Genomic DNA, 105,925 nt, shown 5'->3' with positions numbered 1-105,925 from the left:
GAGGCCACGTGCTCCTACTCCCTTTCCACTCCACTGTAGTTGCACTGTGACCTCTTTTATTATTAAAAGGCCCACATAAGATTTTCCTTGGAAATGGGGTCCTGCTGCTGAAACAAAAGCAGAGTATTGTATACATATTGTTTTAATGCTGGTTACTGATCAGAAAAGTACTTTTTTTTTTTTTCCGGCACTGGAACTAAACCTCATGTATCAGTCCAACTAATCTATAATCCCCAAGAAACAGAGACTAGCCTTCATCTTCATCTTCCCCTGCCCAGCAGCTGGCAGAGCCCTACATATGATGGGGACTAGCAAAGTGTTGGCTGAAAGCATGTCGTTTTTTCCCAATTACATTAATAATACGAATTATCCACTACTTCTAATGAAGTTCACTGCAGAAAATAAAACAACAGTATTTTCGCTGGTGTTGATCAGGCTTGTGGTACATTTAGTCCAACACTTTCAGGGCTCTCCACTCTAAGCATTTTATTTTAGTAATTGATTTGGGTTGAGATCAATCTAAAATGGAATCATATCTCTGCATTTTTATTGAGTTTCATTTCTTGGGATGCTTTGCAGCACGAAATAGCAAAGGTGTGGAAGTATCCTGGGCACACTATTCTAATTTCCTGAAGAAACTTTGAATGACTCATTTGGGGATGATGTCAGTGCTGCTCTCAGAGCTGACTATTTAAAATGCACTTTTGATATCACAAATTATGAAGGGAAAAAAAAAAAGTACAGCTGAATCTCCCCCAGAGGAGAGCAGGAATCATGAACTCCATTCAAAGGGCTTGGTGTGGACGCATGACGTTTGCCCTGGGCCGGTGACTGTTTCCACCCTGCAATCTGTTCATGGCTCTGGGTCACTCTTCACAACCCTCAAGCTCCCCTTTCCTCTTGCCTACTGAAAAGAGAATTTGATAAACTCAGTCATGCTCAGATGTTGCAGGTGGAAGCAATTTAATGTGTCATCTTATCCTAGCAAAGAGTCTAGTAAGGTAAGAAGAATCTAGTCAATGTGGTCACATTAGTGGCCTGGATACATGGAGAAGTTATTTCTCTCCTTAATTTTTTTTTTTTTTTAATCAAGCCGGGGGAGACTTGATCCCCCCAGCACTTCTGTATTGATAAAGCCTGACTCAAAACTAGCCCCTGCCATCCATGGACTTCCCAAGTAGTCGGTGACATATACAGGCTTTTGTTTTTCCTCTGCGTGCTCCCCCAATACCAACCATCGCCACTCAGGCCCTCGCTGGTCTAACAGAGAGTAGGTCACAGGTGATCAGGATACGCTAGGCCCACAAGGCAGAGTTCTTCATAAACTAAATGGAAGGTAAACACTTCAGCCTGACCTTCAAGGCAGTTCATCTGTCTTCACTCTCTCATCCACTTTATTTCTCTAACCCCCAGCTATGTGCAATTACACCATTTTAGGCACTCGGCATACCCTATATTTTCAAGTTTTTAAAGGCCATCTATTGCTTTGGAAACAAATACCCCTCCCCCCAAAGTTACTGGTTAAAACAATAAGCATTTATTATCTTACTGTAAGTTTTTGTGGGTCAAGAATTTCGGAAGCACTTAACTGGATGGTTCTGGCTTGGAATTTCTCAGGCTGCTCATGCCTGGGATCTGCTCCCGAGGTGGCTCACTCAGAAGGTGGTGCTTGTTGCTGGGAAGAGGGTGCAGTTCGTCTTCAGTGGGGTCTCTTCTAGGACTGTTTTGAGGGTAGCTACTGGCTTCCCTCAAAGTAAAAGATCTGAGAGAAAGCTTGGAGGTAAGTGTCCTTCTAATGAGCGAACGACATGAGCTGCCGCACAGCATCTCCTCCACCAGTCTGTTAGCTAGGAGTGAATCACTAAGTCTGCATTCAAGGGCAGGGGAATGAGGTTCCACCTTTGAAGAGAAGTGTCAGAGAATTTGTAGATGTATTTTAAACCACCATAATGCTCCTGCCCTACCGTTTGCTCTGTTCTTTCTGCTCAGAATGCCCTTTCCTATATAGGCATGGCCCCAAACGACATGACTTCATAGTTAACAGCATCCCTGGTCTTTTCCCAACAGATCTGAGCAGCACGCTAAACCCCGAGGCATGGCGATCCAAATGGTCTCCAGATACTGCCAAATATTCCATAGTGAACACAAATCACCCCTGGCTTAGAACCACAGTTCTAGATATTAAAAGTTCTGTGAGAAGAGTTTGGAAGCTAGTCCGGCAAAACTTACACTTAATCTTTTTTTGCTATTTCACATTTATTAAAGTCTGGGAGTACATTGAGGAAGTTGAGCACTCACTTTGGATCATGAATGATGATGTTCAAATAGTGTCTCACTCACCATGAGACTTTAGGCAAGTTACTTAATTGTCCCGTGCCTTCAATCGCTCATTCATAAAATGGTGATTGTTATGATACTACCCTGAGGGGATAAAACGAGAGAGAGATCAACTTGGAGTTACTCTAGCTGAATTAGGAGAGGGAGAACCAGAGGCTCACTCTCTTGGCATCACTCTCTCTGTTTGCGACCTCAAAAGCTATCAATTCAGGAGCCTAGGCCTCTCTAGATTAGTTCGAGACAAATACCAACAGCCATTCCAGTGGTTTTACTAATAGGAAAGTCGAACAGATGAGTAAATAGCTTGCCCAGGCAACACGGCTATTTAATGGTAAAACGACGACTAGAATCCAATTCCCCCAACTCTTAAACTGAATACTCTTTCTACAAACTCTGCCTACTGTATTGCTGACGTAGACGATTCCTACTTCAGTTTGCCTTATTTTCTTGAACTGGCATTCAAGGTCCTGCACATGGTCCAATATAGCCTACCTTTCCCCTACTGTCAATTATACTTTAGCCAGGCCAATCTTCACCATGTTCTATGGGTTCCTACCCCCAAAATAGGCTCAATGCCTAACTTAATCCATTCTTTTCCACAACTGTCATGACCACATTCCCCCTTAAACTCCTCCAGGAACCTTCTGGATAAACTGGCTTCTATTTTGTTTATTTCTCCTTGATTTGAAAAATCTTCCTATTACAACTTGTTCTCACATTGTCCCAAGATACTCATAGTATATAATTTTGCGTTGCTTAACTCACTTGAGTAGTAAAAATATACAAGGCATTTTGTACTTGTTGAAAAATTGTTTTGCAAAAGTTCTCATACCTCTTAAAATTAGATATTTGTGATATACTGAATACTCTTTTATATCACCTCTTGTTTATGTATTATCTTTTCAATTAATTTCTCAGGTACACTGGTGGTAGATAGGGATTTCTTTAAATGTCTGTGTACAAATACATTACTTTAAGATATGCAGAATGCAAATTCAAGCAGTAATTCACCTTGCTATTCTCTAATATGGTTGATCCTACAAATACATGAACTTTTCAAGAATAAGTATTCTTTATAATTTTCCAAACTGCAATGGTGCCTAACATAGGATTCATACACAATAAGTATTTGGATACAATTTTAGATATTTCTTAAAGTCTGAGTCTGATATTTTCACATTAAAAAAAAAAAAAGTGGAGCTGGGTTAAATTTTTTTTTTAATTTTGTTTATTTGAGAGAAAGAGAGAGAGAGAGAGATCACAAGCAGGCAGAGAGGAAGGCAGAGAGAGAGGGGGAAGCAGGCTTCCTGTTGAGCAGAGAGCCCAATACGGGGCTTGATTCCAGGACCCTGAGACCATGATCTGAGCCGAAGGCAGAGACTTAACCCACTGAGCCACCCAGGCACCCCTAAAATTCTTTTAAGAATATATATATATATATGCATGTGTGTATGTTAGCTAGATCTTCTCATGCCTTTCTTTATACATTTGTTACAATGTTATATATCACACTATAGAAATAAGGTAAAAATTTAAATACCAGGCCCTGGGCTTTATGTTTGTTTCCTGCTTTATCTTATTAAATAATCATGGCTATCCTATGAGGTAAATACTATTTTTACCTTAAAGATAGAAAAACCTTAAGACCCCAAACTTAGATGATGTTTAAAAAAAAAAAAAAAGTCCCAAATCACACAACCGGTCACGCAGAGTTAGAAGTTAATCCAGGTCTAATTCCAGAATCCACAGTCCTAACTACCAAAGCAATGTGACCCCAGGCAAGTCTTCTATGTTTACTTCGTGGGCTACTGAGTTAATTCATATGCTTAGCACAATGCCCTACACATACTTACCCAAGCCTCTTCCTCCACCAGCATTTCACTGTGACAGGATTGAAAAGCTAGTAAGACATGCTCCCTGTCCTGAAAAACCTAATTTGTGATAGGCAGAATTCTAAAATGGCACCCCAAGATGTCCTGCCCTTTGAATATATCATGCCCCTGATTACATTATATGCAAGAGATTTTTTTTCCTGATGTAATTAAGGTTACTAATCAGTGGATCTTGAATTAACGATGGGCCATATCTACTTACATAACTCCTTAAAAAGTAGTTTTCCCCAGCTGGTGGTGGATGGAAAAGTCAGATAAATCTGTGAACTCCCCCATGAGGAGGATTTAATCCACCAGATTAATGAGTTGTTGCTGTCTTTCAAGAGGGAGCCATGTGTAAAAACCAGAGTACGACCTGTAGCTGCTGAGAGTGATCCCTGGTCCATCTACAACCACCAGGAACTGAATTCTGCCAACAACAGAATAACAGATAAGTCTAGAAGTGGATTTTCCCCAGAGGCTCCGGATTAGAGAGCCAAGGCTGGCAGACACCTTTATGTTGGTCTTGTGGGATCCAAAGCAGAGAACCCACTGGAATCCATGCAGAATGCCAATCGAAATTAATGTGAGATAATGAATGGACGTTGTTTAAATTTGGTAAGTTTATGGTAATATATTATGCAGGAGACAAATTCACAAAACTAATAGGTAAGGGAACACAAAACTGTGAACAAGGGCTTGGGCTATAGAGATATAAATAAAGTACAAAGAAAGGAGTGTAATTACCCTGGTGGAGAGGTTGAAGAGGGCATGAAAGCTTGAGGAATTTAAAGGTGCTACCATTTTGAAGAATGAACAAAATTTGCTGGCTGTGGGCTGAGGGAGGTAGGGAAGAGAGGGAGGAGAGATATTCTAGACTAAAAGGATAGCATGAGAAAATAATGAGCAAGCAGAAACTTGTTGAGGCAAGGTCCAAACGCTGAGAGTAGCAAGAGGAATGCACCCAGCAGGGCGTGGCAGGTTGGAAGGGGGCTGTGATGCTTTCCATCAGCTGTGGAGAGGTTTGGACTTCTGTTCTGCCAACATTGGCAGCACTTACTAGAGTCTTTTAAGATTAATTGAAAATCTGAAGACTTGATGGAGTATATGTTATATAATTTTATATTTTATGTATATTAACACGTTTTAATAGTTGAGGTAAGTGGATAGATAAGTCTTCTTAACACGTTTTGTCCTCTTTAATATAAAATGAAAATTGCCACAACTAAAGATGTTTACTAAGATGGCTAAATTCAACAAAAATGTATCTACTCACAAAGACAGAAAGAAAATGTTTTTTTGAGTAGACAAACAAAAATATAGCACTCAGAAAAGTATCCATTGTCATCAAAACCATCTATTTAAAAAAACATTTTTCTGAGTATAGTTGACGCACAATGTTAATTAGTTTCAGGTGTACAGTGATTCGACACGTCTCTAGGTTATGCTGTGCTCACCACAAGGGTAGCCACCATCTGTCCTCAACAACACCATGACAATACCATTGACTGTAATCCCTGTGCTGTGCCTTTTATTCCCGTGCCTTATTTATTCCATAACTGGAAGCCTGTATCTCCCACCCCTCTTCCCCCATTTTGTCCATCCCCTCCCCACTGGGAACCATCAGTTTGTCTTCTGTATTTATAGGTCTGATTCTGCTTGTGGTTTGAAACATTCTATTTCAATATCTTGGAACATGTTTATGACATGACATAATTATGTATACACAAGACCTTTTCAATCTCTTTCTCCTTCAGTAATATATAAAGAGATTACCGTATCTCTGAAAGCAAACTGCTGTGACATAAAACACAATTTTCAGTACGATTTGGAATGATTTTGCCTAGTTTTCTAATTATCAAACATGTCAGGAATGGTATTTTTCCTATATTCAGATAAACAAAAATATTTATGTAATAAATCTCAGAGAAAGGGAAGCTTTTTTTAAAAAAAAAAGTTAAATATTTCTGGTCATGTTTCAGATTCAGAAGTAAAACGTTAAAATAATATAATTGAGCCAGGATTGTTCATTTCTCTCCCCCTCCCCTGAAGAGCTCCATGGGAATAAATTAAGCACTGAGGGAGGTACATTAGAATAAGGAGTCTCCTTGTGACTAACAGCAACTGAGTATCCTAGGTTTCTAATTTATTATCAGAATGACTTAAGCTCTGAGCAAATTCTTCATCAATAACATAAGACTAACGTTATACAGTGAATTTTTAAAAGAGTATACTGTAAGAAAGATTATATGTAAACATTCTAATGATTATTAGTTATAGCAAGGTTATCAAATATTAGTCTTATAATAACTAACACCAGCTTTGGGTATGTCTTTCTGATTGAGCTGATTTCACAGCAGTTTACGTCTATCAGTCTAGCACAGAAGGGGGTACCTAAAGAAAAAGGCAGCAAATGTCTTTATGAACCAATTCCTTTAATGTATAGAAATTTTAATCACATGACATTGGCTTCCTTACCAATCTTTGGTACTTTAAAAAAAATACATACCCATAATAGGATACTTTTTTTTTTTTTTTAAAGAGAGTACCAGCAGAGTCAGGGGGAGGGGCAAAGGGAGAGGGAGAAACCCAAGCAGACACCCTGCCCAGCATGGATCCTGACACAGGGCTCTACCTCAGGACCTTTGCAATCATGACCTGAGCCAAACTCAGGAGTTGTATACTTTACTACCTGAGCCACCCAGGCGTCCCATGAATATGTTTTAATCTAGATGACGCTTGACCTACATTTAATTAAAAAATAAAAATCAGAAACAATGTCAATCATACAAGCATGTTAAAAAAAATAACACCCCCTAGCATATCTTTAAATGAAGTCTTGTCTTTTAAAAATTCAAAGGTAATGACACCTTTTTAGTGCTAACTAAAAATACACATGATCCAAAATAAACCATTTTTTCATAGAACTGTTATTAGTGAAGCAGTTCCATTACACATGTAAACATTTGAAAATAGTGATGCCTTTGAAATGTAAGGGCACTTAAAGTCAACTCTGTCTGCTTTGTAGTTTAAGACTAACAGAACACTGTATAAATGGTCATCAGTTAAAGTTTAATTACTATTCAATAATTCACTCTTTAAGAAGACAAGGACTTTGATAAATTCTGACCACAGGGAGAGAGATTTCCCTGCCAAAGCACTGCTCTTTCTGTTCCTGGTACAGCGTTCTGACTCAGTTGTTCCTCATTCATGGTAACACAGGTGATTACATTCAAATGGCATTTAACATAAATTGCGCCAAACTGCCCTATAATTTCATTTTGGACTGAATTAATTAACTTCTCAGTAGGTGACTAAGGTGCTGAACACAAGCCTAAGGAAATACTTGACTGCTTAACCTACCTTATATGAATCCTCTCTAATGCAAGGCAGCTTCCATTTTCAATAAACAGGACCAGAAAAATTTACTTAGTAAGATCTTAAAGGGTAAAGATAAGGCACTTAGAATAAATGAAATCAGTTTTCCAAATACATGCACATCCATTTAAAGAAGTCAGGGGGCACTGCAGACAGTTAAAGGAGGATTTAACCAAACTCACCAACCAGAGTTGGCACGCCTGATATTCTGAAAGACTCTTTACCTTAGGAGGTGTGTGTTTATAATAACAAAATGCCTTCTTTGTCCTTGGCAAGATGTTTAAATAAAAAGCTCACCACTTTGTAGCAAGTAAAAATACTATCTTAATGCTGTTGTAAGTAATTTATGTCCCAGATCTTGAAATGCAAATGTAATTTTCTAAGACATTATCTTCAGATTATCAGAATTATCATAATATCATAAAATAACTATTCTTTCTGTTTCTCTAATTATAATATTCTTATCAAGCTCTGACAGCTAACTCTTTGTTTTCAAGTTTATAGTCTTCATATATCAGGAAACAAATTAAAAGGACAAACAGGAATGTGAGAAGGCAGCTCATAAAAAGCTGAAATGTCTTTTATTACATGACATATTTTTATCTGTCATAAACTTCCGGTTTAGGAAATGAGAAAACAAATACTTCTTTGACGAACTCCTTGAAAAAGTGTTTAAGTAAGTATTTTTAGATTTTTTTTAACTGTGGAAGGAAGGAAGGAAGGGAGTAAGAAGGAAAAAAGGAAGGGAGGGAGCTCCGACTTTGTATTAAACCTTTCGGGGGAAGTGAACTAACATTTAATGAACAGCACGTTAAAGGAAGTGAAGCTGAAGCCTTCAGCCTGCTCCCAAAGGCTCTGTAGCATGCAGGGAGGTGGGCCCCCAGAAATAGCCTGAATAACCGTGGTCCTTGGTCAGGCTTCACATAAATATTTCTAGGAGGAAGGGCCTCAGCTTTGTTCCAGTGTCCCACTGAGGGCACAACTGCTAGGTAGTTTCTCTATGAATAAATTCTATTTCCAGTACACCTTAAATCCTTCTTGATATAATATGCATGAGGAAATGACAAGAATATAATTTGGAAGTTTTAACACTGGTTGTTAGAAGGAAGGCTTCGACTAAAAAAAAAAAAAAATGCTTAGATGCCAGTTTCAGAAACAATTTTGCCTGCAGCATCTTCTAGCTCAATAATTTAGCGGCAATGACAGTCACAAATGCTGTCAAAAACAGCAGTTGAGGTTTAAAAAATAAACAAAAATTCAAACAATAATAGCCTGTAGATTTTAATATTGTCATTTACTGAACTGGCAACCACAACAGAATTTATGAGAGTCTTCTTGTTAGAAAAAAACAAATTAATCGTACCTTTGCAGGTTTTCATGCATGTGATTGTCTCTACAGTCCTCTAAAGGCAGGCACGTGGGGCTTCCTTCTCATCAAATACTATGTCTATCATGGTGTCGACGGTCACAAGAGACCTTTTGTATCATTACTCCCCCGAGTTGCAATTCTTACGAGGAGTCCCCGGCAAACACAAAAGTAACCTGGCAGTTACATCATTCTATATAAATGAAGAAAGACTGCTATCTAAAAATAATGAAAGGCTCCATTTAAATTAATGTTACTTTTTTGTCAAGTGTTCATTTTACTTTGTAATAATGTAGTTCTGATCCAAATAGAGTTCTCATGAGCTTTAAAAAGATCTCTAGAGATTATACACAGGGCAGTAATTTAATTCTTATATTTTTATTTCTTGCAATGACATTTAGGGTTCAGTGTGATTTCAGATTTTTTGAGCCGTTGCTGACACCTTATGGAAACTGTTTTATTTGGAAATTCTGATTTGATTTTTAAAACTGTTCAGCTCTTGTTTACAAGAAGCATTATTATTTTAAAAAAGGATTTTTTTGTTCCTTTAAGGTATTCATCCTCTCGCTATTTATTTCTTCACTTGATTTCATAATCCTGTTTGGGTCACAATGATTAGTTGCTATGGAAATTACCTCCTATGGAAATGATTCCGATGTCATTGTTGTAAGAATATGACTTTTAATGAATAACATCAATAGCAGACATCAACCCTTACTAGAAAAAGGAAATTTAATTAAAATGTTTTAAAAGGATTAATTCTGAAAATTATTTTCATGGCCAACTTTTCTGATATTTTTGAATCAGCCATCTGCTTTTTAAATAAGTATTAAATGAATTTTAAGGTGTTAATCAGCTACTCACTTCCCCAAATTCCAATGTCATAATGGAAATTAGCACCATGCACAGAAAAGTGGAAATAGAGAACATTTCATTTACCTTTTCTCTAAACTAATAAATGTTATGCTTCACTTATGAGAGTTAATGTCAACAGGATTTCAGGGCTCATCAAGGAAACAACTTTGAATAACACATTATGAATTCCCTTTAAAGATGAAGAATTTAATATTCCAAAATTTATCCCAGGAATTTGAAAGGTCAGTGAGTTAACTAGTGAGTTAAACAATAGATGAGAGTCAGTGAACCATTAGATGAGAATTCCAGAATGCTAAGAAGAAATTTTCTTGGGTGGATTCTATAATTTGTGGTTTGAATAAAACTTTTTGAAACATTCCATTAGTATTAAAACTCTCACAATGAGAATATGGCTCATATTTAACACATTTTAAATTACTAGACAGTCTCTCCCCAAAGAAATTTTAATGCCTTCTTCTGCCTAGTGCTTGCTCACTGCTGGCACTAATTTAGGAATAAATTAACCCTTCAAACAATTAGGATATTGTCTGAAACTGCCTCTTGCACTCTACCAGGGAAATCACTTATATTCCAAAGATCAGAAATAAAAGAAAAATCCAATTCTTCATTATAAAGCATTTTTCAGACCCCATAGCTTATTAATTATTGATGTAAGTCACTATCATATTTACCAACATAATTACATATTACTATATCTCTAGTGCTTCTGAATCAAGTCTAACAGTATAGATTTTGTTAAATGCTTTATACATAGTTTTCTATACTTGTGCCTGCAACCATGATCTAGGGTCCAAAATGTCTTTGATAGATTTCTGCCTTGGAGCTGGCACTGGCTTGGCTTCAAAATTGGTTTTAGTGTCTATGTGTTCACTATCATCATTTACATTATTTTTCCTGGCAGGAAGGAGTTTTCGAGGAGCAGCCATCGGTTTCTGTAAGTGATGCATTAGGGTTGATAATTTGGTATCCAAAGGCGAGGTCCAAGATACACTTGTTTTTTCCCAGTTGTCCTTATCCAATTGATCTGGGTTACTCTGTGTTTTTAAGCTGAATGGAGCTTTATCAGAAGGAGGAAGGGGCGCACGTCTTTTTTTCCCTTTCCCATCATGTAGCTGGTTACTTGCAGGAGATAATACCTTTTTCTGGATAACCACTTGATGATTACCATCAAAGAGGCTGGCCCAAAGAGGTGGTGAGGAGTCTTCATGCTGACCAATAAGAAACTGTCCATTTGTCTCTTCAAGTTTTTTTTGTATTGTATCAGTTAAACTTTCAAGTTTTACAGGTGAATCAATGCCTGTAATAATTTTGAGAAAAAGTACATAGGGGAAAAATTCAAAAGCTGTGTACACTTTGAGTTATTGTTTTCTAAATCAGTATCTATAATAATCATCAAAAACACAATGGATCAGCAACTGGTTTAAGTTTAAAAATAACTCTACCAACAGAACCAAAAAAAAAGATCATTCACCATGCACTGCATATGCACACACAAGAGCGTGCGTGCGCGCACATACACACACATAAATACATTCCTAAATAAATGAGTATAAACCAGTTTTCAAGGAGTGTAGACACATCATAACTTTTTCAATTCTATAGGTTAAATATTTATTAAATAACTTTTCTTAGATTTAAAATTTATTCTGACTTCTAGGTAAGAGGAGATCCCCTTTTTATAAAAGCTTGATATGTAAACCTGGACAAGTGTAACTGGATTAACATCCTTTCCTTTAGACTAGCAAAGTCTCTGTTAATAGGGAAAAATTCCAAAAACAGAAACCCAAGAAAACCTAGTGAAACCCTGATACCAGTTTGGTGATAAGGATGCTGGATGAATTTTTCCTTGGGAAAAAATAAGAGAACAGAGATAAACGTCTGTTAAATGAATCACTGGTTGTATCTAACATTTTAAAGTGTATGTAAAGTATATATTGGTGGCAAAAATAGAGTAGAATTTACTGTTGACCTGTGTGTGTTCACAGCACTGTTCGTTCAGGCAATCCCACGGAGAAATAAATACCCTTCGAAGTGTGGGAAAATGGAATATTAATTAATGAGTCTATAAAGTTAAAATTTTCCAAGGTATTAAACTTAACCAATTTTTTGACCTGAGATGAAAGCTTCCATTTATTAATATTCATTTATCAACATTACTTTAAAACAAATTTAATAAAACACAGAAAAAATTATAGAACATGATTATATTTTAGAATCTCCCAAGTTTACATTTTCAGAATTTTCATCAACTACTCAGCTAATATTTATTTTCAGTGCAGCCTTATTCATTTTGAAGCTTTAACATTTTTGTTTGATCTTAAGCATTCAAACTATGAAAAATGTGTATTCATTAATTTTGTATTAATTCATCTATTAAACATGAGTTCCTTAGTCTATAATCATAGTCTTTTTTCATTCATTTTGACTGTGCCTTGAAAATTTTAGCATTTTAATGTCAATAGAATAAGCTGCTTGAGTATGGACAATGTTGTTTTTGTTACCCTGCAGCTTAGAAAAGAAAAACCCCACTTACTCATATCGTGGTAGACTGAGGTCGCCTCTTTTGTCAAGAACAAAGGTGGTTTCCGTGGTGACATAATCTCAATTTTCATAAGTTCTTCACAACAATGCTTCCATTGGCCTAAGAAAGACAGAAAAAGGCAGGCTAGTTTAAAACATAAATGTGAAGACATATACTTCATTTTCAGTAGATATCAACATATTTTTTGCTGTGAAAAATAAGAGGGAATCTATAAAGCATTGCCTTAAGGAAACCACAAAAACCTAGTACTACCCATAATTCTGAAGTCCCAAGTCTAAGCACTAGAGTAATCTATTTGAAAAATAAAGTTCTGTGCACAGATATAAAAAGCTAAGATCTTTAGGTTATTAAATACTACACTATTTCACTAAATGGTCTAGGAACTAAAATTTCTATTCATGGCAAAAATTTGTACAAGTTCTCTTCTTTTAAATATTAAAAATACCCAGTTCTTAAGACAGTTGAAAGGCAAAAATCAACTGAAATAGTTATCTAGAAGGATACAGTGCTTCTCAAAAATGGTGTTAACTTTGAAAATTCTAATTAAGATACAAGAATTGTTTATTTAACAATTATTTCTTCTAATGATTATGCCTTTCAAAATTCATATAACTAGAAAAATGCTGCATCTTCATTCAAGTAAAAGGTATATAAGAGCCTATTATAATAAAGACACATCAGTCAAAATTCTAACTGGATCTAATTTATTTTAGGAAGGACACTTTAAATCAAGCCATTAGTCATTTCAAATAAAAAATACTCTTTAAGCTGTTTCAATTTTTAAGTTAAAATTTAAGAGTATGAACAATATTAATTTTTCTTTTAGTTATATTTTACTATTTTCATCTTAAAACACTCAGGCTTATTTCTTCTGAGTGGATATAAACTTCAACCATTCCATGTTTATTGCGTGCCTGCATGCTGGATAACAACTGTGCCAGAGACTATGTGTCTCTATATTCATGTTATAAAAGTAGGTTATTGAGCTTCACTGTTCTTATACTCTGTCTTACATCTGTAGAAAAATAAATATAATACACATGTGCCTTTTGGGAATGATTTATGATGTATATTTTTCTTCCTTTTATTATATTCTCAGTCTCCATACTCAATATCCAATTTGGTTATTTTCCATAGTTTAAAAATAAAAGATATTTCGTGTTTGGTCAAATTATCTATTCATTTTTGTTGTTTTAAATCTAATATATAGCCATGGTTATATGGTAATATGCATAAATTTTAAATCCATCACCTTAAATAGCTAAGAAACATAAAAAACCTTTTAGTATGTTTTATTACAATGCTAAGTATAGAACATGGTAAAAATTTCAAAATAGCCCACATAGCATCTCATAAAGGGAATGAAATCTTGAGTTTGAGGCTTCAAGGGTTGCTCTGCAGAATTTAAATCTAGTAGGATCTGAGATCTGATAACTTATTCCTCCCCTCCACTTCCTTTTTTAGATAAATATATAAAAGCCAGCTTTTCCTTCTTGGGGGCAGAAAAAAATAAGGTCTTACTTAATAGAAAAATAATGAAATACTTTGAACTAGAAAACATTTCTCCATCAAATCTTAGGCAAATTACAAAGTATAGCATTTTCTCTTTATTGATAGATGAAAGCTCTTCATTGTTAAACTGGTAGCAGAATACTAATCATGCTGAAGACTGGAATATAAAGCCAAACTATCCCATGCGTTACTGAAGTCAGAGGTACAAGTGTGTTATGTTCACTGGTGAATTTTACAATGGGAACATTTGTTTTATCAGTGACTAAATTAGTATGCAGTTATACCTGATTCAACATGCTAACCAATATGAAATATTAAACAGCTATGTTGTATTCACATAAAATCTGTATCCTAAAGATGTTTACCACAATAATATTTGCTATAACGTTCCCAGTCAAAATGATCTGTTATCCTAAGCTGCTCAATAACTCAATATTTATATTATTAAATACTTGAAAAAATTTATCTTTGACCCACCATTCTAGCTCTACCTTTCTGATCATCCAAAACAAGTGTCATTACTCTTTTACATGTTTGTTAGCTCTCAAATATTAAAAATTAGCTATGACATCCCCCTTGCCTCCAGCCTCCACTCTTCAGGCTGTCCTTCGGCAGGCCGAACAGACCTAGTGCCATTAATGTTTTCTCATGGTTTTTAATTTTCTCATTCTCCTGATTTCTACTCTTAATCAGAGTTAAGTAATTGAAATTAACTCTAAATATTAAATTGCTCTTAGTTTATTCTGCTCTAAATATCTATGCTCTACTTTGTTCTACAAGTCAGATTTCATCTAAGATTACAAGAGGCTACACTTACCACTTACCACTTATAAGTCAGTCTTTAGAATATAAACATTTCCGTCTTTGCTTCATATCATCATATGCAATGAATTCTAAAGTGTAAGTCTAATAGAATTTATACTTTAAAGATCACATAGATTGGCAAATTTTATCCACAAATCACTAAATACTAAAGAAGTAGCCAGATGTAAGAACCTAGTTGTCATCACGTTCTTATTTTGACAGTAATATCACAAGATTTGTATCCCTCCAAATCCCGTATTTTAGCATGATGAATTATTTTACCTAATCTGGCGAATAAAAACACGAGACCATTTAGGAATTGATATCCAGACCATAATAGTCTGCATTTTTACCTCCTTTCACCCCTCATTCCTGTTTTTATACACATAAAAAGTGTAAAATAGCAGAATCACTCCTAAAAATAATATAGTCTTTGTAAGACTCTCTAGAGCAGATCATTTGAGAAAGCAGTTAAAATTTCAGATGTGATCAGCAAAGGAAAGGAAGTTTTTGTCTTTTAAGTTACATGTCTAAGATCAGCTGAAATTAAAAAAAAAAATGTACTGCATGCTGATAAGCATGGAACAAATATTTAAACATCTATTCAGTGCCTAGGGATAGTACTTAAGGAAAACAAGTCCTAAGAATTCCAGAAGGCTATAGAGGGAGTCCTCTGGATTCCTGCAGTAAACCAGCAATCTCTTCAGGCCTCAATTTTCTCAACTTTAGAGGAGAGGGAAATCATTTCTGCCTTGCTGGGCTGTTGTGAGAAATAAAGGAAGCCATATGGTATGTGGAAGGTAATCAATACATTTAGTTCCCTTCTTTGTCCCCACCCCAACCATCACTATAATAACTTAACCAGGCCACAGACCACAGTAGGCTTATAAAAATTAATCTGAGGACAGCAGGTATTAACTCTTTTATAAAGTTCCCAAAACAGATCTTAAGAAGTCCTAAAATTTCTTCTAGGAGTTGCAGAAACAACTTTCTATCATTAGAAAATGCCTATCTTTCGTAATTCTTTATAAAAAAGCATTCTGAAGACATAAAATACTGGTTGAATCTAACAGTAGGCTTAGTTTGACTAGAAATAGCTGTTATCAATAATCTACATTTTCAATATATGACTTCATTATTTTCTTGTTGATAAAATTCCTCCTTAAATTGAGAATATTAGAACCTCACATATTTTACATAGTAGAACTCTATTATATTACTATCACATTGTTTTTATAATCATGGGCTGTATTACTGAAACTGAAAAACCATATGTATGGTTTTAAAATAAATCTTTGGATGATGTCCAAGATGATATAATGAATCTGGAGTTAACAGAAGGTTACATGAGTCTCCTGTACATTTCAAATTTTAGGATCATCACTAACCTACAGAAGTTTTTTACTACTCAAAAAGTAGTATCCCTTTGATCAAACACACTGCCTTAACCAGTTAAAATCCAGTATTTTGAAAAAAATGTGGCCTAATTGTTTTAGGGACAGAGAAATTTAAAAATAACAGGTGTTCAAAGGAATAATAAACTACAGTAAGTCAGCCCTGGGAAAAGGTCGAGAGAAAAAGGCATCAATGCACTGATGATATACTGTCATTTTATTCAAGAGCACTAAAAAAATAATCTTGATCCAAACCAAAGGATTATAATTTTAATATTTAGATTGCTTTGTGCATCCTTTCACGCTTCATGAATATATTACTAGTAAATCCAAACACTAACTTACTAAGATCAAAGAAATGTTGCCAGAAGGCTTCCATCCATTTCTGAAGATCTTCTCTATTGTCTGCTACAAAGATATGAGTTACAGCCTGTCCAGCAACAGGGTTGATGACAGAGAAATTATGAATTTTTTTCTTGGTATCCTTATCCATTGCCCGAATTCTGGTTTCCTAAAAATTAGGACAAAATTAGTATTTTACAAGAGAATATTTTTGTAATATTCAAATAAATGTTTTAGTGCTTCGCTACTATACTTACAACAGATGCAATTATAAATCTTGTTGCTGATCACTTAAAATATGTAATTTTGAGAATTTTCAATATTCAGACTCAAACCTATAAAAAATTGCTTTTTATGAAAAATACTGAGTAACATTTCAAAGTATTCTACATAGAGAACTTAAATTACATGAGATTAAAACGTAACCTGTTTTGATCTGTTTAAGTAGGAGTTTGCTGTCTTTTATATACATCTTAAAATTTGCAATAAAACAAGTACAGCATGTCATAACTGTAATGTGAATTATGTTAACTACATTTCCAACAGTAATAAAATAAAAGAATCAGTAAAGTATGTTTGTTATTCTAATATTCAGGCATTATACACAGTGTTATCACTTAAAGCAGTAAAACCATAACTTAGTGTTTACTGCAGCAAAGCAGTTAGGTTTTCGCCATTAACATTTATTTCATATGTAACATTCATTTACAAAGCTCATAGCTAAAGATCCATGAAGTACTATAACCTTCCTGATGGTACCAATTATTTTTTTAAATGCTGAATGCAACTATCAGCAACAAAGGCAATGGTTTCCTTCATGTTGGTAGTTTAAACTTTTTCTGTGTGGTACTAGGTATGACGCTGTGGTGCTTCTCCTGTCTATACGTAGAAAAGTCTTGTTCCCAAGTCATTCAAGCACTACCACGCCACATGACAACTAGCATCTACATGCAGTCTCCAAGTTTTGGGGAAAGAAGTCTGAAATACAACTATCTATTTATGCAACAGTAAGGATTTGGCTGCTTGGATAATGACGGATAATGTTCTAGAGCAGTGCGGTCTATTAGAAATATGTGAACCACATAGGTAATTTTAAGAGTTTCTAGTAACTATGTTAAGAAGGTAAAATGAAACTGGTGAAAATCATTTTGTATTTATTAATTACATTATTTTAAAATTGTGTTTTTATGTAACCCAACACATCCAAAATATTATTCTAACATGTGAGCAAAAAACATTTTTGAGATATTTTACATTCTTTTTTGTACTAAGTCTCCAAAATCTAGTCTGTCTCTGATACAGCACATCACATTTGGGCCAGGCACATTTTAGGTGGTTAACAGCACTGGTGGTTAATGGCTCCTGTACCAGGTAGAACATTTCTAGACTCATATGTTTAAACCTACAGTAATGCGTGTAGAAGAATATTTAGCCGGCAGCTTCAAAAGCTGTTTAGGAGTGAGAAGAAATTCCTCACTTCTTGCAGTCTTGAGTGAAGAGAGATTCTATGTATAGTCACATCCCAAAACCAACATACACATACAATGATGTCTATGTGGACATTACAGGAATAGCAAAGAGTTAACCAAGAAACAATGTACATTCCCTGAAGAATGGGTAAATAGGCGGAGGTGAACCCCTGATACACCAGCTCCCCCATCCTCAGTTTGCTGCTTTCTGCAGTTTCAGTTGCCCCCAGTCAACTGCAGTCGAGAAGCAGATGATCTTCCTCCTGACATATGGTCCGAAGGTCAGTAGTAGCCTAGCTCCACATCACAGTGCCTGCGCCAATCCCCTCACTTCATCTCAGCACATAGGCATTAAATCATCTCATATCATCACAAGAAGGGTGAGCACAGTACAAGGTACTCTGAGAGACTGAAAGACTACATTCACATAACCTTTATTATGCATATTGTTAGCATTATTCTATTCGACTCTTAGTTACTGTTGTTAATCTCTTACTGTGCCTAATGGGTAAGTTAAACTTTATCAGAGCTCTGTATGTATAGGAAAAAACAGTAGAGACAGGGTTCAGTTCTATCCACAGTATCAAGCATCCACTGGGGTCTTGGAACATATGCCCTGCAGATAGGAAGGGGCTACTGTGTACTACAGAAGTTTTTCCTGAAGGAAGGAATTCTTATTCAAGAATCACAGGAGAAAAAAAGTGTATGCTGCATGAAGTGGTAACATAACTTTGAAAGTCTGGAGTATCACAAAAGGTGAGGATTTAGTAACCATCTTAGAGACAGCCTGCCCTGTCAATTTTAAAATGTGGGAATGTGAGTGTCTTCAGAGGGTTATAATGGACTTACGGTCAACACTGTAATTTGAAAGAACAGGGTCTTTTTACAATCCTGTGCCATGGTAATAAACTTTGTGAATGAACTCTTTTAAGTAATTATTTATATAATATAAAAACAAACTGGTGTCCTAAATGGCATGAAAATGCATATAATCCATCTCTTTAAATAGAAAGCTTATTACACCAGCAGAGAATGACTTAAGCTCTAGGAAGAATCTTTAATATGCTCTCAATAAGATTTATTGAAGGTTGACTCAGTGGGGGAGGAGGGCAAGAGAACACTCTATTGGTATTAGTATTTAAAAAAAAAATGAAATATGAAGTATTCTTGTTGTTGAAATCTTCCTTCTATCCTAGTCTATCTTAATACAAATTTCTGACTACCTTTTGTATACAGGATTAAAATGAATTTAACTTTTAAATAAGGAAAGTGATTTTTATAGATGAATGTGTATATTTTTAATAACACCAAGATATCATTTCAAATGAAAATAGCTATGTAGAAAATATGATGAACTGGATCATTTATATCCTTCTAAGAGAATATAATGCAATAATATAAAAATACTATACATTATACACTCCATTAGCTCTGAGAACCATAAATACCACTAAATTTTTAAAACATGAGAAGCTTTTAAAAGGTGCAAATGAAACACAAAATAGATCATTTGAATTAACTAACTATATTTTATCACCCAAAATAATTTAACTAATGGGAATTTTTTCAACCAAAAAACTGCATGTCAAAGAAAAAGTCATTAAACAAATAAAGTTTCTGATAATGTCAGAAAGTCTATGCAAGTTGTTTTTCGTTGTGGACAAAGTACCAATAAGAGTGCTTAAAACTGCACTTCTCAAGGGAGGAATGGATTAGAAAACACAAGGTGCCTTTTAGGGTATGAAAGCAAGCAGCTTAGGTATTTTTGCTCCCACTCTTTCTACCGCCTAAAATATTGTCTGTCACTCACTGTATTTGAAATATATTTGGAGAATAAATGAATGAGATAGGAGAAAAACAACTCAGATAATGACAATTTCAGGTTGACAGAGTCATATCCCACAGATGATCCTAATCCTACTCTTTATAGATAAGGACACTGATTTTCTGAAATCAGTTTTCTCTCCAAAGACAGAGTTTTCTGCCCAAACCATTTAGTTTATTTGGAAGGTTTTACAGTCAACTTTTATTGTTTTGTGGATAGATTTGAGACTATTTACTGTGAAATTTTAATCCTTGGCTGGATCTCTTTTTTCAGTCACCATATACGAAACTGCAGCCTTCCTCTGCATGAGATGGTGGGTACTCAGAGAAGGCCAAGTGAAGTCAATAAATCTAAGAAGTCAATTTTATGACAAAATACAGCTAACTCGGAAATCAAAGGAAAGTTTCTTTTAGGTTGGTTGTTAATTATTTTTAATTAAAACTGTACTTCAACCTGTCGATTTCTGTGATACTGGGAAATTACTAAGTCAGAACTAGATTTATAAACCATTTCTTACCTTACCTTTTGACTATATGATCTTTAAAGTCTACTATTACCCAGATTACGGTTTCTAAATACTCTTTACTGCTAAAAGGAATCAGAGATCTTTACAGAGATGGCTGATTTCAGCCTGGGCAAGGAAATGTATGAGATAATCCCAGAACATATTCTCCCAACAGAAATCAAAGATTACTAGGGTTGTATCAAAAGGTCTCAAGAGTCAAACTGAAGAGGCTTTCAGTAGCCAAAGATGGGACCATCTGAACATCAATAACAATGATAATGGATTGATGCATGAAGTCTACATGAATTTGAAGACTATGAAGTCTTTAAATCTATTAATTCAGAATAATATTTAAAATGAACTCACTTGTCACTTTTGAAGGATGCTAAGGGAACCACCTCACTATTTTGGTAACTATTTAAAGTCTTTATTCTGTGTTCCCTATAAGAATTGTACCTCAACCCAATAGGTGACACAGTTGAAATTTCCCAGCTAATAAATGAAGAATATTAAAATATCACCAGTTTGCAATCCCTAATGAAATAAAGGATCTAAACAATGCTCATCTGTGGATGTTAATATGACTAGAAGACTCAGACATATTAAATGTTTCCCAATATGGGGTGTCTGGCTGGTTCTGCTGGTTAAGCATCAAACTCTCGGTATGGGCTCAGGTTATGATCTTGTGGTTGTGAGATCAGCCCCATGTCAGGCTCCACACTCAGTGCAGAGTCTGCTTCAGACTCTCTCTCCCTCTCTCTCTCTCTCAAAAAAAAAAAAAAAAATCTTTAAATGCCTCCCAACAAAGTACACAATATTTCCTAAGACATATTGTTACTAACCAACCAACCACCAACCAACCAACCAAAAACAGAAAGGAAAAAGGAAAAAGACAACTCAAAGATGCAGATAACAAAATCCAGACTATGGAAAACTCTGTAGGATAAATGACCCAATTTCTTCAACAAATTGTGTGTGAAAAAGAGAGAGAGAGAGAGAGTGTGTGTGTATGTGTGTGTGTATGACAGACAGAGAGAGAGCGAGAGAGAACATGAGGATGCTAGAGCACTCCAACAGATTTAGAGATTTAAGAGACCAAATCAATTAACTGCAATATAAACCCTTATTTCAAAATCCTGATTCAAAAACTAATCTAAAAATTACAAGACTGGGAAATCTGAACACTGAATTCTTGATGATATATTGAAAAACTATATATATGACTATATATTTTTCTAAAGTATAATTGTTAAATTTACAAGTAAAATCATATAGTCTCCAGGATTTGCTTCAAAATAATTCTATGGTGGGGGCAATGTGTGAGGGCAGAAAGAGGTTTATTTCTACCCTTCTCTATATAGATTATCTTTGAATTTTTCCCCTCAAAAATTGAAAATAAAATACAAGTACAAAAAACTAAGCACCTGCTTTCCTACCTATAAGGCAGAGATAGCACTATTTAACTCACAGTTTCCTCATAAACATGTTGTAAGAATAAATGTGTTATTTGAAAGGTGGTTGGTCTAAAGTTTTGTTAATCAGGCATGAAAACAAAATTTTGCTGGCCAAAAACTAGCTTTATACCTTATATATACTCTAATGACAAAGAAAGTATACCTTCACAATATATTGCAAGAAATGTTTGAAATACATAAACCATAACCATAAATTAAACCAAGCTTTAGGAAGGATTAGTATTAGTGCGACATAATTCTTTTCAATTTATGTCTATTAATAATCAGATGTAAACTCCTAAAGGAAAAGACTTGTTTAAATAATTATTTTTTCTGTATTTAATGAAGGACAATCTAAATCATTGGTAGGACTGGGACATTAAAGGACTAAGATAATCAGAAAAAAAATCCCCTGTGCTTCATAATAATCTTGCTTGCTAGGGTCCATGACAAACATAATGGCTAAAAGCAGTTTCAAGACAATTTAACAAAAGTTTACAACACCAAGTAGTGATACTGATTTGTTTAGCATAACTTTTACTAGTTATTAAAGTGATATATAGTATTTAAAGCAAGAAAAGACTTTTGATCGCAAAAACCCACACTACTTTTCCATCCCACTCCCCACCCCACTGGCAATGGATAAAACTTTAGCTAATAAAATGTTTTCTGCAATGTATAGAGGATTCTATAGTGGCTCTGTTAAATACCCCTGATTGGGAATGTTTTGCTCAAGAACATTAATAGGGAAGTTTTTTTGAAGTTGAAGCAATCACTTTGAAGTAAACCATCCTTTCAAATTTAGATTGAAAAGAGGAGGGAAATAGCTTAGGCTTTTCTTTCCTTAATGTGACTCTTTCCACAGATGGCTCCCTATGAAAATTAATAAACTGACTTAGCTTTATAGGAAATGCTATTTAGAAGAATAAAAATTATAGTTAGAAAACAGATCCTGTGATCAAAATAAGAAACTATTATTTATATACCTTAGCAACTGCCAAATTTATATTTTTACATAATTTTTAAAGTGGCATTAAACAAAATTATTATTTTCTAAATCATGAGAGAAGCCAACCAAAAGAAAAAAAATTCTGATTTGTTCTTTAATATTTAACATTATTAAGCATAAAAAGATCTTAGAGACCCAAGATCGAAAATATACTAAAAACTGAAACAAAACCACTATTCTTTAAGTTTTATTTGGTGCTTACCAGCTCTACAGATCAGAAAATACCAAGTTGGCATTTATCAAAGATCTTGTTTATTTGAGAATATACTAATACATGTATCCTTAGAAATTTCCAAAGTAAGCCAAAAAATGAAAACATCTACCTTATATTTAAAAACCAAGTAATTTAAAACATTGAATAAATGAAAATCTATGAGTTTATCATTAATACGGGAAGAACATAACAGACACAACACTCATTTGCTTCTTCTGGAGGGAGTAATACTGCTCCAATACCTACTGCCAATATCAGTATAAGACCAGTATGTAATACCAACTCCTTACTCTGAAAATTGGTAATTAAAAGTAAGCTTTCATCCTGCCTTTTCAGGAGGGACTGGGATTCATTCCTACTTGATGAAAAAAAGTCCTTCTTTACAAAAGAATGCCAGCTAACACGTGTAGAATGAGGGATATTATGAAAATAACATATGCAATCTCCAGTGTAATAAGCAATTCAGACAAGGGCAATCAGGTCACTAAAACCATTATGTGAAAGACTATTGGACAACAAAGATATTCACACAGTGCCAAACTATCACCTCACTGACTACCTGCTAATAGTAAAGAGGAAAACTTACCTTTATGCTGGAGAGAGTTAGGGGCACCACCTTAACCAAGTCATTAAATGTGACACTGGCAATAATGAGACAACCTGACATCATGTGCCTCTGAACAGAATGCCCTATAAAGTATTTGTCATCATGCATGAAACATGCTTGTAAATAGTGTTTAGAATGAATCTAATCAAGCCTCTAGACCTAATTTACAGTTTAAGAATGCATAATCCTTGAACATTCCTAGATTGAAAGCAAAAGCTTTTAAAAGGACATCTTAGGGAAAATGGGGAAATGTGAATATGGGCTGGGTTATTAGATGATGTAAGATAATTACTGTTCATTTGGCTAGCTGTGATAATGGTACTGTAATTTCATTTATACACACAAACACACTCACACACTTTCATTTTAGAGTTTCCTATTTTTTATAGTTGCATATTGAAATATTCAGGGATGAAGTGTCAATGTTGGAGACATATTCAAATGGGTCAGCAAAAAATGTAGGTAAGAGGCTTTATAGGCTGACAGCTATAAGACAAATAAGGTCTGAAAGTGACTATTGTTGATGACTACTGTATAAGTGAAATTTGTGAAGAGAATAGAACTTAAATGTTCTCACAGAAATGATTAAAAAAACCTATAATTCAAAGCGTGTAGTAATGATTACACAACCATATATTATTTGTCGAAGTTACCAAATTGTACACTTACAACTGGTAAATTTTATTTTATGTAAGCTATATCATCATAAAACAAATTAAAAACAAAATACAAAGAGCTTCAATTCCCCCCAAGAAGAACACCTAGAGATAAAGCAAACTGGACAGCAAGAGAAACTGCTGAATCCAGGTGGCATGAGTGTCCCTCTAGTATTGTTTCAACTTCTCCATAAATCTGAATCATTGGCTAAGTTGAGAAAAAATAATAAGTAAAAAATAATAAGTAAAAAAAAATAAGTAAAAATGACTTTAATAGAAGATATAACTACACAGCATCCAGGCTTACAGAAGAAACAAATAGAATTCTTGATAGAAATAGTCATATTTAAATAAGGAAACCAGGGTGTTTGCCGCTAAAGAACAGTTTTCAAGGTAAATACCCAGTAGTGCAATTGCTGGGTCATAGGGTAGTTCTATTTTCAACATTTTGAACACAAACGTAGTGATCCGAAGGGGCACGTGCACCCGAATGTTTATAGCAGCAATATCCACAATAGCCAAACTATGGAAAGAACCTAGATGTCCAAACAGATGAATGGATAAAGAAGATGTGGTATATATACACAATGGAATACTATGCAGCCATCAAAAGAAATGAAATCTTGCCATTTGCGACGACGTGGATGGAACTAGAGGGTATCATGCTTAGCGAAGTAAGTCAATCAGAGAAAGACAACTATCATATGATCTCCCTGATATGAGGAAGTGGTGATGCAACATGGGGGCTTAAGTGGGTACGAGAAGAATCAATGAAACAAGATGGGATTGGGAGGGAAACAAACCATAAGTGACTCTTAATCTCACAAAACAAACTGAGGGTTGCTGGGGGGAGGAGGGGTTGGGAGAAGGGGGGTGGGATTATGGACATTGGGGAGGGTATTTGCTATGGTGAGTGCTGTGATGTGTGTAAACCTGGCGATTCACAGACCTGTACCCCTGGGGATAAAAATATATTATATGTTTATAAAAAAATTTAAAAAAAAAACAGTTTTCAGGTGAATGGAAGGGTTCAAGGGAAACCCAAAGTGGGGGTAGGAACTGCCAACAGGAGTGCTGCTACAGAGAGAGAGCAGGAATCAGCCCAGAGAAAAATGAAGATAGCAACATCACAACACTAGAGAATGGAACACCTTGGTATCAGTTCAGTCTTTGAGATCAGCGACTAAATTCTATTAACCTTCTCAACCCAACCCTTATTTCATGGTGTAATCTTAAAAATCCTCTTTTGTACTTGAGACAAAAGTCACGCACAATGACAATTTATGTCATCAGTCCTCAGGGTCAAATACAGCCCATGTTGTCCCCAAGTCGAAGGTCAAGTCTATACAAATTACTAGATTAATCATTTTCCTGTGAAATTATAATGGTCAATTGTGAAACCACCACTGGGATTTCTAAGTATGGTGATTTCAGTCATCTTAATAATGGAGCTGATTGACTACCAAATTGTATCAGTCACCAGGCCATCAGCTTTTATTACCTCAAGGAAAAATGAGTCAACTGAAAAAAGGTCAATTCAGCTGGGCCATGTAAACACTGTTAACTGCTTTTCTGGAATTACACCCTTGTCATCAGACAAGAAAATACAGATACCCTGGCTACAGTAACAGTGGGGTTCCACTATAACTTCCCTCTTACATTTAAATGCTAAAGATTCAACACATATCTATACCATTGCCTAGAGGTAGAAACTGTGGCTTCAGGCTCACAACCTCATTTCAGAGATACTTCTTACTTTCAAAACTTATTCAGAGTGGGTACGGAGATAGGAAAAAGTCTAATTTTGTCTTCCAGATCTAGTCTAGCAGTATGTCTGTGAGGAAATAGAAAAACAGTGAGCCATATAATTTTACTTACTAGCTAGACAAGTTCTATCTGATCTGTGAGTCTGTTTTTTCACTTATAAAACAGAAATAACATACCTATAAAACAGAGCTGACTTACTGGCTCTGTCTGCCATAAAGGACTGATATGGTAAAATGAATACCTTTAAAAGAGTTTTCAAATAAAATAAATGAATTTTAAAATATCCTTTTTAGATTACATTTTAATTATTTTCAGGATGATTTTTATTCTATTGGGCAACATGTAAGCAAATTCCATTTTTACTACCTAGGTACCTAGTGAAAAACAGTTTAGACAGAATCATCTATGCAGAATTCTTGTCAAAAACATCTACCTGAATCTTATGAAACAATTAGTCAAAAACAGATATGGGGACTGGCATGGACTTCTCCAAAATGTCAATATAATAAAAGACAAAAAAAGAAAAAGAGGCAGTGAGTGATGGGTCCAATTTAGATAAAAAGGAAACAATCAAAATACATGGTGACCAGCTGCCAATTTGTGGTTCCTGATGGGAGTCTGGGATCAAACAATAAACAAACATTAGAAAGAACACTATAGGGACAATTGGGATAATTTGTTGTTTATATTAGATATTATTTTATCGACAGTAGATTTTTTGAGTGTGGTAATAATATTATGGTTATAAAAGAAATGTCCTTGTTTTTAGGAGAAACGCTGTTGAAATATTTTAGGGAAGAAACGTTATGCTGTTTGCTACTTACTTTCAAATGGTTCTGAAAAAAAAAATCTCAAACTACTTAAAGAGAAAGCAAATATGGGAAAATATTAACAACAGCTTAAAAATCCAGGTGAGAAGTATACTGCTGACCATTATTCTATTCTTTCAACTTTTCTGCACATCTGAAATTTTCAAAAGGTAGGGAAAAGTGGATACTGTATAAACAAAACAAAACATTGGCAAGTAATGAAAAAATTATATCACTTTTTCAATAATAAAAATATACTTTCATAAACCTAATTATCTAACCCTAAATAAATTCATCATGTTATAACTTTGATGTTTATTATTTAAGAGTAACAGTAATCTTCCTAATATACAGAACAGATAAATTAAGTTGACTTAATTTAAAGGTCTCACTAAAGAATTTCCGTTAAGAAAAATCAGTATCATTTCTAAAAGCAGGATGGAAACAGACCAAATGTTATTACTGGAAAAGATCAGAGAAATTAACTCAAATCCATATAGATTAGCAAACTAGTATACATATGTTTCTCAGGACATACAACTTTATGTTTTTTCAAAAGATAATTTAAAGTCAAGTAGAACATGTACAATTACAAAAAGAAAAGAACATGTAGTTAACAGATGTGACGACTCATACTTTACCATAGCCTTCAATTCAACCACTCCAAAAGCAAGCAAAGTAAAAGAACTAGAAACAATTAAGTACAAGCTATGGATAGAAAACATGATATTCTGCTCTAGAAATGCCATTAAAGTACTCCAGAGTAGGAATGCCAAAAAGGGTGGGTGGGGGAGGGAGAACAAGGCTTGGATAACAGATGAAGATAAATTTAAGATGATGGGGTAAATGTGTGTGTGTGTGTGTGTGTGTGTGTGTGTGTGTGTTTGCTTTTGTGCATATGTGTGTGGCAGAGGGGGAGGGGTCAGGCTTTCCTGTTTTGACACAAGGATAGACAACTGCCCATCAATCCCATAAGAAAGCAGGAAGTATTCTCAGGAATGTCTTTTCATGGGATCATTTGAATATTAACTACAAAAAGTATCGTCGTAACATGAGCTAACAATTTACGTTTATAATCTCTTAAATAAATTCATGAAAAATTTAAATATTAATGTGAAGTTGCATTCTCTGTTTTAAAACGTGTTCACTGATATAGATTTCCAATTACTTTTTTTTCTTAGGAAATATACAGTACTTCCTTTACCAGATAAGCTCTGAAATGGAAGAAAAACAATAAGATTAATTTATCTTTATGAACTGACCTATTTTTTTAACTTTTTATTTTTATTTTTTTTAAGATTTTACTTATTTATTTGGAAGAGTGAGACAGAGATAGCAAGAGAGAGAGAGCACAAGCAGGAAGGAGAGAGAGAAGCAGGCTCGTCGCTAAGCAGGGAGCCCTACTCAGTGCTCAATTCCAGGATCCTGGGATCATGACCTGAGATGAAAGTAGATGCTTAACCAACTGAACCACCCATGTACTCCTGAACTAATCTATTTTAGCAGCCCTTCTCTTTTATCCATAAAATGGTAACAATGTGAATTGTATAGAAAAGAACAAACTTTACAAAATGTTGTATCTTTATTTTTAAAATAACATTTTATTTACCTTGTTAATGGACACTACCAAAGCTGGTTCCACTTTAGCTTCAATTTCTTGGGGAGAATAAAAGCAATAGAGTTTACCCCCTCTTAAAACACAATACAACCTTCTCCAACTAATTAGGTTTTCTTCCATTTGCTGAAAAAAAATTCAAGAAGCCATTAACCTTAATCATTATTTATCATCATTAAATTCAACAAAATACTTCAATTATTAAAGTTATTAATTAAAAAAAATTTAGATGTGATAGAGTTACCCATTAATTTAGTGTACAGTAAGTCAACAGTTCAAAATCAGAGGAAGTTAATATCACAGAAAGGTTTGAAATTCTCAAAAACATTAAGCAAAATGGAGGCAATAATTACCACATAACTTTTACACACATAAAATCATAAATCAATGCAGTTTTAGAAAAGCTAGTCTATTCAAAATTAGTGCTTAAAATTCCACAGCAATCCATCTAATGATGCAAAAATATATAAAAATAACTCAAAATTCAAAATATAATTTTCCCTTACTATTCTCAGAACACTAGAAAATGTTGACTACCCTTTAAGAATGCAAATTTTCTTTCCACTTAATGGAATCTTTAAAAAAAAGTTATTGATTCACTGAAGCCCATAATTAATTATTTACTGACTATAAATAAGTCTGGTTATAAATAAATCAGGAGTAGGTGGCACAGAGGCAGCTTTGGAAGTCTAGAGACCTAAAACTGTGCCAAAAGCTGTTTGCCAGAAAGGCCTTTCTGTGAAAGGTGTGGAACAGTCCTCATCTGCTTCCACAAGGAGTCCTCTGCAGCTGATTATCCTGTTCCTGCTGTTATGAAGCCGAGGAACCTGGAGAGGTAGCTCCTTAGCCATCAAAACTGCACTGGACCCCTCCCCTTCCCACCTTCTCACCCTCAGCCCCTTCACCCCCCACCCCCATTCTATGTCGAACATGGAGAAAAATATCATTTAAAAGAAGACTTTAAAAAATACTTATTATCGGAAGGCAAAACAATTGCTAGTATATTAAAATCTAGATTGCAGTTATAATTGTACAATATGTAAAGTCCTCCAACCTGCTGATTAAGAAATCCTGCAAATGCATCCTCAGCCATACAAGCTGGCTGTGCGACTAGGCGGCAGCACATGTTGCCATATAAGGGAAGCCAAAATGAAGACTCCTCTATTTAAACAAGATAGAAAATAAAATCCAGTTATAAACATGTTTATTTAAGGTCATTATACATTTTTTTTTCTTTTTGCAATTTTTTTTTTTTTTTGCTTTACGTAAGAACATATGTAAAGGTTCATCCTACTCAAATACCAGTGCCATAGTTCATGACAAAATCAAATATGAGAAAGTAGACAGGATAATATTAAACTGACAGTTTATAAATGCTTTCACCTAGAATAGACATAGAACTTTTAGTTTCTTGATCTCTCATTTGATCTTAAAGTATTTAATCGATGGAGATAGTTCAGGGCATATAAGTAAACTTACCTTATACAAAAAAAAATCTAATAAAATGATTTTTGTACATCAAATTCTACTTTTTGCTCTGATTTTCATTATATTAGCTAGCAAAGTGATCCTCTAAATAAAACATTTCAGAACACAATTTCATGATAATAATTAATAAGCCTTTTGGCTCTTCTTCCCCTTCCCTTACTGAACATTAGGTGGAGCCCACAAAGATGGGCATCTGTGCCTGGGGCTGTGGGAGGAGCTGCAGTGTGCCAGAGCAAGGGGACAGCCAGGCAGGATGAGGGCGAGTAGGAGAGCTGCCAGGCACGAGGTGTCAGAGCCCGAATGGGCTGAGGAAGGTAGATGACCTGGGACAATCTCTCCTCAGGTGTTGCCTGGGGTGGGGGGTCAAGGCCCAAGCAGAATGAGGAGCATCTACATGGTGTGGCTGCCCAGTGTGAGGTATCAGAATCCAAAGGATAAGGAGAGTTTACACATTTGGCAGATGATTCAGCCATGGGAGTCAGAGTTTGAGAGCAGTGAGGACATAATCCATAATTCAGTGACCCAGAACAGTGTGGCAGAGCGCAGTGAGAAGGACATCTGAGAAGAGGCACAGGGCATGGGGTGTCAGAGCACAGGCAGGCTGAGGGGGGGTGTCCACATGGGGCTTAGGAAAGGACAGCCAGGCATGGGAACTTAAATCTTGAGGAAGAACAGGCCTATGTAGGCTGTATAAGCCTCAGCAAGGTAAGGAATGTCCACATGGGGCAAGGGACAACCTAGAATGAGGAGTCAGAGCTCAAGCAAGGAGAAGACAGCATCCATACAGAGGAGATAGAATGGTTGCTTTCAGGAAGACTGATCAAGGAAAATGCATTAAAGGAAATAGAACACCATTTTCTCTCTGTCAGAAAGAGGAGTTTAAAAATGTGTAGAATGAACTCTGCACTGTTGGGATTAGAACTGGAGGCACTGGTGTGGACTCATGGTTTCCAACATACAGATTAAAAAATATAAGACACCATATGCACATAAGAGTAGCTATGTCCACTGAGAGGGCCTGGGGAAAGCAACAGTAGTGCTCTAATACCAATGAGTGGACCTAGAGCACAGACTATGTCTTCTAAATATTATTTCCTTTACAAAAGAACCGGCATTCCTTGGAGAAATAAGTGGTTCCAAGGTTGGGGCTCAGAAAGTACCTGATGAGCCTGAAATATCTTGTTACACCATAAAGCAAGAACTACTCAATGAATGATGAGAATACTATCAAAAAAACATCAGAACCCATCTTGAATGTGCTCCCATTGGCCAAACTGGAGACAATCTGAACCTTATAATAAACAATATCAACAGAATAAAATAGGAAAACATGAGTCCATACTGATATAAATAAATAAATGAGTAAATAAATCAACGAGTAAACTGAAAGGCCAATAAGAAATACACTTACAGAGTTTCAAGACACTCCCCTCTTCCTCACAAAATAGGTATTAATTGCAAATTTTTACAGTAGAGATGGTGGGTAGACACCACACTAATCAAATGTTCAAAGTGAAAATCATAATCAAATTATATGCCATTTGACAGAATGCAATGAGAACTTAGCATCAATTTCTGCCAAAGATGTATATCCTAAATCTCAAGAAAACATCAGACAAACCCAAATTTAAGGACCTTCTACAAAATAACTGACCATGATGTTTAAAAATGTCAAGGTTATAAATGAAAAAAAAAAAAAAAGACCGAAAAACTGGTCCAGTTTAAAAGAAACTGAAAGAAGCATGATAATTAAATGTAATGTATGATTTGGATGGGTCTGCACTGGATCCTTTTGTCATGAAAGACATTATTGGGACAATAAGCAACATTTTAATAGGGTCTCAGGATTAAATGGTTGTAATGTAGTAATATTCATTTCCTGACTTGGTAAGTGGTAGTGATGTAGTCGATGTCCTGTTAGTAGGAAATACATATTAATATATTTAGGGTAATGGAGAACCATGTAAACAACTTGCTTTCATGTATTTTGAGGGGGAAGATCTTGACATTTGACTTGTAACTTTCTGTAAGTTTGCAATTGTTTAAAAAAGTTCAAAGAACATTAAGATATTACTTTCAATGTAGTGTGAGGTAGGCATTGAACCTTCACATTTACATAATTCTGTGTGTTAGGGCATAAATAAAAACTCAATATATGACCCTTTGCCCACCCTTAACCACACAAAAATGATTTTCAAAGTTTTTACTGCATCCCTGTTGGTAATGACTATAAAATGGTTAGCCAATGGCTCTCACTATTACTGACCCAAAAGTCTTAACTCTGGGAAATAAAACTTTTTAGGTAAAAATACTATTATATAATATATAGATGCCATGCCAAGGTTTGGCACATCAGTTACATGAAAAAGACCAGCCTAAATGAAGTATACAAAGTAAAACAAAAAAGTTTTTAACAACCTGCTTGTTCATAATTCTACTATAGAATAGAGCACAACAAATTACCTGGCACTATTAAAATCTTTTTTTATTAATATCTTGGTAAAGCTGCTATCATTCAGAAATAAAGGGTTTGACCTGGGAGAAATAAATGCATAAATACAACAAAGACAATGATTCCAAAACACAGGCATAAATAAATAAATATGTGAGCATCTCCCTTCTTAAAATAGGCAGGAAATGAAATAAAAATTGTATATAAGCAGGCATCTGAGTAATACATCTGAAATCAACTTTGTGATTTGTGAATTTAAAGTTTGAAAGTAAATTTCTTTATATAGCAATCCCAGATTTATGAATGCCTTATGTTCCAAATATCGGTAAGCTTGTTGTATTTAAGTTAGGATGTACTTTCCAAAAAAATAGAATCGTAAATGATGATTAGTTTTTCAGATGAGTTCTTAGAATTTATCCAATCAATAATGTGTCTGGAACCTAAATACCACATGTAACAATGGGCTTCTCTGGTAAAATAAGGTTAGGTTTCATAGCATGCAGAGAAAAAGTTCTTTCCTGAATGCAGTCCTTAAAAAGGGATACTGGGTGTAAAATTCCTTTTTCTACAGACCTCTTACCACATCGCAATCACCTGTCCCTTCTAACCTAGGTTTCTTTACAGTTCAGGACCCCTGTGGAATGAAGCAAAGTCACAGCTGCTTCTCCTGACTTCTGAAAAGAAATATGGCATCTAGGCTAGTCACTTCACTTAGCTGAGTATCAAGTCTTCATTTTTAAAAATACTACCTTCTTAGGTAGGAGGGTTATTGTGAAAACCAAGTTAGATAAAGTTTAAATGGCATCTATCATTATGTCTGTCACACAGTAGCTGCTTCTCGTAATTTCAAATCCAGGGCAGTCTCACTCTCAAAACCACACCCTATCCATTTTCAGAGCTGCTCCATCCTTGTGCAACATATCTAATCAAATTACTTAATTCTTCTTTTCTAACCAAGGCGGCATTAGAACAAGATGAAACAGGAAGTGAAAAAGCAATTTGACTTTTCACTATTTAAAGATTTTATCTAATTCATTTGTAGTTTCAAATGGGGAACAAAATGGTGTTTAAAAATGACAGCAACAACAAAAACAAAACACAGGCAAGGGAAAGAATCCAGATAACATCTCAGTTCCGTGTGAGTCAATCTTCACAATGTGGTTTCATTGTTTTATAAAAAGCATAAAAATTTCTTGATGATAAAGATATCATTTTAGCTTTTCCTTTCAATGATCAAGAATAATAAAACTGAGTTATAAACTTTTAAAAATCTCGTATTTCCACTTGATTTTATAGACACTGACATAACCTTATTTAGGAAAACCCATTGTATTAACATAGATTTAAAGTAATGAATAAATTTGAGGATGGCTTTTTTCTGGATAAAATTGTTTCCTTTAAGTTACAATATTTCTTCTTTTTCAAATAATGACTGATTTCCAAAATTTTAATTTACACACACTCCTAAGAATATACATATATATTACATAAAGAGGCATAGAGGTTACTATTTCTTAAAATTTTTTTCTGTGGAGCCCCCAAGTTTCAAAGTCAACAGTTTTTGGGTGTTGTTATTTTAAGCATAAGTCTTCTCACAGTCTTTAATGTGTTGGTCTGGATTGTGTTTCTCTAAAACAGAGCCATGCTGCACAGTTCCCATGCTGATCTGCCTTATGAGCATTTTATTAAATAAGAATCTAGTAATATCTTACAGAACACTGAAGGCAACTGAGGAATCACTGCTAAATTAATGCTTCCTTTATGAATTGTATTCCTTTCCACAACTTTTCAGATGATTTGGTTGAAAGAATGGAGCTTTTCATATCAATTCCATTATTCACACATCACAGTGTTTTGAGTCTGTAGGTGCTTTAGCAGTCATCATCCCTGACCAGAAAGCAGAACAAGAAGAGCACAGCCTGTCCTGGATTATTTAAACTCTGGCTCATTCACTTGCTAGCTATATGATATAGCATGTTATGTTCTCTATGCTGCAAGTCACCTATCTATAAAATGTAAATGACAGTAAAATGAGGAACTTGTGAAGGTCACAGAGCTAGCCAGTGGTAGGACTAGAATAAGAGTCCAAGGCTGAAGGCTCCACAGTCCAGACTATAAATCATTTCATTGTAATGTTTTTTGATAGATACATCTCACAGATAGTAGGAATGAAAACTGATGTGAAGTGTTTATTTATTTACATTTTGTTGTGATAAGAACACCTAACAGGAGATCTATCTTCTAACCAGATTTCTAGTGCACAATACAGTACTTTTAACAATAGGCAGTAGAACATTGTACAGCAGATCTCTAGGGCTTATCCATCTTGCATACCTGAAATTTTATACCCGTTAATTAGCAACTCCTTCTTGCCCCTGGTAGCTACCATTCTACTCCTGCTTCTTTGACTCTATTTTAGCTACCACATCTAAGTGGAATCAGGCAGTATCTGTCCTTCTGTGACTATTTCAGTTAGCATGATGTCCTCAAGGTGCATTCATGTTGCCACATACTGCAGAATTTTATTCCTTTTTAAGGCTGAATAATATTTCACAGAACAGTGTCTGCTGCATAATAGACCCTCATCATATGATGGCAATATTGATAATTCTAGAGAACTGACACAAATGAAATGATAAACTCCATTTGCCAGATTTTCTGATAAAATTGATAATGCTTATACTATTACAGACTTCAAGGTTTGGGTGATGAGAGGCTAGATTGTTCAGATCAATCTTCCCACTAAAAAGTACTGAAAATGCTAAATCAAATATCTCAAAAAATTTTCCCAGAGCAACAAAGAGGTAACAAGACCATAAGAAGTTACCAGTACAAATATGATAACAAGACCATAAGAAGTTACCACTAAAAAGTACTGAAAATGCTGAATCAAATATCTCAAAAAATTTTCCCAGAGCAACAAAGAGGTAACAAGACCATAAGAAGTTACCAGTACAAATATGATAAATGAGAACGAGTGAGTTAAGTGAGCACAGAAGCTGTGTTTGTCTTGAGAGCATTTGCCAATCCCAGCAAATCTGAATTTATGATTTAATGATCCTGCAAGATAAGGAAGCAGAACAGAAATCAAATTCTAGGGACTGAACAATGTAAGTAGTTAATGGGAGATCCTCCCCATGCTAGGCTCATATCCTGAAGGAATCACCAATGGTAGTGGTGAACAAGAAATAATCCAAGCTCAGGATTCTCAATGCCTAGAAGTGGGGGATAGGACGGGTTCAGAGAAACTCAGACATGATCTTTGGATAAAGCGGGCCTAGACTAATAGTTCCCCCAGGTGCCTGCCAGAAGCAAACAGAAACATTAAGCATCAATTTATTCCTGTATGTAAACTTTAGATTATAATGACAAGTGCATGAAGACATTCAAGGAATTGAGACATCATGAGAACCAGTAGAAAAAGACAACAGAAATAGACCCAGAAAAACATTATATGTCTGAATTATTAGTCATAGACTATAAAACAGGCTATTCACTAAAAACCTAAACAATAATACTGACAATGCATGCAAGAAATACAAAGTTCCCAAGCAAACCTGAAAAAGTCAAAAAGAAACTTCTAGAGCTGGGAAATATAAGAACAGAAATGAAGAACTCTTGGTATATAGGTTTAACTGCAGATCAGACAGAGCTGCAGAGAGAATAAGGGAAATAGAAGATAGTTCATAAAACAACCCAGAAAAGCATTAAAGACAGACTAAAAGACGAAAAATACATCACAAAGAGTAAGAAACATAGATGATAAAGCCAGAAAGATGGACAGGTTTAACAGGAATGCTAGGAGAAAAGCAATAGAATGGAACAGAGGCTCTCTGAATAGAAAAGTGAGATTTTTGTCCAGAACTAACGAAGACACCAATCAGTAATTTTAAGAAGTTAAAGGAGTTGCCTCTTTATTTTGTTGACTGTTTCCTTTGCTGTGCAGAAGCTTTTGATCTTGATGAAGTCCCAAAAGTTCATTTTTGTTTTTGTTTCCTTTGCCTTTGGAGACATATCTTGAAAGAAGTTGCTGTGGCTGATATCGAAGAGGTTACTGCCTATGCTCTCCTCTAGGATTCTGATGGATTCCTGTTTCGTGTTGAGGTCTTTTATCCATTTCAAGTTTATCTTTGTGTACGGTGTAAGAGAATGGTCGAGTTTCATTCTTCTACATATAGCTGTCCAGTTTTCCCAGAACCATTTATTGAAAAGACTGTCTTTTTTTCCACTGTATATTTTTTCCTGTTTTGTCGAAGATTATTTGACCATAGAGTTGAGGGTCCATATCTGGGCTCTCTACTCTGTTCCACTGGTCTATGGGTCTGTTTTTATGCCAGTACCATGCTGTCTTGGTGATCACAGCTTTGTAGTAAAGCTTGAAATCAGGTAACGTTGTTTTTGTTTTTCAACATTTCCTTAGTTATCGGGGTCTCTTCTGATTCCACACAAATTTTAGGATTATTTGCTCTAGCTCTTTGAAAAATACTGGTGGAATTTTGATCAGAATGGCATTAAAAGTATAGATTGCTCTAGACAGTATAGACATTTTAACAATGTTTATTCTTCCGATCCAAGATCATGGAATGGTCTTCCACCTTTTTTGTGTCTTCTTCAATTTCTTTCATGAGTGTTCTGTAGTTCCTTGAGTACAGATCCTTTGCCTCTTTGGTTAGGTTTATTCCCAGGTATCTTATGGTTCTTGGTGCTATAGTAAATGGAATCGATTCTTTAATTTCCCTTTCTGTATTTTGGGAGAAGATATTTGCAGATGACACTACAGTCAAAAGGTTGATATCCAGGATCTATAAAGAACTCCTCAAACTCAACACACACAAAACAGACAATCTCATCAAAAAATGGGCAGAAGATATGAACAGACACTTCTCCAATGAAGACATACAAATGGCTATCAGACACATGAAAAAATGTTCAACATCACTAGCCATCAGGGAGATACCACCTTACACCAGTTAGAATGGCCAAAATTAGCAAGACAGGAAACAACATGTATTGGAGAGGATGTGGAGAAAGGGGAACCCTATTACACTGTTGGTGGGAATGCAAGATGGTGCAGCCACTTTGGAGTGGAGGTTCCTCAAGAAATTAAAAATAGAGCTTCCCTATGATCCTGCAATTGCACTACTGGGTATTTACCCAAAGATACAGATGTAGTGAAAAGAAGGGCCATCTGTACCCCCAGTGTTTATAGCAGCAATGGCCACGGTCACCAAACTATGGAAAGAACCAAGATGCCCTTCAACAGATGAATGGATAAGGAAGATGTGGTCCATATACACTATGGAGTATTATGCCTCCATCAGAAAGGATGAATACCCAACTTTTGTAGCACCATGGATGGGACTGGAAGAGATTATGCTGAGTGAAATAAGTCAAGCAGAGACAGTCAATTATCATATGGTTTCACTTATTTGGGGAGCATAACAAATAACATGGAGGACAAGGGGAGATGGAGAGAAGAAGGAAGTTGAGGGAAATTGGAAGGGGAGGTGAACCATGAGAGACTATGGAATCTGAAAAACAATCTGAGGGTTTTGAAGGGGTGAGGGGTGGGAGGTTGGGGGAAGGAGGTGGTGGGTATTGATTGGAGAGGGCACGGATTGCATGGACCACTGGGTGTGGTGCAAAAACAAGGAATACTGTTACGCTGATGAGAAATAAAAAATTAAAAAATAAATTAAAAAAAAAAAAGAAGTTAAAGGAGTTCCGAAAGCAGCATAAATGAAATTAAATTCCATACCTACATCATAATGAAACTTCAGAAAACCAACGACAAAGAGAAAATAAAGTGCCTTCCCAGAAGGAACACACTGACAAATGATCTTCACCAGCTAGTAAAAGAAGCCAGAAGACAGTACAATTATATCTTTAATATTCAAAAAGAAAAAAAATTGAAACTGCCAAAATCCTATATCTTGTAAAAGATGCCTTTCAAGAATGAAGCAAAATAGAGTCATCTTCAGACAAACACAAGAACAAAAAAGTATGATACCAGTGGAACACACTAAAAGAAATTTTAAGGCTTATACTTTGAACATAAGGAAAGTGATTATCACATGTGAGATATAAGGTACAAATGATACACAGAAATTTATGGATAAATCTAAATAAATGTAAAATGTATAAGACATTTTGTGAAATTTAAAAATTAAATAGAATTATATAACAATAGTACACAGGTCAGAGAAATGGAGTTTAACTGTTTGAAAGTCCCTGCATTGTCTAAGAAAAGAGTAAAACTATCTTTTAATTTCAGGCTTTAATAGGTATGATTAATGACATTTCTAGCAGTAATTTCTTAAAGATGAGAAAAAGAATTATAACTTTACTTTGAACAAGGAAAAAGTGAAAATGATAAAATTATCAATCCTTGAAAAGGCAACAAAGAACAGAAAAACACATGCAAGATCAATAGCAAACACAGGATATGATGGTAGATTTAAGCCCAAATATTTAATATCATATAATATAGCTTATGAACTTTTTGATATCAAATGTAAAATGACTAAATGTTCCATTAAAAACACAAATATTGTCAAACTGGATAAAAACTAAAATCCAACATTGGGGAGGGTATGTGCTTTGGTGAGTGCTGATTCACAGACCTGTACACCTGGGGATAAAAATACATGTATATAAAAAATTAAAAATTAAAAAAAAACTCAAAAAAACCCCCACTAAAATCCAGTATATAATCCTCTTTGACGAGGCATGTCTACAATATAAAAATAAGTACAGTTTAAGGTAAAATGGAGGTAAAAGAGTGGAAGAAAATTGTTTATCAGCAGCTCGTGGGTGGCTCAGTTGGTTAAGTGTCCAATTCTTGATTTCAGCTCAGGTCTTGACCTCAGAGTTGTGAGTTCAAGCCTGATGTTGGGCTCCAGTGTGGCACCCTCTTAAAAAAACATTGTGTGTATCAAATAGCAAAGGCTCAAATAATAAAAAATAGCTGTAACTGTGAGAACTAGAAAACTCTACAATCACAGCAGATTTTATCACATCTCTCATAGTAATATATAGAGTATATAGACTATAATAATTATTTCTAACAAATAATTGGAATATATAGAACAGATCACTGAATAAAAACACTAACAAAACTACTGCAAGAATGATAATAAAAAGACAAGAGAATGTACAAAAAGCCAGTATCAAATAGAAAGAAGGGATATCACTATAGATGCTGAGGAAATTCAATAAAGCTATCATTAAGAAGTTAATACTTATGAAACTCAAATTTTTATTTTATGTTTTATTTTATTTATTTATTTATTTTTTTGAGAGAGAGAGAGAGACAGAACATGCACATGAGAGAGAGAGCATGCACATGTCCAAGTGTTTGGAGGAATGGAGAGAGAGACTTTTAAGTAGGCTCCATGCTCAGCAAGGAGGCCAACACAGGGCTCCATCTCACAACGCTGAGATCATGACCTGAGCCAAAATCAAGAGTTGGATGCTTAACTGACTCAGACACCCATGTTCCCTAATGAATCTCAAAAGAACCAAAGAACCTTATAACTATTAAAAATAATTGAATAAAAGATAAATAATAGCGATACAACCATACAATGAAATACTATAAGCAGTATAGTATATATATAGTATATACTGCATATACGGAATGAACAAAAACCAAGTTGCTAAGGAGACATAATGTGATTTTATCCATATAAAGTTCAAACCAGAAAAAATTATTTAGAGAAGCACACATAGGTGGTAAAACCAAAAATAAACGCATGAAAGTGAATACCATAAAAACTGGGACCCATTTATACCTAGAATAATTGAGAAGTAATATTGACAATGTTCTTTCTTGACATGAAGGTAGTTATGCATATATTCATCTCAAAATTATTTGTTACATTGTACATTCATATTTTAAGAACTTTTCTGTACTTTTAATGTAATTTTTAGAGCAAAACTTTAAAAATATTTTTGTAAAATCATCTATTTCATCAGTGTGGAGCCACCCATCTTTATAACCATAAGTACAAAGTAAGGTTATACAAAATTTTATGTATTCTGCTTCAGAAAATGGACAAGAATAAATGACCCAAATTATATTTCTAAACTACTCTGCTATCACCACTCTGTATTTTTTCTCATAAGTAACATAATCTGGGAAAATGGAGAATGCTCATGTTAAATTTTACAAACCTTTCTAATTACTTAGCTCCCTTCTTCAACTTGTTATATTATTTTTTTTGGATAAACTACAACTACCAGTATCATCCAGAAAGAAAAGGGTTCAGATTAAAAATAATTGAATAAAAGATAAATAATAGCGATACAACAATACAATGAAATACTATAAGCAATATAGTGTGTGTATATATATATACATATACACTCTTACATCCTCTGTTTCTACCAATAGGAGGTTTGGCTTCCTCAATTTCAACTTTAAAAATAAAACAGGTCTTTGCCAACTAGAGGGGTGGTAAAGTAATCAATTTCAAGTCAAAGACAAAAATTCAGAATACAGAAAACCTTTCTGTCCTCACTAAGTTAGCCTCACAAACAAATCTCTGGAAAATGGAATGGAAAAAGGAAAATTTTTTTTTCTCATTTTGGGGAACAGGATAGAAAGAACGCATGCCTATATTATTTAAGCCAACATCCGCTTCAGAGGAGCATATTTAAATTAGAAATTATTACTTTCTTCACATTACCTATTAACATAACATATGTAATAAGTAAAATATAGACGGTACTCACCATTTCCATTAATAGACAGATTATGGGTCTTGAAGCTATCCTCAGCACTTTCCAAGGTCAAAGTAGTATGAGCTAGCAAATTATACTTTGCAGCACTAGTAATAGGGAAAAATAAGACATACTTTGAGTATTTTCGTATATTTCCTACCTCATAAAACATTTAGATGTTCAATAACAGAAAATAAACAACCTGATTAAAAAACAGGCTAAGGTCTTGAATAGACATTTCTCCAAAGAAGATACAAAGATGGCCAATAAAAACATGAAAAATGCTCAAGATCATGAATCATTAGGAAAATGCAAATCAAAACCACGAATGGGGCTCCTGGGTGGCTCAGTCAGTTGAACGTGTGACTCCCAGCCTCAGCTCAGGTCATTATCAGGATTGTTAGATTGCGCCCCACATCCAGCTCTGTGTTCAGCATAAAGTCTGCCTGAGATTCTCTCTATGGCTCTCCCTCTCCTCTCCCCACTTCATGGGCGCACATGTGCTCTTTCTCTCTCTCTCAAATAAATAAATATTTTAACTTAAAATAAAAAAATACAATTACACCACTTCACATCCATTAGGATGGCTTTTATTAATTAAAGAAAAAAACAACAGAAAATAAGTGTTGGCTAGACTGGGGACAAATTTGTAACACTGTGCATTGCTAATGAGAAAGTAAAATGTTGCAGTCACTATGGAAAATGTACAGTGGTTCCTCAAAAAATTAGAAATAAGGGTGCCTGGGTGGCTCAGTGGGTTAAAGCTTCTGCCTTCGGCTCAGGTCATGATCCCAGAGTCTTGGGATCGAGCCCCCGCATCGGGCTCTCTGCTCAGCAGGGAGCCTGCTTCCTCCTCTTTCTCTGTCTGCCTCTCTGTCTACTTGTGATCTCTGTCAAATAAATAAATAAAATCTTAAAAAAAAAATAAAAATAAACAAATAAATAAAAATAAAAAATTAGAAATAGAATTACCATATGATTCAGCAATTCCACTTCTGGATATATACCCCAAAGAATTTAAAGTAGTGACTCAAAGGGATATGTGTACACCTGTATGAATAGCAGCATTACTCACAACGCACAAGAGCCAAACAGCAGAAGAAGGTCAACTGTCCATTCAAAGGATGAAAGGATAAATAAAATGTGGTATATACATACAATAGAGTATTCTTCAGCCTTAAAAGGGAAGGAAATTCTGACACAGACTACAATACAAATTAACCTTCAAGACCTTACACTAAGTGAAATAAACCAATTACGAAAGGACAAATACTGCTTGATTCCATGTGTAAAGTCCGTGGAGTAGTCTAATTCGTAGAAACAAAAAGTCGAGTTGAAGGTTGCCAATGGTTGCGTGGCAGGGTAGCAGGATGTTATTTTTTATTGGGCATAGAATTTCAGTTTGTAAAGATAAAACCGTTCTGGGGATGGGTGATGAAGATAGTTGCACAATACTGTGAATGTATTAAATGGCACTGAACTATACACTTAAAAATGGTTACAATCATAAATTTTATATATTTAACCATAATTTAAAAATGAAGAAAAACCACATTTAGATGTTGTAGATGACAGATTATAAATATAAATGAATTATCAACCTCGTATGTTTATCTCTTTATGCTATTTTATCTTAAGAAAATCTGCAAGTTATTTGCCTTAACTCATAGATGTTTCTCTGAATGGTCTCCATTCATTCAAAAATATTAACAGAACACCTAACATATGCCAAGTTCTATGCAAGGTGATGGGCACTTTGGTAAACAAGACTCAGTATTATATTCTGATGTAAGGGGGAGAGAGAAAAGGTAAGCAGAGTGATAAATTAAATAGTGGTATTTGTAAGTTATAATGCAACCTTTTCTATGAAGCAAAGGGGATAAGAAAACTGAGGACCTGTTAAGCAGGAGAAACAGGAAAGGACTATCTAAGGGGTAATGGTGACGCTCTCATAAGAAGATGGAATCAAGCAAAGAATGTGGGAAGACATTCCAAGCAGAGAAGGCTGAAAGTAGAGCAGTGTGGCTGGAGTATAGGGAGCAAGTGGGAAACACCACCTTAGGACACAAGGTCAGAGATAAAGGCAGGAATTAGGTCCTCGAACTTTGCTGGAAACCTTGGAGAAAGAGTGGATTTGATTCCAAGCATAATGAAGTCATTGGAGAAAGTTAATAAGAAGATAGTGATGGGATCTGATTCATAATTACTTCCTGGGAGTAAGAATGAATCTTCTTCTGGTTTACCAACTTCAAAGATTTGGAGTTTTCACATTCATCATATGGAAAAATGGAGGACTTCATTACTAATTCCATTTTTTTCATGATAATCCCCTTTATGCTACTTGTGTTAAAATAGCACTCTTGCCAAAGTATCTAAAAATTCTGAGGTTAAATTTCATATCCTGGTACTCTGTGGTGATTAAAAAGTGAACTTTCATTCAATAATAATTCTATTTTCTGGGACGCCTGGGTGGCTCAGTGGGTTAAAGCCTCTGCCTTCAGCTCAGGTTATGATCCCAGTGTCCTGGGATCAAGCCCTGCGTCGGGCTCTCTGCTCAGCGGGGAGCCTTGCTTCCTCCTCTGGCTCTGCCTGTGTCTCTGCCTACTTGTGATCTGTCAAATAAATAAATAAAATCTTTAAAAATAATAATAGTAATAATAATTCTATTTTCTGAGCTAGTAATCTTGATTTCAAGAATTTTTCTTGGTTTTATTTATTTTCCAAATTAGTAAAACCTCAGCATTCAAAACATCAGATGTTTGAACATTGTTTTAAGCATGTTAAAATGTGACAGGAATATAGACAGAGAAGACAGACAAGGAAAAGTTTGATGGGAATTTTTATTAATTGTGCCAAGTGATGTGTTTCATAAACCTCCTTTGTCTCATACTAAATCTTTACTAGAATCTCTACTACAAAGAAAAGTATGTATACATATAGTAACTGTGCAATGCATACTCCACAGAATGTTACTCCCTTGGAGAACACCTGTTCTCCAAGGGAGTATTGAGAAATAATGGAAATACTTTACTGTGTAAGTACAGCATGATGCTCTGATTTATCTTGCCTTTTAATATATAACTACCATAGACTAGAGATATCTCTCAATACCCAGTGACTTTTATCAATGTTTATGTAGGGAAATTTATGTTTCTGTCTCCAAAACTCAACAAAATATTTTTAACAAAGTGATGTATGACTAAATTTCAAGCTACAGCCTGAATACAACTGGTATACTATCAGAGTTCTATGCAGACTTCTGGAAAGTTTACTAAGCACCAGAAAATCTCCACTGTTGCAAGAGCTAATAGGCACCAGCCTCATACTCAATGTGGGCCAGTCTCTGCTATTACTCACTTAGCCTGGGTTTCTATAGTTAGCTCTTACTTTTCCCTAGTGTTATACAATGAGTCCCCCCCACCCCGCAAAAAAGTTGAGAAAGTATTAATGAAAATTGTGGAGAAAAAATTCAAAGCAACTGAGCATAGCAATTACAATGGAAGAGCAAATATGATTACATACAAAGGGCCTACTAATAACCACGGTCTGGTGATGAGGGCCTAATATGTTAAGTATTATCTCAACACGATAATTTGTCCCTGATATATAAGTTTTACAGAACTACATTGTAACTTTTCACACGTAAAATAAAGAAGATTAGGCTCCCTAATCTTCTGCATTTCAGGGCAGTGTATTATCTTCAGGAACAGGTGATTGTCAACAAGCAGGGAAGTGATGCGAGAGAGAGATGCTAGGTGTGTGTGACAAACCACAAGCCCGATGTGGCTAGAGTATGATGTAGGAGACGGAGAGATGTCCCAAATGTAAGTAAGAGGCAGACCCTGCACATGGCAGTGCTTTGTGAGGCATACTAAGGACAACAGATTTTCTTGTGAGTGAGATGGGAACAAATGGTAGGTTGAAGCAGAGGCATGCGCTATGATGTAACTTGTATTTTTAAACAATTCCTCTGGCTGCCATGTGCAGAACAGACCACCGGGGGTAAGAGTGAAAATGGACATCAACTAGAAAGTTTCTAGTTGATGACTAGATGACTAGATGACTGCAGGTCAAAGAGCTGATGCAGACCTGGAATAGAGTGGTAGCTTTACGGTAAGCTAGGGAGAAGAAACAAGATTCTTGATATATTCTTGAAGTTGACCCAATGTGGACATGGGAGGTGGGAAAAAAAAAAAAGGCCTGAAAACAACTCCAAGGTTTTTGGCCTAAGCAACCAGAAAAATGGAATACTTATTACACTGCAGTGAGGCTGACAGAAGAATAGATATGGGAAATTGGGAAATATGAATTTAGTTGTGGACAAGTCAAATTTAAAATTGTTCTAGATATCTAGATAGGTTGTAAGGTAGGCAGCTGGACAATATCTGGAGTTAAGAGAAGAAAAAGTATAGAAGAATTAAATTTGGGAGTTACCAGTGTATAAATGAAATTTAATTAAAGTTAGAAAGTTAAGTGAAGTCCAAGGACTGAAAAATGAGACACACTTCATCATTAGAGATCAAGTTGAAGAGCAATGAACAAAGGAGGCAGGTGAGAAATAGTCAGAGGTAGTGGGAAAACCAGGGAGGTGGATCCTAGAAGGGAAGTTAACAGAAATGGTCCAAGGAGAGAGTAAGAGGAGAGGAAGTAGAGGTAAGGAATACAGAAAACTTTTCTACAAAGGGTAGCTCTCAAATGGGGCAGTACAGATGGGAGTTATTTCAGCATGCTTTGTGTTGGTAGCAATGATGCAGTTAAAAAACGACAATAAAAAAAAATTGATGATGGGGTGTAGGGGATATGCACAGGAGCTTGCTTCTAAGTCATGCAGAAGATGGGATCCAGTGTACAAGAAGGTGGCGTTAGATGGGACAGAGTTCCCAAGAAAAGAAAGCAGCAAATAAACATACAGATGTGGACAGGCTTATAGATTTGGCTGATGAAGATATGTAAGTTCTCTCCTGATTGCTTTAGTAGGATCAGTGATAGGTGAAACAAAGTCATCAGCTTTGAATAAGGAGTAGAGAAGAGGGGGAAATCGGAGTTTTTAGAAGAGACAGTAATATGATGTGAAATACCTTCCCTGAAGAGAGGCAAATTGGAAGGCTATGGAAACTCAGTGGGATTGCTGTCATACTGAGAACTTACTTAAGGTTAGTGATCATGTGTCTAAAGGGAGACCAGTAACTGTGACTCTTTATCTCCAGCTTCCTCATCTATTTCTCATGAGTGCAGGTGCAGAGGAGCACAAAGGAGGATTTAACCAAGGCTGGAGTTTTTCCAAGGTAAGTATGACAACAAGAAAAAGGCTAGGAAAGAATAAAGTGGTTAATCATGGAGTCAAATCTAAATTCGAGTCAGAATGCTAAAGGGAGCAAGCTGGAAATGTGTGAGGCAGTGGATAGAGGGATACCAGCTAACAAGATGGTAGAGGGTGTGCAATTATTTGTCACAAGGTCTAGGGCACAACTATAGAGTGGAGGACTGGAATAGGCAGAAGGACAAAATCACTGGAGATGGGGGGTCATGAAACTGAGAGGTCAAAGTATTAGATGAATAGACTACATGTCTTTTTAAGTCCATCAAGAAAAATACCTGAAATAGTGGGAGGCCGGGAAAGGGAGAGAAAGAGAATAAAGATACTTTTTATTTTTCGGAATGACACGGTAATTTATTCTTAGTAACTACTAAAAACATTTGCGTATTCTTCACTTCAGGAATAGCATCAATTCAATACATAGTATAATATAAAATACTGCCATTAGTGTGCACAGAAAGCAGCTGGTTATAAGCTGTGCCTTTACACCAAGCGCACTGGGGAGGTGGCATGTTCAGAAAGCAACTCCCGTATAACGGAACAGGCTAAAATCATGTGATGAATGAGGTGTATATTTGAATTTTTTCTCAGGCCTTAAGAAACAATTGTGACTAAGGCATCTCTTCCTCAGCTACTTTTAGGTAAACACGGAGCATATTTGCCTTTATTTTCAATAAGTGATGCATCTGATAATAACAAGCTGAAGAAAGTTATTAATAACTTCTAAGGATGATTAAATAAGCTATGATTAACAAAAAAGTAAGTAAATAAACTATGATAGAGCCGAATGATAATGTGGTCATTAACATAATTATGTGAAGACTCTATAATAACTGTAGAAAAAAAGCTGAATGTGTAGATAATTATTTATACCTATCTCCCAAAGCTAGATATTTAAAAACCTGAAAAAATAATGGTCAATATATAAAAAAAATTTGACTTAGAATGAAGTAGGAATAACTCTTTTTCTCTTCTTGATTCTATTTGATTATTTTTGTAATCAAATAAAAAGTGTGGCAAAGCAGTATGATGGAAATCTCCCATAAAAATCAGAGAAAGGCAAAGCATTATTATACCACATATGTACAGTTTAAGGCATTTGACAAGCAATATCTTTTTAAAGATTCACAATGACTACTTAAAGTAAGCAGAGCAGATAGTTTCATCCATGTTTTCAGAAGAAGAAACTGAAGTTCAGAGAATATAATTGACTTGCCTCTGCTAGGCAAGTAGTATACTGGAAAGAGGGCCCCGCTATACTTACTACCTTTATACTTCATTAAGAAATAGTTTAAAATTATGATACCTTTTCTGTTAAAACAGATATAAGGGACCGTATTTTACCACTGCAACAATTTTGAGTTCAGGGAGCGTGACTTATGAACTTTGGAATCTAATGTGCCATATGATATAACTGCTGAATAATCCTTTCTAAGATGATTAAATGAATGGATAATGGAATTGTACCCAAAGGCTGAGGAGCTCCTTAGTTACATTTGAACTCTGCATCATCTTTCACACAACCAAAACAGTAACTTCATTGTTCCTCAAATCATAAATAATCCATTTATTCTAGACAAGTATTAAGATACTTGTCTTATAACTACAATCTAATTTAAAATGCAGTATAGTGGCTTATTTTTAAAAAAATTAATATACATTTTGTCAAATAATCATTCTCAATTTTACCAGTTTTCTTGAAATGATTGTTTAAAATGATGTATATTTACATAGTGATGAATAATGTACTAAATAAATAGTTCTCAATGACCATAAAATAGTGAACTCAGCTATTAGAAACACTGGGAAAATCTGGACAAAGGAATTTCAGTAAGTGAAATTCCACAAATAAAAATGAATAAATGAATCACATCAGGGAACATGCTAAAAATTACCAAAAATGTTCACTGTCTTCTTTTGGATCAAACAATACTTTATGATGATATTTCAAGTTACTTCATTTTTAAACCATGACTAATTACAATGCCAATATTTCCAAAACTAACAATGATCTCACTTTTAAAACATTCTTGTCAGGATAACATTTTCTTACTAAAACATTACACTCATTCCTTTTAGCCAACCCTAATATTGAGTTCCCAAAAGTTTAATCAGCTACATTTTTTAATCAAATAAGCCAATTGTTATAACACTGGGGGGAGAAGTTGGTCCAAAATGTTATGGAAAAAAAAATGACTACTTTAAATGGTAGTCTAAAAAAAAGCACTCTTTTGTCAGAAAGAACAGCTATATTTGATCACATGCCATGTTACTAGAGAAGATATATATAGCCCAAATCTGATCTTTTATGTGCATTTTGGTTAAAAATTAAAAGCTGTACTGGGAATCTTCTCATTGAACTAAATCACTATTAAAGAAACAAAACTGATCCCCTTATGCATTCTGATCACTAGTACTTTTCTCAAACTCCTATCAAGGTGCTGAAGCAGTCAGTTAAGGAATTGCTAGTTAAGAGTCATCCCAGTCTATGAATTTAACCTAGTGTATGCCAGATTCACACCTGAAGCTCAGCAGAATACAGGTACTGGCAGAACATGATTCAGTGAAATGTAAAAGATTTTACTTTTCCTTTGACCAAATTTAATTGGTATAAATAAGCAAATGCCATAAAAGTTGCATGGGGAACATTCATAAAGAAAATTCGTGTTTGGATTCAGGTATAAACCAAGTAGAATAACAAATCTAAATAGAATGAACACTTCAAGACAAATATGTCAGTTGTTATTTAAAAGAATTAATACTGGGGTGCGTGGGTGGCTCAGTTGGTTAAGCAACTGACTTTGGCTCAAGTCAAGATGCCAGGGTCCTAGGATGGAGCCCCACATCAGGCTCCCTGCTCAGTGGGGACTGCTTCTCCCTTTGGCCCTCTCCCCAAACCCCACTAATGTTATCTTTCTCTCCCTCAAATAAATAAGTAAAATCTAAAAAAATCTTTAGAAAAAAAAATAAGGAACTTAATACCAACAATATTATGCTCAAAAATTCCTCCAGGCTTCAAAGAGGAATACAGGTTAAATGCAAGTTCTAACATCATTTAGATTATCTTCTATGAAATTAGAAATAATGGCTTTAAATTTTAAAATATGTCTATATTTTATAATCCTACATTCTTTTTAAATTGTAATGCTTCAGCATGGGTTTGAAAAAGTTAAGGAAAACCTAGTCTCAGAACAGTAAAAGTAGCAACAATGGGACGAACTACAATTATTAAATTTCCACTGTATTTTTATTTTTTTCATTTAATTTTGAGGAAACTCCATACTGTTTTCCATAGTGGTTGCACCAATTTACATTCCCAGCAACAGTGCACAAGGGTTTCCCCTTTCTCCACATGTTCAGCATTTCTTAATTCTTTTGATAACAATCATTGTAAAAGGTATGAGGTAATATCTTACTGTGATTTGATTTACATTTCCCTGATGATTTTTGATGTTGACCATCTTTTCATGTTTCTGTTGGCCATCTGTGTCTTTTTTGGATTAATGTCTATTCAGATCCTCTGCCTATATTCTAATTAGATTTTTTTTTCTGCTATTAAGTTCTAAGAGTTCTTTATATATATGGATATTAACCCCTTAACAGATATATGATTTGAAAATATCTCATTTCATTCACTAGGCTGCCTGTTCATTTTGTTGATGGTTTCCTTCACTGTGCAAAAGCTTTTTAGTTTATTTATCCAAAGAAAATGAAAACACTAATTCAAAAAGATGTATGCATCTCTATGTTTACTATAGCATTATTTATAATAACAAAGATATGGAAACAACCTAAGTACCCACCAATGGATGAATTAGATAAAGATGTATTATATTTTTATACTCAGCCATAAAAAAGAATGAAGTCTTGCTTTTTGCATCACCATGAATGGACCTTGAGGATATTACGCTAAGTGAAATAAGTCAGACAGAAAAAGACAAATACCATATGATTTTACTCATATGTGGAATTAAAAAACAAAAAACCAAATAAAACAAAACTAATAAGTATAGAGAACAGACTGGTGCCTTGCAGAGGAGAGGTGTGTTGGGAGCTTGGCAAAATAGGTGAACAGAGTCCATAGGTACAAACTTATAGTTATAGAATAAGTAAGTCATGAGGATGTAATTTATAGCATGATGATTACAGTCAATCACATTGTATTAAATATTTGAAAGCTGCTAAGAGTGTAAATCTTAAAAGTTCCCATCACAAGAAAACAAATCTTTAATTTGGAATGGTGAGCCAGTTTCTAAGCAGTAACTAGACTTACTGAACTGATCATTTCTCAGTGTATACAAAATTGAATCACTATGTTGTACTCTCGAAGCTAATATATTATATGTAAATTAATCTGCCCTGGGTCAGACAGGATAAAACATTAAGTATTCACTGCCAAACATCGAGGTTTTATAATGAGGCTTGAGTCCCACTCCCCACCCCCACCATTTTTTTTTTCCTTAAACAAGCTTTAAGGTGTATGAAACCTTAGAAATGTCTCTAAGGAGGCTCCTAATAAATGATTGTGTCTAAGAATCCTTACCTTTCATATGAGAAAACTGAGATCCAAGGAATAATGTAACTTCTCCAGGATATCAGGGGTCCTAGCATTGTTTTGAATAAAGCAAAATAAATTTTGCTGTCTAAAAAATTTTTAAAAACTACTGAACTCAATAGAAAATTCTTGATATATCTTAATCAAGAAAAGCTTTAAGAAGATAAAGGAAAAAAATTAAAGGGTTCCTTACTCACTTTTCAATGAGATTTATATGAGGAAAGACTTAACATTTTCTATAACTTATTTTTCAGAGGAAAATGGGGGAAGAAAAACCCTATTTGGATCCAACAGAACCAACAGATTGTGACATCAACTTATAACTCATGAACTGTAATTTTAAAAACTAAAAATAGAATTAAAAATCTGATGACTGTATTATAAATAGATAGGGCTAAGTATTGCTTCATGAAATTCATCTGCTTATGCTACTGTACACTCAGTCATGATGCTAATTTCAGCATAGGCCTCGACTGAAAGAGACTGAAAGCTACAATACTAGAATCCCAAGACATTATCCATATGTAAGTATCTGACATGAAAAGAGTTATATAACTATGTTGTGATGATTAACATTTCCAGGGTCTATAGACCTGAGCTATTTTGCTTTTTGTAATCATAGTGAAGTTATTGACATGTTGAAGAGCCAACTCTACCAGAACATGCAAAGAAATTCTAAGAATGTAGACTAATCGACAGTTTTCCCAAGACACATAAACAAAACTATTTGTGCAGTAACAAATGCAATGTATAAAAAAAGTATCTGAGAGAAACCAGGGCTCCTTGAAGAAATGGTGACTCCAAGTTTGGGCAGAAAAATTCAAGATGAATGTGGAACATCTTGTGTCAGAAAGCAAAGAAGCTATCAGAGATTAGGTTATGTCAAAAGCTGCAGGAGTCAGCTGAAAAGTTTCCCCCTGATCAAAGTTAGGACAACTTGGCTTCAAAGAGAATAATAACTGTAACAGATTGAAACACAAACATATACAAAAATTCAAGACTTCAAATAAAAGAGAACATTGATTACCTCCATGGTTGATAGAATAACAACTCATAATTCTAAAATTGGGTAAATAAAAGAATCTAGCATTTTTTTTCTCTCTTTCCTCCATCAATTTTTTCCATTTATAACCACAGTTCATGAAGGAAACATCTTCTTTAAGAAAATTCAGAGTTTTTTAAAAAGTGCATGACCAATTTAGAAAGTCACCAAATTATAATCTCTAATGAAATAATTATCAGTAATAGCTGCTAAAACCATTAGATAAAACATGACAGGGAACTTCATAATGGATGAATTGGGCTGGCAACACCTGAACCCACTGATCAATTTTAATATAACTGTAAGTGGAAAAAGGCCTCCCAATGGGAGACAGTATGAAGTACCTATAGTCAATGTGAAGTATTACTGCCCAAAAAAGGACCTGAGTCAAATCAGTCTTCTAGATCTACCAATCAATTGTAAGGAAGCACAGAGGATAGAAAAAGATGTTTAAAAAGATAAGATGCAATTAGCTAAATTCAAAATATGGGAAATTCTACAAGATCTGATTTCTTCAATAAACAATGGCAAGAAAAAAGTAGGCAGGAAATCATTAAAGATTAAAAGAAACTTAAAAGACTCACTTAAATGCAACATTGTAGACCTTATTGGATCCTAATTTGCACAAACAAATTACAAGAGGACATTTTTATAATTGGGGCACTTGGAATACAGACTGGATATCAGCTGATATATTTTTTTTAAGATTATTTATTTATTTATGTATTTGCCAGAGAGAGAGAGAGAGCGAGCAGAGGCAGGCTGAGTGGCAGCAGAGGCAGAGGGAAAGCAGGCTCCCTGCTGAGCAAGGAGCCCGATGTGGGACTCGATCCCAGGACGCTGGGATCATGACCTGAGCAAAAGGCAGACGCTTAACCAACTGAGCCACCCAGGCATCCCGGTATCAGCTGATATTAAGGGCTTATTTTTTTGTACATGACAATGGTAGTGAAGCTTTGTTATACAGAAATAAAATATTTTTTAAAATCTGTAAGAATAACGTATGACAAATACAGAAAACCAGTTGGTAGATTGACAGGCAGCAAACACTTTGACAAACAGTCCCTTTTAAAGAAAAACGTTTCAGCTTTGTGGTAGGAATTGGAATTCAAATCCCTAAAACATGCTGTCCCCCAACTTCCTACTTTCAAAGTAAAGATATTAAGGATACCTCAACTGGGTAAATTTCAGTTTTGTTTCTGCTTCAGGATGTTTTTTTCAACTTAAAATGAAACTTACACTCCACATACAATACTTTAAAATGTCACAAATACATAGTAATACTCTGTCACTATAAATGCTGTAGTAAAAAACTTACAAAATAGGAGAACTATAAGATGAGCATGTTTCATGATCTTCTTGAAGCACCAAATTTATTTTCTTCCCTGTAGCTTTACTTATAGATGTCTTCAGTTTCTTAGCTAGTTTTTTTGGTGTGTTGGTTATAGAAGATTCTTCTGTACAGCAGCTGTAAACCTCCACTTTTATCTGAAAGTCTGGCCCTGCTTTATTACTAAAATCAAGAGCATTCATAACATTAGAAACTTAACTCACTAGAAAATAAAATTGAAACATCCTTTAGTGTTTTCATAACATTTAAAAATCACAATTTGAAACACAATTTATGTTAAAATGTTAATGAGACAGAACCCCCTGTATTTATTTAGTATCTAAATGACCTGAGAGAGTGGCTGCAACTTCCAGAGCTAACCAGCTTCTAAGTAGGGCCAAGTTAACACAATGCGATCCAAATATACAGGCACAGTCCTAAAGAAAAACAATAATATGCCCTGGTCTTCTTGTAGCCAGAGCTATTTTCCTGATGTGACGTCTTCAGTTATACCTTCTTGGAAGGTATTTGTATAATATGTGTGATTTCCTAAAATAACTATTCCTCCAAAAGGAAAAGACTTAAAAACTGAAGAAGGAAAGAGAACAGAAAAGGTTTTCTCTGTTGAAACCTTTAGTGTTCATTTCTTTTTCATAAAGAGCCACTGTCTGATCACCAACTGCCATGTCTTCTCCACCCCATCTTGTACCCAATAACTTTAAAATAACGCTGCACTGTTTGGTTATCTAGAGGAAAAAAACACACAAGCAAGAAACAATACAAAGATCTATATACTATAAGGCAAGAACTCCTTGAGGGAGAGTGAGACCTTGGTAATATTCTTAACCTTGCATAAAAGATACTGAATACACTATTACACCCATAAGCAAAAACTCTGCCCTTTTAGCAAATGCTAAGCTTGCTTTGCCCTTTTTCAGACACAATGAACTACCTTTACTATAAAAGCTTGTGGTGGTGTTACTAATAATAAAATTTACTTAAAACCACAAGAAAGTTCCATCAGCAGATGTTGCCTTAGATGGAAGATCCATCAGTCTCAGAGATTTTAAATGGCCAATCTATACTTTGGATACATCGAAGAAATACCTCCCAGATATTTTTATAGTTTACTTGGCAACCTTTAAACATAAAGGACTCCTGGTAATGACTAACAAATGTCAATATTTAGAGAAAAACCAGAGATTCATAAATATTGAATACTTATTAAAAACAATCTTAACAAAAGCACATTTTTAAAACAACATTTAGAACATTTGTCATCAGCTATTTTTGGAACTATTTAAAATATTTACAGAATTTTTTAAAAATTATAAATCATGTGGTATCTTCCCAAGTAACTTGCATTGCTCTCTCAATGAAAAAAATTATGATTTTTGTCTTTGTGGTAAAAACAAGCAATAGCAAAGTGATGTGAAGAAAAGAGCCCATTAACAGGACAGTTTTGGTAGAAAAAAATGCACTAGGGAAAGTTGGTTATGGAGATAAAGGTAGTTAGATAAGCAAGGAAAATTACTCTTTTAGTTTCAATTATGTAAGTAAGCATTTGGTGATATTTTGAGGATCCTAAATAAATTCCTGTGGTTCAATAATTTGTAAGAATGCCTGAACAATGGCTAATAACTCAGAACAATGCATTTTATTTTTCTGTGCTACACAATTATTTATGGGATACTAGACAGAAGCCACAAAACATGGTCTGCAATAGTTTTTTCTAATGTTAATGTGAGTGGCAAAACTACTCTCCAATCTCAACTGTTTAGCTCCACAGCTGAAAATGGCAAAAACCATGTATATTCAGTTTTATTTTAATAGTTAAGTAGCTATTAATATTTAGATACAAAGACAGTGTTTTTGAAACCCTCAAAGAAATACAAATCACACACTGATTTAGGCTAGTAGAAACTCCAGAAGAGGCCAGGAAAAACTTATGTTAGTTGAAAATGATTTCTATGGCTACCTGAGGAGTTCCTTCTGTATTATGACCACAACAAAATGAGCCTATAAAAGAGCAGGGGCAATAAAAACAGCCCTAAGGATCACCCCATATTTTACTGTTTGGGAGTACTTGAAAGAAGTACAATGTAAGAAAAAGAACGTGTCGAAATTTTACCCAAGTGTTTTCCCTATGGTACATATTTCAGGACTATCTTATAAATAAAGTTATAACTATTTTAGCATTTCTCTAACTAAATATCCTATATGAGATGTAAGAACTGTTTTATGCCCAAATTCACTCAATATAAAATAATGTTATGAGATTTCATTGTATTCATAGTTTGGTTAATAATGAAACTGTACATGTTCACAAAAATGAATAAAAATTTATCATATCCAATGAGTCAAATATTTACTACTAACATTATATGATTTCATTTTAATTTACATTGAAAAATTTCAAATGGGCTGCTTCTGAATAAAGTAATTTTCAAAATCAATTTAAACATTTAAAGATCTTAATGCTTCAAAAATAATCTAAACACCTAATAATTTTGCATTCCTTTAAAGGTAGAATTTAAACTGTTCTTATTCTCTGGAGACTTAAACATACTTACAATATAGTTACATTTTCAAAACATAGATCTGTGATAGTTTTATCCACAATCACCATGTCAGTATCAAAAACTTCAGCTCCCATTTTGAACAAACAGAAAATGGCGTACTGCTGTGATCCTAGGGAAAAAAGAGTGCTCCATGAGATGAATCATGCCTATACCATGTTAAAATCTACTTGGAAATGACAAGTTAGCACAAATATTTGTTCATAGAGTCTCATTTTCATGTATGTTACACTGTAATCGTTAACTTTTTATAGGGCCTGCTCTGTTAACACCTTTTCCAACCAGAACAAAGCAATTAAACTAAGGAGTATCGAAAAATAAAGCTGAAAATACAGACCTCTCAGCAGCTTACAGCAAGCACCATATTAATAAATTTTATTCCTAGAAACTCTTTAGGTTTTTATTAATTGCCAACTTATTATTATATATATACTATTACCTCTGCCATTCTGGTTTCCAAGTCTATTCAAGAAGTTTTCTATTATAAGACGTTAGGGGCAGGCATGCTAACAACAGCAAAACATTTCCCACCAAATTGACAGCAAGGGAGGAAACCACAAAAACAATAAAAAGTAGACATGCAAACACAAAAAACATAGTTGATGAGCCTTTTAATTTGGTGACTTTTTAAAAAGTGTTGGGTGATTAAAGGTCTAAAACCTCATTATTGAGAAAATGTAGCTTTTCAAAAAAACTTATTCTCTATAGTAATCAGAAAGATATGCTTAATCCCCACATGTACTCCTTTGTAAAGTAAATTATATTTCCTAATTGAATAACAAATATACTAACCTGATTTTGGATTCTTCATATAAAACTAATTATGCTCAATATGATTCAGTTTTTAAACTATGAGGAACAAAGCTATCACAATAGACAAGAAAGATAAAGGATTATCATATCTTTTCCGCTTTGCCTGTAACAGCTAGAAATCATTTGAGGTTAATTTCTATGACCTAAGCAATACATGGATTTGTGAAATCTATATAAAGCCATAAAATGCTGAAGGGGAAAAAAACCAGATCAAGCTAAAAACCCTTCACTCTGACACCCTATTAAATAATCTGAAGTAACAAAACAAGGCAGAAAAGATCGCCCAGATTCTGGTCAAAAAGAAATACTGCCTTTACCTTTACTCCTTGCACATTTTCTTTTGTTATATACTTCCCTTCCCCACAACCTATTACAGTCCTTGCATAGGTTCCAGTCAACAACTAAAAGTACACTAGATAGGCATTATCTTAATTAGTATCAAGCAATTATAACATATTTGTACTAAAAATAGGAAAAAGCACGGTTCAGCAAGATATGGCTTATTCTGCCTAATGACATCAATTTATTTCAGTGTGGAAGCAGCTTTTTCTCCCAGTAATCACAAATTTACTACACCCTAAAGAAAATATTTCAAATATAAATTAAAATCATACATACGTTCCTTATTGCTGAAGTGATCAGAGTCTTTCCACATTAGTGGTATTCGAATATCTATGGAGGAGGAGAAAAAGAAATGACAAGTAATAATCTTGATAAATTTCATTTCTTAGAGTGAAATGAACTTCTGAATTCCATAATGGATTCCGACCATTAAAGTCAATATAAAATTTATTATTTAAATATTCTAACATAGGCAATATTTTCTCAAAAATAGCTTAGGCTAGGAATATAAAATATGTTACAGTTATTTAAATAATTTACTAAAAAACCCTGCCAACTATTACTCAAGAAATTATTAAGTAAGGTCTGTAATAAGCTTATGCCATAACATTTTCATTTTGTGATTTATGTTTCTGAAATAGATGAAATAGTTGAATTTCTATTTTAGATAACCAGTAGCAACAAATGTAGTTAAATACATTTTAAAATCATAAAATAGTAGGTAGAAATGATGTCAGTACTTCCATTACGCAAACTTTAAAGATGAAGAAAATTAAGTGATTTGTCTAAGATCATTGTTAGTGACAAACAGATCCAAATCTTTCCATTAAGAAGATATAACTTGTCTACAAAAGAATTTGCAGATCTTTGTATATTCATGTTACCAACTACAGCATTTCCTTTAAGAAATAAAACTAAAAAGAATAATGCATTCCTTCTTCAAGACCAAGAAAAGGGCATATGTTCTAAAAGTGATGAAAATCTATCTTCTCTCATTCACACATTCTTCAAACCTTAAAGTAAATGTGTTAATGATCCTTATTCCAGATGTTAATCTAGACCTTTGGCATAGTCAAAATTTTTCTTTCCTAGTTTCCTCCATTCTTTCCTTTACTTTTAATACTAGGTTAACAATTTTCCTCTGACATTCTAGTGGTATCTATATATTTTCAGAGAATCAAAGTTCTACCAACTAGATTAAGATGTATGAATTAAAACATAGCACAGCAGAAAGCTCAATGATAAAGTGAAATTAGTTTCAATTACTCACAGTATAAATATCTCAAACCTTTGTGGAGAATTGCTCTGTTTAAGACACTTCCCTATTACACTTAGGATGTTGATATGTAGTATTTTCATACCTATTAATTATGCCACTTTCTAATAATTACAAATCTTTATGAACATAAGCTGCTTGGCTACATATATGTTTTGCTTCACTTTAGGTCCTATGATTCTTTGTCTACACTTTGATTAGTTTAGAATCCTTTTTAAGGTTCTTAACGCCTATTTCTAATTTCCTTTCTAGAAAAGCTTTATAATACTCTTTCATCCTTACCCATCCAACCAGATATGTATGTATGAGTGCCCTTGCCATTTCTGCCTTAGCAGTTTTGATTAAAAAATATTACTTATTGGGCTCTCTACATGTGCTCGGCTTAACACTTTATATATATCTCATCTAACCACAATTTTTTAAATATTTACTAATTTAATAGCCAATTGACAAGATTTGTTTAGATTTGTATTTTCTTCATTAACAAGAAAAATGTTAATACATATATCAATAGTTCAGTGAATGTTTGTACCCATGACCTAAAATAAAATATAAAGTATAAATAAAAATATATCATTATTTCATCTACGTGAGAGTTTTGGGGTATGTGAAATAAAAATATAAACATTCTTCTTATAAGAATAATTGTTCCAGCCCCTTTTGTGTATATAATAGGCCTTCCTTTCCTCATTCATTAAATGATTCAGTGGATATTTATCATATATGTCATCCTGAGTAAGTATCTGTCCTTTGGCTATATGCTTTACAGATCTAATTGAATCCACTTAACAGTTACTGTCTATCCTAATAGCAGTATCATACTATTATACTTAATCTTTATAGTATACTTTACCATTTGCTAGAAATATATCCTTCCAAAACATCTTATTCTCAGTTGCTAATTTCTTTATGTGAATTTTAGAAGTATGTTGTCCAAATTCCTCCAAAATGTTTTATTAGAATTCTATTATCCAAATTAATTTGAGAACTGGTAACTTTATAATATTCTGTCAATATATACAGTAGCACAACACAGTTACCCTTACATCTTTACTAAGGTTATTCTTGGCTATTTAATATTTTTGTTTTTTGTTGTTTTTCTTGTAAAAGAGATCTTTTTGCCATATTTTCTAACCAAATATTGTCGGCTTTGACAGCTTACCACTTTTTGTATATTTACCTTGAATCTAGCCATTTTTACTGAATTCTTTTTTTTAAGATTTTATTTATTTGACAGGGAAAGATCACAAGTAGGCAGAGAGGCAGGCACAGATAAAAGGGGAAGCAGACTCTCTGCAGAGCAGAGAGCCAGATACAGGACTCAATCCCAGAACCCTGAGATCATGACCTGAGCCGAAGGCAGAGGCTTAACCCACTGAGCTACCCAGGCGCCCCTACTGAATTCTTCTTTAGTTCAAATAGTGTTTCAGTAAATTTCCTTAGATATTCTAGGTTTGCAATCTATTGTTTTAAAACAGTATTCAGTTCCTCTATTTCTATTTCAGCAGTTTCATCTTTCACTCTTGCTATTTTAGCTATAATTTCTTAAATTGTATCAAAATTACATTGATAACAATAGATATTTTTCCTATTGTCCTTTGCCCTTAATTTTAATGGGATTGCTTTTATTGTTTCATAATTATGACTTGGCTGATACCCTGTCAAAAAGCCTGCTTCTTGCTTGACCACAATTGCTGACTCATTTCATTTCACAACTGTTCTTGTTCACAGCTGTTCTTGTCCTATTAGGGTGGTAGTGACTATTTACACTATCTTGGGAGGAACATGAACCATGACTTCCTCTGCTATATACCAATAGCCTATGGGAAAACCTTGCCTTTTCCCATGCGTACCTACATCAAATCCTCAAGAGAAGGCACACATTTCTTGTCTATTTCCCAGGTAGTCAGGTACTGTTCAGATGACAAAGGAAATGCTTCTTGCCAACTATGATTTTTAATTCACCTTCAGATAGTAGAAATTCCTTCCAGATTCTTACAAATGGTTGACTAGGTTTTAGCTGACAGTGCTCTTACCTTTGTCTCTTTTTATGTCTTCATTGACACTTTTCTGATAAACTGAAAGAGACATACATAATACAATGGCTAACTTGAGGCTGTCAACTCCTAAAAAGTCTTTCCAGCATTTTCAAAAATAAAAACTGAGGCACGTTATGAACTGATTTGGCTTTAGCTATTGAATTAGTAGTCAATGAATAAGCTGAGACAATTGCCACAATACAATTATTTGACATTTAGTAAGAATGATCAGGATATACCTGAATTATCTTTTTATTTTTATAAGGACCTGGCCATGAATGGTGAAGCTAGAAATGGTTCCAAACCCAGGTATCACCCAGTAATCAATGTAATCTCAGAACATTTGGAAACTTTGTTGCAAATACTCATTTTAACCAAAACAAAAGTCATCCCAATGTCAAAAGAAAATGGATTTATAAAGCTGAATTAGTTTTAATTTTTTTTTTATTTTTTACAAACACACAGACAAAATATAATTAAGCCAAAGTAAAGATGAAGAGAAATTACATATGTAGTCCATTTTCTGAGGCTTCCAGTTCCTTAATTTAAAATTATCTTTTGGAAAGAAGGAACACATGCAAAAATTTCTATACTTGAGTACTTGTGGTCAGGAAAATCACCTTTTTCTTTCACTTTAAATGCTTTTACTTAAGTACTCTTCTAAATGTGCAGTAAATGTTAATATGAATTGCTGTAGCGAATAAACTATTATGGCATTAGATGTTAACCCCATCATGTCATTTTAGTCTTCAACAGTAATTTAACATCTCACTTGTACTTAGTGACACTAAATCAGAAGATGAAATGGAGGATTATGTTTAAATATTTTTAGATAATCTCCCTTAAAGATCTCAAATATTTTATTTATTCACATTAAAATGTATTGAACATAGTGTACAACTGCTATGTAAAGGTGCTGTGTTTAGCATCAAAAGCATACAAGGAGAAATAAAACATGTTTTATTGCAGTCTTATAATTGGAAAGATGAAAACATGAATATAAATAACTATAAAACAAGCAACAGATTTTATATAGTTCAGTTACTTTACCGTAGAATTTTTTGCTGAGGGCAATTCCTACGATTTAGGACAATTACATCCTGTAAAATTCAGATCTATCTTGCCTGCATGAGAATTTTGTTTATCTGTAAAGACATTCCTAAAAACAGTTCCTTGGGCAAGAGAGCCTGAAATGTAGCAGCATGTACCCTGGAGCTAAGAGAACAAGGCTTTTGGCCATGAAACAAGTTAGTTATGACTTAAGGGCTTATGGAGGTCTGTTGTTCCCAAAATGTACTGATGAGATAATATTTGTAAAAGGTACATTATCTAACTAGTATACACGAGTCAGCCTGTGTTCACTTCAATCTGTGCTATCTCTAACCACTGTCTAGTTTCCTTAACACTTTGGAGAAACTGACACAACACAGCATAAGTGCCATCTAGTGGTAAAGGGTCTCCTATCTGCGTTAGTAATTCAAAGAAAGAAAACATTTCCAGCTGGAATGATAACAGGGAAGGCTTTATAGATGAGCAAACAGATCCTGAAGATAATATAGTTATTTCAAGAGCTAATTGGGTGTCAGAAGCAGGCAATGTATTGACAGAACAGGGAGAGAAATGTCTGGCTAAGCAGACAGTTTATGTCAAGAGAGGTAGATATGGTTAGAAAAATAGTTGGGTCAGAATGGAAAACTTGTGGGGGAAAGTTTGGTTTTCACCCTATGAAAAACAAGAAGCAGTCATCCATCCAATCAATGTCCAATGAGTAATTACTATGTGTAAGCACTGCATTAGCTTCAGGGTATACAATAATGAACAAAAACAAACAAACAACAAACCAAGGTTCCAACCCTCAAGGAATTTCTAGCCTGGACAAACATTAGAAATGTTATTGAAACTTCTGACCAGAAAAGGAATGGAGAGTCAAAGATGTGAGTTTGTAGCTCAGCTCAACCACTTACAGGAAGTCTAACCTCTGCGTCTAGAAAAGAGAACTATCCTACCTATTTCACAAAACTGCACTGAATATATAAAATACACATCAAAGAGCTTTCTCAAACTGTAAAATCTTACATAAATTTACAGCATAATGATGAAAACAGTGTTTTAGAACAAATATAGATAGAAGTTATGCAAAATAAAATGAAGGAAAGAAATGGACTCAGGGCATCAAAACCCCACCAATGCTAAGAAGGTATGTAATAGAATTTATCCAGCAATGTAAAAACAATCCATCTACAGCATACCTGATATGGCAATCTTTCCTTTACAAGCGGTTCGTTCTTTACTTTCAAAATTCATATCACTGTCAAAAGAAAAAAACCTAATGAAACAAAGATCTTTTCTAGTAAGCAATGTCTTAACAATCTTTCACAAATTCTTAAATATTAAACACACACATATCCATGCATAATAATTTCCAGTTAATATAACTACTTCACTCAAATTTCACGATGTTTAGGCAACAGCTAGCTGCCTTTAAGAGAAATATATAGAAGCACTCTCTTTCATTTTTCATATAATCTTTACATTCCATGATGATTATATACTGGCTTACCCTACAATGAAAGCCTTCTGTGAACACTTAATTTATAAGTAAGATGTGCAGTATTTGTTCAGGTCCCAGGATGTATAATACCTAGGCTCACCATTTCATAAATCACATTTCTATCTTACCAGATTATAGTTGCCTGAAAAAGCTAGAGAGCTTCCCAACCATAAACTTGCTGCTCAGGAGTATTTTATCTTTATAAAAACCTAAATAAAAAACCTTTATAAAAACCAAAAAAATTATTCTGTGCTGTATATTTATATGCAGTAATATATATCATTCTTTGAAACTCAAAAAAACAAATATTAAAACAATAAATTAACTCAGGAACTAAAGGATGGGAGTGGCTCACAGAAAGAAAAAAAATATGGAGTAAAACACTGTCATGACAATAGGAAAAAACTCTCAAGTAAAATTCTTGGTATATAAGAGACTCCAACAAGATCTGACTTTAGAATATACTATTACCATTTTTAAAAATTCAAAATACTTATCTCCTGATAAATCAAATCACTCTGACCCTTGAATATTTTTCTAATACCTTATTTCCTAATACCCCACATGTAGAAATTAGCATTACATTTCTGGAGCAATATTTCTCAGAATATTCTGCTTTGCATTTTGCGGGGGGGTCTCCACTTAATTTGGCTAGTTAATTAACTACTGGCCAATTTAATTAGGTACTTCAAATAATGTGCTAAGATAAAAACTTTTCATCTGAATACTGTTTGATTCTAAGAGAGCTTTTGGAGAAAGGTTGGGTGGGATTCTGAAATGCGACTAATTTTCAGAAGAGTATGACACCATCTCATTGCGTTTCAGTAGGCAAGTTAAAAAGACTACACAGATATTCTTTTTTCTTACATCAAAACTTAAAGACAATATATCAGTCTACTTCTCTTACTCTCTTACTGGATTAGGCATGTAAGCATTTTAGGCAAAATATATTCCATATGAGTTAAAATAATATACTGATGTACTTAAGTTGATAAACTTACATAAGACATGTGTATAGTATTTATAGAACTACATATGAGGTATAACTAAAGTAATGTATTAGACTTAAAGCCATAAATTTCTCAGGATCCTATCTAATTACTTTGTGGTCACATTAGTATTTAAGTTAATATAGGAAATTTACTAAGTGAAAAATAAAAGTATTCATTGATTAAAAATAATGTTTCATTGAATCATAAATTTTAAGAGCCTAGTTCAATATTTTATACTCCAGTTTAGTTTGTCAAGTTGGAGAACATTAGCTTGCTTATTACTTAGTTGATCACAGAGGAAAAGTTCAGTTGAATAGCCTGCTATAAGGCACACTAGAAATCAAACACAAATCTCAATTTCCTCAAATTGGTATAAGAAATACAATATATATATACAGTTGGCTGGCATTTGTAAGTAATATTTCTAAAAACACTTCTATATGAGCAATGAATAATATAAATTCTTAAAATGCTTATTTCAGTGAAGAAATATAAGAAAGCTCTAATATGGTGAGTAACTTGAGTTTTATGGAAAAAGTGATAGATTATGCTAAAGTTGAGATCCATTAGATATTACTAAATTGGATTAACTGTGAGGCTTTGGCAGGTAAGTGAAATTCTGAAATATAAGAACCACCAAAGCACACTTGTTGAAAATTTACTAAAAAAAAAAAAAATTCCCCCTTAAGGATTCAACCACATGGCAGAGTACAGCTTTCTTCCCTATAATTATAATTCACTTGCATAGGCATTTCCAGGGCCAGCCAACAAAGCTATTATAGATAAATATTATCAAACTATAATATAAACCCATTTTATCATATAATCTTACAGAATAATTAAGTCTTTTTAAAAAAAATGAGAGACACATTGAACTAATTCAGCCTCATTTTGCTGAAGCCTGAATTATCTTCAATTCAAATAACTCTTCAAACTGTTATTTAGGGTACTAAAATGTGATGTTTTTCTAATTAATCCAAATTGACAATAAAATTGTTAAACATTCTCTGTTTAATAATGTGCTACTGTAGCTAATAGTTTGCTACAGTTAAATAAATACTTGTTTGAAAATCTGCAATGTTAATGCCAATTCTAAATGCTACAATTAGAGAGCCAGCCTGAGGAAAAAGCAAATAACCACAAAATTATCCAAACAGAGGCATAGCAAAATAGTAGTGTACCTTCTTCTTATAAATCCAGTTTAGAGCATTATTATGATGAGACTTGTAACTGCTAATTTAAGAGAAAGAGACAAAAATATTAAAGACTTTTAATTTTATCTTATTACTTAATTTCTGCCTGTAGGTAAACAAAATGACCAACAGAGGGTGCCAATCAACCATTTTGTTGCTCAAAAATCTGTATTTAAAATTGCTAAGTATAGATTATCCTATTTTATATTTTTCAATACCGGAATTTAAAATAGAATTTATTTGCCAAAATTAACAAGGTTTAATGAGAAATTGAACAATTATGAAAGTATTTTATATTTTCTTAATGAAGTATTAAGAGAATTCTAACTGGGATTCTATTATTTGGAAGCAGGTTATAAAATCCTTAAACTCTTATACAAATGGGTGAAAACTCAGTCATTCAGAAGAGCTTAATGTGGAATTTTAAACATCTTAAGTTATGTAGTATAAAATTAATAACTTCATAAGTATCTTAAATTGGGAAGATGAGGTTTCTATTTTAAACTCTGACATAACAGACTCAACAGACATAAAATAATATAAAGTTTAAAAAATAAAATCAGCTCTGTCTTTGATATACCATGTTCTAATGCCAGGAGTACACAATTCTCATTTGCTATCTATACTTCCTCTTTTTTCAGTTTATTAGTATTTAAGCAATATTTAGGCAACTGGATTATAAGAAACTGTTTAGTGTGGCATTATTAAAAGCACAATTATGTTGAATGATATACATAATTAGGCGCTACAAATTACTTTGACTAATAGCATTTTTATAAAACCAAATAAAGTATTTCAGAAGTTAAGACAAGAAATACATTGGCAGGTTGGGAAAGGAGAGAATATTATTACTTGAATGTACACTCTATAAGCATAGGGATTTTTTCATCTATGTTGTTCACTGCTGAATCACTAGTACCTGGTATACAGCTCAGTATATTGTAAGATACTCAACAAAAATTTAGTGAATACTGAATGAAGTGAAATATATGTGGCCACTGAAAGAAGGAAGGAGTATTTAGTAGATTCAGTCTAAATCTTAGGTCTGATTCCTACCATCAAAAACTAGTTATGCTAAAGAGTTGCTGTTAATCTCTTAGCCTCAGCATCATCATATGTAAAATAGGAGAAATATCTACTTACCTCATAGGTACTGAATGAAGTAATATTTTAAATATATTCTATGTCATTCTTAGAAATGTCACACAAACAAGGATTAGTTTGTATTTATTTTCTTGGTCTCAATATTAAACTTGAAGCTTAGGTGGAAGAGGCATTAAAACATTTGTTAAAGTAATCAGAGTATGACTTCCCAGCTCCTGTAAGATAATGGTGGCTAAATCTGAATTTCTTCAGGTATCTTACAAAAGCTTTTAGATCAACAGGAAAGCAAATAAAATCACCTATAGCCCATACGTCACAGCATAACTAGAAAACAGAGACTACAACAATGTTCTATTTACATAAATGGAGAAATTGACAACTGAAACCATCAAAGTCAACTCCTGGAGTACCCACTGCAAAACACAAAACCAACTTGTGATCTCTCCTAGAAGAAAAGACAATGGATACAAGACCTGAATGATACCTTATCCCTGGTTCCTATAGATAGTTGTAAGGACTGCTAAAGGATTCTTGTTCAGAAGTTATTAGACTTATGGAAAGACAGACACACAATGAAAGAGGTATCCTTTCAAGGTATGCCCATGAAGAAAAAAGCAGCAGTAGCAGCAGTAGCCGCAGAAGAAGAAGAAAGAAACTGAAGTTAAAAGCCTTAAAAAACAAAATAATATTTTTTAAAAAATCAGGAAACCAACTAACCAACATCTCAAAGGCATCATTTATTAAAGAAACTGCTCTTTGACTCCAAAGCCAATAATTGAAAATACTGTTAGACAAACAAACAAACAAAAAATAAGTAAGCTCCTCTACCCACCCATTATCAGTTGGTCCGAGAAAACTCTATATCCTGCATACTTAACTAGGGATCAAAGAAAAAGGACCTCAACTTCCATAGAAAGCTATTATAAAACAAAAGTAGGAGGAGTCAAAATGCTACAGCTGATAAAAATATGCCTATCAACCACTCTCCAAAAAAATAAAGTAACAAAAACACAATATTCCAAAATGAATTAAGAGCAGTTAAATAAACTATTACAAATAAGAAAGAAGTGAGGAATCTGAAATCTTTAGATCTCAGACTAGTAAGGGACAAATAGGTAAAAAAAAAAAAAAAAAAAAAGAGAGAGAGAGAGAGGTAAGAAAAAAGAAACTGTAAAAAATAAAACAAAATCATTTCTGAAATGATGAGTAAAATACAAAGTGCCAAGGATGAAGACATAAAATTAAAAATATGTTAAGAGAAACACTGGGTGAGAATGAAAGAGTCAAAAGACAAAAAAATGATATAAAGACTTTAAAAACATCAAAGAGAAAGTGATAGACATAGAAGACAGGCAAAGAAGAGCCAACTTATGTGTAATTGGCATCCTTAGATAATAAAAACAAAGTTAATGAGACACTTAATGCCTTATTCTAGAGGCTTTAACTCCAGGAAAACTGTCTGAAAATAAATGGACTGAATCTACATATTGAAAGAGCCCTAAGTGAGCCAAAATGCTCATCCTTTAAACCTACCCCAATAAAATTATCAGACTTTCAGCCTCTAGACAAAAAGGACTAAGTCATTTACAAGGGAAAGAAAATTAGACATTAGAATTTTTGATAAGACAACAGGGGAGCGAGGTTTTTAAGAAACTCCAGGGAAGAAAACATTGGCCAAGGATTTTGCATACAGTCAACCTGTGCTTTTGAAGTTCAAACACTAAAGGAAAGCATTTTAAACATAAAAGAATGTGAAGAAAGCTATACTCACATTGAGAAATCTACTAGATCATAACCTTTCTCCAAACAGGAGATGATTTTAGAAACTACAACAAAAGGAAAGTTAGTGAACATTATACATATTTAATAGTAGATCAAAGACTAAAACAAAGGTAAGACACAATTACAAGATTAGCATGTATATATTAACTACTCAACCAAAGACGAACAAAGCTTAGAAAATAATAATAATACTAAACCAAAACAAAATAGAAAGATAGAGAAGGAAAAAATGGAAAAATAAGTTCACTGATCTCCCCACAGATGATAAATGAAAGGAAATGATTTCATTTAAAGTAGAAAAACAAAATAGTAAAAGCCTAAGTCAGGGGAAAAAAGAGCTAAAGTCATTATGAAGTTACCAGTACGTAGGCTTTGTTTTTTTTTGTTTTTTTTTTTAAGGTTTTATTTATTTATTTGCCAGAGAGAGAGAGAGAGAGAGAGCACAGGCAGGCAGAGTGGCAGCAGAGGCAGAGGGAGAAGCAGGCTCCCCACTGAGCAAGGAGCCCAATGTGGGACTCGATCCCAGGATGTTGGGATCATGACCTGAGCCGAAGGCAGCTGCTTAACCAACTGAGCCACCCAGGCATCCCAGGTTTTTTGTTTTTTTTGTTTTGTTTTGTTTTGTTTTAATATAAAGTTCCAATAACTACCATAACCAATAAAACTCATCTTAAATTAAAAAAAAAAATTAAAAAGAGCAGAGAAGATAGACCAAACACTAAAAGACAAAGCACAATTATAAATACATAAGTTAACATAACATAAAAGAATATGACAAAGCTAAAAATCAATTACATCAGTAATATAAATGGAAATAGGCTTAGCACCCCCCCCACCAAAGGATTTTCAGATAAGCTCATAATGTAAAATCTGACTCTGGGATGAACACAGGAAACACACCTCCTACAAAGTGATTCATAAAGGTTAAAATAAAAGAGATGCACAAAGATAAACAAAACAAATGCAAACACTAAGAATGCCTGGGGTTATGATCTTGTTAACAGGCAACTCCAGAATTCAAGTCTAAAAAAGCCACTATGAAACAACAGCAATAAAAGGACATTTATAATACTAAAGACCACAACTGACAACAAGTATGAAATTAAGTGCAAAGATATCAAATGTTTCATAAAACAGAAAGTATCAGATATACAAGCAGTAAGACAGAAAATCTTTTTTTTTTCTTAAGATTTTTATTTATTTATTTGACAGACAGAGATCACAAGTAGGCAGACAGGCAGGCAGAGAGAGGAAGGGAAGCAGGCTCCCCGCTGAGTAGAGAGCCCGATGCGGAGCTCCATCTCAGGACGCTGAGATCATGACCTGAGCCGAAGACAGAGGTTTTAACCCACTGAGCCACCCAGGTGTCCCAAGACAGAAAAATCTTAATAACAAATATCTCAACCTACAGTCCAAGACAGTTAAAGTGGTCTTCAATAAGCAAGGCCATAGAAGACTATGTTTTTTTAAGATCTTATTTATTTATTTGAAAGAGAGAGAGAGGGATAGAGAGCGCACAGCTTGGGGAGAGGTAGAGGGAGAGAGAGAAGCGGACTTCCTGAGAGCAGGGAGCCCCATGTGGGGCTAGATCATCTCCCAGGACACTGGGATCATGACTTGAACCCAAGGCAGATGCTTAACCAACTGAGCCACCCAGGAACCCCTATAGAATACTTCAAAAACAATTAATAACATAGATCTTTGAATACATGTATTAAATTTTGTATTATGGTAAAAAGAAATATAACTTTAAAAGCCCATGAAAGTTATGAAAATTGACTATATTAAGAGATTACAAAATATTCCTTAAAATATAAAAAATAAAAATCGGTTTGAGCAAGATATAAAATGAATTCCTCTTTTGGTAACGTCCAAGTATCTCATATTAGAAAAACCCTACCTCTCCCTCTTCTGTTTCCCACAGAAAACAATATAAAATCTGGGAAAACTACTTAAAAAACAACTACCTAAAAAGACTAGCAGGCAACCAAAGGAGAAAAGAAATTAGAGAAAACTCAACACTACAAGGGAGTGGCACCATGATACATTCATACAGGGGAATACTACTGATCAATAAAAAGGAGCAAATCACTAGTCACATAATGAATCTTAAAAGTATTATGCTGAAGGAAGAAGCAGAGTACATACTAGCAAGTCCATTTATATTAAGTTCTAGAACAGGCAAAACCTATGGTGGAAAAAAAATCAGTTAACAATGCTTGCCTTGGAGAGTGGGGGACAAAGGTAGGTACTACTAATTGAGAGCTGGAGAAAAAGAAACAGGATGTATCCAAGAAGTACAAAGAAAAAGGCAAATTCAAAATGAAACAATAGATGACTCTGTTTATGAAACTAGTAACTGTTCAGAAAGGAAAAAAAATAAGTAATTTTTAATCATGGTCTCCCATTTTTATCCACAGGAATGTATACATGCTGGCATGTACATAGACACACACAAAGAACTTTCTTTGAAGTGCATCACAAATAATAAGATGAATTGATGGATGAAGAGAAGAATGAATTTAGAATAAAACAAATGTAGTTAAAATATTAATTGTAGAATCTAGGTGGTGGATATATGAGTTTTCACTGTACAATTCTTTCAACATTCTTGTATGTTGGAAAATCTCATAATTTCCATATGTTGGGAAAGAACAGCAAAGAAATGCTGAACTTGCCTAGCTGGGTTTTCTGTCAGTAATCATATTAATATTAAAATTATGAAACTACTTTATATAATCATATTATTAAACAAATAAGGAAGTAGATTACTGTTATTAGGAATTAAGTTTTTCAGAATGAGAAAAAAGATAAATACAAAATAATTTAAGAAAACAAAAACCTACAAATATCAATGTAAACACCTAACTTTTTAAAAAAATCTCTCCCACAGCTATGTCTACTAAAAAGGTCTAAAAGCAATGATCTCAAGTAACAATGGGAACACCCAGTGCCCAGATCTTGATTTCAAAATACCATTCACTATTAAAGGGAACCAGGACTCTAGTACTACATCACCCTTAACTGAATTCTGGTCTGGGAAAAACCACTGCAAAGGATTTTCTTTTTACAACTAGCTGAAAGTGAATTCAGACTGAGTATTAGATGACTACTATGGAATTATTGTTAATTTTTTACATATGATCATTACATTTTGGCTATGTAGCAGATTATTTGCTTTTAGAACCATTGAGATGTACATGCCATGTTGATTGCAAATTATTTTTAAATGGATCAATACAAAAAAAATGTATATGTGTGCATGTCTATATTTTGTACATATAATACAAAAACAGAAGAGAGAATAGATGAACCTATATAGTGAACTACCAACTGGTCCATCTAGGTAGAGAATATACTACTTTACAATTTTTATCATACTGTTCTTACTACTTTTTTACATATGAAATTTCATATTAAAAAGTTGACTAAAAAACCTGAACAAAGTAAGGAATAATACTCGACAAACATGGCAAGCATAGAGGCCAATGAAAGTCAGAACTTAAGAACAGGCATGAATGTGACAAAAAGAATGCTGCGAAGTTTAAAAAGAGGGTTGTAGGGACACCTGGGTGACTCAGTTGGTTAGTCAGCTGCCTTCGGCTCAGGTCACGATTCCAGTGTCCTGGGATCGAGTCCCACATCAGGCTCCTTGCTCGGTGGGAAGCCTGCTTCTCCCTCTGCATCTGCCTGCCATTCTGTCTGCTTGTGCTCGCTCGCTCTCCCTCTCTCTCTCTGACAAATAAATAAAATCTTAAAAAAAAAAAAAAAAAAAAGAAGAGGTTTGTACCTCTCAGTTTGCGGGACACCTTAGCACAATTATCTGGCACCTAGAAGGCTATCAGTTAACACCCATTAACTTCCTACAGGGGTGAGGAGTCCTCAGATTTTTGGCTCATCTGGGTTCATGTCCTAGCCACGTACTCACTGTGTGTCCTTTGAAACAGTTATCTAATATTGCAAAGTCCCATTTGACTACTCTTTAATAGAGGTTTATAGCTCTCCCAGTGTATAACATGATATTTGTGCACACCTTAACAAAATATGTGGCACCTGGAAATCTGTCAGTTAACAACTGTTAACTTGCCAGCTAGCCTTCTACAAGTTCCTGAATCTTGCTTCTCCCTTGCTTTTCAACTTCGGCTTCGTCTTGAGCCTCAACCAAACACATCTTGTCACTACTCTTAAATAATTCATTATCCTCTTTCACCCTGAGCTTTTATTTTGCTATTTTTCTTTCTTGGAATGCTGCTTTCCTCTCACTCACCCAACCAAACTCTATCCATCCTCCAAAATCTAGAAGATTCAGATTTTATTCTTTCATCAGATCTTCCTCAAGTTTGCCATTTCATACTGACTTAATTCTTCTTTGACAAAGCCTAGCTGTATTAATTTTTTGATATTTTATAATAAAATTTTAGAGAAGGTAGACTAAACTACACTAGAGGTAGGCGGTAGACTCATTAAAACGCCATTTTAACTATGTTAGCCATGTAAAAAATGAAGCATTTTTCTACCTTAAAGACTATCAAAACCAAGCTAAGGAAAAGAACTCTGACCTCTAAAGGTTAAATATTTGACTGCTGAACATACAAATGTTCTCATATTTTGACAAATTCTGTTCTTTGAATTTGTATACACCAACACAGTACTTAATAATGTTGTACAAGTACTAGTCAGTAAATATTTGACCAACTAATCAAATGGCATAATTTCCATAAGTTAATTCCAGAAACTGAAAAACCATCGTAAGACTCTCCTTACTATCTAGATCATTTTTATGAAATTTCCAGTTATATTTGATAGTGACATCAGGTTACATCTGCACAAAACAAAGTGGAATTGTAAATAAAAGAATTCATAGAGAACATTCAGATTTCTTTAAAGAAATAATTTTATAATTAAGGGAGACAATTTTTATAGGAATTATGATCAAATATAAATATGCATGTATAGCAGCAAAGCTATTTTCATCTAATGAAGATAATCCCTAAAGAAACTGAAAATCATACACATTTCCAGTTGAGTCAAATATTTCTTCCTATCTTTCTTCTATCATTTCAATAAGGATTAAGTTTATTTAACATTTTTATAAATCAGTAACTTTAGAAAAGTCATACTACCAAATTAAGAAAATGGTCAATTCACAATTCACTAAAAATATGTACAGAACATAAATGTGGAGTACACTGATTTCCAGAAGAGTATTTCCTGCAATGTGAGAGATGATATAATAGCAAGTGTTTAGTCCCACCCTGTACTTAAACCAGTGCTTCTTAAACCCTTCCACTGAAACGGCCCTCTCCGGACAAAAAGTCCTTAAAAAGGATGGGCGGAGCACATACAGCTCTGTGAACAGAATAATGCAAATTATACCACAGTTCCTAATTTCTCATGTTTTATCTTAAAAACTCATAGATATAAAGAAGATATGCCATATTTATCCTATGGCTTTGTATATATCCTGAGACATATTTATGATATTTATGTACTCTCAGTGATTTATGTGATCCAGTTTGAAAGGCACTGACTTAAACCAAGGTATGTCCATCTGAAAAAATGTTTTCTTAAATTACGACGTAAGAATAATTTCATCTTATAATGTCAGGGATAAAAAATAATGAAAATTATTTCACATTTGTTATAATAATAATTATATAAAAAGTATCAGATTGGGTTTTTAATATAACCTTAATTTTCAAAATGTAAATATTATCTTGTCAACTGTAATAAAGGAACTGAGGTGGTCCAAAAGCAGTACAGCAAATATTAGTGACTTTGTCCACAAGTGTTTATTGTATCATCATCTCATCAACATTTCATTTTTACAAAAATCTCTTTCTGTAATCTGTGTTTTTTATCTTATTTTTCAAGCATTTAATGGAGGTACCCTGTGAACAGCACAATGGCCATTACGGTATAAAAAGAAATTCTTCACTAGTGCTAGAGCTTTAAGACTGATCAACAATGGGTGATGTAAGACCATTTACATTAGAAAAGAAATCAAATTTAAGTCCATTCTTAGATTCAAGAAGAGTTGGCATTGTAAATGGAATAGAATGTAAATTTCATACACAAATCCTAGACCTGATCCAAAATGGAAACAGAGTAACCAAGAGAACAAGGACCAGAAGATACTTAGCAAATCCTAAGCAACCTCTCGGTTAGTTTCTGTCACTGGCCAGTGACATGTCCTTGGGTAAATTGTTTGCCTCTTGAGGACTTATATTCACCATATGAAAGGAGTGTGCATTTCAATTTTTACACCTAAACTTCCATTACTCTCAGCTAACACCTCTTTATTAGCATTTTTAAGCAACTTTTTAAAAAAATTCACATTTCTATATACTCAGCTATCAGTCTTGGTCCTTTTTCTAAAAAAAAGATTTAGTCATTTATCATTTGAGAGAGAGATAAAGATGGGGGAGGCAGAAAGAGAAGGAGAGAATCTCAAGCAGACTCCCACTGAGTGTGGAGCCTAACGCAATGCTCATTCTCACAACCTTGAGATCCTGATCGGAACTGAAATCAAGAGTCAGAGGCTTAACCAACTAAGCCTCCCAGGGGCTCCTTCGTCCTTTTTAAAATATTCTCTCAGCTCTTGCTTCTTAACCATTTCACTTCATAATCTGGGACACAGTAAAACTGCCAAGTGAAAACTGCTACTATAATATTAATTTTATTCGGAGTTCTACTGACAAAATACACCAAAATACATCAAAATACTTTGGTACAAAGTATTTTGACAAAATACACCAAAATACACCAAAATACTTTGGTGTATTTATTTTTTAAAAGCTTTGATGATTTGACATTTGACATTAAAATTAAATTATATTGTGTTCTTATTCAAATACTTGAGTATATTAAAAGCCATAGGAAAACTATGCTACTAACCATCTTCCAGTCTGATTTGCAATCTGTTCTTCTAATTTCTGTAGCTCCGATGTGTATGCCATTATTCGAGCATTGCATACCATGAGATTCTTAACTGCATGCAAGATCTGGTCTTTCTGAGTGCTCAGAGAAAGGAGTTTCCATATTCCTTCTCGCATTCGAATTTCTAAATCTATTTTTTCTTGAATGCTGCAATCCTTTAAAAAAGAGAGAGAGAAAAGTATTCTTGAAAGATAGCAAAAATTCAGAATTATAATATTTCTTTTTACCCCAATAGATGGAAGACATACTAGACATCATTTTAATGTTGTAACATATTGGGAAAGTGACAAACTTTTAATGTATAATAGCACAAATTATATAGCTATTGATAATGCTCTTTGCAAAACCTTTATTTTATTAGGAAGTTTTTACAATCTAGTAGAGAAACAGAACAGAAATGGGGGTGAGAAACATTACATATTCTTAGCATAATTTCACAAGTTTGAATAATGTCTCCCAAATACTCCTGTCCTCCTAGAACTGCAGAATGTGACCTTATTCGGATATAGGGTTTTACGAATGTAATTAGTTAAGATGAAGTCAAACTGTAATAGTATGAACCCAAACCCAATGACTGGTGTCCTTATAGGAAACCCACATGAAGAAAAGAGACATTCACAGAGAGATTACACGCAAAGACTAAAGCAGAGATGGGAGTAATGAGTCTACAAGCAAAGGACCACCAGGCAACAAAAGGAAGCTGGAAAGGGCAAGAGAAAAATTCTTCCCACAGCCCTTAGCAGGAATATGGGCCTGTAGGTGGGTACCTTGATTTCATACTTCTGGACCCCAGAACAATGAGAGAATAAATTTCTACTGTCTAAAGCCACCCAGTTTGGGTCATTTGTTAAAGAATAACCTCAGGAAACGAATACAATAATACAGTAACTAATGTAAACATTATAGCATATGCACATATTATATATGTTGTATTGTGGGATGGAAAGATATGGTTGATGACACTGAATTAACCAAGGTAAGATTTTCTAAAGGAGAAGATGCTGGAAAAGGGACTAAGTTTTAGTGGCTATGGTAAGCAATGTAAATAAAATCTCTGAAGCAAGAGTGAAAGCACTGTGTCCAGCAAATGTCAGAAGCTTTTAGCTATTGGATGGAACAGAGATTTAGAATAGATTTTTGGATATGTTTACTTTAGTTTTTTTTTTTTTAAGATTTTATTTATTTGAGAGAGAGAGACAGATAGTGACAGAGAAAACAGGAGCAGGGAGGAGAGGGAGAAGCAGGCTCCCTACTGAGCAGGGAGCACCAATGTGGGACTTGATCCCAGTACTCTGGGATTATGACCAGAGCTGAAGGCAGAGGACTTAATTGACTCAGCCACCCAGGCGCCCTGTTTACTTTAATTTTAAGAGTCATCATGAAACTACTATATCACTTTAGTTCTGAAAGTCTTTTATTCCATACAATTATCATGTAATGGCCTGGTTCTATACACAATTTATACATGTAACATTAAAATTCTATAAACTCCAACATATTATTTTGATTTAATTCACAGTGGCTTTTAAAAAAAATTATAAATCATTGGATACTCTTTAACTATACTATGAACATAATAATGGTCCAGTATGTCTATTTCTAAAAGTAGAAGTCTTGGCTTCTGCAGTAAAAAATAAATGTTATAATTTACCTTTTAATTGGATCAAAATCTGTATCAAAAATGTAAATGGAATATAATAACGGAAGTTCCAGATATTCAAAAGACAATCTTTTCAAAAGAAAACTAAAAGTCAGGAGAGCAAGTCTATGAAAAGTACCCTAAAAGAGAAGCTGTAGCAGATGACTTAACTTGTCTATCCAAATCAGTCAAATGCACTATTTGCATGCAGAAGAACAGATCTGTTTAATTACTTTATGTAATTACATCATGTAATTACTTCTCCAGTAGTAGAACTCAAAACTGGTATATTATATAAATGTAGTCATTTGCTGGTTTTCGTTCTTTACACATAGCTGAATTTCAACAATTCTGTTTCATCTTTTTATGACTTTGTCAGTCTTGAAGTAAATTCTTCTTTAATGTAATTAATAATTAATTATAAGAATTATCCATGTGACCCATATGTCTATAGAAATAAGCTCTGGCAGGCTGGTTAGTATTGGAGAGTTTATGCAGGGAACAACGTGAAGCCAGGATGAATAGCTTTACCCTACAACTCAAATACAAACAAATACCATCTGCTACCATTAAATTCAATTTTGCTTTTTAATAGTGTGAGGCAGCCAGCTGAACCAGCAGAACAGTTCTTAAAGCTGGCTGCATATTAGAATCACCTCTGATAGGGGAAGGGCCTTATAAAAGTACCTAAGTTAAGACTCACCCACCAAAAAACAATTAGACTCTCTGGAGGTAGAGCCCGAGTTTTTGTTGCTGCTGTTTTTCTGTTTTTTTCTTTGAAGTTCCTCTGGTGATTCAATGTACAGCCAGGGTAAAGACCCACTGCAGCACTACTTGAAATTCCATAGCAATCTGGACAGTTGCAACAACCTTAAGGAACCAGTAGGTGGCCACAAACACGTTAAAGAATCAGTTTGGGCTTCTAGGGTTTCCATCTTATAAATCAAGATGGTCTTCTCTTCATCACTTAATAAAGATTATAAAATTATAGAGGCTTGGGAAATAGTGCAGAAATGAAATGCAAAGTTAGGGCTTCTTTTTTAAATCACCTTATTTGTAAGGTTAAATAATCATTAAGGAAATTAGATGTATCTAATAAATTAACATTAGAAATCTATCCTTTAGAGCAGGGATCAGCAAACTATTGCCCAGTCAATGCTAGTCTTTTTGTAGATAAACTTGTACTGGGGCACAGTCACGACCATTTGTATTATCTAAGGCTACTTTCAAGTACCATGGCAGAGTTGAGTAGTTTCAACTAAGACCATGTGGCTCACTCACAAAGCTGAAAATATTTACCTACCTTGTTCTTTTACACAAAAAGTTCACTGATCCCTAACCCAGCCAAATTAACATTCATAGTAAACTAGTTTACCTCCCCTATTCTACAGTGAGCGAATGTGGATCTGGGAGGGCTGACATAAGTGAGATGAATTAAGTGTATGTACACTTTAGAATGTACTGGTGTTTAAAAAAAAAAAAAAAAAAAGCTATGGTGTTAGCTAGTTTTGTGGTCTCCGCAACTTTAGTATACATCTATACTTCACACACAGAAAAAAACTCTCTGGTTAAGTGATATTACTCTAGCCAAGAAAGTCTTTATGGAGTCAAAGAACTTAATTTTAGTTAGTAAGGGGTACAAAGTGCTCCTGGGGTAATAGTTGATGTTATCCACAGTGAGAACAATGATCTTGTAATGAGGGCACAGACTGAGCCCCAAAGTGTAACAGGATGGAGATTAAATCCCTATTGCTGCTGCCTCAACCATAATAGCAGAGTCAAGACTGAGTAGGACCCAAGACAAAAGCGTATACCCATCCTTCTTAGAAATGTCAGAAAGCAAGTCTCCAGAAAGAGCGAAGAATGGGGGGAAAGCCTTCCTTTTGCCATTTCTTCTTCAATTTTCTAAACAAGAGTTTCCTTGTAATCAAGTCAAATGAAGCTTATGGCACTGTCCTGATCATGTAAGTATCTAAAGTCAGACTGATAAAAATAAATGGACAGACCAAGGCTAAAAATGAAACAGGAAAAGGTCTTAAAAGTGCAAATCTAGATTACGTAGAAAACAGAAAGATACTAGTTTTGAAGAGCTAGAAGGGGACAAAGGAAGTCCAAAGAAAATGGCCTTAGTGTTGAAATTAAGCACAGACTTTAAAAAAAAAATGAAGTTGGGCTGCTAATAAGACAACTGTAGTAATCCAGATAGAAATTATTACCTACATAATGGATATAGTTAAACCATGTTCACTAAGAGACCATGATGAAAAGGACTGCAAATGAGTATTTACAGCATATATCCTTCTTCTAAAAGATACTGCATGTTATTTTAAGAATTGTTTATGTAGAGAAAGAAATCTGGGAATTGTTAATAGTGGTCATTCTGGGAAATGGCATTAGAGAAAGAATTCTTAAATTCATGTTTCTATATACATTTACTTTGGTGAAATGACATAATGAGATCGGGAAACTGAAGAACTCTATTAAAATCTGTCTTTTGCTTTTTTTCCTGCTTCTATTCTTGCTAGGACTTGACCCACACCCCACTTTACACATGCCTTATAATGCAAATAGTGTATGTCCTCCTTGTAAGGGTCAAGGAGTTCAAGATTTCTCTAGAACAGATAACATCCAAGAAAGAACCAGATGAGAATGACTGGAGGAATCTACCATATGTGTATTCCAGACCACCAGCACTAGACATCTTGACGCCAAGACCCCCCTCAGCTCCTCCACCCGGGCTCCAAGCAATAACACTTGGGTCCTCGTCTTTGTTCTAACTGGTTCCTGGTTGCCTGAGAGGACACATACACCACACCATTATCCTCAATAAAAATCCCCAGACCCCAAACTAAGACAAGACTCATGCTCCTTTTCTGAGTTTCCTGAGCATTCATCTGCTCTCTATCTTCAATAAACTCTTTAACCTCCTATGGGCTCAGATGAGATTTCCATCCTGCAAGAAGTTAAGGACATTCTTAGCTAGTCCTATGGGACCCCATTCTGGGTCCTCTGATCCAGCCTGCTGGCACCAATAGCATTACATCTTAATCTTATTTTTATTAAGATTTCTAAAGTTTAAATATTTGTAAGAAAATCTAGGTGGCTGCCCCAACATCTCAGATGAATGGGAAAAGAGATGGTAAGAAAACAGTTTTCTCTCAAGTATATTCTGAGTGTTAGGTAATATCCTAAGTATTTTTTTTTTTTTTAAGACTCTATCTATTTACTTGACAGAGAGAAACCACAAGTACACTGAGAGGCAGGCAGAGAGAGAGAGAAGGAAGCAGGCTCCCCGCTGAGCAGAGAGCCCGATGTGGGACTCGACCCCAGGACCCCGAGATCACGACCCGAGCCAAAGGCAGCGGCCCAACCCACTGAGCCACCCAGGCGCCCCAATATCCTAAGTATTTTAAAGAGGTTCTCAACTCCTAGTAACTTTCCAAGATAAGCATCTTACCCATTTTACAACTGTGAAAACTAAGGACTTAGAAAAGACAGATAAGTTATTCAAAGTTGTATAACAAGCAGAGTTGGATTTGACCTTAATCTGACTCCATAGCCAATACTGTGTGTACTCACAGATGACTCCAAGGTTTGAACAGAGGTGTTTCACTAGTATTTGACCACCCAGGAATTTTTGCCTAATAGATGGCAGGTTCATTAATATCAAAGGAAAAACAGCAAATAAAAATTCAGTTAGTCAAACATAAAATTCTCTTACTGACCCTCAATATTAGGTTGAAACCTATTACTATTTTGCAATTTTTATTCAAGATCCTAACAAGGAATTCCACAACTCTTATTATTTGCTTTTCTTGCTGCCTAAGAAATCATTAAATACTGTACCTTCTCACATGAAAATAATCCAGCCTTTGTGTATAATTATTTATTTTCATTCCACGTAGCTAAACTTCTTTCATGACCTTATCCTCTTCTTTCGTATAATTCCTAAATATTACTGCTGCACACAACTAAATAAATATACTCAAACCACTATACAAACACCTATGCAACGCACACAAGAACTTCCACAGATTGCCAGTTCACTAGAAATCAAGATTTTGTTAACAATCGGGACAGCCAAAGTACATAAAGGAAAGGACAGAAAAGAAGCATTTTACATTAAAATGTTTGAAATTTTTGAAAATTCTGGCATAAAACAGCATTACTAATAAAGGAGTTGGACTTTTCTGCATAATGATTCTTAATGTCTTGCTTTATTTTTCTCAGTATTATTGAAGATTTACTAACGATGTTGTATCGACTGAGGTTTCTAACAAAGAATAATTTTCTAAGGAAAGGCTTTGCCAGGGTTCTAAGCAAAGACGATATAAAATTCCTCATAGTCTGCCAATTTTGACCTACAAAACTGGTATTTTCATACAGTTTAGTCTATCTCAGAATTAAGGAAAATAAGACAGAAATTAAAATAGAAGTGAAGCTCCAGCTTAAAGATCAGTTTTCTTTTAAGACTCTAAAATTATGGTTAAGCGGAAAACAACATTTTAATAACTGGTTTCCCTAAGGAAAAAAAAATGCTGCTCTCTATGAAGTAAAAAGGTTTCTAACCCCCCCCCTTTACATGGCGAAAGAGCAATCTATCAAACTTCTTTCTTATCCAATGCAAAAGGGATCCATTTTCAATTTTCTAAAGTTCCAAGGGTGCAGTCCCCCCCCCCCCCACCACCACCCTGCCCCTCTAGTTTCTGTCGTGCGCAGACAGCGGTCCAGTACTTGTGCTGCCGTCAAATCAAGCAATAAGCAAACTGTCCTCCCCGGGCCTCGGGTGGGCTTCTTGGAAATCCCGGAACCTGCATTTCCCCAGCATCACCTACGCTTGGGCGGGGTGGGGGTGGGGGAGAGGGGTTCCAACGCTGCACGGTGCCGGGAAGCAGCGGGCAGGTGCGCCCGGAAACGCACGGCGGAGCTCTGGCATCGCTTCCCCACTGGGGTCTGTCTGTTCCATGAGAAACCGGGGGCCGTGGGGAATGCGGAGATTTCTAAGCTCCCTTGGAGCCTCAAAAGTGCGGCCTCCCAGTCCTTCCTTTTGTTTCTGGTCACCGCTGGATAGGAGACGCGGCCTGGGGTTTTCTCGACGCCGAGGCACAACGGTGGCGTGAAGACCTGAAGCCGGGCCCTTCGTCACTCACCTGCTGGACAGGAAGGCCCGCCAGGCGGAGTTCGGGACCCCTCGCGGCCTGTCCCTCCATCTCCCGCGTCCCAGCCCGGGCCGCCGCCACTCCTCCAAAGGTAAGATTTGAAAATCCCGCCGCTCGCCTGAGCCGCGGAGGACGCCAACCGCCGTCCCGGCTGTACCAAGTCCGGCCGCAGGGGGAGGGGCGCGGGGGGCGTCCCGCCGGAGGGCGCACGCGCAGTGGGAGCGCCCCGCGTCGGGGCCTCCAGAGTGGGGAGCCGGCGGAGAGCCGAGCTCGCACAGCCCGCGGAGAAGTGGGGCGCGGACGGCCGACTTAAGGCCATGACTGGAGTGTGGGCGGGCCTGGGGCGCGAGTGGGCAGGGCCGAGGGTAGAGCGTTGGCTACGGAGCTCACCTGGCCCGGCTCAGGGTTTCTGCTGCTGGTGGTGGTCGAGGCAAGCCTTTGGTGCTGAATGCATTTTCCCTGCATCCCCGGTGCAGGCTCTTCCTCCAGGGCACTTGCGCTGGCTGCAGTCCCTGCGTTCTTACGAACGACTCGGGGACACACAGTATCACTGGGAGCCTATGGTGTCATTCCCAGAGAACCAAGGGACACTGCTCCCAGCGCTCACACAGCACAGGGTCACTCAGAGACCACGGCCCTGTTAACCCGGCTAGTGGGATACCGTGGCATTTCACAAGGTCTTTTCTTTTGTCCCCGGTGTTTCTTTGTAATTCCATATACCCCCACCACACACGCCCAAGTAGTGTGAGTAGTGTGTTCTTGCAAAGACTTCTTTCCTGAAAGTAGTTTATTCTTTTCTTGCAAAATACTTTTCATTACTCCTTCCCCACCAGCATCCAAGCGAACGATGTATTTTCCCAGAGCCCCATTTTTTTGCTGTCCCTAAAGACCAACACAAAGCTCTTTTTTCTTTTTCTTTTCTTTTTCTTTTTTTTTTTTTTTTAAGATTTTATATTAAAGAGATTGAGAGAGAGAGAGAGCGCCCAAGCTGGGGGGTGGGGGGAGAATCAAAGGGAGAGAGAGAAGCAGACTGCCCTCTGAGCAGGGAGCTCTTCATGGGCTCAATGTGGGGATTCTGATCTGGGGTCTCCCGGATCATGATCTTCAGCAAGAGGCTGAAGACTCCCAGGTACCCCCAGTGCAAAGATTCTTTAAAGAGTCTTATTATTAATCATAATGGGAAAGTATGGAGTCTTTAAAAGTAAAAATTGGAGTGCTAAAGATCTCAAGCCCTTGTAAGATCCTTATGAATATATTGTTTTGGCCTATCCTGACTTACCCTTGAAAAGGCAATAGGACTCCTCTTTGACTTCTGACAGTTTTTTCTCCTAAGTACAAAATCAACCAGATCAACTCTCACACCATCACCTCATAGAAGGCCTTGGGCACTTTTCCTTCCGTGAACTGGATGAAAATATTTTTTTATTTGCCTGAGACATTCCCTGTTTGGATTTGCTGTCCCAGTGTCCCAAGAATCTTGCACTTGTCCAAAGTGAGTAATAAATTGTATGGTCACATAATCCACAAGGCTCTTTTTAAGCAGTTGGTTTGAAGACTTACTTCTGAAAATATGGAGAGTGCCTGTCCTCTCAAATAGGTAATTGCCTCTTTGAGGCCCTCTGGAATAGATGATACTCGAAGCTTCCCAGCTAGGAATGACCATCCCCTTACATTAGGAATGCATGGGTCATTAGGAATGACCCATATCCTTACACACAACTATAAAATGTGTACAGCTCAAAATTACCAACACAATGAGTTCACCTCATTCTTTCCAAGCACAGATCTGAATTCCAAAGTCATTAGGTTCCCTTCCCCCAATGCACACCCCTCTCTTATGCTTACCACTTTGTGATATAATTATCCCTTACTCAAAGTGAGCTGCATGAGCCCAGTAGAATACCTGACTCATAAAGGAAATACACAAAGGGAGCTCATCATCAGACATATATTGTCATATAACACAGCTCTCAGACTCCAACCAAAATACTTATAGAAACTATCACTTTATGGAAACAGACAAGCCAACCAGTTTTAAATTGGATACAGATGTAGGAATATGTGATGAGTAAATACTACCTGGAAATGCATTTATTCTTGAAGAAAGAGATCTAGGAAAAGCCATATTTAGTAATTATCTGTGGAATTAACAGTTGTTATTAAAGACCTTTCTCCTCGGAGAAGAAATATTGTAGGCCTATCTTTTTATTATTCATCAAGGGATGTGTCCAGGAAGTATTAAGTTATAACTATCATATGGTGATTTAAATACCTCCAAGCAGGAATGCTGTTTCCTTATTTACCCCCAGGTCCTTCTGGTAGTTTCATCAAACATAGTTTTCTCTGGTATATGTGATGCACATTAAAAAAAGAGATGGAGACTACCAAAAGGTTATGCTGTTTCCTTATTTACCCCCAGGTCCTTCTGGTAGTTTCATCAAACATAGTTTTCTCTGGTATATGTGATGCACATTAAAAAAAGAGATGGAGACTACCAAAAGGTTAAAGATTTTACGTGAGTAATTTGGTTAGCTTGAGAAGGAAGGAAGGAAAGAAGGAATTTAAACAACTCCCAGAAAGTAAAAAATGACATTTTACCATTTCACCTGTTTAAAAAATAGCAACTGGGCATCACGTTTGAGAGTTAACATCCCACCCTCTGAAGGCTCCTGAAGTCAATGGATGCTTACCCAATTGCCCAGTATAAAAGCTTCAGATGAAAGTGAATGATGGGATTACTAGTCTACCAATATTACTTCCTGTGATAAGTTCAACATGTAAGACTAATTACAAGTATTTGTTATCTCTAATATAACAAATAGATAATATTTAAAAATTAATTAATATAAAATCAGTATGTGACATAAGACAGCCAATTTAGATAATACTAATAAATGTTAAAGCACATTTTTTCTTCTCTTAATCCCTGCATTCCTCCTTTTAAATCTCTAAAAGGCCAAAAGAATGGAAAATACTGAAGGGGAAATCAGCTCTCTTACATAATAGACCCATTATATTTAAAAATGTGATTTTTTTAAAAAAATGTGATAACTGTTGTGGTTTCTAATATCCTCCTAGACTCTTGTAAAAAACTCCTATTAAAAAATTATTTGAGTGCTTCCTTTATTCATCTGTTACCTTGTAGGCGATGCATTTAAAACGAACTTGATAGACTAGAGCTATAGTTTGAATCATATACAGAAAAAAAGAAAAAACTGAAGTAGAGATGCTGAGCAGAGGTGCAGCATTTGCTTAAATGAATAAGCCATAATCTACAAATAGCAGAAGCATCATATAATCATAAGGAGGATATGGAAGACAGAATCTGAGGACTATTAGCTCTATGACTTTGGGCAAGCCACTCTGTGTCCTTATTTATAAAACAAGTATAATAATACCCAGCTCGTTTTTTAAAAGTTGTTGGGAGACTCAGATGAGATAAGATTTGTGAGAGTGCTTTAGAAACTGGTTATCCACACAAGCATGAGACTTTGCTACTATAGGAAAGAAGCATTAGAACCTATGGGCCAGTGTACAGGACCCACAGAACCCTGAGAACTGAATGAGAAAATCTTATGTGAATAGGGCTGGGTATATTCAAAATATACCACCTACCCCCGAAAAATAATTAATACCATGATTATATTATAAAGAACTACAAATCAATAAAAAATCCAAATGGAAAATGGTCAAATGTTATGGTAGGCATATTGTAGGAGATTAAACCCAAGTGGCAAATAAACTGTGAAAAGTTGCTCAACTTTATTGTGTTTTAAATTGCTAATTCACAGATTAAGTACTGAACAAGATAATATTTTATAGTTACTAGATTGGTAAATATGAAAAAGTTTGATAATACTAAGGACTGGAGAATTTACAGGTGAAAAGGATATTCTACACTGGTAGAAGTGATATAAATTTGTGCAATTACTTTGGGAAAAAATCAGAACTATCTTGCAAAGTTAAAAATGTATACACCAAGCCATTCCACTGTTAGGTACATATATCCTTGGGGAACTTCTTACAAATGTATACAAACAACATGTTTGTAATAGCAAAAATATAAAACAATCCAAACGTTCATTTCACAGCAATGGATTAAAAAAAAATTGTGGTGGTGTACCTAATGACATATGTCAGTAAAAATGAGTAAACCATAGATACATGTAACATCATGGCTGAATCTTGGAAATATCAAATGAAGGAATCAAGTTGTAGAAGAGTACATAGAATATGTAATTTTTATGAAGCTGAATAAGAGAATCTAAACAATATTTTGTTTAGGAACACATACATGTGATAAAACGCTTATATTTTAAAAGGAAGAGAGTGCCAAGAACAAAACTCAGAATAGTGCTAAGAACAAAACTCAGAATAGTGACTATCTCTGGGAGAAAGGCAAGGGGATGCAAGGGAGACCGAGCATGCAGATACAAAGCTACTAGTAATGTTTTAGTTCTTAAGCTGGATAGTAGGTTCCCGGTTATTCATTTTAGTGTTTACCTAGTAACTTACATATATATTGCATATATTCTTTTGTGTGTCTTCCACATGTCATAATAGAAATCATTCAAAGATATTTGAAATATTCTTGTACAAGATACACAATGGTGATAATGTATGGTCTTTTAAAAGATTCTTACTTGGCAAAATGATATTTTTTTGGTTTCCAAGTTTGACTTACATTTGATTCATTTGCAGTACATTTTAGCATGCGAAAGTGTGAAAGAACCGCTGTAATACGCTGTTGCCTATGCCCAGTGAGAGATGAAAACTGGCCATGTGGGTTGATCTATGAACGCTTAAAAGCCATTGCTTGGGAGCTTGGATGGCTGGTGAGGTAGGTAGATTTTGCAAAGGATGAGAAGTTTGTCAGCAGGTAGGGATGAAGTGAAGTGCAATTTGAGTAGTTACTGTTAATGTGACCTGTGTATCACACATAGGCCTAAGGACATTCAAATGACATTAAAATCAGAGGGCTCTCTACTGAGCAAGAAAATCTGCCAGAGGAATTACTTACATGACTTGAATCAGTGGTCTGCAAACAGCGGCACACAAAAAACTTTCCAAAGTTGTATAGGCTTGGGCAGTGTTAAAGGAATCATTGTTAAGATCTTCAGTTTACATTCCCCATCCTAAAATTGATCTATCTAAGTTGCCTGTTGTCTGGGCCTCACTTGATCCCCCTTTGCACAGTCACCTTTTCCCATTTGACAAAAGACATCACTGTCAGCCAGTCCTACTACAGCCTTGCTCCTGGGTATAAAAACCATCAGGGGGCAAAGGGGCAATTAAATTCATTGGTGTTGCTGTTGTTACAATTCATGAACCAGAGGCTCTGTTGCTTACATAGCAGAGGTAGACTTGGTGTTGAGAACTGTCTCATTCTAGCACTAATTTCTGCCCATGGATGCATGAACTATTGGAGGAAAAATAGGGCTCATCTATCTCATTAGGAGATTGATTTCCAGAAAACTTTTACTTTTGATATTTAGTATTGATCTGTTACAATTCATCATACACTTATTTTGTTATCGACTGTATACTACTAACAATTTAAATAATGTAATCCAAATCATTAAATCTTAAAGTTACGTGAAATGTAAAAATGTATTAAATTCCAATTTATACTTATATGCTTGCTGAAGAGAAACATGATAGGATGAGCAATAAAGACCTTGAGCATAAAAATATTTTATGTAAGCAGAAAAGTCTGTGGAGAAAGTGGAATAAAAATAGCAGTTCAAGTAGGAAAAGGAGCAATGTAAAATTTCTGATTTAGAGATAAAGGGATTCAGGTCTTTTCTAAATGGATGATAGTGGCTGAGTATCAAATCTTTAACATTTGACATACCATTAGACACACTTAGTAAATATAATCACTTAAATTGTACCTTGTAATTATTTTCAATACACCAACAATTATATCCTTTGAAACTATTTAAATATATGCTAAAACATGACAGATGCCCCCTTAAAAATAAATTAAGAGGTAAAAAATTTTTTGAAAATTATTTTAGGAGTTTTGCACAAGTATTTTGGAAAATGGCTGATTTAGATATATGATGGTTTCACACTGCAAGACCTGGAATTGTCTGTCTGACAGAGAAGACTGCTTATAGACTCACTTCTTACAATTTTTCTCTGATTCTGCTCCTCCACTTCCCACCATCCCCCTTGTTGTCTCTCCTATCCACTTCTAGTTTCCCAAACAGACTCAACTCCTTTTCTAGGAATTTTTTTCTTCAAGTGAATTAATACCATCAAATAGGCAAAGGACAAATTTACGTCTTCCTGCTCTCGTTCTGGAGATGTTCTCTTTATAGATATTCACCATTGTTTTCTCCTTTCTCAGTCTTTGCTCTTTTGTGTAAAATTCTGAATCCGCTTCTCAAGTTCGGAAGCAACAACAAAGAAGTCTGTTGGAATTCTATTGTATTGACTTAAGAGGAAACTTACATGTTTTGGGTATTGAGAGTTCTTCTCCATGAACATCACATATTTGCAAATTTAGATCTTCCTTAATGTCTTTCAATAAAAGTTGTGTACATTTTTCCACATAGGTTTTATGTATCTTTTGTTCCATATATTTTTGGATTCCTTATATCTCTTCTTGCTGCAGTAAATAATGGCTTTAAAAATATGTCTTCTCTTTGTGGCTAGTCTATAAAAATAATCCTGAAAACCCTCCTACACTGTTGGTGGGAATGCAAGGAGGTGCAGCCACTCTGGAAAACAGCATGGAGGTTCTTCAAAAAGTTGAAAATAGAGCTACCATATTGGGTATTTACCCTAAAGATACAAACGCAGTGATCTGAAGGGGCACGTGCACCCGAATGTTTATAGCAGCAATGTCCACAATAGCCAAATTATGGAAAGAACCTAGATATCCATCAACAGATGAATGGATAAAGAAGATGAGGTATATATATACAATGGAATACTATGCAGCCATCAAAAGAAATGAAATCTTGCCATTTGTGATGACATAGATGGAACTAGAGGGTACTATGAGGAAACTAGAGGTACTAGAGGGAACTAGAGGGTACTATGCTTAGTGAAATAAGCCAATCAGAGGAAGACAATTATCTCTCTGATAGGAGGAATTTGAGCGGCAGGGTGGGGAATTGTGGGGGGTATGGAAGGAAAAAATGAAACAAGATGGGATCAGGAGGAAAACAAACCATAAGAGACTCAATCTCTCAAAACAAACTGAGGGTTGCTGGGAGTGGGGGAGGAGGGATAGGATGGCTGGGTTATGGACACTGGGGAAGGTATGTGCTATGGTGAGTGCTGTGAAATGTGGAAGCCTGATGATTCACAAACCTGTACCCCTGGGGCAAATAATACAATATATGTTAATAAAAATAAAAAATAAAAACAAATAAGAAGAAAAAAATAACACTGATTTCCATGTGCTGGTGTTATATCCAAATATAGATTTATCCTTGGTAACTTAAATTCTCTTATTAGTTCTAATAAATGATAAGTTTGCAGAGGGTGGGGTGCCTGGGTGGCTCAGTGGCTTAAAGCCTCTGCCTTCGGCTCAGGTCATGATCCCAGGGTCCTGGGATCCAGCCACATGTCAGGCTCTGCTCTGCAGGGAGCCTTCTTCCTACTCTCTCTCTCTGCCTGCCTCTCTGCCTACTTGTGATCTCTGTCTGTCAAATAAGTAAATAAGAATCTTAAAAAAAAAATAAAGATATAAAAAAAAGATTGCCGAGGGCAAGGGGCGGTATTCCATGTAGACAACAAAGTGTGAATTATAACAGTTTTGTTTCCTTCTCTTCTAATTCTTGTTATTCTTCTTACCTGACATACTGAAGTGAGGAGGGCAGACAGCTAATACAATGTTAGAAAGAAGCTGGGGAAGTGGGCATGCTTGTCTTTTTTCTGATTTTAAAGGAAATGTTTCTAATGTTTAACCATTTCTTTAGTTCACTACTCTGGATCTCTTGTTACTTTGGATTTATGCCCTTCATTTTCATGTATTAACTCTTTAAAAATTGCCTCTCCTCTGTTCTGTCATTTAAGGACTATAGTTAGACATAAGTTAAATCTTATTCTATTTCTTCATTTCCTAACCTTTATTTAATATTCTACATTTTCAAACAAACAATCCTAAAATTTATATGGAACCAGAAAAGACCTCAAATAGCCAAAGGAATATTGAAAAAGAAAGCCAAAGTTGGTAGCATCACAATTCTGGATTTCAAGCTCTATTACAAAGCTGTCATCATCAAGACAGTATGGTACTGGAACAAAAACAGACACATAGAGCAATGGAACAGAATAGAGAGACCAGAAATAGACCCTCAAGTCTATAGTCAACTAATCTTCAACAAAGCAGGAAATAATGTCCAATGGAAAAAAGACAGCCTCTTCAAAGAATGGTGTTGGGAAAATTGGAGAGCCACGTGCAGAAAAATGTAATTGGACCATTTCCTTATACCACACATGAAAATAGACTCAAAATGGATGAAGAACCTCAATGTGAGAAAGGAATCCATCAAAATTATTGAGGAGAACACAGGCAGCAACCTCTTCAACCTCAGCTGCAGCAGCTTCTTCCTAGGAACAACGCCAAAGGCAAGGGAAGCAAGGGCAAAAATGAACTATTGGGATTTCATCAAGATCAAAAGCTTTTGCACAGCAAAGGAAACAGTTAACAAAACCAAAAGACTACTGACAGAATGGGAGAAGATATTTGCAAATGACATATCAGATAAAGGGCTAGTGTCCAAAATCTATAAAGAACGTAGCAAACTCAACACCCAAAAAACCAAATAATCCAATCAAGAAATGGGCAGAGGACATGAACAGACACTTCTGCAAAGAAGACATCCAGATGGCCAACAGACACATGAAAAAGTGCTCCACATCACTCGGCATCAGGAAAATACAAATCAAAACCACAATGAGATACCACCTCACACCAGTCAGAATGGCTAAAATTAACAAGTCAGGAAATGACAGATGTTGGCGAGGATGTGGAGAAAGGGTAACCCTCCTATACTGTTGGTGGGAATGCAAGCTGGTGCAGCCACTCTGGAAAACAGCATGAAGGTTCCTCAAAAAGTTGAAAATAGAGCTACCCTAAAACCCTAATACCCACACTACTGGGTATTTAACCTAAAGATACAAATGTAATGATCCGAAGGGGCACATGCACCCGAATGTTTATAGCAGCAATGTCCACAATAGCCAAATTATGGAAAGAACCTAGATGTCCATCAACAGATGAATGGATAAAGAAGATGGGGTATATATACACAATGGAATACTATGCAGCCATCAAAAGAAATATTGCCATTTGCGATGACATAGATGGAACTAGAGGGTATTATGCTTAGTGAAATAAGTCAATCAGAGAAAGATGATTATCATATGATCTCCCTGATATGAGGCAATATGGGAGGTTTGGGGAGTAGGAAAAGAATAAAGGAAACAAGATGGGATCAGGAAAGGAGATAAACCATAAGAGACTCTTAATCTCGCAAAACAATCTGAGGGTTGCCAGGGTAGGAGGGGAGGGGAGTAGGGAGAGGGTGGTGGGGTTATGGACATTGGGGAAGGTATGTGCTATGGTGAATGCTGTGAGGTGTGTAAACATGGCGATTCACAGACCTGTACCCCTGGGGCTAATAATACATTAAATATTAATAAAAAAATTTTAAAAATTCTCCATTTTCTTGCCTCTTTGTGGCTGAATTCTGAGTATTTTTCCATGTTGATATTTCTTTATCTGTGTCTAATTTTCTCTTAAATTCAACCACTGAGTTTCTTTATCTCAACCATTACACTTTTCATTATAAGAGTTCCACTTTAGTTACTTTTTTTGTATCTTTCTTATCATTTTGGGTAATTGTTTGTTGCCTGTGCATTCATGTGATACTGTTTTTAATTTCTTTCAATCTTTTTCATCCTTTTCATTCTGTATCTAGTCGTTCTTATATGTGTAGTTTTTTATGATATTAATTGCAGGTTTCCACTGACATTTACTCGTGGTGACTTGTTTCCTTGTGCTTTATAACCTTTAATTGGATCTTCATATTAACTAATCTCAACTTTCTTCCAGAGAGGATTTGCACATGCTTCTTCTGGGAGCCATAAGGCTCTAGATAAATGAAACCAGTTGGCCCAGATTTCTCAGTTTGTTATCAGAATCTCTGGTGCAGGTCCTTCTACATGCCACTGGCAGAGCAAAACCACATGTGTATGCACATAGTTTGTGTGCAGGTAGAGCTTATAGCTCAGATTTCAACTCCTGGCTGTTTTTTTTGTTTGGGGGCTTGGGGGTTATTACTCGATTTTTAGTCCCTTAAAAGTTATTTCTTTTTTCCTGAGATTTCAGCAATAGTACAAAAGTTATATTTTACACAAAATTTATATTTCATGCAAACTGGTTCAATAATGAGAAGAATCACTTCTCATGAAGTCCGTCCTAATGCTGACATAGTAGCCCACAGGAAAGGGTATTTTTAACACCAAAAATATAAGAAGCATATAATATTATTAACTGCAGAATAAAGAGCAGTCTTAATACTGCACACTTTTGGTTTTAAGGGAAACTTGCCATGTTATCTGTTTTTCTCTTGCCACCTGAAGAAGTTCAGTGTCCCAATAAGGTCATCATTGTTCATCTTTGGACAAAGATGGGCTTTTTCAGAGAATAGAACAAAGACCCATGGAGAATAAATGCACTGGAAAGCCCGCTGTAGGTCTAATTTAAAAAAAATTTTTTTTTCCTCTCCCTCTGCAATAGGGATCCTTAACATATCTGCTCCCTGAGATTTCATACCAGCTAGAGACAGAAGTATCGTGTCTCCCATTCTTCTCTTTTATTAATAGGAATCTTTATTGAAGTTACCCTGAACATGTTTCACCGGTGGGTACTGGAGGTTTGGCAAGCAGATGACTTACCTTTTTAGTTCATAGGTGTTTTGGTTCAAGAGGAGCTACACCTAGACGTGAAGCACACTTCTCCCTGCTGTAGAGACTATGCTGCAGTGTCATCCATAAATCCTGCTCTTTGTGCTTCTGGTCCTCACTTTATAAGTGGGTTTTCTCCTTCAGGGAGGAGTGAGTATGTATTGCCTGTGGGAAGGAGAATGAATCACATATTTGGTGCCTTGAAGGATTATTGTAATCTGTGATATTCACAAAATATTTCTGTTCACTCAAAAATATTTTTTGTTCACTTCCTCATAGGCCTGCCCATTTGCAGTTAGACATGACTGTGAGGCATGCTTTGGCTGATGAACTATGAATAAGTGTCTATGTAGCAACTTTAAGAGCAAATGTGTGATTTGCTACAATTTTCTCTCCCTCTGTCCCAATGACAGGCAATTTTCCAGATGGTGGATGGTGCAGTATCCTGGGCTGCAGAAGGAGAAGACTAAAGAGAGCCCCAGATATCTTGTGATGAACATGTATTAAGAGCAAGAAATCCATCTTTGCTGTTTTGAATCTCTGGATCTGGGGATTTTTGTTGCTACAGCATCTTATAGGCCATACTGACTGATGTGAGTACAAAACTGAGAAACAGGATTTAAAGTATGGTCTTAACTCTGCCACCTAGTATCCATGTGCCCAGTCACTTGGTGACTCTGAACTCAATCCCTTCACCTTTCAAGTAGGACTGATAATTCTTCCCCTGTCTGCTGCACTGGCTTGGTTTTGGTATCCAGTATTTGTGAATGTGTCTGAAAAATATAAAGGAGGTGCAAACCTATTCCAGTAGTATTACCATTAACAATATTGAATTGGTTTATTCCCATTTTTTAATGCCAATCCCAAGAAGAAAACATTAAAGAAGTTATGAAAATTCAAGACTTAAATCAGATAATGGTATAATGAATAACTTGATGATTTCAGCATGAAGTAGTGACATGTCTGTCTAAAATATCTAAATAACTATGCACACTTTCTTTTGTAAACATAAGCTTCATTAAAGAGTCTTTAATGCTTTTGAAATTTTGTTGTAAGTTAAAAATTACACCTAAGAGAAATAAAACTAAAGGTAATTTTGGAAGAAAAAGAAGTTTATTTTGACCTTAAAATTATATTTTTTGTTAGTGTGATATCAAAGTGAACATTGAGCTGGCTTGCTTACCATGACTTCCAGAACCAAGCTTATTAAACTGCCTTTTTTTTTAAACTTCTTCAGCCATTTCTTCACCACAAAATTCTGACTTCTCGTGAGCTGACCCTTGTCTTCCATTGAGAGCACCACATTAGAAAAAACAAATCATAAAATCTTATAAAATTGGCCTTCCTGTTACTTTCTGAAAACTAAAGGCAGGAGCACATCTTGTGACCACTTTCCAGTGTGTGTGAGCCTGGTTAGCAACTCTGTATTGGTTAACAAAGACCATAAACTGAACACTATACTGTCCATGACAGGGAACTCTGGGTGTTATAGGATTGTTGTTTTTGGCTTGCCATTTGCTGTTTCATGAATGGCCAAGCTGGTAGGGCAGGCTCCATATTAATTCTGTAAAGTGCTGTGTTGACTGCTGCTATCACAATAATGATGATGATGTGTGATGAAAAATTATACACGAAAAGCTGAGCTCCTTCTCATATATAAGACACCTGGAATGAATTACTTATTTCTGTCCTTTCTAGTTTTGCAATGGGAAATCTTAAAGATTTAGGATTCATTTTGAGCTGTATAACCTTTCCTGGTTAGTTACGCTCTAATGAAGTGTTAAATAATAGCTAATGCTAAATGAAAGCTTACTTTGACAGCCACTGCTCTAATTTTTTCCATTTGTTTACTCTGCCATGAATATAATTCCATTTCTTCAAACCATTTCTTTATTACTTACAGAAATCATTCATTTATAAAGCATGCACTAAATTCCTCAGTTGAAATAAATAAAGTATAAGATAGTATATACTGTATCAATAAGAAACATTTTGTCTTCTGTGACTCAAATAACGTGGCTCTGACTTCTTCAAAGGACATTTGTGTAGGCTCGAAAATACAGTCATCAAATACATATCTTTATTTTTTTATGTCCTAATAATATCTTCTTTTTTTTTTTTAAGATTTTTATTTATTTATTTATTTGATAGACACAGAGAGATCACAAGTAGGCGGAGAGGCAGGCAGAGAGAGGGGAAGCAGGCCCCCTGCTGAGCAGAGAGCCCAATGCGGGGCTGGATCCCAAGACCCTGAGATCATGACCTGAGCCGAAGGCAGAGGCTTAAACCACTGACCCACCCAGGTGCCCCATGTCCTAATAATATCTTAACCACTTGGAGCTTCATTTCTTTGTCTGGTGGGTGTTTTTATAACAATGTCACAATATTGTCATTCTTTCTGCCTGGCATGGTATAAATGAAATCTGAGACTTTACTTGCAGATTCAATGTGTCTTCCTTAATGTATAACACTAAATACTTTGAAGAATTCAATGTACTAATCATACACTGGATTCATATTTGGAAAAGTGTCTTACTAAAATATTGTCTTAAAATGTTGTGCCCAGAAAAAGACACTCATATTGAATAGAAAAAAAAAAAACAAAAAAAAAAACAGGTGATCTCCCTGCTGAAACAATTTTCTTCCCAATGCCCAATATCTTGTTTTTTTTTTTTTTTTTTTAAGATTTTATTTATTTATTTCAGAGAGAGAAAGAGAGTACACGAGTTATGGGGAGGGGCGGAGGGAGGAGAAGCAGGCTCCCCACTGAGCAGGGAGACCAATGAGCAGGGCTCAATCGTAGGACCCCAGCATCATGACCTGAACTGAAGGCAGATACTTGACTGTCTGAGACACCCAGGCGTCCCTAATATCTTGTTTTTCTGCTAGTTTTTATTTAATCAAATTCTACTATGCTTCTTTGTTTAATAGTTTCTTATGTTAGGGCTAATTATAGAAATTATACATAAAATTATATGTATTGTATTATCTAAGATGTAATTAGTTTCCACTTGGGGACATTATTTATTTACTGAAACTAAATTTGCCTCTATTAGCTGTGTTTTAAGTTCACAAAATTAATAAAATGAAAAGTATGGCTATGGAAATATGGATTATCATAAATTACTTTCTAACATAATGCAGTGTTAACAAAAATGAATTTTATAAGTGGAAAAAGTCTGTGGAAATGAGTAAAAAGATACTTAAAAGTCCTTTGTATCTTACTGATTTTTTCTATATCTTAATTCATTATTAGAGGAAACAAATTATCGATTAAGTGTTTAATCATCTTTTATTACTCAAAGTATTTCCCCCTGAAAAAGTGTTGATTGTTCCAGAAAATTCATTTTAATGAATGACAGGTTAGATTTGTTAAATAATAGAAGATTTTACTGTATATATTTTGAATATGAGAATGGTTTAGTAATTATTACCATGTGTACAAGGCAGATGCTATGCTGTGTTTTTCTAAGATATGGAATAAAATGTATTGTGTAACAATGTTAGCAAAAAAAGATTTGGGTTGATGTCAACTCTTTATGGCTTAATCAGGTCAGAATTTTTATGACTATTGGAAAAATGTAGTACAAGACTTTCAGAGCCAGGAAGATTCAATCACAAAATTTTAGAAATTAGAACAAGCCTTAGTATCTATCCAGGTCTATTCTATAGTTTTATAGAAAAGGGTAGAAACAATGTAATCATTATAAAGCATTATAAGAATAACAACAAAATTTACTACTTATTAGGTACCTTTAATATACTACTATTGGTAATCTCTTCTGAAAGACCTTTAGTAATATGATACATTGCCAACATTTACTTATTATGTATTTGTCTAAACATTGATACATACTATATGGCGTGAGGTGCAATTCCAATATATGATAAAGCATTTTTTTCACTAAATTGTTTTCTGATGCAGCCTTTTCCATGACAACATTTGTTGAAGGACCAAAATTGGTTGTTAATGATGAGTTACCACAGTATTTTTTTCCGTCATTTAAAAATGACTGCTTACTGTAACGGCCAGGACTTCACCCAGGTAGCAGGACAGGATCTCCCTCAGGGCCATCTCCATATGTGTTCATCTTGCTAGAACAGTTGTGAAAGGCTCTTGTTCTGGTTTGTCTTTCCAGCTGTGAGCCTGAAAGTGATAAATGCTGTTGGACCTGTAGACAGTTCAGTGGGGAAACAAGAATATGAGAAGGAAAAGATGCCCAGCCCTGGAGATCCTGCCGTGCTTCTTGTTTTCCTGCCTCCCAGATCCAACTGTCATAGTTTAGATAAGGCAAGACTTTAATCGACCAGGAGCTCAGTGGTCGTGACAGTTGCAATGCCTTTTAAATGAAATGCTTCCTTGATTGCCCTATGCTACAGCTGTACCTGCCACAGAATATAGTCATTCATCCACTGAGAAAGTCCTTTTATTTTTTTCCCTTGTAGTAGCAGCAATTTTTCTCTTCCTAAATAAAGCAAAATCTAGCTTTTAAGAGAGAGCTCTTGAACAATAGTAATATTTTTCTGTCTAAAGCCAAGAGCCAGCCTCAATTCTATTGAATTTGTTTGTAGTTTTTATTGGAGAAAAGTTGGAGGTATAACCAAACATAGGATTTCAACTTTGACTATTAAATCTCTAATTTTTGAGATGAAAAATACAACAAAAAACCTTGCCACCTCCGCCCTCAACTTCAATGCTCTCATATACTTTGTAACATTAAATAATTTCTCAGGCTCATCATTATTTATTTCTGTGGATACATTTCAAACCTCAGATTAACAAGATTAATATCAAAAGGTTATACAACACTAGGTAAAATGTCAGTTTGATGCCATAGTAATTAATTTCAAAAATGAGACTATAAATTTGAATCTGTTATTATGATCATCATATTTATGATGGTATGAATAAAGTTATTCATTCCAGAATGTTAACAAGATATCTTTCATGTATCATTAAAATAACTTATGTCAAACACTTGGCTAAATTATTGAAGTACTTCCAATATTAATAATTTCTTACAAATGTCTAGCAAGAATAACCAGTCAAAATTAATTAATGATCAATTAGGATAGATTATTTCTCTTGGCTCTCAATTTCTTTCCTAATAATCAACTTGCTTTTTTTAAAAAGAGGTCAGTTAGCAATAAGTCTTAGTCATTTCACACTTCTATTTTTTAATAAGCCAAAACTGTTTAAAGAAATAAGTGATTCTCTTGTAAGTTGTTAATCCTTATGGATATTATAAATCGTGTTTTTAGCCTTTAAGTTTGATGTGCTCATTTTCTCTTTAATTATTCTATACTAATGTGATAATACTGCAGTAATTTTATTAGTTCTACTTCTAATACATTTTGCAAAACTTGATTTATTCTCCAATTAATTATATTTGACTTCATAGTACAAACATTCCTCTCATTATTATACTATTGATTAGGGGAAAATTATTTTCAAGCTAAAAGTATAAAAGGGTACATTAACATCTTGCATTTTTTAATTATTTTGTACCCTGGTTTGGATTTTTGTGAATCTATGTTTGCTACACAAATCTCTTATTAATTTAAGCTAGAACCCAAGAGATTAAGAATCAAATGCTTTGATTCATCTTTTAGCAGAAGATATAATATTAGCAAGAAACATGTTACCTGCAAGCCATAGTAAAGAATAAGGATCTGAAATGTTGGGTAAGAATTAAATCTTTGAATTAAAGGCATGTTGAAGAGATACTGGGTTTCTGAGAAGGGTTAAGCTCTTCTATGGTTACTATATTTGAGAAATATCATTTCCTCTATGTATTTATAGAATTTACCACTTCATTTAGCAATTGCTAAATTACAGATGAATATTAAAATGGAAAAAAATGTGAAAATAACTGCAGAATAAAGATAACAGAATCATTATCCTAAAAACACAATACTTGAAAATTCTACTAACCAATTATGCTGAATGTTAAGTTTAATCACTTAATTTAATTGGGGTCAATTCCTTTCTTCCCTGCATTGCTGAAAGTAGTATATATTTTCCTAAACACATTGATTTCATAGATTACATACCTACTCTTAAATTATTTCTACGGACCTTAGTATACTAACTAAATGATGTGCTTAGAAAAGCCTTCCATTTTTTCTGACTGTTTTCTATGCTTTCTAAGTCTTCTCCCCATTTAAAAAGGGAATTGAGGGACGCCTGGGTGGCTCAGTTGGTTAAGCGGCTGCCTTCGGCTCAGGTCATGATCCCAGCGTCCTGTGATCGAGTCCCACATCGGGCTCCTTGCTTGGCACTGAGCATGCTTCTCCCTCTGCCTCTGCCTGCCACTCTGTCTGCCTGTGCTTGTTCTCGCTTCTCTCTCTATGACAAATAAATAAAATTTTTAAAAAAATCTTTAAAAAGGGAATTGAAGTCTGTTTGCTTAGATACTAACTGAATCTTTTCAGTCGCCCCATGATATAAAGTATGAATTAGAGACTTTACATAGAGTAATAACAGCAGGAGCAGCTAATATTTACTTGGTGTTATTGTTAGGCAGCGATGATACTTAGTGCTTTATATATTCTGTCTTATTTAACCTTCACTGCTCTGAAGCAGGTGAATACAGGACGGGAAGAGGGGAAAACTCAAATTCAGGAACTTGCTTCATTCACACAACTAATAAGTGGCACCCTGGCTGGGACTTAAACCAGATCTGTTTGGCTCTAGAGCCTTCTACACTACCTTTCCACTTGTGATAGAAAAGAAAAGAATAGAATAGAATAGAATAGAATAGAATAGAATAGAATAGAATAGAAATACAATAGGAGAACCTGTGTCTGAGAGGATTAGAGTCATATTTTTTTTGCCATATAAAAAAAAAAGTGTCAAAACTCTGGTTTCTACCACAGACACTGCTCTCAAACTTGAAACAATTCAACTGGTTAGGGGAGGTGAAAAGTAGGAGGAAAAGCTAAGAGAGCTTAGAGACTGTGTGTCCCTGGAAAAGGGAAACACCTGGAGATCAAGAGGACCTGGTCCTTACGCCACGATAGAGACTGGAGAAGCAGTGAGGCCCCAGAGAAGGGATATTTGACTATGTACGGAGATATGCTTGCCTCTTTGTAGCAGCAGAGGATTCCCATGCTCCCTCCCATGCTCAAAGGTAAAGGTCCTTGACAGCCCTCCCAGAACCCAGCAAAGCTTGGGAGCAGCATGCAGATCCCTGCACACCTTGAGAGTGCAGCTGACGTTGCAGAGAGAACTGGATCCCAGAGAAGGGACCTTGCAGTAAAGGGACACTCCCGCAACCTTTGGGGGATCTGTACTTAAGGAGCAGGCAAGTTAGTATCCATCTCTGCAGATGTCACTGGAAGTAGAAGTTGCTGGGAGCATCCTGTACAAATCACACTAACCAAGACTGCCACCCCAGGGACAGAACAAAGCTGAATTGACTGATTGCCACAAAATGAAAATTTTAAACTTATTAGACATATGGAGACCATGTTCATGTAAATGGAATCTTTAAGTAGAACCTGAAACAAGGATTGCTTGTAATTGCCACTGGCCACCCAAGTGTCACCCTAGATTGAAGGATTTACTTGATTTCATTCTTTTGTTATTTAATCCTTGACACAGTCGGCCTACCGATTTTAAATATTCATTTTGCCATTTTGAGGGGGAGGGGAGGGAGACGGTTGCTGATTATTCTCTGTCCATCCGTGCCCATCATCCATCCATGCCCTGGGCTGTGTTGTGGAGATCAGCCCAGGGCCCCACATCTCCCAGGCTCCTTTGCTGCGGGCTCCAGTTGGTCAGCCAGCAGGAGGCACTGGCAGTAGTTGAAGGTTGGTGGGGAGACAGGAGCCCATGTTTCTTCCTCATTGCCTCACTCCTTCGAGCAGTGGCTGTCTGCCTTTCCAGCTCTACCTCTACCTCAAGGCTTCAACTGCCTTTGGGTTTCAGTAATATCACTTCCTCTCTTTACCCTTCTAGGCACAAGGACACCAATGGCTTCCCCTGTTGCTGGACCCTAGGTACCTCACCATGTCTCGTCCTTTCCCTTCACTCAGCTCACGTCTCAGGGAGGAGGCCCTTCATTAGAATCTCTGGTCTTCCTGAGTTGACTTCCCTTCCCTCCAGGTATCTTGCCTGGTACTTCTAAAATTTTGAATTTAGAGTATCTTGGATTTAGAGTTAACAGAGATGGCAGAGGTAACTTCACTCTTAGTCTTAGGAAAACCAAATTAATATGCACACGTGCTAACAGATAAGTAGATCTCCAAACTGAGTCTTTTAAATGGCAGTTTAAAAATCATTTAAACAATTGGAAGTGTTTAAGCTATGAAATTTGAATCAGGTTGTTCTGAAGTATTTCTGTGAAACCCCAGGAGACTGGCAAGGGATACTACCTAAAAACTAATGTGTCAGATTGTGTGTCAGGTTTTGCTCTATTTAATATGAGATAGTGACTTAGCAACACTTAAATTAATCAATAGAGCCACCAAATTTAGATTAAAGCAAATGCATTGTTTTTCTTTTGTCAATTAACGTAGTAACTAAGTTTTTTACTGAGTGCAGTAAAAAAATTAAAAGCTTCTAGTGTAAGGATGGTGTGTGAAGCTAAAACTGTTAAAAAAAAAAGGTGTTCAAATATGTTTAAATTCTTTGTAATGGCATATATTAAACATAATTCTAAGTAAGAAGAATAATTTAATGAATTCTCATGAATCACCTGGGTTCAACACTATCAAATCATAATCAGTCCTATTTCTCTAAGTTGCCCCCTCCTTCCAGCTCCAGCCCTGATTAACTGGAAGCAAATACCAAACAGCATATCACTTCTTCTGGAAGTATTTCAGAAGGCTCTCTAAAAGACAAGATCTCTTTTTAGGAGCATGACCATAGTCCGATAATGTAAATAATTCCTTGCTGTCATAAAATACCCAGCCAGTGTGTTCATAGTTCTCTTATCATCACATCACATTTTTATACTTTGCTTGTATGAATCTGGGTCAGAACATGATCCATACATTGAAATTGGTCGATATGTTTCTTAATCCCCTTTTACTCTTTCTTACGATTTAGTTGTAGAGAAGAAACAGGTTATTTGATCTGTATAATTTCCCATGGTATAGGTTTTGTTGATTGCATGTCCTGTTCCTCTGTCCTCTGAATTTCTTGTAAATTAGAGTAGGATCTAGAGTAGTAGTTCTCAATCCAGGCAGTTTTGAACTCAGAGGACATTTGTCAATGCCTGGAAACAGTTTTGGTTGTCACAGTGAAGGGAAGTGATCCTGGCATCTGGTAGGAAGGGGCCAGGGACACACTAAACATCCTACAGTACGTGGGATGACCCTTTTCCCCCAACAAAGAATTATCTGTCTAAATTGTCAATAGCGCCAAGGTTGAGAAACTCCAAAGGCATGGTTACATTCAGCTTTGATTTTAACCCTTTTTCCCAGTTTGTCCATTTTTATCATGTTCATATCTTAGGTACTAATTGTTTGCACTAAATAAATAGTAATTATTTCTAACATGTAATTTGAAATATACTGTAGATTAAAAGAATATTGGAATGACTTCGGAGAGACTTCTAAACTACCGTTAGGATTAACCTTTATCTTGGTTCCCTGATCAGAAAATAGTTTTATTCACTAATCTGTAGTTAGAAGAATTTGATATCTCACTACAATTGTGGTTGAAGTACAAAGCTCATTTTTTTGCAATACTCATTCCTAATTAGTCCACCTGCCCTTCTAATGCCTATTTTCTAAGCCCATTATGAAAGCTGATGAAATTCAGTATTTGCTAAACTGTCTGAAAATTTTTGAGAAAATAAATACAAAAAAACTGTAGCCATTTTGCTCCTCATATGTACAGCTATAATTAAATTTGAAAATAAACAAGCCATCTGTCCTGGCTTTTGAAAAAAATTAAGCAACATCATTTAGAAAAAATTGGAAGGAATATCTAATTTACAAATGATTCAAGTCTTTAAAAGTGAATCACCAAAAAATGTACTAAAGAAATAAAATTTTCACTGAAAGTAGCCTAGTTTTTGTGTGTGTGAAGAGAAGAAAATTTCTGAGTCCCAATTCTGCCAGTCATCTGAGTTCAGTTTTTATGTCTTTATACTCTTTTGTCTTTCTCTCTAAAAGAAATTTTAAACAGTGAGCCACAGAATGACATGCATTTATAGAATGTGTGGTGGATGAAACAGCACAGCAATCTTAAATTCTGAAAATATTTTTACCTCAAAGATTGAAAACAAGATAAAGATGAAGAACCCTCTGAAATATTAACTGATTTTATGTTGAAATTGTTCCAGTGCCCTGTCTGTGAGATAACAGCTCAGTTATCTCCTCAGTAAGTGCATGAGTGGTCTATTTAATATGCAGGAATGTTTGGGTCACCTGTATGAAAATATGAACTGCAAACCCATCTTCTAAAACTGAACAACCTTTATAATATTTTATTTCTTTGGTAATATAATAGAAATGTATAAGAAATTTCTCTTAAATATTTTAAAATTTATAATAAGAAGATGAATTTTTTTAAATGAAATATTTTATGATACACAATTGGTTGCAAAGGACAGAAGCTGATTCAAAATAGCCTAAATAAATGAACTATTTATCCTCAGGTACTTGGAAAATCAGTGTGGTAGACCCTACTAGCAGCTCCCCGCCAAAACACACCCTCCCCACTCCCCACCTCCCACCCAAACCCTTTTTTCCCTTGCCAGAAAGGCCTGTCTCTCACTGTGCAGGTGGAAAATGATAGATCTGCACCTACCTACCCAGCTTCCCAACTTGACTTGCAGCTAGGGTATAGGCATGTGACCTAATCCAGGCCAATGAGACACAAGGAGAAGTCAACTTGGAACCCTTGGAAAAGACTTTTCCTTCCTGTCTTTAGTCATGGTTGTGTGAGAATGTGATGCTGCAGTGGTTACACAAGAGATGTTGGGCAAATCTGGAACAATCTACCCCTGAACTCTTTGCTAGATGAAATACAATGATCACTTCTATTGCAGTGTTTTGTTGTGTGTAGCCAAAGGCATTGTAATTGATATTACTGATTTCAGGTATGGTTATTTTCAAAAGCTTTAGAGATATTATCAATTATTTATCTGTTTTTCTCACAATTCTTTTCCCCTCATTATTGGCTTCACTATCAGGTTCCAGGAAGTGCCCTAGGCAGGTATAAACTAACATCATCTTTACCAGTAACAGTTTTAGCCTAGGCAGAATTTCCTCCAAAAGACTTCCCAAATTCTCCTAAGATTTAGTGAGATTCATCTGGCTGAGTTCTATACTCTTCCATAGGACAAATTCTCCAACCAAAAACATGAAATACAGCGATCAATTTTCCTGAGACTCCTGGAGCTGAAAAGGGGGTCCACCCTATTCAACCATACATAGAGTAGAGCTATTTCCCAATATTGTTAACTGAACATAGAAATGGGTGCTATCTAGACAAACAAAATAAATACTTAAAAAGTTCAAAATGTTTGATATAATAATAAAAATAAATGTTTACATGGGACACCCAGCTAGCTGAGTCAGTGGAGAATGTGCCTCTTGATCTCAGGGTTGTAAGTTCAAGCCCCATGTTGGGTGTAAAGATTACTTAAAAAATGAAATCTTTAAAAAAAAAAATGTTTGTATTGCCTAAGTATAGAATGCATAGAGAAAAATGTAGTCTTAGAAACATGGAGACTATTAAAAAAAGAAAAAAGAAATAAGGAGACTATAATTTTATTGATTGAATCTTTTAAATACATAGATCGTTAAGTTCCTAATATATTCTGGGTATTGTGTAGGTGCTGAGAAAGTCAGATATGTAACACCTGTACTTCCAGTCAGTCTAATGAAAGAGATGGAGGAAAATCAGCAATTATAACAGAGAAGACAGATGCCATGTGCACTGTATATCATGGTTTTGCAAAGGAATGGCAGAAGATAAGGTGAGGTGAAAGTTTCCACAAAACTTTCCAAGAGTTGATAAGATGACAATTGCATTTTAGGAAGTCAAGATGGTGAGAACTTCATGAGCAAAAACCAGAAGCAGGTGAACTCTTGGTGCATGTGCTTAAACCTAGGCTACTTCCAACTCCACTGCTGGCCTTCCACAGCTTTCTGGCCGCTCTGTTTCCTCATCAGTAAATAAACAGGGAGTGGGTTGGGAGGCAGGGAGAGAGTGGATAGGGCTGAACTTTTCCAGGATTCCTTACAGATGTAGAATCTGATTATTCTAGCTTGTTACAAAAAGGCCTAAAAACAAAGTTTTTAATTTTGACCCATTATGAAATTCACAACTGACCCAGTTTTCTAATTATTGCCTAAAAAAGACTTTAGTTTAACACTAAATAACAAATAACAGAGTCATCACATTTGGGAAATAATTCCCCTAAAATTAACTGCCTTATAGTTAACATCCCATTTTCTAGGGATACATTTAACTATTTTTTCTCTCAGTGAGTTCATCAAAAAAGCTGTGTTTAAGTTACAAGTTCATTTGGTGCTTTCCTGAGTAGTTTTGTTTTGACAGTACTCATTTCTTTATAAAGTTGAGGTTCTCTTGATCTTCCTTTGAGACTTCAAGGACCCATTCACACTCATTTACTATAATTATTGTGAAAATCTGAATTACTAAGCCCCCATTACACTCCCAATGAATAGTACAGTAAAGTTCAGAAAATGAAAAAGAAAAAGTAAAGGAACAGAACTTACCCGGGAGGTTAAAGTTGAGGAGAGAAAATCTGCATCAGACTACTGATCTTCCTGAACTTGACGTCTATATTTCTAAAAAAAGAGAAAAAAAAAAAAAGCATCATTCTTTCTCTTAATATCATTTTGTTGAATAAATACAGATTTATTCAAATCCTCCTCCCACAAACTTACATAATTCTAAAATGTGTCCTAACGTTCATATTAACTTGGAATGGACCTATATTTATACACATCTGAATTTCATCTTAGAAAGCACTTTGCCCTACAGAAATGAAGGAGATTCTCATCTCTATCCATCTTCTCGCTTCTCCAAACCACATAAGTAGCAGCAGAAAATTCTAATGTCTGCTAAAGCCAGCTTCTCTGAAAATGAGAGAGAAGTTCGTATTTGTTGATAAATATTGTAAGATTTCAGTTTTGAGGCTGAACATTTTTAGTGTCCTGTATTTCTCACTACATTCAGGAAGTTATATTCAAGAAAGGAAGCACTTATTATGCTTCTGTTATTCTTTCAGAAATTAGAATGGAAAGAATAGAAATGAGCTTTGAAAATATGTGAAACCATATAGATCTATTCTCTAACTTTGGACCTGTTTATTTTGAGATTTGACAGCAGATCT

The 105,925-nt window shown here is 35.1% G+C and overlaps 1 protein-coding gene across 6 annotated transcripts; it reads right to left on the bottom strand.

Annotated features, from left to right (window-relative positions):
* Positions 1 to 6,624: 6,624 nt before the first annotated feature.
* Positions 6,625 to 81,987, bottom strand: RTKN2 (rhotekin 2). Of its 6 annotated transcripts, none has more exons than XM_059170148.1 (13): positions 81,660 to 81,970; positions 74,829 to 75,025; positions 62,559 to 62,617; positions 60,307 to 60,348; positions 57,271 to 57,324; positions 55,834 to 55,951; positions 53,249 to 53,443; positions 41,029 to 41,123; positions 29,407 to 29,513; positions 28,347 to 28,478; positions 16,426 to 16,591; positions 12,362 to 12,469; positions 6,625 to 11,125 (listed from the first exon to the last, which is right to left on the bottom strand). In XM_059170148.1, exons 1-13 carry the CDS (start codon positions 81,717 to 81,719, stop codon positions 10,587 to 10,589), a joined length of 1,872 nt encoding a protein of 623 aa, XP_059026131.1. In that variant the 5' UTR covers positions 81,720 to 81,970; the 3' UTR covers positions 6,625 to 10,586. The 6 variants fall into 6 exon arrangements, with proteins under 6 accessions (XP_059026131.1, XP_059026133.1, XP_059026134.1 ...); XM_059170150.1 differs by lacking the exon at positions 81,660 to 81,970 and adding an exon at positions 66,189 to 66,364 and having other exon boundaries at positions 74,829 to 74,965; XM_059170151.1 differs by lacking the exon at positions 74,829 to 75,025 and having other exon boundaries at positions 81,660 to 81,987.
* Positions 81,988 to 105,925: the final 23,938 nt, after the last annotated feature.

This window comes from Mustela lutreola, chromosome 4, assembly GCF_030435805.1.
Source record: "Mustela lutreola isolate mMusLut2 chromosome 4, mMusLut2.pri, whole genome shotgun sequence".
Classification (NCBI taxonomy): domain Eukaryota; kingdom Metazoa; phylum Chordata; class Mammalia; order Carnivora; family Mustelidae; genus Mustela; species Mustela lutreola.
This window is presented reverse-complemented; position numbering and strand designations above follow the sequence as displayed.

Coding starts and splice junctions, on each gene's coding strand:
- RTKN2 (XM_059170148.1), bottom strand. CDS start 81,719: ATGGAGGGACAGGCCGCGAGGGGTCCCGAACTCCGCCTGGCGGGCCTT. Junction 57,325..60,306: donor AGACATAAAAAGAGACAAAG/GTAAGAGCACTG, acceptor CCTCCTCCATAG/ATATTCGAATACCACTAATG. Junction 16,592..28,346: donor TGGTAGTGTCCATTAACAAG/GTAAATAAAATG, acceptor CCTAATTTTTAG/GAAACCAGAATTCGGGCAAT.